Below are 105,686 nucleotides of genomic sequence, written 5' to 3'. Positions count from 1 at the left end.
TCATAAGCGTATGAGCATATTTTTGTTATGCACTTTAGGTTCCCCATCGATGAAATTAGCGGGTGTTTTTTTAATTGTGTAAGTAAATTTTTCTAACTTTTTTAAGCTTGATAAATAAAAGAAGCATATGATGCGTATTTCAGTCAACAACATATAGGAATACATGCTCACGCAAAGCGACGATGATGACAGTTGGTTTGAGATTTTTATCTCAACACACATCTGAGATATTAAAAGTGGCCCACGTTTCCCCATGGCCCACGATACCCCACTCTCTCCTACTAAAAAATCAACAAATGGGTTTGTGCCAATTTAACAATTCTTTAAAGGAAATTTTCCGCTTAACAACTTTGTCCAATATCATAACTTCGTATCTTTTCAGACAAAAAAGTTATTAGCTGTTTAACAGGTGTAGGGGAACATGCCCTATTATGCGCCACCTAAGCGAATCGCTAATTTTCTATGTATTCCACGTACAAATTGTGTTAAAAATTGGTGTAATCGTTGAAGAAAAGTGTTTTCTACAAATTCCTATGATTTTTCTTTACTCAAATTGCTATAGTTTCTTCAAAAACATGATTTTTAAAAACCATATTCAAAGCCACAGAAAAAAACTGTGTTGCGAATACGCGCCGCTGTGTATTCAATACGCGCCTAGCAGCCGAACACACCCGTGAGCAGCCGAAGACCGAAAACACACCAATACTTACAGAAACTTTGACTGAAAAGAAAATCAAAATGGACTAATAGAAATTTAACAAAAAATGAAAAAATAGATTTTTTGGGCTGAATTAACGCTCAACATATCGTTTTAGACTTTTTGTTAATTTTCAATGAAAATTGGCCTTTTTGAAAAACTAATGCTATTTTCAGCCTACTACGATTGGCGCGTTATAAAGAGCGCATGGGCCGTGATAGAACATACCCATGAAAAGCATACCTTAGCGAGTTCAGTATGATTTTTTAGCATAAAATCATAATTTAGGTTCTCCTCTATCGATGTGTCAGAAAATATTGTCTTATTCGTTTTTCTTTCCTTGGTGACACCTTATTGAAAGTGTTTTAAAATTTAGATCGAAATGAAGAAAAACCTAAATTGTGAAATTATCACGACACAGGGGCATTTCAGGGAAAAATTCATACTTGCCATGACCAATCACAGCATTTAAAACAAATTGGTAATATTTTGCAGGCTTAAAATGTGTCAGATTCTTCAAAACAAGAGTGGCGCGTATTAGCCACATGGGGCGTTATATGAACTTTTCCCCTATGTCTTTTTGCAATAATAAACAATAAATTCAATTGACACAACTGCTTGTGCCCCACGAAGAGTGGCATGACAGGTGGTCTGGCAATACCTTGCTAGGAACCCAGAAGTGGTGTCAACTGAATTTATAGTTTATCAATGTGAAAAGACATACACCTGTTAAACGACTAATAACTTTTTTGTCTAAAAAGATACGAAATTATGATATTCGACAAAGTTGTTCAGCGGAAAATTTCATTTTAAGAATTGTTAAATGTGGCACAAAAACCATCTGCAAACTCGGTTCCACAGAAAAAACAAAAATGATGTTGATTTTTCATTACAAGATATTAAATTTTCCATACAAAAGTACATATTTACTCATGTAAACGTTACTAAAAAATTCGGCGAAAAATCTTAGATGAGTTTTGAACCAAAACGAAACTTTTCAGACCCCAGGGTTTGAGAAATTTAAAAATGACCCCAAATCGACTGAGTCTACTGTACAGAGTAGCTAATGTGCATGTAGTTGATAAGTTGAAATGAATTCGGCTCAAAATTTCTAAATTTAAACGGAAAATTCTCGATAGCGGGATTCGACTTTTTCTCACAATGCCTAAAAATGAAAATCAAACACCAATCGAAAAACATTTACTGATATTCAATGTGACGTGTAGATAAGTAAATTTCAATTGTGTAAATTTTCATCGGAAAAATCACGCAAAATGACAACCCAGACAGGCGTTATTTTGAACATCGAGAATAATTAAATTCAGAACCATAATTCATCTATCCTTAGAAATACTAAAAAAAAATGTCAATTCGAAATAGAGAGTCTGATTTAAGATTAGAAATTAAAATTTATAAATCTTTTTAAGTTAAGTTAAAAACATATTTTCCAAACTCAGAATATGAATTAGAATTTACAAGTTTTACTCGGAATTTGAATGTACAACTCGAATATAAAGACAGCAATTTTGCAAAATTGCTTAATTTATGGCATCGTTATATCTTCTAGTAGTACTAATTCGTGAACTTGCCAAAACATAATGCTAATAAAGCCTCATATGAAAAATTCTTAAATTGCGCAGAAAAAAATACTTATAGAGCAACCTCCAGAAGTTAAAGTTCACATTTATGGGGACTTTAATAAACGCAATGCTGACTTCATTTCGGACCCTGAAAATGAAAGTATCCTACTCCCAGTCATTGGGGAAAACAATACTTAGCATTACATAAGTTAGGCCTAAACCAGGTTAATCACGTAAAAAATCAAGAAAACTGTTATTTAGATTTTCTTTTGACTAATATTCTTGAAGATTTCTGTGTGACAGAATCATGAAAAGTTTCATACAGCGAATGAATTTTTCTCTTTTTATACATAAATACAATAGACCCAATGACTGCAAGTATGAAGAAGTTCTCGAATACAAACAAGCAAACTATGCAAAAATAAAAAATAAACTTACCTGTATAAATTGGCAACACATTTGTCAAGACGAAGGAAATTTCGAATCATCGGTTAGTGCCTTTTATCATATTCTGAACAAAATCATTTCAGAAGACATTCCATTAAAGAAAAAACGACGCCATAGAAATACTAAACATCCAATTTGGTTTAATAAACATATAAAAAACTTAAAAAAAAATCGCAAACAGAAAGCACATAAAATGTACCGAAAGTTCAAAAGCAGTGAAAACCTAGCAATTTATTTGAAAATATGCGATCAACTGAACTTAGCTATCAATAATGCATTTGAAGAGTTCAATGCAAAAACCGAGCTTGAAATTAAGTCCTGCCCAAAGAACTTCTTAAATTACGTTCAAACAACACTTAAATCAGACAATTTTTCATCAATAATGCAACTTCATGAACATGTTGGTGATAACTCAGAAGAAATCTGCAATATTTTTGCAATTTTTTTCCAAGAAATTTATAACATTTATTCGGAAGAAAATCGCGACAGTAATTATTTTGTATTTTATCCAGAGTATCCTAGTAATATTAGAGTTAATTACCTTCATGAACAGGATATCTTGAAGAATTTGAAAAATTCAGACCCCTCAAAGAAACCTGGACCAGATGGAATTCCTCCAGTATTTATTAAGAACCTTTTCAACGAACTTACATACCCTTTGTTTCAGCTATTTAATATATCACTAGAAACAGGAATTTTTCCCAAAGTATGGAAAAGCTCATTTCTGGTTCCTATTTTTAAATCTGGGCGGAAAGCTGATATACGTAATAATCGTGGAATTGCTATTATCTCTTGCATTCCCAAGCTTTTTGAGGCAATTATGAATGAAAAGTTTTTCCTTCAGATCAAAAACCGAATAACAGCCAAACAACATGGATTTTTTAAAGATCGATCAATTTCTACAAATTTGCTTGAATTTGGAGATTATTCATTAAATGCAATGGATAATGGGAATCACGTTGAGGCTTTGTTTACAGACTTTGGCAAAGCTTTTGATCGTTTAGATATACCGATGCTTCTTTATAAGCTGCAAAAAAATTGTAGTTGATTTGGGGCTTCTGAAATGGCTTGAATCATATTTAACAAATGGACAACAAATAATAAAATTTAAAGGAAAGAAGTCAAATGCCATTCAAGTCACTTCAGGTGTTCCACAAGGCTCACATTTAGGACCATTACTTTTTATCTTGTACGTAAAATCTTAAAAATCTTAAAATATTCATATACGCCGTTGACATTAAGCTATATTTAGAAATAAAAAACCATGAAGATATGAATTTGTTCCAGAATGGAATAGACATTTTCTACACCTGATGTAAAAAAAGTTTACTCGAATTAAATGTAAAAAAATGTTACTCAATATCATTTAGCCGAAAACTTTCATCTCCAAATATTGTAATTACACTAGGAAAGCAGGATGTAGAAAAATGTAAGAAAGTGAGAGGTTTAGGAACTATCCTGGATTCCAAACTTACTTTTATTGACCACTATAACACTATTATACATAAGGCGAATAGCATGTTAGGGTTTATAAAGCATTTCTGCTATAACTTCAAAGACCCGTATATCATCAAAATTCTATATGTTGCCTATGTGAGGTCCGTTCTGGAATATTGTAGCATTGTGTGGTCTCCTCGCCCAGGTATTCATGAAGAAAGATCAAAAACAATTTCTCTCATATACTCTTCTTAAGCTAAGTTAGGCATCACACCGTCTTCCGTCATATGAGGCTCGCTGCATGTTAATCGACATCCAAACACTAAGAAAACGGCGAAGGTTTCTTTTGTAAACGATATTGTTTCGCAGAGAGTTAATACAGCAGAACTACTTTGTGAATTAAATTTTTACGCGCCAACAAGACGACTTAGAAACCGAAGTATATTGGCTCTCAACCACCATCGCACAAAATGCGCAAAAACTGGACCAATCAACATCATGATGAACTATTATAATCAACACTGTGAAGCCATTGACTTTACAACATCTCGGCATAAACTCAAAGAGTAGTTTAAGTGATTGAACTCACAAACATAATTATTTTTATATTTTTGTATAGTTTTAAGCAAAATCAACAATGTATGTGTCTACTAATGATTGACGAAATGAATAAATAAACTAAAAAAATAAACAGAATTGTTCAAATGTGCGAATTGCGCAGGTAATCATTCCTCGAATTTCATAGACTGTCCCGTTAGGGCAAAAATTATTGCTTCAAGAAAAAATCCCAAAGTTGTCCGAAAAATTTCTTCTCCTCCTTCCTCTTTTTCGTCTTCACTCGTTAGGCCGGCAAACAATCTGCCTGTTCGCGGTTAGACGCGGCCTACTTTAGAATCACAACTTGGTAATGCTCGAAGTGATTTTAATGTTACCTGTGCTGATTCAGCACCACAGACTCGTTGTTTAACGTTCTCAGAGATGGTTGAAAATGGGTTGCCCTCTTCGGGTGTAACTAATGGGCAACAGACGGAATTGAGCAGGCATTTACCGGGTCAGCTAAAGCAGCCGCCGAGCTGGAAAAGGCGGCATCCATAAATTACGTAACGCAAAAATTGCACTTTTTTTACCCTCCCCCCCCCCCCGTATGCTTCGACGTACCGCCTATGAAAATTACGTAACGCTGATAATTACCCCCCCCCCCCCTCATCTTCTCATGATTTTGAATACTAATTTTCGAAGGTAAAAAAATATTTCAACATAAATTTTTTGACGTTTTTAAAAACGGAATTAATATCGATCTATCCAAATCGCTTCTTAGTACTCATTGATGAAAACTCTCTCATAAAATAAATTGATTGTCTTGTTATGAGTTGCTCTTAAGGTTGAATTGAGTTCTAGGGGGTAAATGTACCTAAATGTAGGGTTTTTTTTCATATTTAATACACCTTTCAAGAAGTCTATTTCAGAATCTTTAAAGAGGAAAGTTTACAAACCAGTTTCAATCATATTGAAGCTTACAAATTTTAAACTGATTTTGGTTTGCATATCATTCTGCTAAAATTGCATGACATAAAATCGTTACGTAACGATGAGCATACCTCCCCCCTCCCCTATGTCACAATTCGTAACGTTCGAGCTAACCCCCCCCCCCCCCCCTAGGAGCGTTACGTAATTAATGGATGCCCCCAAAGGCAATTATACGAGCTTGTAGACGAGACAAGAAAGCCTTGATAAGCTCGAAGAGGGAGATAGAGCCACCGCGAATGGAGATTTCCGATTATGATTTCACGCCGCCTTAGTGGTGCAAGGACTAAAGCTGGAATGCCGCTAAAAGACTGAGCAGGCCAGTTCAGCGATCCCAGAAAAATTTGTATCATAGAGTCTCAATAAATCAGAAAGAGATGCACAGATGATACAGACAAAAATATGACATCGCTGGGTCAGTTATTGACCGATCGAACAGATCAGCTTTAACGATGGACTGAGCACTTCGAACGACTTTTCCGAGTCACGAACAGCGAAGGCCAACAGAACGCGCAGTTCGAAGCACCAACAGTAAGTCGCATGAATGGCGTCAACTCGGAAGCGCACTCGCTGGCTGAAATAGAAGCGGCAATCAAAGACATGAAATTCAACAGAGCGCATTGAATCGATGGCATTCCTGCTGTGCTGCCTAAAACCGGACCTACCTTGTCTGCACAAATTTGCACCGTCTTTTCGCTGACATCTGGGATACTGCAACATTCTCGGCCGACTGGATGCAAGGTATCCTCGTAAAGGTCCCGAAGAAGGGAGACCTGACAGAGTGCGAGGCATAACGTTGATCTGTACAACCCTCAAAGTACTCTGCAAAGTGATCCTGAACAGGATCCAGGAGAAAATCGATGCTACACTCCGATGGCAACATTCTGGATACCGATCCGAACGATCATGTGTGGACCACATCACAACGCTAACACGAATCATACTGGAACAAATAAACGAATTCCAGGACTCTCTTCTGTTGGTATTCGTTGACTTCAAAAAAGCATTTGACCGACTGAACCACGAAAACATCTTAGCTGCTCTTAGATGACTAGGAGTCTCAGAGACTCTAGTCCATCTCATCTAAGAACAGTACGAGACATTTTCGTGCAAGGTCCAGCACGACGGTGTCTCGTCCGATCCAATCCCGGCGACTGTAGGAGTGAGACAGGGATGTATCTTATCGCTACTTGTTCTCATCGTAATGGATGAGATCTTGACGACTGGATCGATTGACTGTAGACCAAACCGAGGATTGCCGTGGAATCCTTCGAAAATGGAGTAGCTGAACGTCCTTGAGCTAGCTGATGATATTGTTTTGCTCGCCCAAAAACAACCGGATATGCAAAGCAAATTCGACGACCTCACCGAAAGCTTCAAGGCAGCGTGTATCAAAGTCAATGTCGGAAACACCAAGTCGATACACATCAACACAGAAAATCCAGTGCTTCCAGTATCTTGGCAGCCAGATAACGCCTGATGGTGGTACCAAGAAAGACACCGAAACCCGGATCAGAAAAGCCCGATTTGTCTCCAAAACATTTGGCGGTCACGCCATATTTCTCTTGGAACGAATATCCGAATCTTCAACTCAACCGTTAAATCCTTATCGCTGTACGGATGCAAAACTTTGTATACATATACGGTACAACGCGTAAACTGCAAGTATTTGTGAATCGCTGCCTGCGAAATATCATCCGCGATCGGTGGCCTGGCAACTGGATCTCAAATGAGGAACTACATCGCCGGTGTCATCAAAAGGCGCTAGAGACCGAGATTTAGGAAAGAATGTGGAGATGGATTGGACACACGCTGTGAAAAGATGAGAACGAGATTTGCATAGAAGTGTTCGAGTGGAATCCAGAAGGACATCGAAGAAAAAGCAGAGCCAGAAGATCTTGGCGACTCTAACTTGGGACCTAGTGAAGACGCTGACTTCGGATTGTCAACAGTGCGAGGAGGTCTTTAAGCTCTTTAACCTCTTAATATCCAATGATATGATCCCGCCCGAGTTCTTGTATTGGCGGCTTCAAATGAAAATGGAACTATCGCTGTTATAGAGAATGAGTCAAAATAAAACGAAGCTGTTAAAATTCAATCATTTCGTTTATTGTTTGTTATTCACAGTACGATTAAAATTATAATGATAATTTCATTTATCTTTTCTGTTTGTTTGTTTGTTTTTCGCTACTTTTAAAGTTTAGTTGACATATTTTCATCCGTTTGGTTTGGTTGGCAATTTTTTTTGTCTCTCTCTAATTCTCTCGTCTCTCCGTTACATTCGAGTACTTTCTGTCATTAGTTTTTATAATATTCCAACTAACTCGCTTTGCCAACTTTTTTTGTATTTGTTATTGAGATTAAGATAAACTTTCCACTACTCCTCATGGCGCAAATTTCAGTAATCCTAGGTGAGAATTTATCACTAGTGATTTATTTTTAGCTAGTTTTTTTGTTTGTTTTGTTTTGGTATCACTAGATGAGTATAAATGTTTTTTTTTCTTCATCGTAACTGGTGCTTTGCTGTGGAAATGTTTTTATTTGTTTTTTTTTTTTATATTTATTGGTTGAAATCCTCTAGAGTTTCGGTGATGTGGTTTGTTCTGCTATTGATTCAACTTCCAATCGCATCGTTATTTTTAAACTATTATTTCTTCCTGCTGTGAACACGTTGAATGTTAGTAGTATTTTTTTTTTTGATTTGATAATAATTCTCCTAAGTTTGCTCTTTGTTGTGCATTTTGTGGTTTTTTCTTCCCTTACTTTTACCTGCTATCAAAATCGAGAGACCAATTCCGCATCAACTGTGTGTAGTTTGTTCACAGAATCGGAAATCAAAATTAAATTTTAGTTTGAATTGAAAACTTAATAGTGGTCTCATTAATATAATGGGAGTTCAAGAGGTGCACTTTTCAAGCGCATTTAGTTATGGAATGAGGATATATTTTTTGATGATAGCTAATCAGATGAATGTTTTAATTTTTTGTTGGAAAAATCAACAATTTCCTTCGTTAAAAAAATCGAAAACGCCTTTAATTTTCCAAAACTAATTTCGTGATCCACGCTTCCTCACAGATAATGACTTATGTTTAAACTTTGCCTAACTTGAATTTGATGATTTACACTTGCATGCAAACGGACACCTCAAATTAAACTGAATTCTGTCATTTTGAACATTTATTTTATAATTAATTTCGAATTAAAATATTTTTCAACAAAATCAATTAGACGATCGTTGAACTTCCTTTTCCTTAAAAAATTGTTAAGCCATTCTAATATATTTTTTTTCCATAAATCTCTCATGTTTCAAACCTTCTTCCATTCTAACGTTTGATTTTAAATATATCTTATTGATATCTTTCAACATTTCATAGAATCTTGTACCAGCTGTCTAAAGTTAAACAGATTTCACCGATAACTTAAAATAAATTTTGCAAAAACTAAACAGATAGGATGCACATAAACAAGTGTAAAATTTTGTCTAATTTTTTTTTTATGTTTTCCGCTTTATATTTTGGTTCGATGAAGAGTAACAGTTGATATTGAGCTACAAATACAAACAACAACCTATTGCTAACGATTTTGAGCTTTGCGTGAGCTGACAAGTGATATACTTTTAATTCTCTTCTTTTTTTATCCTAGCGAGTGCATGGGTTGATCGAAACTTGGACAGTATTATTCGTGGGTTGAAAAAGTTGATTTAATTTTATTTATTTTAAATCATATTTCGGATTCACATTCACATTTAGAATCAGAATTTTGAATTTCCAACTCAGCACTAAGATATTAGAGCTCAGAATTCAAAACTCTGAACGCAGAGATTCGGAACTTAGAAATCGCAACTTTCAGGAATTCTGACTTTAATTGAGCTCTGAGTTCTGAGTTCTTATTAAACATTTTATTAAAATATAAGGACTCAGAACTCAGAGCTCAAAATTTAAAACTCGAAATCCAGAATTCAGAACTGATAGCTCGGAATTCCGAAATCAAATTTTAGAACTCACAACTCAGAATTCGAAACGCAAAATACAGAACTTAGAATTTAGAACTAAGAATTCGGAATTCAGGACTCAAAGTTCAGAGCTCAGAACTCGGAAGTACCGATTTCAAAACTCAAAACTAAGAATCAAAATTCCAAAATTGTTGCTTAGAACTCAGCATTGAAATTAATCCAGAGGAAATTTTGGCTTGTAGTCTATTTAAGAGCAAAAACGGTATTTGTTTTAAATATCCAACATTTTAATCCGTTTTGGATCTTCTTCAGGGACTGAAAATTGTATTTTAAAGTTATTTTTGGCAGATTACAAAATATTTGTTGTGAGATGTTTACCTAAAAAGTGTCGAATCGTTTTTGCTCTAAAATATACTGCAAGTCGGAATTTCCCCAGGAAATAAATACAATATTCAGTCGATCCCCAAACATAAAAAAAAGTGAAATTTTGAAATTAAGAACTCAATATTAGAATCCAGAAATCAAAATCCAGAACTCAAATCCAGAACTGCTTCTTCGATTTAATTCAGACCTCGGACTTCAGAAATCAGAATTCTTATCTATGGTTCTGATCTCAAAATTCAGAACTTAGAATTCAGAACTCATAGCTCAAAACTCATAATTTGAAAATCAGAATTAAGAACTCATAATTCCGAGCTTAAAACTAGGGAATTGGAACTCAAAATTCGGCACTCAGAATTCAAAATTCAGATCTCAAGATTCAGGACTCAGAACTCCGAATTAAAAATCCAAAGCTTGGATGGCAAAATTGAAAGTTCTAAATTCAGAATTCATATTTTAAAAATTGGAACTCAAAATTTAGAAATACCAGACCAGACCAGAACTCGAAATTCAAGACTCAAAACACAGAATTCACTTTCAAAATTTTGAACACATTACTTAGAAATTAAAACGCAATCAGAACTCATTGCTCATAAGTCAGACTTCTGAGCTCAAAACTCTGATTTTAGCATTTAAATTAGAAACCGAAGAACAGAACTTAGAATTCAGAATTCAGAGTTCTTAAGTCTAAATTCAGAGCTTACAATTTAGAAACCTGAATTTAGAATTCAATATTTAAAATTCAGAACTCGTTGCTCATAACTCAGATTTTTGAGCTCAGAACTCAAAATTAAAAATCTGAACTTCAAATTCAGATTTTAAGAACTAAGCATTCAGAACTCGGAGTAGTCAAAATTCTGAACTCGGAACTCTGAACTCAGAATTCTGAACTCGGAATTCTGATTTTGGAATCCTGAACTCAGAATTCTGAACTCGGAATTTTGCACTCAAAATTCTGAACTCGGAATTCTGAACTCGGAATTCTGATTTTGGAATCCTGAACTCAGAATTCTGAACTCGGGATTTTGCACTCAAAATTCTGAACTCGGAATTCTGAACTCGGAATTCTGAACTCGGAATTCTGAACTCGGAATTCTGAACTCGGAATTCTGAACTGGGAATTCTGAACTCGGAATTCTGAACTCGGAATTCTGAACTCGGAATTCTGAACTCGGAATTCTGAACTCGATATTCTGAATTCGGAATTCTGATCTCGGAATTCTGAACTCGGAATTCTAAATTCGGAATTCTGAACTCGGAATTCTGAACTCGGAATTCTGAACTCGGAATTCTGAACTCGGAATTCTGATTTTGGAATCCTGAACTCAGAATTCTGAACTCGGGATTTCGCACTGAAATTTCTAAACTCGGAATTCTGAACTCGGAATTCTGAACTGGGAATTCTGAACTCGGAATGCTGAACTCGGAATTCTGAACTCGGAATTCTGAACTTTGAATTCTGAACTCGGAATTCTGAACTCGGAATTCTGAACTCGGAATTCTGAACTCGGAATTCTGAACTCGGAATTCTGAACTCGGAATTCTGAACTCGGAATTCTGAACTCGGAATTCTGATTTTGGAATCCTGAACTCAGAATTCTTAACTCGGGATTTTGCACTCAAAATTCTGAACTCGGAATTCTGAACTCAGAAATCTGATTTTGGAATCCTGAACTCAGAATTCTGTAGCAATTTTTATAAGTTCAGCTCAGATTGAGAACCACTGATTAGCGAAACAACCGATCAAGAGGCAAGACGGAAAAAACCGGTCGATCCACACTCAGCAAGCCAGCAGAAATATGGTGTGGACTGCACGAGTTCAGAATCTATAAAAGAGCGGGCGCATGCTGCGATCGAGTTTACTACGTCTTTGGGCTTTATCCCGTGAAGTGCTCAGTTAGTGATCGTTGTTTGCCGTGCTGTACAATCCATCAAAGTTGCGATCTTCGGTCTTCTAGCATCACTCCGAGCCAAGATGATCAGCGTGCCACGGGATCAAGTTTCGCGAGAGCGATCAGGGGTTTTAGACCCGTCTTTCACAGACCGTTCATTGCGGGATCGGCAATTTTCATTGCCTAAAACAAATAACCGAAAGAGTGTAAAAAGAAAGAACGATCGCTCTCGCAATCTGGCGGAAAAAAAATCGGAAGAGGCCGAGTAAGTCGCTTTCAGTTTTGTGTTTGATACGTGACTAAGTGTTCCGTGGTCTCCAATTAGGACACCAGCGGCCTTTTTTTTGGATTCTTCTGGATTTCTAAGTACTATCTTGCCCGCCCTAGTCTACGGAAGCCGCATCCGCTGATCTTCAAGCTGTGCGTGAGCGCTCGCGATTTTTTTTTTTTTTAAATTGGCCAAAGTAACGACAGTGTTTTTGTGAAGAACTTCGATGAATACAAATTGTAGAATACTTCTTCCAAAATATCTGAATTTGAGTTTAACTTGTGTCCTCTAGACATGCTACGGACCCACGACTTCCCGCTAGCCGCCGGGCAAAACGCGAGTGTTGGCAAACTTCTCAGTAAGTTTGGCGCTTAAGCCAATGCTTGAATTGGACCTAGTTTTCTTAAATCTTACTTAAAATTCTTTCGTTTAGCCACACAAAACGTTACAATTCTGAACTCGGGATTTTGCACTCAAAATTCTGAACTCGGAATTCTGAACTCGGAATTCTGAACTGGGAATTCTGAACTCGGAATTCTGAACTCGGAATTCTGAATTCGGAATTCTGAACTTTGAATTCTGAACTCGGGATTTTGCACTCAAAATTCTGAACTCGGAATTCTGAACTCGGAATTCTGAACTCGGAATTCTGATTTTGGAATCCTGAACTCAGAATTCTTAACTCGGGATTTTGCACTCAAAATTCTGAACTCGGAATTCTGAACTCGGAATTCTGATTTTGGAATCCTGAACTAAGAATTCTGAACTCGGGATTTTGCACTCAAAATTCTAAACTCGGAATTCTGAACTCGGAATTCTGAACTCGGAATTCTGAACTGGGAATTCTGAACTCGGAATTCTGAACTCGGAATTTTGAACTCGGAATTCTGAACTCGGAATCCTGAACTCGGAATTCTGAACTCGGAATTCTGATTTTGGAATCCTGAACTCAGAATTCTTAACTCGGGATTTTGCACTCAAAATTCTAAACTCGGAATTCTGAACTCGGAATTCTGAACTTTGAATTCTGAACTCGGAATTCTGAACTCGGAATTCTGAACTCGGAATTCTGAACTCGGAATTCTGAACTCGGAATTCTGAACTCGGAATTCTGAACTCGGAATCCTGAACTCGGAATCCTGAAATCGGAATTCTGAGCTCGGAATTCTGATTTTGGAATCCTGAACTCAGAATTCCTAACTCGGGATTTTGCACTCAAAATTCTGAACTCGGAATTCTGAACTCGGAATTCTGATTTTGGAATCCTTAACTCAGAATTCTGAACTCGGGATTTTGCACTCAAAATTCCAAACTCGGAATTCTGAACTCGGAATTCTGAACTCGGAATTCTGAACTGGGAATTCTGAACTCGGAATTCTGTACTCGGAATTCTGAACTCGGAATTCTGAACTCGGAATTCTTATTTTGGAATCCTGAACTCAGAATTCTGAACTCGGGATTTTGCACTCAAAATTCTAAACTCGGAATTCTGAACTCGGAATTCTGAACTCGGAATTCTGAACTGGGAATTCTGAACTCGGAATTCTGAACTCGGAATTCTGAACTCGGAATTCTGAACTCGGAATCCTGAACTCGGAATTCTGAACTCGGAATTCTGATTTTGGAATCCTGAACTCAGAATTCTTAACTCGGGATTTTGCACTCAAAATTCTGAACTCGGAATTCTGAACTCGGAATTCTGATTTTGGAATCCTGAACTCAGAATTCTGAACTCGGAATTTCGCACTCAAAATTCTAAACTCGGAATTCTGAACTGGGAATTATGAACTCGGAATTCTGTACTCGGAATTCTGAACTCGGAATTCTGAACTCGGAATTCTGATTTTGGAATCCTGAGCTCAGAATTCTGAACTCGGGATTTCGCACTCAAATTTCTAAACTCGGAATTCTGAACTCGGAATTCTGAACTCGGAATTCTGAACTCGGAATTCTGAACTCGGAATTCTGAACTCGGAATTCTGAACTCGGAATTTTGAACTCGGAATTCTGAACTCGGAATTCTGAACTCGGAATTCTGAACTCGGAATTCTGAACTCGGAATTCTGAACTCGGAATTCTGAACTCGGAATCCTGAACTCGGAATTCTGATCTCGGAATTCTGATTTTAGAATCCTGAACTCAGAATTCTTAACTCGGGATTTTGCACTCAAAATTCTGAACTCGGAATTCTGAACTCGGAATTCTGATTTTGGAATCCTGAACTCAGAATTCTGAACTCGGAATTTCGCACTCAAAATTCTAAACTCGGAATTCTGAACTGGGAATTCTGAACTCGGAATTCTGTACTCGGAATGCTGAACTCGGAATTCTGAACTCGGAATTCTGATTTTGGAATCCTGAACTCAGAATTCTGAACTTGGGATTTCGCACTCAAATTTCTAAACTCGGAATTCTGAACTCGGAATTCTGAACTCGGAATTCTGAACTCGGAATTCTGAACTCGGAATTCTGAACTCGGAATTCTGAACTCGGAATTCTGAACTCGGAATTCTGAACTCGGAATTCTGAACTCGGAATTCTGAACTCGGAATTCTGAACTCAGAATTCAGAAATCGGAATCCTGAACTCGAAATTCTGAGTTCAGAATTTATTGGAGAGCAATTTCAGCAAATTCAGAACTCGGAATTCGGAACTCAGAATTTGGAACTCAGAATCCTGAATTCCGCAATCTAAACATCGGAATCTGCTTCGGAATTTTGCTTTCCTGAACTCGGAATTTGGAATTCAGAATTTTGAACTTAGAATTTTGAACTCGGAATCTTGATCTCGAAATTCTGAATTCAAAAATTTTTGGAGAGCAATTTCAGCAAATTCAGAACTCGCAATTCGGGACTCAGGATTTTAAACATAGAATTTTGAGTTTGGAATTCTAAGCTCGGAATTCTGAACTAGGAATTCGGAGTTAGAAATTCTGAACTTGGAATTCTGCACTCAGAATTCTGAGCTCGGAATTCTGAACTAGGAATTCAGAACTAGGAATTCCGAACCCAGAATTCTGATTTTGGAATCCTGAACTCGAAATTGTGAACTCGGAATCCTGAACTCGTAATTCTAAATTCGTTGGAAAGCAAAATTTCAAAAATTTGAGAATTCTGACTTTGAAATTCTTGACTCGGAAATCGGAACTCATTATTTTGAATTCAGAATTTCGAACTCGGAATTCCAAATTCGGAATGCTGAACTGGGAATTCTGAGTTTGAAAACCGGAACTCATAAATTTGAACTCGGAATTCTGAGTTCGAAATTCTTAAATCAAAATTCTGAACTACGAATTACTTGTTGAAAATTCAAACCTCTGAACTCAGATTCAAAATTTATTTCCAGGAATCAGATTCCACGTTTTTTTCAATCAGTAGAATTTTCATATCAGAACCGATTCTGTCCAAGTTTCGACAACTGAAATTCACACCCTGATTTATGCCTCCCTAGTGAGTATGGTCTCAATTCATTCCTACCGAATGCTTCTCAATGAGGGGGGAAAATGCCGTTCGATTTCAAAATGGGTATTGATGGAGTGATTTTGGGCTTTTTTTTGTTTGTTTGTTTCAATTTGCCTATATTCCTAGTACAAAGGGGACCCTGAACTAACCGGATATCGAAAATCATGGATGCAAGGAACTGACTACAACTCGGCGACCGAACAACGAAGGGTTTCTGGACTCTGGAATCTGGGACAGCGATCCCCAAATTTTAACGGATCGGGGACCCCCGCCAGATGTGCCGCCACTAGCTAGTCGTGTGAAGCGCTAGTCGCGGGACGCGTCTTCTACGGGATGTTTTTGGGATGGTGTTTTTTGTATGGTTTCTCCTTCTGCTTTCGTCTCAAAGCTCCTTCACTTCCACGTTGTCGTCGTGCTGCTTCTGTTGCTGCTTCTGATGCTGCAGGCCATGGTCTTACGTATCCGGTTAGTTCACAGATGGTCACTCCAGAACGTAGAATATCCAGTAGCCGGCGTTGAACGCAGCAAAACTGACCGGGAATATTACCCGGGAGTATTTGTCGATCACGTTGACGTCCTTGATCTTCGGTATCGACGCCTTGATGACCGATGCCCCCCGTTTGATCGCGTGGAGCATCTTAGGTCGGTTGTGAGCTAAAATCATTTAAAACCGTTAGAAATGTTACTCAAAACTGAATTAAGTGACTTTGACAACATACCTCGATTACCCCGATAGCGTAACCCACTCGACCTGGTACTGGATCCGTAGGGTCGACTGATCCGAAAACTGGGTGGAAATTTGGCCAAATCCACGGCATCCGGGGCTGAGGTCGTGTTGGCATAGTGACGATTCCTCAACGAGGCGATCGGACTCATCCGAACGTCCTGCAGTTCGATGATGTCCTCCGAGGAACAACCACTGGCGTTGTTCTCTTGTTTTCCTGAAAAGAAACACCAAAAGTCAATTCCAACCCAAAAGTCCAAATCTGCCCCTCCAACTTACGGGAAACCTTCTTCTCCGCCTCCTTGTTCTTTTTACTTTTCTTCTTGGCCCGAGCCCCCCAGTAGGTATAATTCACCGCAGCATACTCCAGCAACGCAGCGAACACGAACACGAAGCACATCACCAGATAGATGTCGATGGCCTTGACGTAGCTGATTCGTGGCAGTGAACTACGCACCCCGGTACTGATGGTGGTCATCGTGAGCACCGTCGTGATCCCGAGGGCTACTCGGGCCGAGGTCGCCTCGTGATTGATCCAGAACGATACCCAGGATAGCATCACGATCAGGATGCTCGGTAGGTAGGTCTGGAACACGAAGTAGCCGATGTTCCGTTGCAGTTTGAACGAAAGGGACAGTCGCTGGTACTCGCCGGTTGCGAGGGTTTCCTAGATTAAGTAAAAAAAAAATACATTAGCAATCAAATGTGATATTATCGGAAAGTTCCACACAGTGTTTTTAATCATAATTCCGAGAAATAGATGCTCGACCTGTCTTATCTATGAATTTATTTGATTCAAAAGAAGTTAGCTTTTTTCATCGAAAAATATTTCAAACGATGGATTTTTGTCTTATCCTTTTCTTCAGATACTTTATAAAGATCTTAAAACTGAAATTTATAGTCGTAAGTAGAAATAGATCAAACAAATGCTTTAATGTACGTCAAACTTATGGAGCCGAAGCTTAGGTGCTAGAATAAAGACCGACGACAAGAATCTTTCTTCGCTGATCACTAATAAAGATGAAAGCTCTAAATACGTTAACAGTGGGCTTGTGATATAGCTCAGTTGACAAGACAATTGCCCCTTGAGCCGATGTCCACGAGTTCGAGCCCAAGAGTAAACATGGAACACGGTTGTACCGGATAAGTTTTCCAATAATAGGTCGCCAACTGCAACGTTGATATAAAGTCGCGAATGCCATAAATATGGAAAAATGACTATAATCGAAACAAACAAAAAATCCGTCAACCGTGGGAAGTTTCTTTTCATTGGCTCAAAACATCGGGCAATAAATGGAGGAGATTTACATAAGTGTTCGAGCTGTTCAGGTTTAGTCACCAACAAATCTCTAAACGCAAAAACCCTGATACCATGTGTCACATATGTAGGTAACACTTCCAAATCACTTCTGTTGGACTAACATCCACCGAGGCATGGATGGTAGGGAGGCCCCAGAATGAGAATCCCGGTTCTAACATACCCATGAATCGGGATTAGGGTTACTTTTGAATCGAGGCCCAAGTTTTGCTATTCAGCGTTTTTCCTTCAATATCCTCCACGGTTATCTTCGTTATGTCTCAGCATTAACACCTCACAAACATGACATAAGGAATACGAAACCCTGTGGATATTAAGTAATAACAATGTCACGATCGATGTTGTATTGTATACTTAACCAAATTGATGTGAAAATGATTTTGTTTCGTTTGGATAAATGGGTAGACACAAATGGTCTCCTTTAAGATACTCAATGTGGGTTTCGCATGGGCAAAGGGCAAACGATTGTCTTGCTTTGCTGTCTTCAGAGATACAAAAAGCTTACGCAAAACGTGAGAAAATGGCTTCAGTGTTTCTAGGCATAAAAGGAGCTTTTGATGCGATCTCAATAGAGGTTTTGTTAGACAAGATGCACTCCCGGGGTCTGCATCCACTATTGAACAACATCTCATACAGCTCGCTTTGTGAGAAACATTTGAACTTTGCTCACGGAGAAACTGCAATACGAAGAACCTCTTACATGGGTCTCCTGCAGGGTTCATGTTTGAGTCAACTTTCGTACAATTTTTACGTAAGTGACATCAACAGTTGTCTCTCTGAAGACTCTGCACTTTAAGACAACTTGCAGATGACGCCGTGGTGTCTGTCACAGGATCTACTGAGTCTCATCTGCACAGAGCTTTACAAGATACTTTCGATTGCAGATGTACGGCCGAGAGAACTACACCCCTACCCCTTATGAAGACCTTCGCTTACGAACTTGGATAACGACTAAAGATTCACTATCGGAAATGACTCCTCTTGGCCAAGGGGGGACACTGAACCATGCCGAAGAGCATGGAAAGCTGGCGGGTGGTAAAATTTCGTCAGTTTGTAACGGTTGCCTGTGGGGCACGAAGACACACCCCACAATATTTCAGTCCTTGCAGCGCTAAGCAGGTCACTGGCGCAGTTGATCCCTTTTACCTTGCTACTCGTGGGATTCAAATGAGCAAAATAATCAAAAAACGAAAAGATTACGGAACGGAGAAGGGCAAGAGTCAGAATCCGTTCGGCGGGAGTGATCTTAGGTTAGGCAACTTGTCAATCCGGTGGACCCGACGGCGAAGGCGGTGGAAACACCGAATGAGGTGTGCGCGCCGAATGAGGTGAAGCGCTGGAAGAGCTACTGAGCTTTCCGGAACTCCAAGACCCGGGAGCCCCAGTAGAGTTAGTGACGGCCATGGCTGGCATCGCTGACCTTGTGGAATGTGTGAAGGGAAGTGCAAAATCCACAAAGAAATACGCGAAAGCCTAGCCTGGGTGATACAGCTTTTCATCGCAGCTAATTAAGCTGTGGCGGAACGTCTTTTGGAACCCGAGGCCGAATCAAAAGAGCCTGGGCCGGCAGAGCCCCCTTTGAGGTCGGACACCATCTGCCCGAAGAAGGTCAATGCTTTCGCCCAAACAGAGGGCGGTATTGTGTTTGCCGTTAACGGCAATCGTAAAATAGAGCCACCGGTGAACTTAGACCCGGGGACTCTTAAGAAAAGAGCCCGGGATCCGTCTGTCTGACAGGATCCTGAGGCCAGCGCGATAAGGCGGGAATAAAGCTCTGCATGGAATGCAGGTGAACCGATGAGCGTGAATACCGGGTGACAGACGGTATCGCGCAAGATGGACAGGCCCAGTGAGAGGGTAGAGGCGATTGCCGTCGAGGCACGTACGCAGATGTCCTACGACAGATGCGTACAGACGAGAACCTCGCCGATCTCGCCGATTTCACCTTATTCTAATCTTCTATCCGTCTATAATCTTTCAATTCTTAAATATTCTTTCCCAAAGAATATAAATTTCACCGATATAGCCGATAACATAATTTCATAAAAATAAATTTACGGTGATAAACTCTTCATTTCAAAAATCAATACTTCGACCGTAGAGCGAATAGTCAAAAAAACGACTAGACCGCACGTAATGATACAATACCGAGAACCGCATCTATCGATAAATGTGTCTCGGTTGTATTTGAAGCTTTTCTGAGCGATCACATCACATTTCATATTTTTGTTCGTTCGTACTGCAAGTTTCCGCTTGTGGGACGAACCACGCTAGGCCTACTATTGTGTGGTGGTTGATACAATTCTATTCGTTATCAACTACTGCAAGGTTTAGTAGGCCCGTGAGGAACAAAACGATGAAATGTGATGAAAAGTTTTTCAAATTAAAATTACCCTTCCGCTCATTTTCTATATCTTTCACCTTATTCTAATCTTCTATTCGTCTATAATCTTTCAATTCTTAAATATTCTTTTTCAAAGAATATAAATTTCACCGATATAGCCGATAAAATAATTTTATAAAAAGTTGAGGTACGGATTCTTTTTAAAGAAGTGACCTACCGGGTTAAACACTTGGAAGAGGTCACAACAGACGACAAGCAGTGTAAAATCCGCTCGGACAAGATGTCAGTTCGGTTAAAAAATGACTCCCTCAGATCTGAAATGCAGGTCGGGCTGGTCAAGCTTCCGATTGCATCATCAAACGCAGCACTTTAGTTCGGGCGGCTAACATAGGCAAACATATATTTATCCTCTATTTATCTACGGTGATTTTGTTTACCATAACGCTGCGGTAAGATCATTAAACAGGCTACGTGTTACGCTGAACTCGTGTATTCGATATGTCTTTAACATATCAAGATTTTCACACGTCTCACACCTTCAAAAAATATTAATGGGATGTCGCTTCGAGCGTTTTTATGCTTATAGATCAGCTACTGTCATCCATAGGATTCTTACCACAGGAAAACCGGAATATTTAAGAGAATTACTTGTACCACTACAAAGCTCTCGAACTGGATGCCTTGTTATCCCCAGACATTGCTCCTCTTATTACAGTAATTCGTTTTTCGTGAGAGGTATCGTAAATTGGAACGTTATTCCTGTCCATATTAAGTGTATAAGAACTAAGTCAGAATTCAAGAAGGGTCTATTGGCGGAGCTTACAGATTAAGAACGACATTATAATTACGAATAAAGTTAGTGTTTTGGAATCAAAATTAGGTTAGGTACACATTATTATTCAGATTGTAACACAATTATAAGATTGTATCTTACGTTACATGATTAAAGCAATAAATAAATAAATAAATAAATAAATAAATAAAGGTGGGATGGTCCATCCTCCAATAACCGGACATGTGCTTCAAGTACACGGAGTTCGGCCATAAGTCGTTCGACTTCACTGAGCAGGACAGAAGCGGCATATGTTGGCGCTGCAGCGAAGCCGGCCACAAGTCGGCCAACTGCAAGAAGCCTGCTAAATGCCCTGTCTTCGCTGAAGACCACGCTGCTGGCAACCCTAGGTGCCTCGCCTTTAAAAAGGCGCAGGCGGTATCACCCCGAGCGCCAATAGCATAGAGGTCGTCCAACTCAACCTCAACTACTGCTATATAGCACACCCAGCTGTTGCGGCAGATCACAGTTGAGGAAAAGTCGGGCATCGCGCTAATGGCAGACCCATCTCGTATAGCTTCGAATGGCATTAATTGGGTGACTGATGATGCCAAACTGGTCGCGATATGGGTAACAGGTAGTTTCCCCATACAAGAGGTGATGGCGACTGAAAACGAAGGCATGGTGATAGAAAAAGCTAACGGGATCTACTGTAGCTGCTATGCTCCCACGAGCTAGTGCTTGGTTCGGCACTATGGTTGACAAGATTGTAGAGATGCTCACGGAGAAAAGCCCCACCGTTATACAAATCCCAGAGGCTAAATCCATCTAGAAGCCCTGACAAGGCTGAATGAGGACCTCCCTTACGTAGGTAACTCCAGAATCGGGAGCGAGTCAAACATAGATTTCACCTTCGATAGCCCGGTATTGATGTTAACACCATTTAAATAAAAAAAATAAATGAAGTACACTATTTATCGATTGCCAAGTTAACGAGATATTGGAGGATCATTCTGACTCCAACATCAGTTCCAGGTTCCATCCCTTAATCACCTTTTAATTTTTTAAGTAGTTGAGATATTTCATTTTCACAAAACAGCTTTTACTGGTTGTACAGATCAGTTCAAATAAAAATTAGATGAAATCACCATGAAATGGATTGGCATTTTTAAGCTGTTAATAGTTCATTCAAGCTTTGTCTTAAGTTCGGATCGATATTTTGCCTATAATAATTTTGCATTTCTTGCCTGCAAGTCTGAAAAAGGTGAAAGCAGGTTAAAGGTTTTCCATCGGACTGGTCACAATCAACAATCTGTAGGGGAGAATGGGGGTACTTGATCCCCTTTTCTTATTTTCATCATATCTTTTTGGGAAAATTTTGCTAGTCACCGTTTTTGGCATTTTCTGACAGCTTGTAATTTTAAGTTTATATGCTCCGAAAGTTACAACGATCCATGAATCGGTAGATAAACTAGAAGCATTTTCGCGAGACTAAAAAAAATGTGATATTTTTTAAGTTACATGAGACTTGATTCTTTACTAAAGGAAACCTTATCCTCAATGCAGGGTGCCCTGACTCTATACAAAAATCTAGTAAAATCCGAAGATAAAAGGTTCGTTATCTTTTTTCCATATTAGTTCGCATTTCACAGCTTGTAACTATCATACAAAGAGTATTCCAAAAGTTTGCCTACTACCCTAGAGTCATTGCATACTTTAAGGCGCAATTTTCTGGTTTTTAGATAAATACAATATTTTTAGTCCTTTTTAACAGATAATTACTGGATAACATTAGTTATTGGACAAATACCAGTTATTTCGTTATAACCAATGATTACGATCCATTCAGAAGAAAAATGTATCATTTTGAACACTAGGGATCAATTATACCCATAACATACATTTTGGAAAACTTCTTCTCAAAAAAATTGAGAGTTCCCTATTGCTTTCAAAAAATGGCATAATGAAGTTCAAATTATACTCTAACGATTGACATATTGGAATAAATAGTTTTGTTATAATTTTGCATGTGAGGAACATTTTAAAGTGATAAAAAAGATCTTCAAATTACATCCTGTTGAATTTTTCAAACAAAGTTGAATAACTCGAAAAAAAAAAATTTTTTTAAATTATTTGAGACAACAGTTGTTGTTTTGTTCTATTTGGCACATGCATTGGTCTAGAACTTTTGATATTTTAAAGACATTCCTGTTTCTAGATAAAGCGAAGGAAACAAGTATCCCCAGGGATCAAGTATCCTCACTCTCCCCTACTATGTTAAAGTATTCGTGTCAAAATAATGGAAGAACAACCCTATTTAATCCATGCTGGAAATTATTGATATTTTTGTGTTGATGGTAAAAGACCTTCACTGTTGACGATCCGGAGCCAGCGTCTTCATTTGGTCCCAGACAAGATTCTCGTCGACAGTTCGGATTTCGGCGATTAGGCCTCGCCACGAGTTTCTAGATCTGCCTCTCCTTCGATTTTCATGTGGATTCCATTAAAGGGCCTCTCTGCAAATCTCGTTCTTATCTCTTCGCAGCGTGTGCCCAATCCATCTCCACTTACGTTCCCGAATCTCAATTTCTAGCGCTCTTTGATGACACCGGCAATGTAGTTCGCCATTTGAGATCCAGTTGCCAGGCCACCAACATCTACTTTCTCAACTTGTTGCCCAGCTACCACGAAATTGGAAGGATTATCTGTGTTGATTTCCATTGGCTTGGTCTTTCCGACATTGACTTTGAGAACTGCTGCCTTGGAGCTTTCGGTGCGGTCGTTAAGCTTGCTCTGCATATCTTATTGTCTTTGGGCGAGCAAAACAATATCGTCTGCCAGGTCAAGGTCGTTCAGCTGCTCCATTGTCGAAGGATTCCACGGAAATCCTCACAGTCAATCGATCCAGTCAAGATCTCATACATTACGACGAGAAAGCGCAGCGGTGATAAGATACATCCTTGTCTGTAAGTTTAAAACCTACCACCCAACCGGCGTTATAGGGACTCCCTTTATTAGGCCTCAGGGCGGCTCGCTTACCAAAAGATATCGCAGGGAGTTCGAACTCTAAGATCAGGAAAACCCCAATTATGCACTTCTCTATCTATATTTAACAATTACCACAACAATTCTACTTTATATGCGCAAACTAGTAATGACCAGATGGTTACGGTACCTTTTAGAGCCCTGATTGTCGCTGTTGAAAATGGCGGATCTACGGCCATGGTGACGCTACTGCTGACCAACTACTCTGTCGGTCCAATTCCAGCCGTAAACCGGGATTTTCCTTCCGTGAATCTCCATGGCGAGGACGAATGAGCGGGTTGGAGAGCTGGTTGGTCGATCCGAAGGGTTCGTAGTGCGGAATCGACAATCACCTTCGACGTGTGACTGTCCGACAGATAACTGCTATCCGTGACGACCGGGACTAAATACCAATGCCGATTCAGGACCAGGGTTCAGGGACCAGGTTGACTTTCGTCCCGCCAAATGGTTGCTTTTGGCCAAAGACTTAGGGGTCCTGTCGAGGAATCAGGCATTATGTAGAGTTCCGTATTTCTGCGGGAACAAAATGGCGGTTCGGCGTCTCATGGCTTACCTGGTGTCTGGCTTTTATCACTTAGATGGATTGTGTGTGCTGTATGTCGTGCACTTTATACTTCACCGTGTCGTGGTATTATTGGAAGTGAGCCAGCACCGCCTTGAACCGCGAGTACAGGTCGTTGCTCTCCCATTATTGCGGACACGATCGCTTCGTTTTCGTCAACTCGTCGGGCGTCGCTACCGATCGGGTGGTTACCAAGCAGCGCGGGTTACCGTGGATGGCCCTCTGGTTATGAGGTGTTGAAGTTCCTGGCTGCATATTGGTGGCTCTCGTCGGTTTTGAAGGCTACATTATTTGGGGAAAACTATACCCATCATTTTCCCTCACTGCGATATTTAAAAACTACTTTTACTCGCGACCAATCACTACAACCTCGATGAAAGTGTTATCTGACGTTTATATGTCTCACTCCAGCAGTTACCGCGATTGGATCGAACAAGACACCCTCTTACAAGGCCTTGCACGAAAATGCCTCGTACTGTGCTTCGATGAGATGGTTTAGTTTATCTGGTACTCCTCTTCGCCTTAGAGCCGCCCAGATGTTTTCATGGTTAACTCGGTCGAATGCTTTTTTCGAAATCAACAAACGCCAGCAGAAGAGAGCCCTGGAATTCGGTGATTTATTCCAGTATTATTCGTAGCGTTGTGATACGGTCCACACATGATCGTCCGGTTCGGAATTCAGCTTGTTGTCGTCGGAGTGTAGCGTTGATTTTCTCCTGGATCCTGTTCAGGATCACTTTGCAGAGTACTTTGTGGGTTGTACAGATCAAAGTTATGCCACGCTAGTTACCGCACTCGGTCAGGTTTCCTTTCTTCGGAACCTTCACGAGGAAACTCTACATCCAGGCGGCCGGAAGTGTTGCAGTATCCCAAATGTCAGCGAAGAGACGGTGCAACATTTGTGCTGACAAGGCAGAGTCGGCTTTGAGCATTTCAGTAGGAATGCAATTGATTCCAGGCGCTTTGTTGGACTTCATGTCTTTGATTGTCGCTTTTTTTTCAGCCAGCAAGGACGCTTCGAGCTGCGAATCCTGTTGGCCATCGCTATTTGTGACTCGGAAGAATGGTTCAAAATCCTCAGTCCAACGCTTGAGCGGATCTCTTCGATCCGTCAATAGCTGACCTGCTCGGTCTTTCAGCGGAATTCTTACATTAGTCTTTGTACCATCAAGGTGGCGAGAAATGTCATAAAGTAATCGGATATCTCCAATGGCGGCGGCTCTTTCTCCCTCTTCGGCTAGGGAGTTTGTCCAGGCTCTCTTGTCTCGTCTAAAAGCTCGTTTAACTGCCTTTTGCAACTTTGCATATCGTAAGCGAGCAGCTGCTTTGGCTGATCCGGTACATGCCTGCTAAATTGCGACTTTTGCCGATCATCGACCATCCTCCAAGTTTCATCCGACATACATTCATATCTTCTTCCACTATCTTTTCCGAGAGTACCATGGCTCGTCGTGATAAAGGCATTCTTGATTCCACACCACTAATGTGTCACTAATAAAACCTAAAAAAAACCTGACTTTAGCAGTTGCAACACACTAGTCTATAGACTAATCCAACAGCTTGTAATGTTAATGAATGAACAGAAAAATGTGTACTGTAAATCCAAATAACATTGTTAGTCAACAGGAGCGATTAGCGATTAGCGGCTTAGGCTTAAAATACATTTTTCGGCTCATATAGCAGTGACCGCTAACTGATTAAGAGTAAGCGATTTAATTATTTTTTTTTAAACTAGCTGACCCGGTAAACTTCGTTTTACCTGCTAATGTATAAATCGTAATAAATGTTTGATTTCATCTACACGCTCTAAAATTCATCGTGATTGCGAATCGATTCTTATGGAAATCGTAACAAACAAAGTTGAATTTGTATTTGGTCCACCTTCCATAAAAAATTAGATTCTTGAAACTATTATACAAACCATCTCTGACCCAAAAAACCTTCGGATACCAAATTTCACTTCATTTCGATCGACTAATTCTAATTCTAATTTGATTTATTTAGAGAGGATTTTAACAGCAGCTGTCATTCGTCCTCTTTCGATCGACCATTCATACGTGATGTTGTAACAAAGAAAACGCCTCCATTTTTATATATAAGATAATTAATGAGGATGATCGAATGAAAGTAGACTGAAACGTTAAACTAGCGAATCTTTCTTAGAAAAAGTTATTTTCTGCTGTTCGCTTGCTTTTAAAAAAGCTCTTCTGTTAAAAGTTTCAATGTGTTTTCTTTTTTCCAAGAGATGAAATTCATACTCACTTTCCTATCATTAGTTTCGTAACCTATGATGGTGAACTGGGGCAGTTCCGCTTCCTCCACGCCCCGAATCGGCGTCGAGCGCCAGTACATCACCACGTCTGACACGGTGTAGCCATCTACAATGGGGGACGACAAAATTAAAGAGAAAACATTAAACTTGTCACACATCCAGCATGAGAAGACGGGTGAAAATAAATAAATAAAAACCACCCCAAAAACCACGTAATTTCGTCATTATCACAGTTAATCAATCTTGGCTAGATGTGTGTCGTTGTCTCGCTAGAAGTTGGAATAGTTTTACTAACTGATATTGAAATTTTATTTTGAAATGGCTGATGGTTGACCCTATCTGAGACAGTAATTGAAAAAAGAAACTTTTTTATTTTTTAAATGGGGTCATGGGGTAAGTTGCGTTTTAGATTCTACTAATTGTCGTTAGAAATTAATTTGTACAAAAATAAAAGGACAACTCACAGCTCTCGATTTCCACGGTGCAGTTCTGCGAGTCCAGCGGATAGTAGTGCAGGTCCATCATGCAGGCCAGCGTCGTCGTGAAGCGCATCCCATACGTGACGGTTCCATCCCCGGAGAGGCGGACCAGCTTGTTCCGTTCGGTCACGTCGTGCAGGAAGCTGTTCTTGTCGTTGGCGAAGAACGTGTCCGGGACCCATATCTTTTCGGCAAAATCGCCGGACAGCGTTATCACATCGTTGGCCCCGTCGTCGTCGATCATGATGTCGCCATTTTGGTCGTACTGACGGCCACCGCCACCGGAAGACGAGGACGCCCCCGCAACGTCCGAACGCCATATCGAATAGGCATTGAACGCCAACCGTTCGTCCTTCCAGTACTGATTTAGGTACATCGTTATCGTATAATCCTAAAAATAGCACCGCGAAAGTCAGTTTTCCTGAGCATGACTAAAAAAATCGCTTGAGGAGACAAATTTGGATCAGCTGATGGGGATTGTGAGGATGAATAATATGCTACACCTTTCATGCATACCTACAGTGAATTGGATAAGTTGTATATTTGGGTATATGACTCTGAACGGAAAGTTGATAAGATGAGGGAGTTCAATGGTCTGAAAATTCTAAACGATGTGATGATTCCTAAATGAAAGCGTGAACGTTGAAACAAGTTTGCTTAAAAATATAGTTTATGAATGAATGTTTCGGGCAAATGTTGATCGAATTAGAATTGAAACTCTTACCATATTCACTTCTGAAATTGCATCAAAACTAGCTATTGTTAAATCCATTCCTACGTGAAGTGGTTCACCTATAAAAAAAACAAAGAAAATCAAATATCAGCTGAACTTACTCAAAAAGATATTTTTAAACTAATAGGTATGTGAAAAGAAAACAATTTAAAAAAAATCTGTTTCTGTTGAAGTGTATCCCTAGAAATGCTAACATTCCAAACGGATCAGTTCTAAATTTCTTGCCTGTAGCAAGAAAAAGCAGATGGCCATTAGAGATTATAACCACAGTTTTGTGTTTTTACGATTGACGACAGACTTTATTTCATACACCATTCTATCGATTTAAATGTGAAGAATGAGAGAGAAAAACGCCAATAGACATTTTATAACATATCAATAAAGCATAATTTAATGCCTTACAACTCTAGTTCAAGCTCTTGCGTTGCGACAGCTACAGTCTTGGAATCAATTAAACTTGGCAGCGCTTTTCAGTCTGAATGCGGCCAAACGGAAATGCTTAACCCAAATCGTAATTAATTGACATGGTATTTATCATTTATTTTTCAACTCAGCGCTCACTAATAACGGGTTGTTGTATTTGAGAACTGAATTCGAAAGAGATCAAATAAGAAAAGTGATAATTGACCATTGTATGTATGGTCGTTATACTTTGAAAAACACCTGAATAATATTGAGTTTCAGAAAAAATGGACTTACCGCCAAAGTTGGGCCGTAACCGTATGTCGTATCCTTCCAGTATCCTAGAGATGGTTTGTGTGACATTTTCGAGCCGACCGGCAGCCATCGATTTTGAGTGCACGCTGTGAAAAGACACCAATAAGTAAATTCATTTGAATTGTATAAGTAATGGCTAATGAAACAAAAGTAAAAAATAAATGTCAGACTTTTTTTTAGATAACTTCACTTTTTTGCAGAAATACCATATGGCACGTTATCAACGGTATAAGGAAACATTGACGAGGATTCGGAAACCTCAAGCCAATCTTCGGAGTGGAACTGTCGACCGGAAACTGCGTGGTAAAATTATGAAGACGATTAAGAGGAATTCCAATCTGGCGGACCGTGATTTGGTCAGAAAGTCCGGTGCTGCCTATAGTGTAGGGGAGAACTGTACAAAACGCACCAGTTAAGCATAAACGCAATTTACAGCGCTAATACATGGTTTTTAAGAACATCGAACATGTAAAGCGCTCAAGGCAACTGTATACCATATGCTTACTAGGTAATTTATACTTACATTATCGATTTTCATGTAGTTTTTATGAAAAATCGCAACTGCTCTAAATCATGCTGTGGGGTAAAACGCCAAAATTGGTTGCAACAACGCACCATAACAAAGGGGTAGAACGGAATAATAATAATGGGGTTCAATGCACACAACAGTAAATTCATAGTTTAAAGTGGACAATGGTTGCATTATTTTGATTGATGCAACGAATCATAGGTCCCCCGTTTTGTTCGGGGATCTTGAGACGTGCCTCGAGTCTTGCGAACAACATGGGCAACCAGCGACTCATTACAGCTACCAAAACATCTTGACCGTTTTCCACTATGAACAAATCTGAGCATCAGCAACTAATAAGTATTTGTTATATTTAGTTGGCTTAGAAAGATTTAATGTGATAAAATCGAAGCAAACTATAATTTTCAAGAATGAAAGAGCAACAATGTTGTAACAAAACTTCACTTGTAGCTTTCGGAATGTGATAATTACTTTGGAAGTTATCGTGAATTTTTGGATCAATTTTGACAGATTTGCAAGGTAGGATATATCAAAAAATATAATAATCTTGCAAACACTAAAGCTTATTTAAACTACGAAGTGGTTTCTCCGTTTGAATAACTGCACCGATTCACAGGTCTCATTCTGTTCGAAAGATATGAGGCGTTTCTTGTTGCAGCAATTGTGCATCCGAAACTTATTTGGCGTGACGAATGACTCGGAAAATTTCACTACGTCTTGCAGGTTGCATTTGGCAATTTATTCAAGAAACGTCAGATGATATTTAGTAGCTTTTTTGGACTGGGTTTTCTTGTCTCAAGCGCTTTCTGGAGCCAGAACGACGAAGGGCTATTACTCAACCTGCAGAATGAGCCAAAATATTCTCTGACGGTGTCATTATCATTTAACGGTATCAGGCTACAAAGAGGCCTATTCTGTAAATTCAGTCCAGTTCCTTGAAGTGACACAGTTACTTCAGTGACGACAAAATATTTAAATACTATTGAGCAAGTGACTCAGTTGACCTAAATAAGATAACAGAACACCAAAACGAGCCACACTCGACTAAAGTTTAAGAATAAACCTGTTTGTAGCCGTAAATGCACCTTATGGTGATACCGCCAGGGAAATATCGTTCTATTCTGCGAGTCATTTCACTTCGGATAAATTTTTTTGAAAAAAAAAAACTTTTACTTACGTAGCCAAAAAAACATTTATTTCATTTCACATATATAGTTCAACTTTTAGGTGAATAATCATTTCATATTTCACTTACATTTATCTGAATTATTTTAGGTTCAAATCAAAAACAAGTGCTGCAGGTAGTAAAATCAGATCCATTGCAGGTTTCATGAAACCAAATATCGCATCGAAGGCACTTCTTCCATTCGGATCCATTAACAGATGAGCTGAACAAAGTTCCGCATTGCACACACAGAACATCACTCACAATGTCAGATTTTGGTTTCTTGCGATTTCTTTTTTTTATATTCTTGATGGCTTGAGATATGGCAAAATATATAAAAGAAAACTGCAACATTTTATTAGTCAATTAAATGTTTTAACGTTTTTTCTATAAGTAAAATAGGTAATTTTTACATAAAATGTGTATTTTCAATCATTCAAATCTTTACTAGTTCCACCGATTTCCGCGCTAATTTCAAATGGAAATGGTTCCGCTTATCATAAAAAATAATCACAAAAAAGAAGGTGTTGCGAAAATGTGCACTTTTCGATGAACGAGCCTTCCAAAATTGCCAATAAAATACAGTAAATGCTTTCTATAGGGCTTCAGTAACTTCTAAACCCATCATAATGTATGAGACAATTGTAGATCGTGGCTTGTTACTACTTTGTTTCAAAGACAACGAACCATTCTATCCAATCTACAACGTGTCAGGTTCAAAAAACTGTTTTTTCAAGAGATTTTTTTTACTTTGACTGTAATTCCTGAGGGTAATGTGATAGGACTTTGACATATTGAACAAACTTATGTATTTTGATCAGACAAACAACTTTGTCGAAGACATCAAAGCCCTAATTTGAAAAACAAAAAAGTTAGCATTTTTATCTCGCTATCAATGGACCCCTCGGCAAAAATTTTGACACTAGAATATGCTCCTTGAAAAACTGAACAATGTTGCTGAAGACATCAAATGTCTATCTCTTCATCCCTGGGCGCTATTAATTTCGTACAGCTAGATTGATGTTCTGCACCACTGTGCACTGGTCGCTCGGCTGTTGGTTTAACAAAATCTAAAAAGAGTTCAAACCACAAACTACAAGTGTTGCTGTTGCTCCACCCACTAGGATGACACATGAATAAAGAACGTTCAGGAGCTCCAACTTTCAAGGTATCGTTCATTCTGGCTCGAGGAAATACAAATGCAGGTGGAACAAAGGTGCCTGACGCGGACATAGCCATTATTACGGTTGTGTTCGTGCCCCTTTCACCAGATGAAACTCCGGATACCTGACGCTGTCCTTTTTTAGCGAATACTTTTTGTGATCTATTTTGAACCTAAAAGTGCAAATAATGTTATTTTTTAATTTTTTTTGTAAAACACTAAGCTTACCGTACTAAATCCTGTTTCGTCAACATTCCATATTTGTTCCGGGGAATAATTATGTTCAGAGAAGATTTTTCGAAGCAACTGGTAAAATGAATTCACTGCTGTTTTATTGAAGCTTTTTATACGCGCTAAAGATGTATTTTCGGCCTTTCGCAACTTAAGTTCCGGGTGTCTTTTGAGGAAAGATCGTAGCCAATCCGATCCTGCTAGCTCTTTCTCTCGATTAAACGGGTGATCAAGACCGAGTTTTCCTGCTTTTTCGAAGGCTATTCTTCGGATGTCCTTATGTGTTAGTCCATACCCACTGTTCGCCATTTGAATGGTGTGATTCACTAATTCCAGTTCCTGTTGTTGTGTAAATACGGATTTAAACCGACCCATCCGACAGATCTCCAACTTTCCGTTTTCAGCTTGCCTTTTTTGATAGCGCAGCAAAGTCCTTTTCGGTACGGCATAAAGCTTGGATGCAGCAGATATGGATACGCCCAATCTAAGCGCCTTAATAGCCGCTTTCAAACTGGATTTCGTCCAGGATTGCCGCGTTGTTTTTCGAACGTAGTTTCTTCCCATTTTTTTAAAATTAAACTTCACTTCTAAAATGTAAACAAACAAACCACTGGGAATAGCAGTACGAAATCACAGTGGGAAAAAGCATTCAAAAAACATGTTTTATATTCTGCTCAAAATAATACAATAAAAGCAAATAGGGTAACGGACCAATTTTGGACCGCTTTGGGAAGTGGCTATACTATTTTCTGAATTAAAAAAGTATATGTTACAATTTTTGACTGCTTTATCCGTTCATTACAACGATAGAGACTTTTTCTATCGATACATGTCGTCGTTTGTTGCAATATAACAAGATTTAAGCCTAAAAACTCATTTTTTCGATCATTACTCTGGTCGTTATTTTGGACCACCACGTTTCTATTTTGGACCACCTTTTGGATCTATTTTGGACCACCCTCAAACTAAATCTAAATTTAGCTATATTTACGACAGCCATTGATGCGCAATTATGCGAATAATGCAGCAATTCTTTTCCTTTGTCATTCTTGTAGTTAAGTTTGATTTGTTCACGTTAATTTGTTCCTGAACTAACTTTCTTCGACTTTTCCCCAGCCTCTATTTAGGTACACTTGTTTGTTGAAACTGTTACAAAAATTGAACTCGTTACATATTTGCCGATTTATTGTTGGTTTTTCCTCGGTTTTTCCCCTCCTTTAGACGGGGTTTATATTTCGTCTATTCTATCTAACCAAGTATAATTTTTTTTTTCGTAAATCATCGGTTGTTATCGAATGGTTGCAACCTTTAGAGTAAACTGTCAATAATTTATTATGAAGCATAAAAAATAATGACTTAATTAAAAAATCGTGCATGTTCACCTTTTTCATGTTTTAAAGCTTCTTTAAGCTGTTGCTTTTGACAAATGCTTATCAAACAGTTGCCATTAATGTGGATTGTAAGATCAACAAGGTTTAAAGTTCTGAAAGTAAGTTAAAACAATCATTGGCTTGGGTTTATGTCGATTGAAATAAACCCCGTTTAAAGGCGGGTTTGGGCCTTAGCTACACCCAAAATTCAGCCTCTGTGCCAATGGCGTGTAGTCAATTACATAGCATCATTGGTACAAGAAGATAACGCGATCGGTGCTGATTCGATTTGCTCCCACCGGCATTAATCTCCCAAGTTAACCGAATTGCGTATGTCTGAAAGAAACAAAATAAAAACGCTTTCACGTCCCTCCCTATCGCATCACAAGACGAAGAAGGATGGAAATAAATACCGGCCAACACCAGGCAGCCAGCGAACCGAGCACTGTGCGTGTGAATGTAGCAAAAGCAACAACAAAAACATCCTTCTAATTCAATCCCTTCAATCCACTGGCAAACAACCACGGCCGAGCTGTGCGTGTGTATGCAGTAAAAGCAACAACAAAAAAAAACATTCCTTCAATTCAATTCGCCGGCAAACAACCACGGCTAAGCTGTGCTTGTGTATGTAGCAAAACCAACAAGAATATATTCCTTCAATTCACCGGCAAACAAGCACTGGCCAAGCTGCCCGGCTTTAGCAGCTGTGTATATGTAGCGTGTGTATGTAATAGCAGGCAGTAAGCAAAGCACAGTTCTCATTCAATGGGTTTCCCGTTTCCTCCACTCCCGTTCCCTTTCCCGTTTCCATCGCAAGACAAATGAATACCTTGAAAGGAGGCCAAACGCCGGGAAGCCACTGTCGTGCGTTTCTTTTGTGATTGATCGGTGGCAGAATGCCTATGACAAATATCCCTCTACCTGCATGAAGCTCAAATAGTACACTGGTTAAGATATCGGTCTGGCAAGACCATTTAGTTAGTGATTTGAGTTCGATTCTTCCTACGGGCGCTGTGGTTTATATTTTTATTTTCTTGTTTCTGGGATGAATTATCCAATAGGAACGAAATCTCATAAAATGTTTTTCTTGTTTTGCTTGAATGTAGTGGTCATGCATCATTTTAGTTGGGAGCCGAGTCCTTATGCCAGTTACGGTTTTTCAAACATATCATCTTCGGCACAGTGCACATTTCAGCGCATTATCGGCACAGAGATGTGCTAAATAGGCATTGGATTTTTGCAACCTCTTCTATGGGTGTAGTTAATTGTATGAAATAATACCAAAATTCCAAACTTTATTTTTAGTAAGCGTTCAAAATAGTGTTCAAAATTCTTTTCATATCGTTGTTCAACGTCTTATTACATTCATGAACATTTAACATCAAGTACAATACCCAGGTTATGTTGAGTGGTCCAAAATAAGTCCCTAAGGAATTTAGTAGGACCTATTTTCGACATGGGTAAATTTGGTATCAAAACAAGTTTTTTTGGTTCTTCAAGCTTGCAAACTAGTTTTCAAGTGTTTTTTCATAGCTTTGAACATGTTTGTAGTTGTTAAATTCATCACAGCTAGGCATAAAACTTCTTGAAAGTTGACTTCAATAATGGCACGTCCTCCTGAAATGGGCTTAATTCGGCTCAACTGTAAAAATTGAAAACTTTATCTCATATTTTCTCTCCCTTATCATCTTATTTAAATTGAATGTTAGATACGATTAGAATCATAAGAAGTAGCTTTAACTATATTTGTTAAAAAAAATCATGATTAAAATGTTTTATGAGGGAAATATTGGAAAAAAGCTGAAAGGTGGTCCAAAATATGTACCCGGTCCAAAATAAGTCCGTTACCCTATACGATACGATTTTGATGAACGATAACTGATATTAATTCTCTAATTAATTTTGATAAATTGCAATGTCCAGGCAATAATTCTATGAAAAATTCACTTCGATTGGAGAGTAGTTTGAATTTCGTCCATCATAAAATTTGCAAAACTCACTATGTAAGTTTCTTTGTTTTTGTCATCTGCAGCAGGGATGCCAAATGTTCGTTTCTTTTCAAATTCAAAAATCTCTGCATATAATTCCAACTTTGGGGGGAAAACTAGTTGTTGTTTTTACATTTTAAGAATAACGTATCATGTAGGTTGGTGTTCATTTCATGATTTTTTTTTAAATTAAAGTATACCTAAAAGATTATTTCGTTGTGAACATTGTAGATTTAAGAATGTTAACATGAACTGATGATTAATGATAATTGTGTTGAAAATGATATCAAAAAATAGTTCTTCGAGTAACTTTTGTTTCAAAGTAACATTAGTAAAATCTTCTTCTTAGCTTTGTTTTGTACAATTACACCTGCAAAAAAATGGTATTTCAGAAAAATATTTGCTTCTGGCATCCCAGCATTCGCGTTATGTTATGGTTTTCAGGCCTTGACTAAATTATGAAAAAGGTAAAAGCAGTAAATAGTAATTGTTTAAAGTTGTAATGAATTCTACAAATAATCATCTTATGGGATTTTGACTCCATTGAAATTCAATGTTTTTTTTAATTGGAACGTGCAAATTATCATGACTTGCGAAAATAAGGCCTGTTTTATTTTTTTATATTAAATGATGAGAATAATGAATACGTCCTTTTATTTTATTAGTCAACAATTTTTTAGAAGAGTTTCATAGTGGATTTTACCCCAAATGATTCTTTTATTATTTTTAGTATTTTTGGAGAAAATAAGCCAAGTTAATGTATTTATTCGTAATCATTAGGTAGTCCATAAATGTAAACATTCAAGGAACTGCCATTTTCCTTCAATGTATAAATAAGTTTTTTACAAAACCTTGCATGGAAAGCGATAATATTTACACGGTTAACCCAGCTCCATACAGTTTTTCAATATCTTCAAATTTACGTCTATATAGTGCTCGTTTTTACTTAAAAAATTGAAAAGCCGTTTTTTTTAAACAATAAGAGCGAAAAAATACATAATGTGAAGTCATAGTAGCGTGTATTTAAGCAATTTAGTTGCGTAGGCCATCTTACCTCGCTGGTGCGTTCTGTACAATTCTCCCCTACTGACCACGTTCGACGCGTGCCTTCTGATAGACGATGAAACCTATGTCAAGGCTGACTTCGGGCACATTTTAGGTCAAAAATTTTACTTGGAAACAGGTCGTGGGAATGTTCCAGACAAATTTAAATTTGTTTTTGCTGACAAATGTTCACAAAAATTAACATACCCAAGCAACATTTTTAATGCTTCGGGGTTTTAAAAGAAAAAGGGAAGGTTTTTTAGAAGAATTGAGCAAGAGTTGATGGTTCTGAAGCGATTTTTTACAAGACCTTTATATAAACTATCTCTAGGATAGCTATACAGCAACTACTCAACCTTCTGATAAAACCATGCCATGTTCCAAGATCAATTTTATCCCTCGTTTATATATGGGTTTTAAAGACCGCTTTAAAGCAATTTCCAAGCCTCCAGAATTAGTTCTCTTGAATAAGTCAGAAATGCTCTGAATAAAACCACAGAAATGTCAAAAAGTGTCTGAAAAAAAGAAAAAAATCATATCTGAATTTCTCATGTAAACAAACTGGAAGTTCCTCTTCCTTAATAGTAAAAGGTGAGTTATTTTATTAAAAATGGATTTAGAAAAACAAATGTTTAACTTATTTATTCTATTCTCAAAATGTATAGCTAAACCTGGAAGGACATTCAGTTTGCTTCATTGAGCAGGAGCTCGAAAACAAATCCCGGGATATTTGCTGTTTGCTGCGCTTTACCAATGAATCTTGGAGGACGTGTGTTCATTCCTGGGAGCAGCTCTCCTGCAAAAGTGTGCCGGAAGCTGGAAGCTCAAAGTTTCAAAGAATATCCGAGCAGCACAATGGATCTGTACAATGTCCGGGTGCAGACTTCCGAGAGATCAGATAGAGGTTTCCAAATGGCTCAAGTCTCAAGGAGAAAACGCCGAAAAGTTAAGGGATTTGTGTTCTATTTATCTGAAACGTTAAAATAAATGTTTCCAAGTAAATCGCATGTAAAGTGAGTTTTGTTTATTTGAATGTTTTAACGAGAGCTTATTCCCAGATGGTTTTTCGAGCTACTTTGAAACAATCGCCATTTTCTGACAATTTTTTTTTAATATAATTTTGTTGGATTTTAGCAATATGAAGTGTTGCTATGCATCAATTAATTAAAGGAATGTTATTTACATAAAAATATTTCATCGCAACTGCCAAACGTGATAAAATGTGGACATCCATATAGAAAAGCATAAAGTTCAAATTCATATTTCTTTGATTCAACTTTTTTATTTCGTAGAGTTTTACTGGGGCGCTTTTTATTTACCTCTTTTTCCGAAAATAAACCGATAAATTTAAAAGCGCACCAACTTTTCCAACGATAATGTGAAAAAAATCGTTCAAGTTGATTATCATTATTAATTATATTCTTAATCGGATAGAGCGATATTTTGTTGTGTCAGAATATATTTTTATGACATATGCAATTTCAAAACCGCAACGAAAAAAACTATAACAATATATTTTTTTTGTCAACGAATTTATTATCTTGAATCACCCCTCGGTAAAGATCTGTCAGGCCTTCTGGTTGTATTAGCTACTTGAAATTTGCTCTTCAGAACCTCCTGTAGGTGGGCCTTTTTACTCTTATAGGGGATTTAATGGTGTTTTAATGGGGTTTATATAACTAGACGTTGTTTTAATACGAAGTTTTGAAGTGCCCTTACAGATTCTTATAGAACTTAAATTGTTACTTGGGATATGATTTGGCAGGGCATTTGCAGCTGCGGCTAAAAAAATAAAGTTCTCGTTACTAATAACCGAGGACGTCGGAACTATACAAAAAAGAGTGTCTCCAAAAACGAATTTAGCCGTTTATTCGATCCCTCGACCATCCCGTAATGTTTTCGGCCAAATTTGGCAAGCTATCATTACAGCAAAGTCGTTCAAGAATGGTATGCAGAGAAAGGGGTCCAGCTTGTTCCGAAAAACCTTAACCCACCCAACTGCCCTCAGTTCAACCTAATTGAGAAATACTGGTCAATCATGAAGAGGAGACTCAAGGCAAAGGGAAAGTTTTTCACAGACATCAATCAGATGAAGACCCGGTGGAATAAAATAGCTTAAACGATGGACGAAGAAGGTGTGCATTGCCTAATGATTCGTGTTTCAGGGAAAATTCGAGAATCCCTTCGAAACCGTGAAAAATCATTGTATCCGTATTTTTTATTAAAGAAAAAACCGCTACATTTATAATAAAAAGATCTTGAATTCAATAATAACATACAGGCAATTGTCCATAAAACTCGAAAAAACGCAATTATCTACCTAAATGGAGGCAAGAATTATGTGTATAAAAATTAACTTCTGTCTGTCTGTCTGTTCCCTGTAGACTCGGAAACTACTGAACCGATTTGCGTGAAACTTGGAAGGAGGGGTCTTTAAGGGCTGGGGAAGGTTCCTTTAATAGTTTGAGACCCCTTACACTCTCTGGAAAGGGGGAGGTGGACTCTTAAACAAAATAAACACGTTTGAATAACTCGAGAACCGATAATGAAAATGGAACCAAAATTGGTTACGAAAAATGTTCCTAAAATGGTTTGGTACCACTCCCTCGTTCTAATGGGGAAATAGAAAGCGGAGAGGGGGGCTCCTATACATTTTTTTCGCACAATTCGAGAGCTAATCACGCAAACAGAACCAAATTTGTTCATGCGAGAGTAGGGGAACATGCTCTATTATGCGCCACCTAAGCGAATCGCTGGTTTGCTATGTATTGTGCTATGTATGTTGTGTAATAAACGAGTTTAATCGTTGAAGAAAAGTGTTTTCTACTAATGCCTATGATTTTTTATTACTCAAGTTCGTTTAGTTGCTTAAAAGACATGATTTTTTTAAAAAAAAATGTTGCAAATACGCGCCGCTGTGTATTCAATACGCGCCTAGCAGCCGAACACACCCAAAAGCAGCCGAAGACCGAAACACACCAATACTTATAGACACTTTGACTGAAAATAAAATCAAAATGGACAAATAAAAATTAAAAAAAAAATGAAAAGTAGATTTTTTGAGCTGAATAAATGCTCAAATTATGATTTTAGACTTTTTGTTCACTTTCAATAAATATTGGCCGTTCTGAAAAATTAATGCTATTTTCAGAATACTAAATACGATTTGCGCGTTATAACGAATGCATGGGCCGTGATAAAACATAAAAAGCGTACCTTAGCGAGTTCAGTATGATTTTTTAGCGTTAAATCGTAGTTTAGATTCTCCTCTATCGACTTGTCAGAAAATATTGTCTTATTCATCTTTCTCTGCTTGGTGACACCTTATTGAAAGTGTTTAAAAATTTACATCGAAATGAAGAAAAGCCGAATTGTGAAATTTTCACGACACAGAGGAAAATTTCATACTTGCCATAGTCTATCACAGCATTGAATGGAACCAAATTGGTAATATTTTGCAGACTTACAATTTTACGGATTCTTCAAAACACGAGTGGCGCGTATTAGCCACAGGCGATATATGAACTTTTCCCCAATATGGTAGGAATAATATTTTAAAGATGGTTTGAGACTCCTCCATGTTTCCAGTGTGAAGATAGAAAAGTGGTAGGGCCCTCCTATACATTACTTGGGACTCCACTCTCTTTGATTGGGGAGATACAAATGAAGGGAGGGGGGCTTCCATACAAAATTTGTAGTTTTTCGAAACATATTAAAGTCATGACATCCATTACCATGATTTTTTGTTCCTTTGGGCGATTTGTTTTTCGTCTCCATGGTCGACGCGTCGCGAGCCAACGACGCGTCGCAAGAAGATAGTAACCATGGCATAGCATACTGATCAGTGGGAATATTTTGGCGCGTATTTCTCAACCAAGCATATTTTCAATGCAAGGGATGGCGATATGAAGCTTTGATGTGATTTTCTCTACTTGATTCCTAGCTCATTTGTACAGCACATGGTTATGAATGACGCCTAGATGTGACCCAGATTGACATTTTGCCGATCGAATAAAACATATACATTTTTTTTTGCCAAAATCTGAAATTGAAAAGTCATGGCATCCATTTTTAGAGATTTTCTTTTCTTTGAGGGGTTTGTTTTTCGTCTCTATGGTCAAGCAAACGTCGTCGCAAGTGGATAGTAACCAAAGCATACTGTTCATTGAATGAGCAACCTAGATGTGTTTTTTCTTGCTTAATTGTACACAGCACGTGAAAAAAAAATGACGAATAGATGTGACACGGATTGGTATTTTATCAATCGAATCAAAACCAATTGAAAGAAATAATTTTGATTCAAGGAACACTAGCGCATGTTCAAACGTTCAACTTTTCTCTGTTACAAAAAAAAATTGTTTTCTTCTAAAAATTGTTACATCGGCCCAAATACACAACTGAAACGAATTTAGTAATGAAAATGGAAACTTTTTATTTTAAAAAATTTTGAAATAAACATAAACATAAACTTTTTGCTTACATACCAATTCAAGTACGTACTTAACATGAAAAGTGTTTTTGTGTTACATGGGTTGCATAAAAGAGACTTTTGATCCGCTTCTTTTTAGAAAAGTGAGACTTTAGAACTGATATTGAACTGGAAGCAAAATTTCATGAAAAATTTTTAGTAACCCCAACCCCCCCCCCCCCCCCGCCCCCCTTAGTATGAAGTGTTAAAAAAATATTCCCTCCTGTCAACTTACACGGTGGGGAAAGGGCAAACGTCAAACTTTTAAGAAATTGATCTTCAAAATGCTTCAATATGTTGGAAAGACCAGAAGGGGTATTCTGAATGTTGAAACGGAAGCGGATATTAAAAATTTTCAAATGTCTGTGTAATGAAGGCCATTTGCTTTGAACAGCATTCGTTAAAAGTGGAGTAACAAACATAAATTTATACTGCAGGAATACTGCAGATATATCAATGAAACTTGATAAAACAAACAAACAGAAGTACGTATTAAATCCATTTTAAAGCCATTACTCTGACGCATCTGAAAATAAACTTTGCATTTGTACTTGTTCCAATATACGGGACAAATGTTAAAAATTTATATTTTTTGCTTTAACAAATTTATTAGAAAAAAAGAAATTTGCACTGTATAAAATCGATAATTGAAAAATAATAGAAATAGAAAAAAAGAAATTTGCACTGTATAAAATCGATAATTGAAAAATAATAGAAATAGAAAAAAAGAAATTTGCACTGTATAAAATCGATAATTGAAAAATAATAGAAATAGAAAAAAAGAAATTTGCACTGTATAAAATCGATAATTGAAAAATAATAGAAATAGAAAAAAAGAAATTTGCACTGTATAAAATCGATAATTTTCATACCATGACAAGTGCTGTTTGAGAAAACTCCAAGCTGAAATGTCTCATGTCCACGAGTTCGGCATATGGCGAAAAAATTTTTAACTAATTTTGGCGCAAAAAGGATAAATATTCAAACTGCTTCGAAGGGCGAGGATGGTGAAAAAATCTGTTTGAAAATGGTTATTAAAAATCCTTTTCATCGTTTTTTTTTCAAATTTCTAAAGCGTATTTTTTCAACTCCAAAAAATACCCCATCTAAAGCTAATCAGGAGCTGGAAGTGCTCATAATACAGAATATTAGGAATATACTCAAAAAATTGTCCCGGTTCACGTTATTGATCGGTTTTCAAAAGTCTATCTCCATAAAGTACAAGTACAAAAAGGGGCCTAGGGGGGCCCCCGAGGGAAAATATGTTTTAACATTACTCTAATCATACTACCACTATACTACTTAAATTTCTATAAATCTATGAAAAGAAATCAAAATTAGAAAATCAGAATGAAAACTTGAAGTATAACAACTAAACGGGCCCCAGTGAAATAATATCTTGAATTGTCTTCTCTTACATAAATTGAGGGGGCCTCTAAAGAAAGCAGTGAAAGAGTTCTCATGAATTTTGCTGGCTGAGAATATCAAAATCTTGGTATTGAATTTCAAAATTTTTAACCCAAAATCTGGACAAAAGTAATGTAAACCAAATTCAAGAAAAAATCGGAAAACCAAGAAGACATTTTATTTTTTTTGTATTGAAACATGTCATTCATGATATTCTGTACATAACAGGAAAAATAAAAAAAAAACATCTCCTCATTTTCATCACATGCAAACACCTTGCACAACGATAATGTTTTTTATTACATTAACTTTCCAAGTAATGGTTACTGAACTTAATAGCAGCTAATTTCGCCAAAACTGGCTCACAGTACTAAGAGGGTACAGAAAAGGTTTATAATAATCATTTCAGAATTTTACCCGGGACAGTGTACGGGTCTATACCGGGTTTTATTATAACTTATCACTTCTCTCCCTTTTTTTTTAAATAAAATCTTAAAAAAAAACTGTAGTTGATTAAATTGGACCAATCGACAGTACATAGTTTCTTTTTGAATTACCATCCCAGTTTTTATTGAAATATTTTCAACTGATTTAACCATATCATTGAGTAATTCTCAATCATAGGGGCCCCCGAGAAATATTGCCCCGGGCCCCCCGAAGGCTTAATCCGGCCCTGCATGTAAGTTTAAGATAAAGAGCTTTTCAAAGGAGGGACCATATTTTATAAAAGAGTTTTTTTGCGTACGCGTAATGAAACCGAATTTGAAAGATAAAGTACGAGTACGAAAAATGTTTAAATTTTTTAAGGAGAGATTTCATAAAGACAGAGCCGAAAATAGGGGAGGTTATATCGTAGTTTTTAAATCTTTTCAAGCAATAAAAACCATATTGTAAATAAGTGTTTTTTTTATGATTCCATGCCCCGCTTCTTTCAGAGGAGAAATGGGAAGAAGGAAAGTATGTATAGCTCGAAAACTTAGCAAGCAGAGTGAGCCATATGTGAAATGTGACGTTATTTGGTTACGAAAATGTTGTTATGGCAGTTCGTGGACCCTCTCCACATTGCAGGGGAGAAAGGCGAATACAAACGAGATCTTAATATCAGACAACTATAGAAAAAGCATTTCAGATCCAATTTAAAAAATATATCAGAGTATATAATCTTCTTTGTATTCCAATAATAATTTGATATAAAAGCTCTCATTGTAAAAATATCGAAAATTTATTTAAAATTAAATTATTTTCACACAATTTATCCATTTTTAGAACATGTAGCAAAGCACACCGGGTCAACTAGTAGTACTATAAAATGGAATATGTTTCAAAATTTTTGGTGGTGCAGACGGTACTTTAGGACGTTGTATTTAATATATTTACTATGTTTGATACCGAGAACCAATATATAATTTTTGTTTGTTATTTTATTTGAATTGCTGGTAAAATTTTATTGCGTTTTGATGTGCTATTTTATATTCTACGTTGAAAGTTATGGGCATTTGAAAAGAGGGTAATAAAAAAAACTGAACCGTTATCTAACTCAAAGAATTAAAGTATAAGAAATTTGCAAAAACATATGTTTTTTAATGGTGCTGAAACGAACAAAGTTTGAAATTTTGAAGAAAATTGTCGGATAATAAAATGAAATTCGTCAAAAATGTCACGTAATCATGTTTTCGACCTGTTAAATTACTGTAAATGTCCTGCTCCTTTTTGGACATTTGCGTAATTTTACAGGAAATAATTTTTGCTGTGTATAATCGAAAAGGTGGATAACTTTAAATATTTGGGGCTCACGCTTGATGAAACACTTTTGTGAAGTTTTCATGTGAATAACCTTATAAAGAAAACATCGTCTTTTAGTGGTATTCTTTGGTGAGTAAGAAGTTTTTTGCCACGTCATGTTTTAATTAAATTTTATTTTGCTTTCATTCACTCTCAGTTGAACTATCTTATTGCGGTATACAGGAGGGCATCTATCCTCGGTCGATTACAGACATTACAAAATCGTTGCATAAAAACCATATTCAAACTTCCTTATCTCTATCCTACTACTTTACTGTTTTCAAATTCAACTCACAATATTTTACCTCTAACCCACTTGTGTAGTCTGCAAACATTATTGTATGTCTTCGACAATTTGAACTCATTAGACAACACAAGAAATTTATTGTTTAACTCAGGCACTCGTTCTCGCCATACTCGTCAATCACATCATTTGCTTCGAAGCCGTTGCTTAACATGGTTTGGTCAACGCAGAATTTCTTACAATGAACCTGCTTCTTACAATTGTCTTCCAGAAGTTGTCAAAAATGCTAACAACCGCAACATTTTCAAATCGAAAGTGATACGTCAGCTCAAGGAACTTCAGTCATAAACCTAATCATCATGCCAGTATTTTTTTTATTTTTTGCAACACATATATTTTAACTTGATTTTTTTTTACTAAAGTAACGTAAATATTTTTTTTTGTAAATATTTTTTTTCTAGTTAGTACATTAGCTATATCAATTATTTTTTAATTTGTTTTGTTTTGTATTAATTATTTATAAAATATGGATCTCTTCAAAGGAATACTCTTTCCACTGAGATTCATTCTTAGTATAGTTTAGTTTACTTGTCTAGCTTCATTCCCTCGCATTAAGTAAAAACATTTTTGTTAAGGTTCTCAACATGAATAAATTTTGCTCGCGTTTTTTGTTATTTGTTTGCTGCCAGACATGCTGAGAACAGAAAGCGTCCATTACCAGGGAGCTCATATGAGCTTTTTGGTGTGGGGGAGTGTGGAGGGCCGCTTTTATATGTGTCTAAAAAAAATAATTTAAAAACAGTTTTAAAACTGTTTTAAAACTGTTTCAAAACTGTTTTAAAACTGTTTCAAGCAAGTTGGAAAAATGTTGTATTAAAACAATTGCAATAAACAGTTTTGAAATAGTTTTAAGAGACCTTGAATCACAGCTTCATTCGACGTTTCTCTAAATGGAATACACGCTCATAATAGATTTATACATTTTTGAGAACAAACAGTTTTTCAACATGGCTTGAACGCTAGTTGAAAAACGCATTGAGTGCTTTATTTAAACAGGTACCCAAACCCTAAGAAGAAAGTATGTATTTTATTGAAGCTTTAGCAATACTTGTCCACTTAACTTCTGCTTACAACACTCTTAATTCAAGTTTTAGCAAAATTTTTAGGGCTCTTTTGAAACACACGATAAATGAAGCATTTCCTATGTTACAATAAAAAAGTTTTAAAAATTGGATGCCATGGAAAAGTCTACATAAAATAATAATAATTAAACTCAAAAAAGCCAATTGGCTTAATCTGTGTTACTTGGGATACATATCATCACATCGAACGAAAATCATTCCACACCCTATGGATCGTAGTTGCAAACGTCGGGACCATTCTCACATTAATAAATTTGTCTTCATTGCCTTTAGGCAATAGAACAAAGCGTTTGTGATATTAAAAACGCCTCCAGTTCCCATGCCTTTATTGAAATTTTCTTCCTCGCATCAACATCAGCAGCCCATACCTTTCCTACCATGAATGGGAAGCAACTCGCGGATTAGCAAACCCACAACAAAAACAATCACACACATTTAACACCATCATACATTCAAAAAGCGGCTCCTCCATCCACCCTTTTCATTCACGATCCTACGCGAAGTAAAATAGTTAACGAGAGGAAGGTTCCAGGAATTTTCTTCATATAAGTGTAGGTACGGGCAGACCTGCGAAGGATATGAAAATCCCACAACTTATAAGAGATTGCCTCCCGAGTCCTTCAAGGGCGTTGTCAAGTGGGGATAAGCGAGGTGGATCTGGTTTAGCTTTTTTCAGCCTTCAAAGTTTATTTCACGTGCTTCCCCTCGTGCTAACCCCGAACCCGAAGCCTCAATGGAGGCTACAAATCGATGACGAACATAAAATACACATGCTGTATTCCACTTTAAGGAGTCATACATACATTTGATGGGGGTTTTCGCTTTATTTATGTGGCGCCACGTAAGCTATATTACAATTTTTTTCTTAGAGTGAATTACTTTGACGGGTGAGGAATTTTAATTTATAACTTTGATTTAACCATTTTGATGGAGCAATTTCTGTTCAAAATTAACGAGTCAAAAAAACTTACCTTTTAACAGCTATTCCAGTTTGTACTGCTTGTAGTAGAATAAGTCCAATCCACAGCTGCCACATCTTCACGCCCCCACCTGCAGCGGATCGTCGCCCTCGCCCTCGGACCAAGTAGACGAACCACGACGTCCGGTTCCGGTATGCACTGGTCCTAGTAACTTTTCCCTTCAAGTCCCCTAAACTAGTAGCACTAGCCAGCAGTGGCAAAGTTAATTGTCCTCCTCCTGCCGCCCTGCCACTCAGGCTACTTCTTCTACGACCACTTATACTATAATAATTCATCTGCCATCTGTTCACTTCCGGTTAGCTCTAGTATTTTTCTCAAGGCCGCTGCCACCATCATCTTGAAACCACTTGGTGCAATGCTAAACGGGCCACCATCTAGCTCATTTTCAGTTTCACGATTTCGGCAAAGTTCCATTGATCACTATCGAACATCTTTGCCGAATTAGGTTTCGCGTTTTTCGTCACATAAACACTTATCAAACCGGCATCGGCCGGAAGTACTACTTTCATATCGCAAATTTCTTCGTATATTAGCCACTTGTGAACGATTTTTTTTCACTTATTAAAAGGTCTGGCAGGTAGGATTTGCTTGTCTCGTTTCAGTTCAACCAACTTCCTTGCCAAACGTAGGTTAGTTCATACAATTTCATGGTGGACCATTCATATACTATTCGAGGAATAAACGTTTTCATTTCCGTTTCCTATATCGAAGGATACATCTCTGCAAAAAGAAAAGAGAAAAAAATACATTAATATTCTCATTGAAAAATACACTAATTACTCCTTGCTGAAAAAGCACTAAAATCACAAGCACTGAAAAATGTGAAAAATCACAAATTTTCCTAGTACTTGACACTTAAAAATCTCTCAAAATCTTCCAGAGAAGCTCAAATTTGGCATGAATAAAAAAAACATATAAAATATAATTCCTGAAATTTTGATTGTGATCAGTTGAAATAAAAGATTCAACGCAGGTTTCAGTAGTGGAATAAAATGATCTTTTTCACATTTGGTTGCCCAGGGCTTGAATAACTTCCAATTACATTAGCGATAGCTATTTGTCACTTTCTAATTCATCCATTCCCTAACCAGAAAAGTACTCATTCCTCAATAAATACAATGATACGTCTACCTAGTGAATCTGCATGTGAAAGAAGCGCCATCTTATCTCTCTTGAAAACTCTTTAAAATAAATTATCTAGCCACATCGCTGATAACTTTGACAAAAAAAATCCTCAGCACTGTTTTCTGGCTCAATGTCCAAGCTCTAAAATAAACACTCAGTAAATTAAACAAAACAACATTGAATTTAATGCCCGGTTGATCGTGATAAGCCGTATGAAAGACTTCAATTTTGTTAACAATCATAAATTTTCCTTATTACGAACACGAACCAGCATAGCAGTGATAAAAATTGCTCCTTATCATTAATTCATATGACAAGATTTAGAATTATTTGCTTGAACTACAACAGTAATCACAACACTCTCCTTGGTTAAATTTTCAATCAGAGAGCTAAATAAAAGCTCTACGACAAAAGCTCGGATCGATTGAATTTTAGTGTATCAGACAAGGTTGCAAAATCTCATGAGATTGAGATTTTTATGAGTAAGATTTTCCCTCTTTGAATTTCGCTGTGATGTTAATAATAAATAAAATTTATTGTGGTCGTCATGGGGGACTACAACTTACCAAATCTCTCATGGACTTATGAAGAAGATCTTGATGCCTTTATACCGAACAATGCTTAGACCGAATCCGAAAATGTCCTGGTTGGAAAAATTCTGTGTTGTGGACTAAATCAAATAAATGATAATTAGAACGCCAACGGCAGGCTGCTCGACCTTGCTTTGGTAAGCGACACAAGTTCGCTTAACGTTTTCAGCTCGCCAACATCGATTTTAAAAATTGACACACACCACCCACCGTTTATTTTAAATCTTGACAATCGCACTGCACGCTGCTCTACCGAACGAATTGCATTACAACACCAGTACGACTTCCAAAATGGTAACTACGATGACCTAATCAACGCTCTCGTTTCAATTGACTGGACAACAATCCAAACGTCAAACGTTTCAAACGTCAATGACTGTGTCTCCTGTTTTTACGAGCAAATTTATGCAACCTTGGATACAGTTGTACCAAAAATAGCTCCTAAAATTGGATCTAACAATCGCAAGCCATGGTGGAATCCGCCCAAGCAACCAAAAGTCACATATTTACTTGAATGAAGGCATTGAAAGTTACATATTGGCTGACATAGAGAATCAACTGCCCAATTCCCTTGAGTGAACTTTATGTACTCATTAATGAACTTGAAAGTTGCAAAAGTGATGAATATGTACGTTGTATGTGACTTGTTTTGCCAAATTCCCATTAGTGAACTATATGTGCTCATTAACGAACTTGAAAGCTGCAAAAGTGATCTATACGTACGTTATACGGGACTTAAGTCACATAAAGGGCACAAAAGTGCTCAATACGGGATTTGGTAAGTCACATAAAGGGCACAAAAGTGCTCAAACGGGATTTGATAAGTCACAAAAAGTGCATTGATGTGCTTTCAAAATCAAATCACCTCTTCGAGTTTCAGTTTGAGTTAGAACAACATCTAGGCGTGGTCTCGTGGTAGCGTGTTCGATTCTCACCACGAAGGTCGGAGTTCGATCCCCAAGCCGGGCAAGTTTTTTTTTTCAATAAGTAATTTTGTACTTGAGTGACCATTCTGATGCGATATATGTAGGAAATGTAGGAAAGAAGCAATTGAGCAATTTGTCGAGTTTGAAATCCGGCGCATGGCATCATGGCGGCACCGGTACAGAACACAGTAAATAATCAAGAGAAGGTGATATGAACCGAAGCCAACGGTTCAGTTGAGATAGAGAGAATTTTTTTTGCTTATTTTGCGATTTTTTGGAAGCTGAATTAAGAGGCCGCTGGAAGCTGAATAGAAGATCATTAAGACTTCTTTGGAACTTGAAAGTATCAATTAGAACTTAAATTTTGAGCTGCATAGAACGTACTTCATATCAATGATGGGGCTGAGTAAGCGTTTTTGTACCTGTTTTATGGGACTTTTGGTTGCTTGGGCGCATCTCCGGCTATTACGTAACCGTTTAAGGAAAGCAAGAAGGCGTTTCTTCCGAACAAGATCTAACAAAGATAGGTCAGTTCTTTGAAGTGTTGAAAAAAAAACTACGAACTCGCTCAGGATAATTACCTTCGTGAGTACGTAAACCGCACTCAAAGCGAGCTTAAAACGAATCCCGCTGCTTTTTGGTCATATATCGGTAACCGAAAAAACTACTGCAGGATTCCAGTTGATATGACATTCTCCGGAAAGACAGCAGAAACGTTTACCGACTCCGCAAACCTGTTTGCTGAGTTCTTCCAGTCAGTTTTACTGAATGATGATGAACTCACTTCGGCTGTATCACTTGAATCTTTACCGTCATACAATATCCGTGTACCTACTCTTACACTTTCTGATGTTGCCGTCTATAATGCCCTTATAGCAGTGAACGTTTCGAAAGGACCGGGACCTGACAATTTTCCACCGGTGTTCGTAAAAAACTGTGCCTCCGCAATAGCGATACCTCTAACAAGGATTTTAAATATGTCTCGGTTACCTGGAGTTTTCCCGCAGGCGTGAAAAATAGCATCGATCACACCTATGCCTAAAAGTGGCAGCGCACATTCCGTCGAAAACTACCGCCCGAGTTCAATCCTTAACTGTTTTGCGGAAGTACTTGAATCTTTAGTGTACGATGCTATATATCCGTCCATAGCTCAGTTAATTGATGGTGCTCAACATGGATTCATGAAAAAACGTTCAACAACCTCAAACTTTATGGCATTTACAAATTTTGTGGTACCAAAAGTCAAAAAACGTCAGCAAGTGCACACTGTGTACATCGATTTCTCCAAAGCTTTTGGCCGCGTTCCTCACATATTGGTAATAGACAAACTTAGACACCTTGGACTTCCTGAGTGATAACAAAGTGGCTTACCTCGTATTTGAACTCCCGCTTGGCCTACACAGAAAAAAATAATGACTATTACGTGTCATTGAAAACGATGACCTGTTAAATAAAACGGCCTGTAATTAAAAAAACATGGAGCTTAAAATGAAAATCTTTGAATTTTACAGTAAATGTCCTGTAACAAAAAAGAGCATGACATTTGCCGCAATTTTACTGGCCAAAAATAATTACGTGCCAGATAAATTACGCGTCGTCCAATAATTCTCAATTCCACACAGAATTAAAGTGTGACTGGCATCCCAGTTAGGTATAAAAACGGTTTATGTCGGAACAATCGGAACAACTCTACCAGTTACGGGCCGTTTAACTACGCAGTGGTGGTCGAAAATGCAGCGAAGGAAACCCGGATTAGCACCAAACTGCGAGCAGCGGGCTTACCGGAAGCAGAAAGTTGTCGTGAAGATGATGGTCGCATTGTGGCGTATGTGGCGTAACTGTATGAGAACGATTTAAACAACAAACTCAAAAATTAAGGAAGGTAATTATTGAAATATTTATCAATCCGTTGTAATATTTTTTAAATTTTATTATTATCTTTCATAGTTTCAACTTTTGGAAATAAACAAAAAATCGACCATCACTCAGAACGATAAGGCCCGAGAAGACATGGTGCTGCACAACAACGAAATATTTTTTTCCTAAAATATCCAGCTCGATAATCGGTAAGTGGGAATTACTAACATGTAATTTGAATCCTAACATGCATTTTACAAACTTCATTCGAAAGCGGTTCGTTTATTGCATTTCCATCATTTTCCAAAGAAATATTTTTTCAATACATCAGTCGTTTGATTCTTCGGAACACCAACAGTAATTGTAATTGTTCTTAATAGATTAAACTTTAGCTCAACGAAACAAAATCATAATTGGGGTCAACGAAATGATGAATCTTAATTCAGTCGCAATGAAAGCAGTTGAAAATATAAAAAAAATCACTTACCGACTACATTCCCATTTTAAAATTTTCCTTTGTCGATCTGGAATAGTTCTAAGGAACAAGTTTTTCGAAACCCTGCTAATCGATAACCGTTGAAAACATTACTGTTCGTTTTACGTTCATTTTCAGTCTCCTTTTTTTAAGATGATAACTGGAAACGCGATAATTTCTGTAGTTATAAATATATTTTAAAGGATATAATTTATCACCAAGTCTTACCTCAGGCTTAAGGAAATTTCGTTGTGGGATTAGCCAGAAAAATCAGCACAAATTAAAACATTCTTAATTCACAGTTTATTACGAAAATTTAATTAAAATTTGAGCGAATCAACCCTTTTTTCTTTGCTTTTTGTTGGCTATAGGACCTTTAAAAAACACAAAAACAAACAAAGTAAAAATGAATATGTTTAAACAAAAAAAAAATCCCATCGAAAAGGCTTTTTTTCTGAATTAAGGGAATCAACAAAGTATATGGAATATGTAAAAAGGTAATGAAGAAACTTTAGGGACACTTTAGAAGTAACTTAAAATAAATTGAAAAATAAAATAAGGTTTTTCAATTAGGTCATTCTACGGTTTTGTAAATAGACTAGAAATTTATCACCATCTCTATAGAATGGTAGATTATTGCTATCTCTATTTCCTTTAATGTATAATCATAACGAACTTTTTTCACCAAAATTATGCCATGGTTGAAGGTATTACCGAAAATATTTAAATTAGCACAAAGTCAGATTATTTTCTTAAATGAAATTCCATATCAATTTTTTTAAAATGAAAATGTGTTTTTGCTCATATAACCTCTCGTAATGTTTTTCTAGAGCTTTTAAGCCTCTAACCAACACATGACAGAGAAGTAAAATGACACACCTTTAAATTGCACTCTCTGCGTACGTTAAAACTCCTCACGATAAACACTCAGAATCAAAACAACCCAAAAATAAGAACGCCAGCGCATCAAAACAAAGTTCGACTGGCGTTCTCGATTTTGGGCTGCTGTCAATACACCAAAATCAAAGTTCGATGCTTGAACTGACCACCCCAAAAAAAATTTCCCTTTGTTAAGCTTCGTTTTGTAAGCAAAAAAGTAAGTCGCATCGAAAACAATCTCGGGTGCTTTGAATTTGATAAAATTTTGCTATGCTTATTCATTTTAATTTATAGATTTCCAGAAACACTCCTCATCGATTATAAATACCTACTTCAGAAGCCGTATCATGCCTCCAGCGAATTTCCGGAAGGAAAAAAAACCAATGGGAAGCCGGATGATGTGGAGGACATTCTGGATCATTCGCAGCATTTGCCATTCACAACCTAATGAAACGAGAGCTTCGGACAGCACTATGCTAGGCGGTCTCAAGATTGTGAGGGCACGTACGTGACGTTCCTGAACAATTCCAATCGCCAGGAGTTTCCGGAATTACATGAATTCGGCTGTTATGTACATCTATCGTTTAGCCGTAGATACTATAATTCATTGGATAGTCAATTTCAGTGACGATTGCACCCTGGTTTCCTTCCAGGTACATCCTGCAGATCAGAGCCATTGATTTAAATGTAAGCTTTAATTTAAGTTCCGTTTTCATGGTGGCAGCAGCACTCTGTGATTTCTGACCGCGGTCATTGATTTATCGAAAATTGCTTCGGGGCAAATCAGGCTCGGGTTTCTTAAATAACCTTTTTCGAAATCTTCTGCCGAGGTTAGGCATTGTGAAAAAAAATATTTTTGAAAATAAAATAAAAAAGGAAATATGAACAAAAATATTGTACTTATTAAATTTCTATAATCCCTTTTGATATTTGGTTCATCAAATGAAAAAATCCCAAAAAAAATCCCTGCCGTTTGACATGCCCCAAAATTAAGTTGCAAAAATGACGTTCATTCTCAAGTTTGGAAAAACCCCCTCCAACTTATTTTCGTCGGGAGCCAGTTTCATCCGATTTTGCGGCATTTCAACTTGGTTTTGGGTTATACCGGGCTAGAGTGAAACCCTTATTCTCAAGTTTGTGTTCAGTCCCATTTTGCTCTTCCGTTACAAATGAGTTTTCAAAAATTTTATTGAATTTTTATTTTATTTTGCCTAGAAAAGTTTCCAAAAAATTATTATCCAAGGTTTATAATTTATTGTTTTGATTTTTTCTCTAACCTATAACTCAGGACTAACAATTCGTGGAGGCCGAAATTCACATAGCAACATAGGCTTGTATCAAACAAGATTACTTAGGGGATTAAGCTTCCCATATTTGGATATTGCTTATTTTCAGTGATGTTTACATTTTCCTACGAGATTGTTTTGGATTTTTTTTATCAATTCATAGTTGAATATTTAGATAATTTGTTTCTTTTTTCTGGATTATGGTGGACTTGGTGGGTATTTGGAAGTCAGCGCATTTTGTTTTTCTTAGATAAATTACAGAAACAATGATTTCAGAAGATCATCTAAATATTCTCTTTCATTTTCAGATTTAACTTGATTCAACAACTATAAATAGGATTTACAAACAGATTGTCAAGCTAATGACTGAGCATTGTGAGAGCGCTTATTGAAGGGGATCTGAATATCACAACAGTTTCTAAAATTGTGGAGGATCATCTGGCTATCGAACTGATATCCAAACCGCAACACACCGGTGACGATATTGTAACTCTGGTAAGGTGGTAAATTTGTTACCAAGTTGATTGCGTTTTGTAATGTTATTCCTTTTGCTTTTAGACTGCCTTCAGAATCTAACGTACCCCCTTTATGAGGACATCACATCAGTTGTATTGTAACCCAAGAACAGAAGACGTTATTTTTAAAGGATCCGATTATTCGCAAATTTCTTTTTTGTTCAGCTTGCCGATCTCGTTTGAAGGCTGATGATTCGGGAGTAATGGAAACATTATCCATGGAAGAAGTTTTTGTGTTGCGGGAGAAAACCGTGGTTTTGAACTTCATGCATGCTCGTTCTTCCAGAACAGGTTTGAGCAAGAACGAATACATCATGCGTTGAGGACGTTTTGAAGAAAGGAATGTTGCCGGTTATTTTCGGTTGTGATGTTCCGAATACTGCTGATCGCCCTAATAAGGGTTTGGATTTTAACCAATTGTTAGCTAACATTCCCTTTTTATGTTCAAGAAATTGAAAACAGTTAGCATGTACCGATGCATAGAAAATTCTCGATCGTGGAAATCATTAAAACTGACGTTTATCAGAACAAACATCATTGGTAGTGGCCGCAGGTTACTGGAGGATGGAACAAGATTCGTGATAGTGTAAATTGTGTAGGTGTAGAATTGATTTGATTTTGCATGTATTTAGTGAGTGGATTTCATTGTAAATAAATGTTCTTATAAAGGCAAATATCCGTGTTTTCATATTGCAAAAAATCTAATGCCCATTATCTGATTTGGTTAATTTTGTAATCTTAATTAAAACTATTTTCAAAAAACCATTCACAAATCGAACCTAAAAAAATAAATGAATCAAAATTTTACAGTACTGTAATTTCAAAGCAGCAGTGTTCGGCACAGAAACGCTAAACCGCTAATCGCTAATTAGTCCGCTAACTTTTTATTAGCGGTTTAATTTTGCCGCTAAGTTTTGATTAAGCTAGCGAATTAAAAAGTTTCGCTATTTTGAGGTTCCGCTAATTGAAGACCGCTAACTCCCATGTATTTGTTTCAAACTCACGAATTTTTACGAATTTCTTATGGTGTTTTTGGGAAATGCGTACAAAATCAGACGATAAGAGTGTTTTCGTTGAACTATTTTCAACATCGTTCAATCAGCTTATTGATTTTTAAGTGGTGAAGAAATAAACTTTCAGATAAGATCAGTTAATTTAAACATAAGATAATATTACCATTGGATTATGGCATTGTTGAACTGGCCATTAGACTGAGTCTATTGACTAAGATTATTTAAAATTTTCTCAACCCCTGAGGTCTAAAAAGCTTTGTTTCAGTTTAATACTAACCGGCAACTTTTGCAGAATTTTACCAAAAAAAAATAAATGGCGATAATCATGACTTAGTATTTCTTCAGATAACCGAGTCATAGCGTTTTGAATGTAAGAATGTCTTTTAATATTGAAGACATTACTCAAAAAATCATAGATGAGTTTAGAACTAAAACAAAGGTTTTAGATCTTTGCAACAGGGTTTCAGAAATTTCAAGACCTCAGAGTTCGAAAAAGGTTTGCTCCCATCATAAATTTCTATCTTGAAAGTTTGAAAAATGAGAAAACTGTTTGATAGGAAACATAATTAAAAAAAAATCTAGACTGCGTAAAGTATTTGAACCAAAAAAAAAAAAGATGCAGCCATAATTTATGCTATAAATAATTTACAATACAAACAACACTATAAGTTGATAGAAATTTTAATTAACTTTATTTGTATTTTCCGGTGTAACATAGGTACTGCAAACCCAAATAACATAAAATTAATAAACAGAAATATTTTTAATGTACGTTTTATTGGTCAACAGCAGTTAGTGATTAGCGCTTTAAGTTTAAGCGATAACGTTTTCAGCTCATTTAGCGATTCAAATTAACGATCGCTAACTTTGACTGAGTTAGCGATTTAACTAGCGGCGCTAATTTTTCTGTTAGCGATGCCGAACACTGCAAAGCAGCCTGTAAAATAATATGCTCTTGTAAAAATAAATGCCGCGTGATTTTTTTTTTCGTCCTGTAAAATTACGGTAAATGTCCTGCTCCTTTTTGTTACAGGATATTTGCCGTAATTTTACAGCAATTAATTTTTTCTGTGTATGTTAAAGTCAACTGCTTTTGCTCTTCGAAATTTTTGATACCATCCGGTATTCCCCAAGGCAGTCATCCAGGACCGTTAATATTCATACTGATCGTTAACGATTTGTGTGACATGTTGACGTCGCATAAACTTTTTTATACAGACGACCTTAAGCTTTTCTGACAAATTACATCACCGCTGGACTGCATCATGTTGCAGAACGATCTGAGTTATTATGAGATGGTGCGGTTTTAATGGAATGTTGGTGAATGTCAGAAAGTGCAAAACAATGAGTTTATCGAGAACCCGTAACGTGCATCAGTATAACTACACAATGGGTGATACCGTTCTCGAAACTGTTGACACAATAAAGGACCTCGGTGTTACCTTCGACAGCCGGTTGAGATTTCACACGCATATCACTACAATAACCGCCAAGGCTTACGCTATGCTTGGTTTCCTCCGTCGCAACACAATCCAATTCATTGACGTGTATGCACTTAAAACACTTTATTGTTCGATCGTCAGAAGTATACTTGAATACGCAGCTCCAGTATGGGCCCCATTCCAACTGACTTTGAGTCAATCTCTCGAAGGTGTCCAGCGAGCGTTTGTTCGGTTTGCTCTTCGGAAATTTAACTGGAATCCCGAAGTTAGGACTCCCTATGAACATCGATGTAACCTGATTCATCTTGAAACGCTATCCCGTAGAAGGAAGTTTCTGCAGTGTTTATTCACATTCGACTTACTGAGCGGCAATATTGAAAACAACGATCTCCTGGATTGCATAAATTTGTATGCTCCTACACGCCCGCTGAGCAACCAAATGCTTCTTTGGATTCCATCTCATCGAACCACGTATGGCTATTACAATTCAATAGACACATGTAACCGTTATTTTAATGAGTGTGTTAGAATTTTTGATTTTGGTATGTCTAAGCAATCATTTAAATAAAAGGTTACGGCATCTCTTAGAACAATAAGTCTGTGCGAAACAATATTTTTTCGAAGACTAATAAATAAATCTCATCGTAAGCATCGCAAGCCATGGGAGATGATTACCAAACAGTACCGCCACAAAATCCTCCATAGTAGAGTTTAGAGCATTAAGGAAACTTTTGGGAACATGCATATTGCATATATTTAAAAGTGAATAAGTTCCTTGTATTATTTTTTAGTTATTATTGGGCAAAATTTTGTTATGAGAAGGTACTTGCAAGACACCGACGAAAAATGTGCAAACAGCTCTCACCTAAGAGCAGACATTTCAGAAGTGCATTTTTCATAAGTAGGATACGACCCTTGAATAAATCTTTGAAAAATCTAAACCATGGATCACCTAAAATATGGACGCACTGTTTATAACACTACAGCGCTCCTAGTTGTCGGATCTAGAATGTTTTGACAGTACTTTTTTTTGGAAATGTTTCCTCTATCAGTGCTGAAAATTTCATTACGAATCGTTTTCTTCCAAAAAAGTTACACGCGATAGAAGCCGCGAGCCGAAAATTAATTTTGGACACCCACGTCAAAAACCCGATGTGGTCTTGTTCAAAAATCGCGAAATCTGTAAAAATGGTCAAATCGTCCGTGTGTAGCGTTCTCAAATGGTTCCGTGAGATGCATTCTAAAGTCTGCTTCATTTAATATTGGAACAAATTCTTTTGCTCATTGTGGCGCTCCTAGTGGACGGATTTGGAAACTTTTTTCACCCACGTGTCGGGAAATTCATTACCTTTCACCATGTATTTATGTCATAACACCAAACGACAGCATTTTGTAAACAACCGCCAAGGAAGCCGAACGGAGAGATCAAATTGTGCACAGTTTTCCTACGAGTACGAGTACGAGTTTGTTAAGTTAATTTTTTTTTATGAAAGAGTAAAGAAAATGCTACATTTGTATGAAAAACAAATTATGAATTCGTTAATAAATGACTGAACTACACGCAATTGTTTGTGTTCCAATATTAAATGAAGCAGACTTTACATCCGTCGAACTTGGTCAGCACTTGGTCGTACAGCTTTCGAGCACGGATTCTGGCCACATTGTTCTGCTTCAGCGTCCGATTTGGCTGTTTGCTGGCTCGGAATGACCTTATTCCTTCCCGGAGACGAATTCGTCGCACCGTACTGTGAGCGGCCTGGAACTTATTGGCCAAATCGCGGTCTGAAAGATTGGGATTCCTCTTGACGGCCTTGATGACTTTCCCACGCAGCTTCCGGTCGACAGTTCCACTCCGACGCTTCGAATGCGGCTTCCGAGCCGTCGTCAATGTTTCCTTGTACTGCTTGATAACACGTCATACGGTATTTCTGGGCATTTTAAGCTGTTTAGCTAGCTTCGATGCCGACAACAATGGATTTTCAAGAAAACTGTGCACAATTTGATCTCTCCGTTCGGCTTCCATGGCGGTTGTTTACAAAATGCTATCGTTTGGTGTTATGACATAAATACATGGTGAAAGGTAATGAATTTCCCGACACGTGGGTGAAAAAAGTTTCCAAATCCGTCCACTAGGAGCGCCACAATGAGCAAAAGAATTTGTTCCAATATTAAATGAAGCAGACTTTATCGATCGGCAGGCTCATACCAAGCGTCATAGAAGACCTAAGGATCGGAAACTGCATTTGAAGGTGTTGAGAACTATCAAGGTAAACCCAGGGCAGTCGGACTATGACATCGCCAAGAAATTCAATGCCGACCGGTGCACCTTCAGAAGGATTCACCTGAGCGAAGGAATACGATTTTATCGGGCCAGTAAGCAACCAAACCGGATATTGAAAAAGAATATAAAGACTGTTGTCACATCGCGAATCTATTAACAGTGTTTTGATCCGGATGGTTTGTTTACTTAGTGGTGAAAATTTCATCAAGATCAAGAAACAGTCAGTCAAAAGTTATCGACGATGGAACGCGAAAGGCGAGAGAAAATTCTGCACACTCACGTAGAGAAACCGACGTGATCACGAAATATCCTAAATCGACTGTGAATTCGGTGCTGCAACGTTACCGGGAGACCCTCACGGTAGATCGAGCAAAACAAACCAGGCGTAAAAGTGTAACATATGACCGGAAGCTGCGAGCAAAGGTAATTCGATCAGTTCACAATAATCTTGGAATCTCCTTGCGGAATTTGGCGAAAAAGTTCAAGACGAACCACAGTACAGCTCGACGAATTTGTTTGCGAGAAGGCTTGCGGTCGTATCATGCAAGCAAACACCCCAACAGGACGCTGAAACAAAACCTGGTTGCCAAAACCAGGGCAAGGAAGTTGTACGAGAAAGTGTTGACCAAGTACAACGGATGCATTTTGATGGACGACGAAACTTACGTCAAAATGGATTTTGGACAAATACCCGGTAACAAATTTTACCTTGCGAAGCGTAAATGGAATGTTGCGGGTAGATTCAAGTTTGTTTTCGCAGATAAATTTGCTCGTAAGTTGATGATTTGGCAAGGGATCTGTATTTGGGAAGAAGACTATGATTTTCATCACTGTGGACACAATGAATGAAAATGTTTACAAAGAAGAATGTCTCCAGAAGAGGGTTTTGCCATTCATTCGTTCCCACAAAGGTCCGATGAAGTTCTGGCCTGACCTGGCAAGCTGCCACTACAGCCGGGATTTCGTTAAGTGGTATAAGGAGATCGATTTTGTTGAAAAAAGTATCATTCCACCAAACTGTCCGGATTTTCGTTCCATCGAGAAATATTGGGCAATAGTTAAGGGCAAACTGAAGAAATGTGGCAGAACCATGAAAAAACCCGCTCAAAGGGAAAAGTGGTGGAACAAGATGGCGAATGAGGTTACCAGCAGTACTGCGCAGAAAATGATGGGTGGTATCACAAAAAAAGTTCGAAAATTCATCCGAAAAGCTGACGAATAATTTTAATGTATTTTTTTCCTTAAAGTGCAATAAAAACCCTTCAAAATGACATTTTTACTTTTGTTGTACGTTATTTCTTTGCTGAGAAATGATCTATTTTATCCGGTCAGATTCTATGTGAAACAGACTTTAATTGTAGAAAATTGTTGCAATTTGTGAAGCAGTTGTGGAATTTTGATCATTACCACTCCAAATGCAAAGAATCCTCTCTTGATTTCAATTCCTTGGTACAAACAATTTGATTAATACCTAGGGAACTATTTTCCTCTATTTTTACGAGATTTCATTTTACAGATTACAGAAACAAGCTCAGCGTTGTAAACTATTTGTATAACTTCGACTGTACTTATTCAATTTTTATGTCCTTTACATTTATGAAAAGGTTTGAAATTGAAAAACTATTCTATTTAAAATATGACCAAGAAAAATTATTGAATTTTCATTTTTTTCTGGTTTGATCTAGCACCTGTTTAAGATAAGATCATTTAGATCCGTTTACAACCAACCACCTGATTGTCCAGTCCTTGAAAAACTACCCATTACATTAGCGACCGCTATTTGTCACTTCTCCACTTCTCACATTCCTTAACCGGGAATTACTCATTTCTCAATTAGTAAAGTGATACCTACTTCTAACCAGAAAAACCTGACAACACTTTTGTGTTACCACTAACCTAATTTGAGTAGTCTTCCTTAAGCGTGTGATGTTGTAAACATTTGGACCGTGTTTACTATCATCAGTTGTCATCTGCAGTCATCTTTTGTTCGCAAGACAAGTTATTTGGTCGTCCCGGAAGGAACAGCTAATTATCTTGCAGGAGTTAGGATCTTCCGGAACCTATCCGAACCGTAAGTATCAACACCTCACCTCAATTCGCGAATTTAAATCGCTTAACAGCTTCTCATGGCTTGGTCTCGGTAACGTTCTGAGAACGCATCAGTTGGCAAAGACAACTGACCGCTTCTTATAATCTCTCTGATGAAAGCATACTTAACGTCCAGATGCTTTATCCACTGATGAGTTTCATGTCTGAATGCAATGCAAATTTCTCAACTTTCACCTAAATGATTTTACAGAATTATTTTTCCCTAGTTTTAAAATAAACCCTTGTATCCTAAAAACTACAGATGCTAGAACTTGTTTTAACACATGAATAAGCGTTTTTTCGATCGGGCTGTGAATCGGCAATGTTTTGGATAGTCATTGCCTGAAGGAATTAATGCTAGGTAATTATTTTTACCAGATCAAGCACTTTTTTAGTCAGGGGTCATTTACTTTGTTTCTGAAAAAGTGCAAAAGAATAAAATACAATAAAATCAAGGGGTGATTGAAACCGTTCATGATTCAAAAAAATACACTGCTATTTTGATTTTATTTAAACTGAGAGTTTCGACATTTTTTTTCACGAGAAATAGTTCAAACCCTCAAAAAAGAGTATATATGGTGTCCCAAATGGTCCTGAGATTGAAAAGAGGTTTGGTCGAATGTCGAATGTCGATTAAGCCTGCCTTGGATTCAAGCAATATAGACGACCCATTCGGTAAAACAGCCAGTTGCCTTAAAATTCAACTCATCGTCCCTTTGTTCCACGTCTATTCGACATATCTTACAATCAGTGTAACATCAGCCAAATGTTTACTCTGCCTAGGATCTGTTCGTTCTCACGACCTCTAGCCGAGTAACCGCCGGTTTTATCACTCATTCGGCCTGTTCAACTGAACATTTCCACCCAAACATGAGACCTATCTGTGGTCTAGCGACTATTGGCTAAATGGGCCCCTAGTATTTAAATTAGAATAACATGATGCATCACAGGTAGTAGCTGGCCATGAACGTTTAAGGTCAAGACCAATAAGAATCTGCTGCCCGATACAGACTCCAGTGGTGGACTCCATAGATATTCATATACTGCTGAAAACACTGATTTCACTCACAGTCGTCTGGTGTAGAAGACGATAAATTTCTGTAAGCAAAAGTTTTAGACAAATTTAGATCAACATCAAATGTCGAATATGGTTCACCTCTGAAACAACCAAAATTGAAAACAAATTGACACATTTTTTTTCGTATCTTTCTTCTTCCGAAAATGCAACGATTCCGTGCCCAAAACACCGTAGAAACCCGATCTGACTTTCTCAGGAGCCACTCCAATTAGCAATAGAAGCAGAGTCACTCGAAAGCCTGAAAGGAATTCCCGTTTAACGGGGAAAGAAAATCCACTAAAAATATTGGGAACATTTGCTCCAAACCACCAACTATACTAGGAAGATATGTCTTTGAGAGGCTTGGCACAGATAAAAATGAATGCCTTAAGTGTTTCCCATTTGAAGATTGCAGAGCATTGCAATCTTCTCTTCTCGAACATTTTGTGGCCTGAAAGCGAACGACGGTGTTTTCTCGAATTGAAACTAGTTCCATTCTACCTTTTCTTCCTTTGCGCGCGAAAAGACAAAAGCTCACATCTAGAGCGTTCCAAAAACGACTTTAAGAAAACAGTTGGCCTGTATGTGTTTGTGTGTATGTAAGCAAGGTTTTTATTTTCTCGCGTCCCACCCCGAACAATCTCACCACTTTTCCAACCTAGACAAACCCCCCCAACCCAGTTGGTTTAAATCCAGATCAAAGAAATGATGAATTATGGTTTTCTTCATTGCTGTTTTTTTTGTTGACTGAATTTTCGAGAAGTGAAAAGCTAGAAGTGGATCAAAAACCAAGTCGAATCGACTTGGCACTTCCTACAAAATGAAGCCGCTATGAATTCCGAAGTGTGTATGGGAGACGACAAATAGCTGAAAGTTTCCTATTGAGGCCGATTGTAGCAGGTGTTGAAAGCAGGTTTTAGAAAATCGCTCATACAGCGTTGGGGTTTTTTTTCTTTCAATTTGAGTTGTTACTAAAATAGGACGAGTATATGTTGTCTGTACAAAATTGCTTATCGAATAAATGTTGTTTGTAGGCCCAGTGTAGACAAAAGAGCTTAACAAAAACACAAAAAATCTAATTGTAATATTTTTAAAACAACTGATTTCCTTTTTAGTTGCTTTCCTTATGTATACCTAACCTAAAATAGTTTTAGCATACTTTGTCATGTCAACCTGTTGAGTAAATTTTGTCATGCGTTTTTTCCTCTTTCATATTTACATGCAGAATCTGAATACACCAACAAGTTATCCGATTGTCGTGGCTAGCAGACGGCGCACTCTCTGGAGCCACCTTCCAGCCACACAAAAGATGAATAATTTCAGTTAGTTGGATGCATACGATTTTCTTCCATGTTTTCCTTATCCCAGCAAAGTTTTATGCTAAATGTGGGGGGCCAACACACCCAACGACGACCCCAGAAGACACATCACAGACACTTGAATCCACCACAAAAAGATGTGAACGGAACAAGTGTTGCCGGCTGCGCTGTTCGGTATTTGCTAAAACTGTCAAACCACATCGCTGATCATGAAATATTCATCAGCTTAGGGAACATAAAATACATCCCAAAATCTGTGCTCCTTCTTTCTTTATCATGCCATACTTGGGAAGAAAGTTTATGACCCTAAGGGTTTGTGCCACACTTTTTTTTCTCGCCGACTGGCGCTCTCTGAGCTTTAATGTATTGGAAAAAAAACAGATGCATTCTTAGGAGATTTTTTATTACTTATCCGGGACACTAGCACTAGACCAATAGTATAGTGTTTTTTCTCTTTTTCAATAAGTATTGAAAAAATATCACGACTCTCGAGCTTTCTCAGTCATTTGGATCTCGGTGTCAGAATTCAATAACGATGTCTGGAGCATTCGGTACTAATTGGATTGACTTGTATTAGCTGAGTGTATTTTTTCCAGCCAAGTTGAAGTCTGAAGCTGGTTCTTCGATTAGTATATATCAATACTTATGAATGATAGAAGTTTAAAAAAAAGTGCTGTATAGAAAGACTATGAAATCATCACACAGCCTGTTTAGAAGTCTTTCATCATGTTTAAAATAAGTTGTATGTCTTTCCGTTCCAATTTTTTAAAAATTGTTTTGAAATAGATTAAAATTCTTATTATAAAAATGGAATATATTTTGTTGAGGCTGAAGTGATTGTATATAAAGCATGCGAATGCATGATTGACTTTGAATTTCAACAACCTACCTTGGTTTGATGTATTTCTGGTAATAAATAAACACATTCGATAATGGTTGAAAAATTTCCTGATGCAGTTAATTTCACTTTAAGCTTCAGGTTCTGTCGCACAAATTTTTCAACTTTATATTTTCAACATAATTCGCTACATTACCAGGAGTATTTCAAATACAAAAAACAATCAAATATTGGTTCCATAGAATTCTGATCTAGAACCTAATCCCGATTCTTATTCCATTTCAGACCCTTAACTTGAGCCTGACTCTACTGGATCAATTTCCTGAGTAGAATCGTGGGCCTTATTCCTATACCAATCCTGATCCCGATCCTGGCTCCTTAACCTGGACTCTGAACCTGAACCTGCTTCAGGATCATGATCCTGGATTCTGCTACTGGACTCTGATCCTAGGTCCTTATCTTAGATCCTGGTTTATAATCCCTGAATTATTATTTCAAATTATCATACCAGATCTTGATTCCGGATTCTAATTTCTGATCAAAGCTTTTATCCTGAACCATGGTCGCGGAATCTAGTTTTGATCAAGGTTGCCGAAAAATATTCTGTGGTTTTGAGAAAAAAATAATCTGACTTTCTGTGATTTTACCCAAAAATTTGGTGATGGTTTCAGTGATGTTTTTTGAACTAATATAATTAAAAAATTGATGATAAATTTAGTCTTTTTCACATTTCAGTTAGGAAAAATCAATCTTTTCTAACTCAAAGTAATTTTATATAGGCTAAAAAAAACTATAGCTTTGGTAATCCATTCAAATTTTAGAAATTCTGTGAAATCTGTGAATATTTCAAAATTCTGTGCTCTTTGAGACAGATTCTGTGATGAAAATTTGCTCAAAATTTTGTGATCCCTCCCGGATACTGATCCCGAATTCTGAACGTAAACCCAAATCAGGGATTCTTATCTTAGACCTTACCTCTGGATCCCGAATACTTGATCCTGAAGGACACAGGTGAACAGCATTTTCTAATTGGCGACCTGAATTTGAACCTTTCGTGTATCGCGTCTAGTGTTGGTGAAAATTTTAAAATTCATAAGTTTTCAGTAAACTCATTCATTGATAACTAGTGAACAGACAAACCTGTACATTAGGGTGTGTCGAATTACGAACTTGTTTTCGTTTTTGATGACAATTTTTTCCCAATAACATTTTTGCTTAAACAATGCCTACACAAGTGAAAAAATGTATATTTACTAAGTACAAATTATTCAAGCTAAAGTTATTTTGCATTAAAAGTTATTTATTTTTGAAAATAAGTCCTAGGAGTAGCCAGTTTTGTTCATGAAGCTTTGAAAAATATAGGTAATTGTGATATAGCTCAAATGGTAATTCAGTTGCCTCCTGAGCTGATATCCGTGAGTTCGAGCCCAAGAGTAAACATCGATCACAGTTGTTCCAGATAGGTTTTTCAATAGCTGGTGCATCGCCAACTGCATCGAAAATCGAAACAAAAAAAAGGATTTTGAACCTTCATTCAGAAAAAAATTTGTTAACTCACTTACCTTAGCAAGCTAATTCTTCTGAACCATAAGCATAAACATTTTAAGCATTGTGTGAAAATGTATCAAATATTCAGTGATAAAAGAAAAAATAAAGGTTTACGGTTCAAATAAGGTTTATTTACTTCTCTTGTAAACTCGATTAAAATTTAAGACTTAGTTGAACCTTTGATTTTGAAAAATCTACAATATATGTAAATTTTGTAAATAAAATTTCCAGCTGAATTTTTACATAAGGATAAAAAATGAGTTCAAAAATTATAATTTAATATTTTATATTTCATAACTTAAATCCTGTAATTAAAGTTTTTAAAATTAAAATGTAGATTTTTCAAATAACAAATTCTTTGAAATGAATTCAGATCTTATATTTTATATGTGATTTTCACCAGGTTTGTGTTTCTAGTCTGATTTAGATGAATTTTGAATCAAGAATCAAAGTTATGAAACCGCGATCTCCTTCAATTTGAATCCCTGATGAAATTTCAACATCGATATTTTAATATTAATCATAAAACTAAAATTTGTGCTTAATATGAATACAAACCTTGAATTTTAGTTCCAAGTCTGAATTCTGCATTCCGAACCCAAATTCACTAAGCCTGAATGTAAATTCCGCATAAGAAATCCTATGAATTTGAAACCAAAAAGCGAAATAAGTAACAGAATCCTTGACCAGAAATCTTTTATTTGAATTTTTGGTTTTCAATATGATTTTTTTTTCAATTATTTATTCTTAATTGAACTTGAAAAGTTTTAATAAAATTGTGAATGACGAAATTTTTACATATTTTTCAATTCTGCAATTACAGAACTCTTTTTTTTTTGTCAAAGCAATCAAGTGCCTTCGTCAGTTAATTTTTTTTTGTGTTGTGCTACCGCGAACAAAAACAAAACAAAAATGCCAAAGTGTCATATCTCCACTTGTGATGTCGTCGATAGCGTCCACCTTTGGACGTGTACGAGCCCATGTCACCGAAGGTTCCACGCCGCTTGTGTTGGAGTGCAGCGAAATTGCGAGGAGTCAATCAGGAGGTTCATGCTCCCGGTTTGCCGTGACTGCCAAAATTTGATATCAGAGCAGATCGACCAAACGAAATTAATGGCACAGCAAACAGAAATATTGGAGCAACTAAAGATCCAAAACATCTCCCACGAAAAGCTGAGTTCTCAGGTGGCAAAATTTTCTTGCCTAGAGACATTGATTGATGGTATCGACACGATCTCCAATCAGATCAATGGCCAAAAAATTGAGCTTTCGGCCCTAATAAAAGCGGCATTGCGACCACCTCCGTCTGCTGAAGATTTACTTGACACGCTCTCATCATCAATGAAAGAGCAGTACGTGTCAGCTTTTGACGGTCATAAAACGAAAATTGCTCAAACGTTTGAAATGCTGGAGGAGATGATTTTGGGCCATCAAAACAGCCTGATGAATATGGTCGAAGAGCAGCATCGTAACTGCTTCACCAACTTGGAACAGGAGCTCACTCCTTCTCTCCAGTCCATTGCAGTAGAACTTAATGCCTTAAGGGCAACTGTACATAATCCTTCCGCAAATGCCGACCTTATTGATGAACTTCGATCCATTCACGATGCCGTTAGCGCGAAACCTGTCCTTTCCCCACCTGCACCAGTGACGAGCCTGGCCGAGGAGCTGAACCCTAAAGTTGTCTCAGGTTGGCGACTTTTGGGCACAAGGAGGGTGTGGAAAGCTGACTGGTCAGCCTACGATGCAAGGCAAATGCGTCGCAAGGAACAACAAAAGAACGCGGATAAAGCTAAAAAGAAAAAAAATCGTCAACGCAAGGCGCGTAACCGAAACGCGAGCCTAAACCAACAAGACTACCTCAACAATAAATTAAAAAGCCGATCTCCACCTTCCACTGACAAGGAACTGCTCGCTGCCGCCAAGGTTACGTTCAATAGGAAACCTCAGCCGAAAAAGAAGATGCCGACCTTCATCAATTTTCAACGTGGAGAAACCTTAAACCCTGGATCCTCTTCTGTGCCATCAAATACACCACCACTGGACCCTGGACCCTCTCTTGTGGCACCAAATACGCCACCACATCATGATAGGCTACCGGCTAGGTTCCCGACTACTTCTGCGGCAACGACTTCGCCGTACCAAGCAAATATGTGCACACATCATGCATCGACTTCCATGCCACCATATACAACGTTCAATCCGGTCCCCACTTCATTCAGTGCACCCTTTGCCGGCCCGGTAATGTATCCATATTTTCTGCCCCATCGACGCGTGCCACTATAGGTACTAGCTCTTTAATTAATGTTGACCAAGCGGATCGCGTTACAATTCGTTCGCGCGACCATAGAACATCTTCTGCTCTGAATACATCCGCTATAGTAAATAATAATGAAATTGTTGCTTACTGTCAAAATTTTAACAGAATGCGAAGTGCATCGAAATTAAATACAATTTATAAAAATTTAGCAGCTAGTAGTTATACTATAATTTTGGGAACAGAAACAAGCTGGGATGCAAATATAAAGAGCGAAGAAGTTTTTGGTTCTAGTTTCAACGTGTTCAGAGATGACAGAAACTTTCTTCTTTCTGACAAGAAATCTGGCGGTGGTGTGGTTGTGGCAATCAGCTCTGTCTTCGATTCTGAGCTCATTCCTACGACTAAACACAAAGATTTCGAGCAGGTGTGGGTCAAAGCCCGCATCTTCAATGAAACGCATATTTTCGGGGCGATTTACTTTCCGCCAGAACATGCCACTAAAGAATATTTTCAAAAGTTTCTATTTGACATAACTGAAACGTTCGCAAATTTTGAGCCTGAATTTAAAATTCACCTTTATGGCGACTTTAACCAATCAAGTCTCCAATTCTTAATTTATTAAGAGAATGAAAGCATTCTCTTGCCGGTCTGTGGAGATAATGAAACACTGCAAATTCTTTTTGATAATCTGGCTTCGTTGTGTCTCAATCAAATAAATCATGTAAAAATGCCTGTAGCCGATATCTGGACTTATTATTTTCCAATCTGACTGATGATTTTTGCGTTGTAGAAGCTTCAGATCCAATTTGGAAAAACGAGGTCTTTCACACTGCTATCGAATTCTCAATAATATGTCCTGATCAAAAACGTTTACCAGATGATTATGAGTTTATAGAGACTTTTGACTTCTTCCATGCTAACTATAATATGATTAAAACAAAATTACAAGTTGTTGATTGGAAAACAATATTCCGAGCTGAGAACTCAACAGACAATCAAGTAGAGATTTTTTACAAAATTCTTGGTAATATTCTCAAAGAATTTGTTCCAACAAAATTAAAGCGACGAACAAATAATAACAAAAATCCGCCTTGGTTCACGAAAGAGCTTGTGTACTTAAGAAATAAAAAGCAGAAGGCAAATAAAAACTGGAAAAAGAATCCATCATTAGTCACTAAGTTAGAACACCAAGAAGCCAGTAATCTACTAGCAATACGCTTAAGTACTTCTTTCCAAGACTATAATATAAAAATTGAGCAAAACATAAAATCGAACCCAAGAAACTTTTTTAGATATGTTAAAACAAAATTGAAAAACAATAGTTTTCCAACTCGCATGCACTTTGGCAGCATAGAAGGTCAAAATTCCGACGAAATTTGTAATCTATTCGCCGACTTTTTCCAAACCGTTTACACTAGTTTTTCTGAGCATGATCGTGATACTTCCTTTTTTAGTTATCTCTCTGATTCAACGGCATTAACTGTAGTCGAATCAATTTCCTTTGAAGAAATATGTAAATCCATTTCCTCCTTAGACAGCACTAAAGGGCCCGGGCCTGATGGAATTCCTCCACTTCTTTTAAAAAATCTAGTAAATGAACTGAGTATGCCATTATTTCTTCTATTTAAGAATCATTTCTTGTACCCATATTTAAGTCAGGAAAAAAATCTGACATAAAAAATTACAGGGGCATTGCCATTTTATCGTGCATACCAAAACTTTTCGAAGCTTTAGTGAATGAAAAAATATATAACCAAATTAAAACTCTCATTACCGAAAAGCAACATGGATTTGTTAAAGGAAGATCTACAGCCACTAATTTACTGGAGTTTGTTACCTATAATATTAGCTGTATGGATCGCGGTAATTCTGTTCAGGCTTTATACACGGACTTCAGTAAAGCTTTTGACAGCATTGACATCCCCATGTTAATTTTTAAATTAAATAAACAAGGATTCAGTTCACACCTACTGAAATGGATAAGGTCCTATTTAACGACCCGCTCACAAGTTGTTAGATTTAATGGTTCACTTTCAAAAAGTATCTCCGTCACTTCTGGTGTACCTCAAGGCTCCCATCTCGGCCCCCTATTATTTATTTTATACGTAAATGATATAACTTGTCTTCTCAAGCAGTCAAATGTGCTAATTTATGCTGATGATATGAAGCTTTATATGAAAGTAAATAGCGAAGAAGACTTCAGAATCTTTCAAAACGAAGTTAATGTATTTAACAAATGGTGCATTAAAAGTCTGCTCAAACTTAACGTGGCAAAATGTTCAAATATTGTTTTTACTAGAAGAAAATGTCAGTCATATGAAATTGTCAAATTGGGAGATGATCCTGTCGATAGAGTCAACAAGATTAGAGACCTTGGAGTTATATTGGACTCAAAACTTACCTTTGTAGATCACTATAACTCAATAATTCAGAAATCGAACAGTATGTTAGCATTTATAAAACGTTTTAGTTATAATTTCAAAGACCCATACACAATAAAAACATTGTACACAGCTTATGTTAGATCCATTCTTGAGTATTGTAGCGTTGTGTGGTCGCCTTTTCAAATATCACATAAAAGCCGTTTAGAATCAGTCCAGAAACAATTTGTTCTATTCGCTTTACGAAATTTAGGATGGTCTCAGAGAGAATTACCTAGCTATGAATCACGTTGCCTGCTTATTAACATCGAAACATTAAGTGTAAGAAGAGAGTTTGCTGCAATCTGTTTTGTAAACGACATAATTAATCAACGCGTTCAGTCTGCTTATCTACTAAATCAATTAAACTTTTATTGTCCTTGCCGTCATTTAAGAACAAGAAATCTTTTCATTATAACCTCTACTCGAACTGATTATGGAAAATATAGTCCAATGAATTGTTTAATGTATAGTTACAATAAATATTATGAGAACATAGACTTTACTATGTCAAAACAGCAGCTGAAAAAAGGTTTTTACGGTAACAGGCACCGAAGACCCTGACTTTGAAAATGTAAAAAAAAATCATTATTATTAACCCTATCTGAAAATTGTAATCCCTAGCTTTAAGTTATTATATATGTAGCCTACAATGTTTGGCGAAATAAATAAATAATGTAATGTGTAGGAGCACAAATTTTGGTGATAATCTGTCAAGTGGTTTTTGAGATAGCGTAAAATACTGAAGTTCATTGACAAAATTGTTTAAGCAGGATCGAGAAAAATCCATAAAAGTCGCAGTGGGAGACCCAAGAACAGCTAGAAATCAACTATTCGACCAAAGTTCAGATGGTAAATTGTTCAAGAAGTCCTAAAAATCCAATAGTGTGCTAAAATTTGAACAAAAGTGAAGATAAATGTTCCATGAAGTGAGGGAAATGTGAGAGGTTTTTTCAAGCTCAATCCGAAAAAAGGAATGAGGAAGTGATAAAAAAGTCATTTTTTTCTGATTGGTTCGTCTAGCTGACTTATAAATCGGCTTGACTTCATTTAACAAGGTAGAAAAGCAGCCCACAGGTAAAAAAAAATAAGGTGCTAAAATCGTGCGCAAAATATTTGGACTGCTTGCGGAGAGATATTTTGACAAATTTCGTAATGTATGTATGTATGTATGTATGTATGGTTCCCCCATCGGTAGCAAGGTCCAGCCTATGTCTGTGTGGCTTGGCCTTCGAATTGCTTCTCAGGCTTCCCCGGCCGATGGTTCGTCGAGAGAAGGCATCCAACTTTCAGAGACCTACAATGGTTGGAAATCCACTCCGCTTGCAATAGTCTCTTCAGATTTACCCCAGATACATTCCCTCTGAAATATATAATTATTGATAAAATGAAACACATCTAACCTGTCGGCAACTTATGGGATTCGAACCCAAAAGTTTTTCTTGCCGATACCGGGAATTGAATCCAGTACGCCTGGGTTACCAGACTCGCGCCAGCCTATCCACTAGACCACATCAGCGCTATATTTTGACAAATTTCGTAATGGACAGAAAAACAAACTATTTAGTTGCCACCTGGCAGGTTTCCAAAAATTTTCGTTGACAAGTCTCGCATGTTTTTCTTGGAGATAAACAAGGATAAAAAATTGAAAAATTTCATGTCTAGTACTTAAGGAGGCTAACGATCTGCGGAAACTGCAAATAACTCATTCTTTCTCTACGATTGACAGGATGAATGGCTAAAAATACAAAGAAGACTGCCTCCAAATGCGTTTTCTCTTCATAGCACTCTAATAGGTCCCACAAAGTTTATACACTGTTTAAGTTGGATTTGGAGTCGTGCCATTACGCAAAAGCGGTAGTGGAGTGATAAAAAGTCAAATATGTTGTTTTTGTACCGAAGGAGGACAATCGGCTAAATCTGTCATAACATTGAACAAATTCAAAATATTGAGTTATTTTGAAGGTCAAGCTTCAGTAAACTGCAAACGTTATTGAAAATTGCCTTGATTTGAAAAAAAAAAGGTGGTTCATAGTATGCATTATGTACGGCGCACGTGTTGCCCAAAAATTAAAGTCGATAAGTTTCTTCATCGGACGCTATCTTAAAAATAACTTGACAGCACATCACAAAAATCGTTAACGTATAGGACTCGGAATATTTTCGCTCAAAAAACGTGTTGATTCGCGAAAGCCGTGTAGATGAATCATATCCATGGCAAAAAAAACCGCGCAGAAAGAAGCCGTGTAAGAAAAACTGAGTAAAATCAAACCGCGTAAAAAAAGATCTTAGTATATTTTCAAAGCTAAACCCTTGAATCTCCAAAACAGAAAAATAGATTACCTATTTGAGTTCAGCGTCCTTAAATATAGCAAAATAAGCTGTTAAATTCTATGCACCTTGGAAAAATGTGAATTTTGTTGCCTGGTGTAATGAGTCTAGCTCCTGATCTGATCTTCGAATTTTGTCCTGATCCCGGATTCCGGACCCTAATTTCGGATTTATTTCGATCCTGGATCCTAATCTCAGATTATGACCCTGAACCTTGATCCTGATCATGGACTTTGTTTCTGGAATTTGGTTCTGATCCCGGCATTGTTGATCCCGATCCTGAATGCTTGATCCCTATCCTGGGAAGTGAATCTTAATCCTGGATTCTGATAATGATTCTTCAATCTTGTATTCTTGATTCCGGACCCCGATCTCGAAACCTTGCTGATCCTGAACCCAGAATCTGAAAACTTGATCATGGGTCCTGATTCTGATCCTGGATCTTGAATCCTGACCCCGAATTATTATTCTGGATATTAATCCCAAATCCTGATTCTGATTCTTATCGCGGATACTCATTCTAATGGCGTTTTTGTTTTTTTTTTTTTGATTCCGGATTTGGCTCTGGAACCGTCCGAATAAAAAAACGACTTTCGGGTTTCGAGTTATTCCATACGTAGGTGTTCGTGAGAACGAGCGCAATGTTTATATGCAGCTGTCATTTTGTTCTCCCTTCTGGATTTCTTCACTCGGTTCTTCACATCCGGATTGCCTTTTTTCGTGTTCGGATTGCACTAGACAGCAGATAGTACGATTTTGCTTGGCTGAGAGGTTCAAAATCGCGGCAATAATCATTTTCCCGTTGATTATTTCAACTGTTTTGCTATCAACCAAAAACAGCTGTTTAATGTTTTGACAACAACGTTTAGAGTATTGGTGAACTTCTCGCAAAACTGACTTTCTTCTCAGGGCTACTCCGTCCGTTTTTCGAGCGAACCTAGGTTGCCTCTAGAGCAATAAATGAGCACGATGACAGCAGTTAGAGCGAAACTAGGTTGCCTCTGGATACCCTCTATGTGAAAAAAATACGGTATAAGCTTGTATTAAAAAAGAAGCACTCGGTATGGTAGTAACGACCCTTTACGTTCCGCAAAAATAAGCTTTCTACGTTTTTATACGCTTTTTGACTTCAATGTTGTTCAACAACCTTTAAACGACGGATTGAATCTTATTTAAGTGACGAATTGAGAAATAATAATTAGAAACATCATCGTTCGTGCAATGTAACTTTTATGTAACCTTAAATTAAGTATATCATTAAGACAACTATGTCAGATGGTTTATAAAACAATAAAACAATTAAGAATATCTACTTATCCTGATCCTTGATTCTGAATCCTTATGCTAATAATTCCTGATCCTAAAATATGCATTCCAGATTTCATGGGCTCATTCGGTTTTGCTGGATATTTTATATAAAATTTGAGTCAATCTGATCCAGGCTGGATGCCTCGATTTTGTAAAAAAAATGCGCGGTATTCGGGAATTAGTCCTTTTTAAAAGAAACCAATTTTTTAAGCTGGAGGAATCTTAGCTCTGAAACTTGGAATATGAGACCAGAGCCATGAGACATGAGACATGAGGCATGAGACATGAGACATGAGACGTGAGACATGAGACGTGAGACATGAGACATGAGACATGAGACATGAGACATGAGACATGAGACATGAACCGTGAGACATGAGACATAAGACATGAGACATGAGACGTGAGACATGAGACATGAGACATGAGACATGACATGAAACATGAGACATGAGACGTGAGACGTGAGACATGACACATAAGATATGACACATGAGACATGAGACCTGAGACCTGAGATCTGAGATCTGAGACCTGAGCAGTGAGAACTGAGACACGAAACAGGAAACCTAAGACCTGAGACATGAGGCGTAAGAAATGAGAGATGAGGAGTGTGAAGATAAAAGGAAGACGTTTGAGTGGTGCATCTTGTTGATGTTTATAAAAATCAAATTGTTCAAGTGACGACATATTTTATATTGATTTCGTTTGGTAGGCGTCTCTCCCTAAAGTCCGACGGTCTTTTAACAGTAACACGAACTTTGGCATTAAAAACAAATTTCACCTAATTTTGATCGTCAGTTTATATGTTTTGAACTAAGAAATAAGAAAGAAAATGCCTCCATTTTTAGACAAGAGTCAATCTAGATGTAGTTCTTCAAAATTAAAATTGAAAAAAAGGCCTTTCTTGAAATTGCATTTCTGGTGAATATTTATTTATTGCGGAAATATTTCGCTAAATACTCTAAATCCAGTGCGAAGTTGAATTCAAGAAATTGCAAATTGACAAAAAGTTCGAAAAACAGCTACTTTTGAAAATTCGTCAAACAATCTGTTTTTCGTCTTTTGACAATCTGAAGTTGCAAGAATGTGCCAAATTAAATCAACTTTTCAATCCTCTTTTCAAAGTTTATGTGGCTGGTGTGACTAAAACAAAGTCGACGGCTTATTGATTGAAATGTACGGTTTTTACATCACTTTTTTACATTTTCTGCGGTCATGTTCTTGGAATTTCAAAAAAATATATCTTTAAGTGCAACGTATAGCTTCTAACTTCAGCTTTCTTGAAAACTTATAGCGTTTCGTTTATCAGCAGTAACAACCTAGTTATCCACGAGTTTTGCCCTAACTATTGTCATTATATTCGTCTATTAATTCAGAAGTCCACCAGTTTTGCCCGAGGTTTAACCTCAAACAGGCGGTTGCAACCCGTTGAAGTAGTCAGTGTCGAGGGTGAGCATAAGGGTGAATATAGTAATCATATATTTGCATCGTCCCGAGTCCCGAGTGACGGTTTTGTTTGTTTATTCAGAAAAAGTTTGCCCCTGTGCCAGTGGAAAAACGAAAAAGGTATAAGTAAAACTTTTTTAGCTTTCCGTAGCTGATCTACAGTCCTTTTTTCCAAATCATGTTTTTTTTCGGATTTGTTTGTCTTTAAATAACGGTAAACTGTTGTTGTTGTTATTGTAGCTGAATATTGTCTGACAGACATATTTGAGTTATATTATGAAGTTTCCAAAACTATGAATTTCATAAAAATCGGGTAAGAAACTAATGAGATATAGCGGTTTTAAGCGAGGAGTGTCAAATTGACACTCAATGTCTGATTAGGGAGTTTTTTTGTCCGGGCCTTTCAGGGTGCGACCATGCAAAAAGTAATGATTCAAAGTTAAAGATTTAAAGAATTCATTGAGAGTCACCTAAGAATTTTTTTAATTCGAATGCACCCGAATAAATTTACAACCCGCCAAACTTCCAATAAAGTCATATAGACACTTATGAGCGAATAAGTTCTTATATATAGAACCTTAACATGGGTGATAATTAATATCTCATTTATTTTGTTATTATTATTTATTACTAGTTAAAATTGGTTAATGATAGTAATATTCATTGCTTCATCCATCCTCCCAATCTGAAAGATAACAAACAAAAACTATCGGAGGGCTAATAAAATTGTGTCAATAAAACCGATGATGCTCGAATGATCGCTGGCGACCGACCTAGTGAAAAGTCCTTCATTCTACTGTTGTCTACACTCGTCGTATCTCACTTCACAAAGACCTTGCTCCCAGTATGCTAGCGCAGCATCCCACGAAATCAGACCAAAACCCACAAGCCTAAGCTATAAATATGTATGAATGAATGTCTGTTTCGAACTTGAGGCTGTCACACTGTCAACTGTCGTGTGGTTGATGTTGCTGGCTTGCTCGTTTGCTACACTCTCATTTTTCAATCAATAATTTTATTAAAAATTCACTTCCGCCCACATTCGGCCGTCGTTTCCACACTTTCTTCACCCACACCCTCGACTGAGTGAGGAAAATTAAAAGGCTTTCAACTTTTCCTTCGAATAGAATGACCAAAGCCAAGAAATTGGGTTCAACCTCAAACATCTACTCACCGTTTTCTGCTTCATCGAAGTAGTCCACCGAAATTTGAATTAGTTAATTAAAAGTCATCACAGCCACACCGAGGATTACTGATTGGGTAAGGGACTTTGCGGTGGTTAGTGGTCTTTGGGTTCAAAGGACCATTTTTTTCAGGATTTTCCATACGGCTCCGGATCCGTTCATCAGGAACACAATTCGATAATCCAATATGACTTGAAGTATTCCTTGTGATGGCTTCCGCACTCCTTCCAGCACACTCGAGTGGACAATTTACATTCTTATGAAAGTCAAATCACACTCCACCGAGGCACTAGGATAGGTTACTTTTTACCCCATCCACAGGCAATTAGACCCATCATCTAATTACCATTTCAAACTAAAAATGTCCTCATTATCCTGCCGAAACGTCAGTCAACCGACCCTCAAAACGAACCTAGGTCACTGAAACAGGAATTTACCGAAGTAGCCTACTTTTCCAAAGATCCATTTTTCTCATCCCGTCCATTATTGGAGCCAATGAATGAAAAATAAGTAAAAAAAATCACTGTCACACTTTCGCAGTGCCGAGGCAAGCACTTTGGACCGCGCGAGAACACATTTGACACTGAGAAGATGTTTGACACCAATCAATGGCTTCCAAATGGATTGGCGACGACAGCACACAGACACCCAGCATCCAGCTTATGTCACAACACCGAGCCTCAACTGCTGCTAATATGTGACAATTCATTTGGTCGCAAAAATCCACCACAAAGAATCCAAAACATGCTCCCACATCCAATGCGAGGGGTGTGTAACAAGAAAACCTTCCCTCTTTCTTCGAGATGTGGAACAACCAGCAAACAGTTGCCAACTTTTGGAGCGAGACGCTCTCTCTGAGCTCTCTGGGAAAGTTATCCTCGCGCGGGATGGAAAATCCCGACCACGGTGGGATGAAATCCTCTTGCCATCTGACAGTTTCCCTCTCGAGGACATCACCAATACATTGACGCCAATTTGTTTCTATGGGAAGCCCGCTCGAAAACCTGGGGGATGCTGGGCGATAAAGTTGCAACTGAGGTAAACTCCTTTGTGAACGATGTAGGTGTGTGGATATGACATTAGTGACATCTATTAGTGAAGTACAATTTAAGCTGGATGTCGGTTGAGACGTCAAAAGCTGGAAAATCCATAAAAATAATAATTTCATAATTAATGGAAAAAACTATTCCACCTTAGTTCGAAAGCAAAATTTGAAACATGAATTTTTATTTGATTATGAAATACATCTAAACACTTCACGCGATGTTTTTTTTCAATGCTTTAAACAAAAAAAATCGGCTTCTTTGAAAATTTGCCACTGTGAAAACTCGCAACTCTATCCAAGGCATTATTCCTTCAATTGAGGACTCCTGATTCTTTTAACCCTAATCCGCTCTTGATTGTCAATGTCACACTATTGGAAGTTTGGCGGCTTGTAACTTTATTCGGGTCTACCAAATAAAAAAAAAATATTCGGAGACCCACAATGAATTCTTGAAATCTTTATTTTTGCATCATTACTTTTTATATGAAAGCACTGGAAGCCCAGGAAAAAAACTACTAAATCTCTTGCTATAAACCGCTAAAGCTCTCTTGTTTTACAACCGGTTTTACAAAATTTATAGTTTTGGAAACCTCGTAATGTAACTCATATATGTTTTTCAACATTCAGCTACAGCAATTCAGTTTTCCGTAATTCAAAGTATAAGAAAAAATCCGAAAAACCATGCTCCGGAAAAAAAACTGTAGATCAGCTACGGAATGCTCAAAAAGAATTTCTCTTAGTGTCCAAGAAAGCTGAAGTAAGAAGCTATACTTTGCACTCAAGGATTTTTTTTAATTTTCCAAGATCACAAAATGTAAAATAGTTTTGTAAACCCTTGCTTTTCCATCAATGAACCGTCTAAATTGTTTAAGTCATACCTGTGGTGACTGAATTTCACATACCTGTTTCTTTCACCTTCCATTTTGAGGAAATATGCTTCTTAAATTGATCGTAATTTGGCTAACTAATCATCACGCACAACACACAACTTTCCATCAAGAATTTAGAATACAGAATGACAATCCCAATCAGTTCATTCACAAATGTGTTTCACCCGTTCATTCTTCGCCAAGTCACTCATTCTTTTCTCTCACAAGTTCATTCATTACCACCATTTCAGTTTCAACCAGTTTCAGTTTCCAACACACACTTAAAACTTTTTAATCAATCAGTGTATACTTTTGAAACTATATTAAATTAAAACAAAGGTTTATACAGAACATTCATGAACTGCTGTTCTTACACCATTTATATTACCTATTATTATTTTTATCATTTATGATTAATAGAATTCTTTATTACTATAATGATAATGTATTTTTATTTTTCCAATTATTTAGCGCAAATCTATTTCCCAGGGCATATCTACCACAATACCTACAAGAAAAAATTTGAAAAGAGGATTGATAAGTTGACATAATTTGGCATATTTTTGCATCTTCAGATATTCAAAACACAAAACACAGAATTTTTGATGAAATTTCAAAGGAAACTGTTTTTCGAACGGTTCGACGGTGATTTCTGTTTGTAGTTCTGTATTTGAAACGGCTTATAACTCGTTTTTTTTTAATTAAATTGTTTGTTTAGTTTAACACCGACGCTGAATTTGACGAAAACTTCGGTTTGGGGGTTCAGCGACAATAAATAGCGATTTACAGCTAATGGTATACGATCGCAACAAACTTGTAGATGATTTTGAAGAAGAATTGCTGTTCTTCTCTCCGCTCGAGGTTGAACTCTCGTGTAATTGATGTCTCTGACGATGGAAATAAAATGGAAAATGGAGTATCTGAAATATTCCAGCATGACATGACGACTTTTTAACTGGTTTTTAGCATAAAATTTCAAATTGTTTTTCTATTTCAACTTGAGAAAACGATTTAAATTTAACGAAAATGAGTTAATTAATGAACTAATTTTTTTTAACCTTCCAAAGCCGTTCGCAAAATATTCGTTTCGGGGAAATTTGAGTCGTAGTTTGATTTCGTTCTCCTGGCTGTAAATGGTTCAGAAAGTAAAAAGTCCGAAAAATCAATTTTATTTTTAAAATTCTGATAACTTCTGACAACGTTTCTGTATTTAAGTGTTTCATTGATGTTTGAAATTGTCAAGAATCCATCTATCCGACAATGTATAGACATGTTGGAGTCCAATGATAGCTTTGACTGCTATCTAAGATCTTACGGTAGAAAAAAAACTTACTTAAAAAAAACGACATCCAATTTTGGCTTAGTTTAGCTGTATTTCATATTCCAATGAACCGATTTTCAAAACTCAAATTTTAGTTTTTTGTCGTTAATTTGATCCTTATTTTCATAACGGGTGTTAAATAAAAAATGAGAATTTTTTCAATCACATATGCAAAAATTGTTATTGTATTTTCTTCAAAAAAAATGTCAGTGAATGTTTGAGTAAGGGCCGTGGTCTGATGTTCGACGCAACTTTGTCGCGATGCTCTCACAAGAACGTTGTACGACACTTACGTCCAGTTTCCGGATACAATTCCGGATTGTTGTCAGTTGCTTCGTGTCCTTGGCCCTCCAATTGTTTCTCTACACTAGGGCACTGAGTGAGCCAAAGAAATCCTCTATTGGGCGGCACTGGGGCAAGTTTGTTGGGTTACGATCATTATCATTTCCTGGAATATGCGTTTTGGACAGCGGAAAATAGCTTTCGTCATCCAGAACCAGGCCCGTTCAAAGGACTTGTCCATGGATGGGGGGGGAGGGAGGGGGGGGGGGGTTCAAAATCTGAATTCAGCTAGAAATAGTAACAATTCCAAAAATACACAACAAATAAGCGAAATGATTTTTTGAACCATTTTTTAAAGAAATCTTAACGGCTATTTATGTCGGATTTTTTTAAGAAAAAAACGACTGTTTTTTTGCTGCATTCGTTTTTGATTAAAAAATCCGAGACTGATAGCCGTAAAAACCTTAAAAAATCAATTCAAATCAGATTCATAAATAGAACGATTTTCTTACTTATGTAGATATGACCGTCACTGTTTGTAGATGAAAATTTTGAGCTTTGAGTCTTTTGGAAAATAGGGTTCTAGATAGAAAATAATGTAGAAATTATGTTTTCTCATAAAAAATAAGATTTCTTGGCTTACAATTAGATATTTTTTAAAACACAGAAATTGAGGATTGAAAAACCAGATAAACTTATTAATGATATTACAAAAAAATTTAAAGACTTTGACTTAAAAATTCAATAAAACTAAATAAACGATTCTTTTAAGTTCGGTAAATTTATTTGGAAATTAAAACAAAATTTGATAATGAAAAAGAAAAGTTTTTTTTACTACTCAGAAGGAAACTTTGCAATAAAAACATCATTTAATTGATTACTCAAGGAAACAGCTTTTGAAGCCTTTGATTAAAAAAAAATAGATTTAAGCGTCCTGAGCTCTAGTGTTTTGTCAGATTTTGTCTGGCACCTCTAGTTTTGGTGATGTGATATTAATAAATTTTAAAATGCAGTTGAGTTGAGTTTTGAGTGCAGTCAATCAGTGGTAACAAATGAGCTAACAAATCTTTTTACATTGAAAAATCTGATTCTGATTTTTTTTATTATACTTATTCAATTTAGGAATAATATTTTTAAGAATATGTTTGAAAATGGTCTTAAAAAGTTGAATTCTACAGTTTTAAAAATTTGAAAACTAACATCACTAGTGGATAATGTGCAACACGAGACCCCATAGTGGTCATATCACCTCTTATTCACAACTCCTATCTCTACCTCCCCGCGGTGCCGGCTGGGGTGCGAGTAACCTAAGCGGAGATCGGGTACCCAACCCCGGTGGATGCTTTGGTCGCATGCAGACTGAGAAGGTGGCCGCACGTGTCTGTTCCCCAGGTCAGGGGCGGCGTGCAACAACAACCGAGCGTCTGTTCTCCAGGTCAGGGGCGGCTCAAACAGCGTCTGTCTTGCAACAAGCGGCTGAATTTATGAAATGCGGCTCCCGCCAGCTAAGTCCAAGATGACAGCATCATCGCGGGATAGGGACTTTAGGCTAACAACCTACTGCTCCTGATATCTTGTATTGTTACAGAAACTGAGAGAAGAAATAACCGAATTGGAACTTTGGCAACGACTTTTAGCATGAAAACACGGACTAGAATTGGAACTTGGAATGTTTTGACCCTTGCCCAGCCAGGTAAGCTGGCTCAACTTGCTCGCTAGAGAAGCTAGCCGTCTCAAGCTAGAGATATTGAGACTGACCGAAGTCCGTTGGCCTAACACTGGAGAACACAAGACACAGTCCGGGCAAGTACTGCTTTACTCTGGCATGCGATGAGAACACGCTACTCGGGGACGAGGAGTTGGTCTCCTATTAAGCCCGCAGGCCCATTCGGCCCTGATAAGATGGGAACCTATAAACGAACGAATAATCGTAGCCAGATCCAGAAGGGAATCCAGAGGTGAAAAGGGCATACGTTGAACAGCTAGAATCCCGAGCCCCTGAGCTGCCGACAGACGGAACAGTCAAAGAACAGTGGTGTGGAATCAAGAATGCCTTTATCACGACGAGCCATAGTACTCTCGGTAAAGTTTGTGGAAGAAGAAGTGAATGGATGTCGGATGAAACTTGGAGGATGGTCGATGATCGGAGAAAGGCGAAAGTCGGGATTGAGCAGGCATGTATCGGGTCAGCCAAAGCAGCCGCCCGCTTACGATATGCGGAGCTGGAAAAGGCAGTTAAACGAGCTTGTAGACGAGACAAGAGAGCCTGGACAAACTTCCTAGCCGAAGAGGGAGAAAGAGCCGCCGCCAATGGAGATATCCGATTATTATATGATATTTCTCGCCGCTTTAGTGGTTTTTTTTTTCCTTGTAGGGGAGAGCCCACTGCGACCAGTAGTTGATCTATTGTGGTAATTACCCCGCGTTAATATATGCTATCAGGCTCACCTGCACTATGGGTTGAAGTGACAGTTGATTGCTGACTAAGCATTTTATCCCAATCGGGTATGATATCAAAGATGTATGATATAACCTTCTTAGGGCTGATATGCAACCATATGTCTTGTGCGCTTATTAACTTTGCCCCAAGAACACGCTCTCTCCTCTTAAGGAGGGCGCAGCAGTTGCATAAGAGATGCTCTGCAGTTTCTTTTTCGAACCCGCAGAACCGACAGTCGTCGTTTTGAATAATGTTTATCCTTTTGAGATGCTGTTTTGTTGGACAGTGCCCTATCAATAGACCAGTGTAAGTACTTAACTCGTGCTTACTTAAGTTCAACATGTTTTTGGAGAGTAGTGCGCTTGGTTCAATGAATCTTTTCGCCTGAGTTGCTCCCTCTGCTGTTCTCCAGTTGGAGACAATAGTGGTGCTTTCCCAGTTCTTGAGTTCCATATTCAAGGCACTCCTAGATACTCCGCAGAAAGGTTCAGGTCCAATTAACAGGCCCTGAGATCCTTCCCTAGCTAGCTGGTCTGCTTCTTCGTTCCCTAGAATACCGCAGTGGCCTGGAACCCAGAATAAAAATACTCTGTTCCGTATGGCCAGGTTTCTTAGTGCAACAATACACTCCCATACTAGCTTGGAGTAACATGTGAAGGTACTTAGTGCTCGAAGAGCGGCCTGACTATCAGAGAATATATAGATACTTGTGTACCTGTATCCTCTTTTCAAACAGGCTAAAGTGCACTCTAAAATTGCTTGAACTTCTGCTTGGAATACTGTTGGCCAGTTTCCCATAGGAATTGAGATCCTGAGTCTAGGTCCGAAGACCCCTGCCCCAGTTCTATTATCCATTTTAGACCCATCAGTAAAGAATTTTATTGATCCGGAAGGAACCGCAGGTCCACCTGACTCCCACACGTCCCTATTATTCATAGTTACATTGTATGGTATGTCTAGGTTGAAAAAGGGGTTCCACCCAGTGATCGTTCTTCACAATAAGTGAGTTTATTTTAAATATCTTTAGGATTTTTAGGTGTCCTGTAAGATCCCCCTCATAGAGAGTTTTGTTTTTGGAGAGTCTCAAGGCACTACGTTCTGCCTCTAACTCAATAAATTGATGTAGTGGCAGGATATTTAGTAGTGCATTCAGAGCCTCGTTTGATGTGCTTCGCATAGCGCCAGTTATAGCTAGGGTTGCTATTCTTTGAAGCTTCGCTAGTTTCTTCCGGGCCGTAGCTTGCACAGTTTTGGTCTACCACACTAAAGAAGCGTACGAGATTTGGGGTCTTATTATAGCTGTAAATATCCAATGGATAATTTTCGGCCTTAGTCCCCATTTTTTCCCTACTCCTTTGAGGCAAACCCATAGAGCTATTGTAGCCTTGGCTATTACATGCTCTATCTGCGGTTTCCATGATAGCTTTGAATCTAGTATGATGCCTAAATATTTCACCTGTGATTCGAAGTTTAGCACTTCCCCGTCTAATGTTAGTGGTTTTAGTGCAGTTTTTCGTCTCGTAGTGAATGCTATCACAGTAGTTTTGGAAGGGTTAATGTTCAGTCCCTCTTCCCTGCACCAGAATAGTGCGTAGTTAAGTGCAGATTGCATTCTGTTTGACAACACATTCTCATATTTTCCCCGAACTATTAATACTACGTCGTCTGCAAAGCCAATAACTTCGAAACCCATAGATACAAGTTTGTTTAGGAGGTCGTCCACGATCAATGACCACAACAACGGTGATAGAACCCCACCTTGGGGACATCCCTTTGTTGGAGTGGCTTTGATTGTAAGTCCTCCCAAGCTTGCATAGATGGTTCTATTTATAAGCATGGTGGCCTTAGTGGTGCAAGGACTAATGCAAGAATGCCGCTGAAAGACCGAGCAGGTCAGTTATTGACCGATCGAACAGATCAGCTCAAACGATGGACTGAGCACTTCGAACAACTCTTCCGAGTCACGAATAGCGATGGCCAACAGAACCCGCAGCTCGAGGCGCCCATAGTAAGTCGCATTAATGGCGTCAATTTGGATGCGCCCTCGCTGGCGAAAATAGAAGCGGCAATCAAGGACATGAAATCCAACAAAGCACCTGGGATCGATTGCATTCCTGCTGAAATGCTTGAAGCCCACCCTGCCCTGTCAGCACAAATGTTGCACCGTCTTTTCGCTGACATCTGGGATACTGCAACATTCCCGGCCGACTGGATGCAGGGTATCCTCGTTAAGGTCCCGAAGAAAGGAGACCTGACAGAGTGCGGTAACTGGCAAGGCATAACGTTGATCTGTACAACCCTCAAAGTACTCTGCAAAGTTATCCTGAACAAGATCCAGGAGAAAATCGACGCTACACTCCGACGGCAACAAGCTGGATTCCGATCCGGACGATCATGTGTGGATCATCACAACGCTACGAATAATTCTGGAACAAATCAACGAATTCCAGGACTCTCTTCAGCTGGTGTTCGTTGATTTCGAAAAAGCATTTGACCGACTGAACCACGAAAACATCTTGGCTGCTCTTAGACGACGAGAGGGTCCAAGAGAAACTAGTCCATCTCATCGAAGCACAATACGAGGCATTTTCGTGCAAGGTCTTGCACGACGGTGTCATGTACGAACCTATCCCGGTAGCTGCTGGAGTGAGACAAGAATGTATTTTGTCACTGCTGCTTTTTCTCATCGTAATGGATGAGATTCTGACTGGATCGATTGACTGTACACTAGACTGCCCCAAATGACCAGACTTTTGAAAAAGTTATACGCTGCAGGCTAAAATTGATATTGGGCCTAGTGCAAGATCTCATGCCAAATTAAATTTGGGCCAGATCGGACCACGGGAAGGGGTCGCTCAACGAGCCTGAAGTTTGTATGGGATTTTGAGACAATTTGTTCGAGAGGAACATGAAAAACCAGTTTTTCGTCAATAACTTTTGTCTCGTTTGACCGATTTCTTTCAAAAACGGGTTTTCTTAAAGCCTAAACTATGAAAAATATTTCAGGTTGCATTCCAATTAAAGTTAAGATAAAAAAGTTATTAAACTTCAAAAATTGGCTAACTTTTTTAAGGGTGATATTCATCACTGTTTTAATGAGGCGACTAAATGTCCTACCAGAACATTTGCCGTTTCGTCAAATAATGACCGATTTTAACCATTGTTGTTGCGTTCGATTGCAATTTTTTATGCGTTCCCAATATTTGAGTTTGGATGATATTCATAATGGATAGTTCGGAAAGAAGTAAGGGCGGAAAAATGCTTGACAATTTAGAAAAAAATGCCTAACCACAGGGGCTTAGGAACATGGCTGGACGATTTGTGATGCCAATAAAAAGATAAATTTTCGAAAAACAGGTCCATTTACAGTCTTTCCACGTTTTTCTCTAATTTTAGCTGTAGTTAAAACAATGTACTTCATTTGGTTTAGATTGTTTCTTATTACAAAAAATAATGAGGTTGTCACGTGAAGTTATTTCCTAGCAGGTTACTTCCAAATAAAACTAAAAAAAAATTATATTTCAAAATCTTTTATTCATAGAGTAACTAACAAAGTTCAAAGTTTATGCACAACATTTCAGATCAAATTATTTTTTGTTTGAGATTTGAATTTTTTTTCGATGTGCCTCAACTACCTGCTATTGCAGTTGTTCTTAATTTTTGGTTATTTTACCATTAAATTCCGAAATCAATGCAACACCTCTTTCGGCACAGTCGTTCACTACGGTTACCATCTTTGAAACCGTTTTTGAAAGAAATCGGTCGACGGGAACCAAAGCTATTGATGAAAAACTGTTGTTTTTATTGGCATCACAAATCGTCCAGTCATGTTCCTAAGCCCCTGTGGTTATGCCATTTTTTTTCAAATTGTCAAGCATTTTTCCGCCCTTACTTCTTTCCGAACTATCAAGTGGATATCATCCAAACTCAAATATTGGGAAAGCATAAAAAATTGCAATCGAACGCAACAACAATGGTTAAAATCGGTCATTATTTGACGAAACGGCAAATGTTCTGGTAGGACATTTAGTCGCCTCATTAAAACAGTGATGAATATCACCCTTAAAAAAGTTTGCCCATTTTTGAAGCTTTATAACTTTTTTATCTTAACTTTAATTGGAATGCAACCTTCGGATGAAATATTTGTCATAGTTTAGGCTTTAAGAAAACCCGTTTTTTGAAAAAAAAATCGGTCAAAAGAGACAAAAGTTATTGACGAAAAACTGGTTTTTCATGTTCCTCTCGAACAAATTGTCTCAAAATCCCGTACAAACTTCAGGCTCGTTGCGCGACCCCTTCCCGAGGTCAGATCTGGTCCAAATTTGGCATGAGATCTTATACTAGGCCCAGGATCAATTTTAGCCTGCAGCGTATAACATTTAACAGGTTTTAAATTTCTCATACAAATTTGAGGCAGTCTACTGTACACCAAACCGAGGATTGCCGTGGAATCCTTTATCAATTGAGCAACTGAACGACCTTGACCTGGCAGACGATATATATTGTTTTGCTCGCCCAAACACAACAAGACATGCAGAGCAAACTCGACGACCTCACCGAAAGCTCCAAGGCAGCAGGTCTCAAAATCAATGTCGAAAAGACCAAGTCGATGGAGATCAACACAGAAAATCGTTCCAATTTCGTTTTAGCTGGACAACAGGTTGAGACAGTGGAGTGCTTCCAGTATCTTGGTAGCTCGATTACGCCTGATGGTGGTACCAAGAAGGACATCGAAACCCGGATCAGAAAAGCCCGATTTGCGTTTGCGAGTCTCCGAAACATCTGGCGCTCACGCCAGATCTCTCTACGAACTAAGATCCGAATCTTCAACTCAAACGTCAAATCCGTATTGCTGTACGGGTGCGAAACTTGGTGCACATATGCGGTGACGACGCGAAAACTGCAAGTTTTTGTAAACCGCTGCCTGCGGAATATCATCCGCGCTTGGTGGCCTGGCAACTGGATCTCGAATGAGGAACTACATCGCCGGTGTCATCAAAGGGCGCTAGAAATCGAGATTCGGGAACGTAAGTGGAGATGGATTGGGCACACGCTGCGGAAAGATGAAAACGAGATTTGCAGAGAGCCGCTAGATTGGAATCCAGAAGGTCATCGAAGAAGAGGCAGACCCATAAACTCGTGGCGGCGAAGCCTAGCCGCTGAAATCCGAGCTGTTGACGAGAATCTTGACTGGGACCAGGTGAAGACGCTGGCTCCGGATCGCCAGCAGTGGAGATCTTTTATCTCAGCCCTATGCGTAGCTCAATCGGCACCGGACCCTTAGGTAGGTAGGTAGGACTTAGTTTCTCAAAAATATTAAATTTTGAACTTTCGTTCGCGACAGATTTTCCTTTAATCCTGCTTTAATCTTCCTGGTATGTTTGCAGTGAAGAAAATTATATACGTATATACATATCTGTATAACTGAATAAAACTTGAAAGTTCCTTTACTTAATTTGTTAGGCCTTGATGAGCATTGCATTTTGAACTGCTTCCCAGAATGTTATTTCTGCTTTTCTACCTACTGTCACATTTGATACTTTTGGGATTTCCACATCATTCACAGTTCAAATGTTTGCAAAGTTTTCCCTGTGTTTCTTTGGTCCGGCAAATTTCAACCTGATTTAATGCTGACTATTATTAAACGACGCAAATCCGGCCATAACAGACCTACTTATGGGCTATTCAGATTTTACCGGACAAGCCACCATACTTTATTCGGGGAGTAAATGCTGCAACGGTCTTTTGTGTAACAGTTTCTTTGCCAGACATTCTCGAACTCAAGCACTGCGAAGCCTGAATAGTTGTGGTCGCTGCCAGTCCACATTTGTTGTTAGTTTTGCTGCCGGAGTCCTGGAAAACTTCCTTCCTTCCAGCTTCCTACTTTCCCTCATTAAGCCCCCGAAAAATATCCCCCGGCCACGAATGACGACCAAACCACAATAAAGCACATTTTTCCTCCATCATAAAGCGTATAGCTAGGGTATAAAAGCGCATAGGGAAGCGCAAATATGCTAAGATCCGTCCATCTCGGTTCTACTTCCGGTTCCCCCTCCCCCAGATGTTGGCCGGGCAGTTTTTGAGGAAGCTGGCCGCAAAAACCGGGCACAATAGGACTGCGGGACACCGAAAGGGGTAAATGAAAAATTTCAAAATAGCATCCAGCAAACAACGAGATAATATGAACTTGGCATTCTTTCCCCCTCCCAAACAGGCAGCAGCAGCGGCGGGGAAAACTTTCTTCTTCTGTTTCTTTTCCTCGGAGTTTGACATGAAAATGCCCGAGTTTTAGTACGTGACTGATATGCTCCCCTTGGCTAAGGTGGGCGTTCTTATGTTCTTGGTTTTGGGAGTTTTATATGAGTGTATTTACGTGGCGAATGCATTTTCCGGTTTTGCAGGGGGTGGTCGAAATGAGCATATATTACACTCTGAGTCGATGGACCAGCTATGACCAGATGGACCAGATGATGTAACGAGTTTCAGATGGACTTTCGAACTAGGAAGTGCCGGAACGTGGTAGTTAATTACAAGACAGTTGACACCCTTGCGATCTACATACTTAGATTATGTCACTTGGATCAAGGTTACTAGAGAATGAATTTCACACTTCAAGAGTTGATGGAGTTCAACGTACTTTTTACTGAACTGTTATCGAACTTTTTCCGTCCATCCGGAACCTTTTTGGAACCTCAATGCACCTTTGGGGGAGCAAGCATTTTGTTTCATAACAAATCAATATAACCGGAAAATTTGATCGAAATAATCAAAAATTTTCAAGTGCTAATCAAAAGCGATGAGGTGTCCAATTTATAAAATAAATGACATAAGCAAAAATTGTTTTACTAAATCCGAAGAAATATTTCTGCTGGAATCCCTTTAACGCAGCTTTCAAGAGCTCTGCTACTGGTTTCGCCCCCTTCCATGCAAAATATTCATCAAAACGTCGTTGTTGATAACCATTCAAGTCGTCGACCAGATAAGCCCGTTCCGTTCCGATCCGGGGAATGCTGAAACCTTGATTGCACCTGGAGGCGCAAATCGATTGAACCGGGAGGCAAATATCTCTTCTGCCTCCTTTTTTTTTCATTTTGCTATCAAGCTATGAAGCCAATCGGATCACTTTCACTGCTTATATTGCTGGTGAGGAAATTTAGTTTTCCTATTGGTGGTATTGCTTTTTTATGTTCATCTTCTGGGAGGGAAAAATGCCACCACATGACGATGATGATGGAGGAGAAGCAACGGGAAGGCATCCGTCGAAGACATGCCTTTTTAACCTCCAGGGAACGTAGCTCACATGCATTCTAGCTTTGTCGGGCAGAAGTTCTTTGGCAAGTCTTAAATTCCGGCATACCTGCGTCTGGTTCGGAACACATGCTTACACGAATTTCACGCAGTATGTTTTTGAGCATGTCGTTTCGGGTGGTCCGGAAGAGAGGAGGTGAGGTTAAGTGGGTGGGTGGGAATTCACAAATCTCATTCACAAGGGTGCTGAACTAACATCAGGGAGTTCAAGCTTTCCGAAAGCACGACCATGCGGTGTAAGAAAGAATGTAAAATTTTCCATTTACTTCGCATCTTCAAACCTGCGATAGGACTGACTTGGCTGGTGAACCTCAATCGTCTTGTTAACGAACTTGGTTGAGCCATTTCGCTGCGGGTTTATAGTAATCTCTTATTTTATCTAACCTTTATGGTGGAACACGTATTTTTTGGCAAAGAAAAGAGAACGTCGTTGATTTATGACCTGAACTCCAACTGTTTCGAAAATCTTTTTATTAATGTTAAAAAACAAAAACTACAAAAACTACCAAAAAATACCAAACAGAGAAAAAAGACAAAAAAGACAAAAAAGACAAAAAAGACAAAAAAGACAAAAAAGACAAAAAAGACAAAAAAGACAAAAAAGACAAAAAAGACAAAAAAGACAAAAAAGACAAAAAAGACAAAAAAGACAAAAAAGACAAAAAAGACAAAAAAGACAAAAAAGACAAAAAAGACAAAAAAGACAAAAAAGACAAAAAAGACAAAAAAGACAAAAAAGACAAAAAAGACAAAAAAGACAAAAAAGACAAAAAAGACAAAAAAGACAAAAAAGACAAAAAAGACAAAAAAGACAAAAAAGACAAAAAAGACAAAAAAGACAAAAAAGACAAAAAAGACAAAAAAGACAAAAAAGACAAAAAAGACAAAAAAGACAAAAAAGACAAAAAAGACAAAAAAGACAAAAAAGACAAAAAAGACAAAAAAGACAAAAAAGACAAAAAAGACAAAAAAGACAAAAAAGACAAAAAAGACAAAAAAGACAAAAAAGACAAAAAAGACAAAAAAGACAAAAAAGACAAAAAAGACAAAAAAGACAAAAAAGACAAAAAAGACAAAAAAGACAAAAAAGACAAAAAAGACAAAAAAGACAAAAAAGACAAAAAAGACAAAAAAGACAAAAAAGACAAAAAAGACAAAAAAGACAAAAAAGACAAAAAAGACAAAAAAGACAAAAAAGACAAAAAAGACAAAAAAGACAAAAAAGACAAAAAAGACAAAAAAGACAAAAAAGACAAAAAAGACAAAAAAGACAAAAAAGACAAAAAAGACAAAAAAGACAAAAAAGACAAAAAAGACAAAAAAGACAAAAAAGACAAAAAAGACAAAAAAGACAAAAAAGACAAAAAAGACAAAAAAGACAAAAAAGACAAAAAAGACAAAAAAGACAAAAAAGACAAAAAAGACAAAAAAGACAAAAAAGACAAAAAAGACAAAAAAGACAAAAAAGACAAAAAAGACAAAAAAGACAAAAAAGACAAAAAAGACAAAAAAGACAAAAAAGACAAAAAAGACAAAAAAGACAAAAAAGACAAAAAAGACAAAAAAGACAAAAAAGACAAAAAAGACAAAAAAGACAAAAAAGACAAAAAAGACAAAAAAGACAAAAAAGACAAAAAAGACAAAAAAGACAAAAAAGACATAAAAGACAAAAAAGACAAAAAAGACAAAAAAGACAAAAAAGACAAAAAAGACAAAAAAGACAAAAAAGACAAAAAAGACAAAAAAGACAAAAAAGACAAAAAAGACAAAAAAGACAAAAAAGACAAAAAAGACAAAAAAGACAAAAAAGACAAAAAAGACAAAAAAGACAAAAAAGACAAAAAAGACAAAAAAGACAAAAAAGACAAAAAAGACAAAAAAGACAAAAAAGACAAAAAAGACAAAAAAGACAAAAAAGACAAAAAAGACAAAAAAGACAAAAAAGACAAAAAAGACAAAAAAGACAAAAAAGACAAAAAAGACAAAAAAGACAAAAAAGACAAAAAAGACAAAAAAGACAAAAAAGACAAAAAAGACAAAAAAGACAAAAAAGACAAAAAAGACAAAAAAGACAAAAAAGACAAAAAAGACAAAAAAGACAAAAAAGACAAAAAAGACAAAAAAGACAAAAAAGACAAAAAAGACAAAAAAGACAAAAAAGACAAAAAAGACAAAAAAGACAAAAAAGACAATAAAAAACAAAAAGACAAAAAAGACAATAAAAAACAAAAAGACAAAAAAGACACACTAAAAAGCAAATGTTGAATAGAAAAACATAAAACCAAATAGGCGTATCATATAAAAATTTGATTATTTTAAAGTAACTTTTTTTAAAAGACACAAGAATGTGTTCAGGAATTCACCGCACAAAAAAATTTTATTGATCTATTTTTTTTTTTTTTTATAATTCGTTTATTTGAAACGGCTCGTACCGAAGGTTTTAAGGAGCCAAAGTCAGATTTTTTTTTGTATTTACAATTCATTGTTAAGAACTAGAATAGATAAAGGGAAAAATAGTAAAGGGTTGTTTAAAGACAGAGGTTGATAGCTTTTAAGAAAAGGTAGATTTCGAACATGTAATCAAGGTCTATCATAGCTAATACATCTCTTACAGGGGTGTAGGGTGGTTTCCCTCGGGCCCGAAGGGAGTCCAATAAATCCGCTCTGGCGGCTAGATGGACCTCACATGACCAAACGATATGCTCGATGTCGTGGTAACCTTGGCCACAGCCACACAAATTGCTGCCAGCAATATTTAAACGATAGAGTACCGCATCCATGGAATAATGATTGGACATGAGACGGGAGAATATACGAATAAAATCCCGACTCAGGTCCAACCTATTAAACCAGGGTTTGAGGCTTACCTTTGGAATAATCGAGTGGAACCAGCGGCCCTTCTCATCTTCGTCCCATTTGCGCTGCCAGTTGACGAGAGCGTTTCGACGAATCAAAAAATAGAATTCATTGAAGGCAATTTCACGCTGATAAATATTGCCTTCAGTTGCACCCACCTTTGCTAGTGAGTCTGCCTTCTCATTGCCCACTATCGAGCAATGTGAAGGAACCCAGACAAAGGTGATGATAAAGCAGCGTCTAGATAAAGCACTCAACGTTATCCGTATCTTCTCAAGGAAGTACGGCGAGTGCTTTCCGGGCTTTATTGAACGAATAGCCTCAACAGAACTGAGACTAACCGTTACAATGAAGTAGTGTTCAACGGTTCGCGTGGCTATGTTATTCAGTGCCCAAAGAATAGCTGCTAATTCAGCGACATACACTGAGCATGGAGATTGCAGACTAAAAGATGCACAGGATATTTGGTTGAACACTCCAAATCCGGTACACTCGTTTATAAGAGATCCATCAGTAAAGTACATTTGTTCAGCATTGACGTGTCCATACTTTGCATTAAAAATCCTGGGAACAACGAGGGGACGATGTTGTTCCGGAATCCCACGGATTTCCTGCTGCATGAATATATCAAACTGGACAGAGGAGTTGTCGTAGGTAGGGAGAAAAACACGAATGGAAGAATACGATGAAGGATTAACATGCATAGACATGAATTCATGATATACAGTCATATATCTTGTTTGAAGATTTTGCTCAAGTAGCTTCTCGAAATTTGCAATCACCAATGGGTTCATGACCTCACACCTGATGAGGAACCGGAGAGATAATGAATAAAATCGATCTCTCAGTGGAAGTATGCCTGCCAAAACTTCAAGACTCAGGGTGTGCGTTGAAGGCATAGAACCCAATGCTATTCGCAGACATCGATATTGAATACGCTCGAGTTTGATTAGGTGCGTTTTGGCAGCTGACTGGAAACAGAAACTGCCATATTCCATCACTGATAAAATTGTTGTACGGTACAGTTTTATAAGATCTTCTGGACGGGCTCCCCACCAGGTGCCAGTGATTGATCGGAGAAAATTTATTCTTTGTTGGCATTTTCCTTTCAGATACTCAATGTGGGCTCTCCAGGTACACTTGGAGTCAAACCAAACCCCAAGATACTTAAAACACCTCGATTGAGTGATCGTTCTGCCTAGGAGTTGAAACTTCGGTTGAGCAGGTCTACGTTTCTTAGAGAAAACAACCATCTCCGTTTTCTGAGGAGAAAACTCGATCCCAAGCCCCAAAGCCCAGGAAGACAATCTGTCTAAAGTATCTTGTAAAGGTCTGTGCAAATGAGACTCGGTAGATCCTGTGACAGACACCACGCCATCATCTGCAAGTTGTCTGAGAGTGCAGCCTTCAGAGAGACAACTGTCGATGTCACTTACGTAAAAGTTGTACAAAAGTGGACTTAAACAAGAACCCTGCGGGAGGCCCATGTAGGAGGTTCTTGTAATTGCAATATCTCCGTGAGCAAAGTTCAGATGTTTCTCACAAAGCAAGCTGTATAAGATATTGTTCAATAGTGGAGGCAGACCCCGGGAGTGCAACTTGTCTGACAACACCTCTATTGAGACTGCATCAAAAGCTCCCTTTATGTCTAGAAACACTGAAGCCATTTGCTCACGATTTGCGTACGCCATTTGAATCTCTGAAGACAGCAAAGCAAGACAATCGTTTGTTCCTTTGCCCCTTCGAAACCCAAATTGAGTATCTGAAAGGAGGCCATTTGTTTCCACCCATTTATCCAATCGGAACAAAATCATTTTCTCCATCAATTTCCGTATACAAGACAACATCGCTATTGGACGGTACGAATTGGGATCAGACACTGGTTTTCCGGGCTTTTGGATAGCAATAACTCTCACTTGTCTCCACTCTTGGGGAACAATGTTGTGCTCCAAGAATTGATTGAATAAATTTAATAGGCGAAATTTTGCGGCATCCGGAAGGTTTTTCAACAAGTTAAATTTGATTTTATCAATTCCCGGAGCTGAATTGTTGCAAGAGAGGAGGGCAAGTGAAAATTCGACCATTGAAAAGCTGGAATCCAGATCACACCTATCTGGAGGCACATTCCGGATTATTTTTTGCACAGGTGCAGAATCTGGACAGACTTTCCGTGCGAAGTTAAATATCCATCTATGTGAATATTCTTCACTTTCGTTTGTAGATGATCGGTTACGCATGCTTCGTGCCACTCTCCACAAGGTACTCAAGGATGTTTCCCGAGATAAACCACCCACAAAATTCCTCCAATACGCCTTTTTCTTCCCCTTTATCAGATTTTTGAACTGATTTTCAAGGGTAACATATGTTTCAAAAAGGACGAGAGTTCCATGTTTTCGAAAATCTTTGAAGGCTTTCGATTTGTCCTTATAAAGCTTGGAACACTGCTGGTCCCACCATGGATTAGGTGGCCTTCTAGGAACAGATGTATCTGGGATGGGTTTTGTTTGAGCACAAAGTGCACTTTCATGTATCAAACGAGAAAGATAGTGGTACTCCTCTAAAGGAGGTAAAACATGCATAGAATCGATGGCTGTTATTATTTCGTCCGAGTACTTCTTCCAGTCGATGTGTCTTGTAAGGTCATATGTCATATTTATTGTGTTTGAAGAGCTGACCCCATTGGTGATAGTAATTTCGATAGGCAAGTGATCACTACCATTAGGATCATGGACCACCTTCCACTGGCAATCAAATGATAGGGAATTAGAGCAGAGTGAGAGGTCAATTGCACTTTGTCTTGCAGGAGGTTTAGGTACCCGTGTTTTTTCACCCGTGTTCAAAACTGTTAAATTGAAACTGTCGCAAATGTCATAGATAAGAGTAGAACGACTATCGTCAATTTGTTCTCCCCAGACAGTCCCATGTGAATTGAAGTCACCCAGGATCAACCTTGGCTCAGGAAGCACTGAGCACAGGTCCACTAGGTGACTTCGATCCACTGCAACTCTCTGAGGCCAGTACAAACTGACAACACATAAGTCCTTACCTCTTATAGTTGTATGACAAGCAACAGCTTCAATTCCGCCCGATAAAGGAAGGTGAATTCTATAAAAGGAGTGGCACTTATTGATCCCCAAAAGCACCCCTCCATAAGAATCGTCACGATCCAGACGGATAATATTAAAATTGTGGAATGAGATGTTAGATTGAGAAGATAGCCAAGTTTCGGACAATGCAAAAATATCACAGTTTGTTTTTTGAAGTAAATAGTTGAACACATCCAGTTTGGGAATGAGACTACGACAATTCCACTGTAGAACAGTGATATCTCCGACCTCTCGGCGAAAATTAGCCATCGAGAGAGATAAACACTGAAAGAAGGGGCCAAGTTTGCATCAATTGCTCAATAAATGACTTCACAATAGGAAGCATTGCCGTAATAATACTTCTGATAGAGTCCGATGCCTCAAAAAACGAAAGAAATCCATTCACAATATCGGACAGCTTGAAAAGTCCCATCTGAACAGTCACAGCAGAAGAGCTAGCATTAGGTGTTGGGTCTTTTGATGCTCCTGCGACTGCTGGATCATTGAAAGATGTAGTTTTCCCGCGAAAACCAGGTGGGATTTGGTTTTCCTTATTCACAGAAGAAGATTTCTTACCACCGCTGACTGATGAACTGATAAGAGGGACCTTTTTAGGAATTTTAGGAGAAGTTACCTTTGTACGCTTCCGGGAGCTCCCTGACAAGAATGATGGCTGTTCTTCATCAGTTGTATCTGTGGCACCGTCGTCAACCGGCAGTACAGAAAAAACATTGTTTGAAAGAGATTCTACCGGAGGCGATATGCTCTTCAGAACGGCGGCATAGGAGCGTTTTGATCTTTCCATCAACGAACGCCTCTGTTTTACCCAACTGTTTTTGAATGCGTCACAAGAAGATAAATCATGGGGAGAACCTCCGCAATAGACACATTTGTGAACTGTTGCGGAGCACGATCCATCCCCATGATTATCTCCGCAACGAGGTTTACTGCAACAGTGGGAGGCAGTATGTCCAATTTTGACACATTTGTCGCACTTCATGGGACGAGGCACGAACAACCTAACCGGAAGCCTTAGCATGTCATCAATAAGGACATAATGAGGGAGTGCTGTGCCCTCAAAAGTTACCCGAAATGAGGCTGACGGCGAATATTTTTTAACGCCAGCAACGACGGAGGCAGTCACGAGTTGGCGGCAATCCAAGATTTTGACCTCAGTCGAGTCGAGGCTCCTGAATCTGCCAACGCCGTGGGCTTTAACATATTCTGCTGTCAGGCTCATTTCGGATATCACTCCCTCGATTTCCACCTCTCGAGATGGAACAAAAACTCGATATTCCAAATTAAAATGATTGCTGGCAACAATTTCGTTGGCTGCTTTCAGGCTAGCCACGACAACTCGCAATTTATTTGGTCTTACCTTTGTAACGCTGGTTACAGAGGACCACTTAGCCAGAGTCTTCGTAATTTGAATAACGTTGAGCGGTTTTCCGTTAGGTTTAGGCCGGAAAAAAACCACCCATGGACCAGCAAGAGTCGAATTAGCTGAATAAACCTTGATTCGGGGGGGCGTTGTTTCTGTGGGTGACTTCGAGAGATCCTTCTGTGTAAATGTATGAGCACCTGAAGGGCCCGCTTCATCAACTGAGATGTTATTCTCAGTGGAAAAGCTAGGGTCCTCCAGGTGCTCAACATTTTCATAGAGGATGCCCGCATCATCCATAGGAACCGCGGGGTCCACACCCCCGCCTTCGCTCATATCTTATTACGGGGAAAAATATGTCCCCCGTAATGAAAATATGAACGAAGTACACTGATCAAAATGTGAAAAAAAACAAAGGGAAAAGATAGTTGGAGCTAGTACATACTATAGGTTAGAATACAAAAAAGGGAAAATAAAAAAAAGCAAATACAAATCTTATTTTCGTGTTTGTTGTTTCAAACGAATCCAGTGAGGCTTTGTTTTGTAGCCACCCTTCGCTCGGCTCGATTTCAGTATGGCAGCTTATCGGATGACCTTGACTTCACCACGTGTTTCGGTCGAAAAAATGCCTCTCTCTCGTGGTCGACTGGCTATCGTGTAGAGGTCCCTCCTGGTCCCCGGCGACGGCACACCTACTCCGGATTGGCGGGTTACCAATTGAATCCTCAGAACTCCTTATTGGACGGGAAACACGACGCGTATACGAAAACCACAATCTATTGTTTTCATTTATGAAGAGCGACAAAACAATGCGACTGCGCGGTTCAAAGTTAACGGTTGGAATGTATTGATCTATTCAAAAAATATTTTGGAAAAACTATTCCTCAAAATTTGAAATTGATTTTTTACCGCGTTTGAATCTGAATCTATTATAAAAGATTTCTGGTTTCCATATCATATCTAGCTTTAACAAAAGAAATCTTAAAATCACGAATTATTTTTTAAAAAAAAAGCATATTCGCTCAAATCAATTGTGAGATACATCCATAAAAAAAACTCTCACTTGGCATAAAGAAATTCAAATTAATTCAAGGAGCCGTGTACGTAGCTGATTTGTGATCAGCTTACAGAAAGAGACATGCTTTTGTAAGATTATAAACTCGTTTGTGTGTGAAATTGCTCTCCGATAGGATGCTCTCCTTACTCCCTACCGAGCGACGACCGCGAGTCCATCAACCAATTCTTCATAATTTTAATCGTACATCTCCTTCCATGTTCTGTGCATGGGAAACAGATACAATGCACCTAGATTTATTTTTCCGTTTGGGAATAAATGAATTCTAGGGTAAAAGCTGATTTTAGAGTTGGATAACATCGGTATTTTTTTTTTTGTTTCTTCAGTTTATGACGGTTTCATATTTGAATATTTTTCTTGTCAAATCACGTTGTTTGCTTCAATAGCTCTACCATGAGATTTTACAAACAAGTCTCATTCTTCATCTGGTAGTCAAACCATCGTCGTGCCCTCGGCGTTACCCTGTTTTGCGATGCAGTTTCAATCACATTATTCCGCACGAAGTGTGCTCGCAAAAAAATGCGCTCGGTGAAAAACATGCAACTGCTGCAGGTCAACATTATAATGTGATCAGCGAATCGTATACACTAGTTAAGAAAATTGAATTGGAAATACACATTCTAAACTGGTACCAACTTAGTGTGTTTGCATAAATATGACATTGACATTATTGATTTTGAATCAATTGTGCCAAATTGAGAGTAAAATGGCTTTTTGGAAAACAAATTCTATCCTGCCAGAATCAGTCCACTTTTTGTAGAGGAGTTTTTCACACAAAACAAGTCATAATTCAAGAATTTATATAAGTTCTATTGTCAAACAGTTGAGCATTTGCTAAACTACGCTACACTTTTTAAAGCGCAAACTACTGTTTATGATAATGTCAAAGTTCACTCACTAACCTCGTTCCATCGTTTGTCAGACGAGACAAAAAAGATTACTGCTCTACTCGGTTTCCAACATCAAACAGGAAGAAAAACAAACCGTCGTCGGCCCATTCAGATATGCAATTTCTTTGACCACACGTAGGGCACGTCTTTCTTCTTTGCTCGCTCATTGATTGTCATTGTTATTGTCGTTTGTGTCTGCTAGGCTCTACAGGCCAATCATTTCCACCATTTTCACTCCGGAGGTCATATTAATGGAACACGTTGCACATTGAATATGGATCATGACCTGGAAAATGCCACGGGGATATGTAAATGAGTGTAGGTAACTTTAAATTTACCACAACCCAAGTAACCACACTAAAATGTTAGCCACTCAAATCAATGAAAATTTTGGCAATTTTCGTTAGGTCATAAACTTCTTTATTTATTCACATGTTTTTCCGTCTCACAACATAACTTGACGAACAACATTTCTTCAATTCACTCGGTCCATGGCAACAGTTCTCCAATTTCTCGGACATCCCACGTTCACCAGATCACGCTCCAGTTGGTCTAACCACTTAGCTCGTTGCGCCCTGCTCGTCTCGTTTCTACCGGATTGTTCTGCCCAGCGTATTCGTCCCCCCTTCACCACCTTTTGGATACTGGGTTCGCCGTAGAGTCGCGCGAGCTCGTTGTTCATCCTTCGCCTCCACACTCCGTTCTTCTACACGCCGCCAAAGATGGCTCTTAACACTCGTCGCTCGAATACCTCGGGTGTGCGCAGGTCCTCCTCGAGCAATATCCAAGTCTAGTGCCCGTAGAGGACAGCCGGTATAATGAGCGTCATGTACAGAATAATCTTCGTGCGAGGGCTGAGTTTTCTTCACCGCAGTTGCTCGTGGAGTCCATAGTCCTTCCGCTGATCATTTGCCCCCGGATCTCACGGCTGGTGTCATTCTCTACGATCACCAGTGAGCCGAGATAGACAAAGTCTTCGATTAACTCTAGCTAGTCGCCGTCGATCGTTATTTAATTGTTCTGATCAGCTTCCCGGAAAAGCCGTTCACGTCCTTGATTTTTTAAAGATCATCACGGTCGATCGTGTCGTATGCGGCTTTGAATTCCATGAATAGATGTTGCATAGGGACTTGGTGTTCAAGGCATTTTTGGAGAATTTTCCGTAATGTGAAGATCTGGTACGTCGTAGACCGTCCCACTTCCCACGAATCTGTTTGATTTTGGCGTTAGGAGGTGGAGTAGGATTCGGGATAACACTTTGTAGGCGACAATGAGGACAGTGAGCGCTCGGTAGTTCTCACAGTCCAATTTGTTGCTCTTCTTGTGTATTACCCCTGCTTTTCACTCCTTCGTTAGCTGTTCTGTGTCCCAGATCCGGACCATCAACCGGTGTAGGCAATCGGCCAACTTATCCGGGCCCATTTAAATGAGTTCAGCTGTGATGCCATCCTTCCCAGCCGATTTGTTGCTATTCAACTGACTAATTGCTTCCTTAACTTCACTCATCGTTGGGAGTGGCTCCTTTACGTCGTTGGCTACGCCAGCGATGTACCTTCCCCACCGTCTTGATCTTCGGCATGTGCGCCTTTCAGGTGTTCATCGAAGTGCTGCTTCCACCTTTTGATCACTTCACGATTGTCCGTCACGATGCCCCCATCCTTATCCCGGCTCATTTCGGCATTTTGCAATTTTTCAGCCATTCATTTTACTACCAGAACCGAAACGATTGAAAAACAATCACAATAGCCTTGACAAATATCCCCTTCCAGTATCTCCGTCTTATGAAACGGAGGAACAAACAATCAGGAGCAGCAGCCTTATAAATCTGTGCGTTCTTCTTCCAGCGGAAGGCCAAATCAAAACACACAATCAGCAGCAGCAGTCCTGAAAATCTTTGCTTCCTAAGCCGATTCGTTTTTTTTTTCACCCGAAGGCCATATGAAAAAAAAACAATCAGCAGCAGCAGCAGCGTTGAAAACCTGCGCTTCCTAAGCCAATCCGTCTTTGTCCACCAGAAGACCAAATCAAAACATTAAAACAGCAGTAGTAGACTTAAAAATCTGCACTTCCAAAGTTAATCCGTCATTCGCCACTGGAAGGTCTTATCAAAACAAACAAATATCAGCAGCAGCCTTGAAAATCTGCGCTTCTTAAGGCAATCCGTCTTTTTACACCAGAAGGTCAAACAAAAACAACAAACAGCAGCCCTCCATCAAAGTCTTTACAGTGTCATCCGGCACCTATTTCACAGGTTTTTTTCCTTTTTCTTAACATGTCCTTCTCGTCTTTGACTGTTTTCTTCCTCTTCCGAAGTTCCGCTCCGCTCCGAGCGCAGCTCCGGACAGTTTGGCGGGTTCATGTCCTCTGGAACAAAATGGAAAGAATTGGCCTCATGCCACTCCAGGACACTTTTAGAATAGTGGCATGATGCCAAATCTGTCCAAAAAAAGCGCAGCTTCGTCGTGCTGCTGCAAGAACGGCAAAAGGCGCTTCTCGAGGCACTCAGATTTGTAGATCTCGCCATTTACTGTTCCCTTTGTCACGAAAGGCTCACTCCTCAGTCCGCAAGAGCAGATAACCTACTAATCGAGATATTTGGAGGTGAACTTCGATATTTTCTTCTTTTTAAATTGGTCGTCCACATCGAAGTTGCTCTTGCAGTGAAAACCTTCAACCCTGGAATTTGCTTAAAATCGGATTTTATATACGTTTCATCGTCCATCACACAGCAGCCATATTTTGTCAGCATCTACCCGTAGAGGCTCCGTGCCCGTGTTCTAGCCGTCGATTGTTGCCGCTCCACGCGGTTTTGGAAGTTCTGTACCTTGTATGTATGTAGTCCAGCTCTCTTCTTTGCCTTCTGGACGTCTGCGACATGACGATTTTTTAAGCCAAATCACGGCTAGAGACGTTGGGATTTGCTTTAATCATCCGATACACCTTTCCCTCGGTCTTTTTCTTCTCCGGTCCCAGTTTTCTTCCAGATTCTTTGCCGTGGTCCAACGTCAACCACTCCTGGAGCCGCTCCAACACTCTGGAGATGATTGAGTGGTGAACAACACGACTTTCAGTTTGACAGCATGTAAACAATACACATCAATGAGAAATTGTGCAAAATTTGGTTGATTTTTACCCAATGGTAAAAAAGTTATGTCCTGTTAAATGTGTCGCAATAATTTCGTGCTCGCCCTTTATGTACCGGAGGAACAAATAATCAGAGCAGCAGCCTTAACAGAATTTGCAAATTTCACGTCTTTCCATCTTATTTACCGGATCAAACAATCATAGCAGCAGCCTTCACAACTTGCGCTTTTCCAGTCTTTATCCAGTATTTACCGGAGCTGGAACCATTTTCTAACAATCTGAGCATCAGCCTTGCAAATCTGTGCTCATCTTACCAACTACAGCATTGCCGTGATTTCACGATTCTTATGAATCTCCATTCAGAGATTCACTCAGACAAATCTTCACTAACAAGAATAGACTGACTTGAGTTTTTGATTACAGTTTCTCTTCCAGTGTTTTCACATATTTGTTTTTGTAAATTGCATAACTTTTATTTTATTATGCACATTCTTCATCTCACTTTTATAGGTATTGGCGCTCAAAATTGGTTCTTATCTTCATATAAAATACATCTTTGAGACATCGTGTCCCTATTTATCTGTTTTTTTTTCACAAAAATTAACATAAAGTAAGTAAAATGGAAAGAAATTTTTGCAAACTTTGGTTCAAAAATATTTGTGTCTATCCGATTTTCAAATATGTTAACTTAAAGTGCCTGACTTGGTCGTAAAGCACTCTTCTTCTCGGAAATTACCCTCTGTCTTTACTTTATGTAATGCTCGTTTCGTCTCATTTTTTAGAACAATCACTGATCCGACGGGTTCGACAAAACCGAAAAGAAGGCTGGCCAATGAGACGTAATCCTACGATAGCTACCAAAACCCGAAAATACTTTCGAATGTGAACCTTAAACGTTCCTCTTGTCTCTCCCTCTTAACCTTCCCATGCCGTTCGCAAAATATCCGTTTCGGGGAAATTTGAGTTGTAGTTTGATTTCGTTCTCCTGGCTGTAAATGTTAACCGATTTTGATGATATTATATTCATTGTGTAGGTAATTTGTTCTTATTACTCAAAATTTTAAAATAAAGTCGATATGTATTACAAAGTTATCAGAAACTGGTTCAGAAAGTAAAAAGTCCGAAAAATAAATTTTATTTTTAAAATGCTCATAACTTTTGACAGCTTTTCTGTATTTAAGTGTTTCATTGATGTTTGAAATCGTCAAAAATCCATCTCTCCGACAGTGTATAGATATGTTGGGGTCTAATGAAAGTTTTGACCGCTATCTCAGATCTTCCGGTAGAAAAAAAATCTATCTTTAAAAAACGATATCCAATTTTTGCTTTGCTTAGCTGTATTTCATTTCCCAATGAACCGATTTTCAAAACTCAAATTTCAATTTTTTGACGTTAATTTGATCATTATTTTCATAGAACATACTTGGTCTGTCAAAATTGCAAGTACTTCAGTATATTGGAATGATGATAAAGAGATTTTAAATGTGTGCTTCGGGTCATATTGACCCGAACGGCATGGGAATGCCGACGGCTTCCTCTTTTACTAAAAAAAGAAATAAATGAGTGGATACACTCGGCAATAAGAAACTTCCCAAGTAAAAACGCCTGGGGTGGAAGATCGACCGATCGATCTTCGAGCTCAAGTTTTTAGCTAGATCGATCTTACGACCGTTCATTTGAATCGATCTAGGAGATCCAGAAGATCGAACAATCCGATTTAGTCCAAAACTTATCTTAAACCACAAAGTCAGATGCCCTTAATGGCTAAAATTATTTAGATCCAGATGTCTCAGATTCAGACTCAGGAATAAATTTAAGTTTCATCATACTCAATATTCATATTCAATTCACATACATCGAGAATTCAAATTGTTCTTCAACCTGCAAATATCGTGATAAAAATTATAGCAATTTCGAGAAACCAATCTAAGACTATACCCCTACTCGGATAAGAGAATCATGAAGATAAAACATTCTAATTAGAATTGTCCCTCAAATCAAAGATCAGTCGTAAATTTCAGATTTAAACTCCATGATTACAGATTTAAGCCTCCAGTTCATATCTGATTATAATCCAAGACTTCAGATTTAGAATTCAGATTTGGAATTGAAATTAGATTCAAAGATTTCAATTTAAGATTCCAGATTCTTATTAAAGTTTCACTATGAAGAGAAAAAGAATCCTTTTCATATTATTTTATTTTTTCTTAAGAGCGAATTCATTTTTCAGTATGAATTTTATGTTTCTGGTAATAAAAAAGCATATCGCTTTCAAACTCAAAACGAAAAAGTTTTGAAAGTTGGTCTTCAGTTTAAGTATGGACTTTCATATAAAATCAAAATTTCTGTAATTTTGAAAGCTGGAATCTACGTTGTAACCTTGGACTTCTGAATCGTAAAATTCGTATTAACTTAAAAATGTTGAGGAAATCAGCCTAAATGAAACTAAAACAGCTGTTATGAGCACTCTCCCTCGCTATAGTAGAAAACTCATTATGTAACAATTTTTCATCGTCGATTAACCTTGTCTATGTGACGAGCCAAGTGCTAATTCGCTTTTGAACACGATGACTCCCTTCCTTCATCCCTACCACATGTAATTGACGCTTCCGATAAAAAATAATCACGGCAACATACCTCTGGTTTGACTTCCTGCTTCTCACCGCTGACTGATTCCGTTAAAATTCGCATAACATGCCACCAGAAATTCCGTTGCATTGAAGGGGGGAATAATATCCCACTAAAACCACACACAGAACCGCAGCATCGAAAGCACAACAACTACCACCACAAAACCGTCAACGTGTCACTAAATGAGATTCTAATACCATGCACCATACACAACGCATCACGCTTTTCTCGCTACATATTGTCTACTTATTACATGCCAATCCGTCAAGTGCAGCCGAGAAAACATTTTATGCAGCACGTCATCACGCCGTCACAGCTTTTTCTTCCTCTTCATCATGGTCGGCGTCATCGAAACAAACCGCTTTCTCAGCCACCACAAAATTAGTCACACGACAAACCACCCCCTCGAAACCGGAAAATGGTCCCTGGAAACGGATACACTTCTTCCACAGATAAACAAATCCGGCAAACGACGATTTTCCCGCAGCTTCCGGAAGTCTGTGCTAAAAGTTCCAACGGCGGTAATCCATCACACACTGTGGAAAGGGTCGTCCAGTAAGGCCGCCCTCAGCCCCGCGAACGCCCGATTCCGGGAACGATCCTCAATTGCTTCTGTCGGCCAATTACTGCTTCCCGACGAAACACGTTCTTTTAACCCGTTCGGAAGGAATCTTCAGCAGGACTGAAAGCAGAGCCTCGGCCAGAATCGAACGATGCTGGCTGCTTGTTTTCTAATGGTCCAGCTGGATGCTGCTTCTGCTGCTGATGGGTTGGGTAGAAAGCTGATGACGATAACGATCCTTTGGACTGCTGCGCTCGGCTCGGGTTATGACACTCACGACCCGAATGTCGGAACTCGCAGCCATGGGGCGAGCCGAGATTTCAACCGTACTGAGTGGGAGAGCTCAGGAAAAATTTAAACTTTTGCGCGTTCCTGATTAACAATTAACGGCACGAGCATGTATTTTTACAAATCATTCACAAAATTGCAAAGAAACATCTGCATTTTATTTTTCTTCCGTTTTCAATTATTCTTAAAAAATGTGTTTATTTTATTGTTTATTGTTATTATTATATATTTTAAAGCCATAAAGGGTGTCTCACTAGACT

At 38.0% G+C, this 105,686-nt stretch overlaps 1 protein-coding gene across 3 annotated transcripts; it reads right to left on the bottom strand.

Moving 5' to 3' along the window:
* Positions 1-7,772: 7,772 nt before the first annotated feature.
* On the bottom strand, positions 7,773-105,239 carry LOC129750080 (gamma-aminobutyric acid receptor subunit beta-like). Of its 3 annotated transcripts, none has more exons than XM_055745302.1 (9): positions 104,583-105,239; positions 46,109-46,837; positions 28,588-28,691; positions 27,880-27,947; positions 27,141-27,546; positions 26,667-26,782; positions 16,643-17,030; positions 16,359-16,580; positions 7,773-16,293 (listed from the first exon to the last, which is right to left on the bottom strand). In XM_055745302.1, the coding sequence occupies exons 2-9, from the start codon at positions 46,390-46,392 to the stop codon at positions 16,121-16,123; spliced, it is 1,761 nt and encodes a 586-aa protein (XP_055601277.1). In that variant the 5' UTR covers positions 46,393-46,837; positions 104,583-105,239; the 3' UTR covers positions 7,773-16,120. The 3 variants fall into 3 exon arrangements, with proteins under 3 accessions (XP_055601277.1, XP_055601286.1, XP_055601269.1); XM_055745311.1 differs by lacking the exon at positions 104,583-105,239 and adding an exon at positions 77,501-77,583 and having other exon boundaries at positions 46,109-46,619; XM_055745294.1 differs by lacking the exon at positions 104,583-105,239 and adding an exon at positions 76,299-76,947.
* Positions 105,240-105,686: the final 447 nt, after the last annotated feature.

Source organism: Uranotaenia lowii, chromosome 1 (genome assembly GCF_029784155.1).
Source record: "Uranotaenia lowii strain MFRU-FL chromosome 1, ASM2978415v1, whole genome shotgun sequence".
Taxonomy (NCBI): Eukaryota; Metazoa; Arthropoda; class Insecta; order Diptera; family Culicidae; genus Uranotaenia; species Uranotaenia lowii.
This window is presented reverse-complemented; position numbering and strand designations above follow the sequence as displayed.

What these genes read in the sequence shown, in the direction of transcription:
- LOC129750080 (XM_055745302.1), bottom strand. Translation starts at nt 46,392, where the DNA reads ATGAATTATTATAGTATAAGTGGTCGTAGAAGAAGTAGCCTGAGTGGC. An exon ending in CACCGTGGAAATCGAGAGCT is followed by an intron (nt 26,783 to 27,140) that starts GTGAGTTGTCCT and finishes CCCCCATTGTAG; the next exon opens with ATGGCTACACCGTGTCAGAC. An exon ending in GGCGGAGAAGAAGGTTTCCC is followed by an intron (nt 16,581 to 16,642) that starts GTAAGTTGGAGG and finishes GTTTCTTTTCAG; the next exon opens with GAAAACAAGAGAACAACGCC.